This window comes from Amphiura filiformis, chromosome 3 (assembly GCF_039555335.1).
Source record: "Amphiura filiformis chromosome 3, Afil_fr2py, whole genome shotgun sequence".
Lineage (NCBI taxonomy): Eukaryota > Metazoa > Echinodermata > Ophiuroidea > Amphilepidida > Amphiuridae > Amphiura > Amphiura filiformis.
Genome location: NC_092630.1, coordinates 31,968,691 through 32,086,085, shown reverse-complemented (window position 1 = coordinate 32,086,085; position 117,395 = coordinate 31,968,691). Strand labels below are relative to the sequence as shown.

At 36.1% G+C, this 117,395-nt stretch overlaps 7 protein-coding genes across 7 annotated transcripts; 3 read left to right on the top strand and 4 right to left on the bottom strand.

Moving 5' to 3' along the window:
- Positions 1-8,927: 8,927 nt before the first annotated feature.
- Positions 8,928-26,096, bottom strand: LOC140148383 (protein-serine O-palmitoleoyltransferase porcupine-like). Its single transcript, XM_072170311.1, has 13 exons — positions 26,018-26,096; positions 20,838-21,131; positions 19,460-19,658; positions 18,554-18,597; positions 15,954-16,135; positions 15,016-15,128; positions 14,450-14,584; positions 13,664-13,764; positions 12,666-12,742; positions 11,963-12,026; positions 11,315-11,400; positions 10,930-11,040; positions 8,928-9,357 (listed from the first exon to the last, which is right to left on the bottom strand). Exons 2-13 carry the CDS (start codon positions 21,061-21,063, stop codon positions 9,256-9,258), a joined length of 1,440 nt encoding a protein of 479 aa, XP_072026412.1. The 5' UTR covers positions 21,064-21,131; positions 26,018-26,096; the 3' UTR covers positions 8,928-9,255.
- A 1,520-nt stretch (positions 26,097-27,616) lies between these two features.
- Positions 27,617-33,096, top strand: LOC140148381 (putative protein-lysine deacylase ABHD14B). Its single transcript, XM_072170310.1, has 3 exons — positions 27,617-28,227; positions 28,585-28,817; positions 32,530-33,096. Exons 1-3 carry the CDS (start codon positions 27,789-27,791, stop codon positions 32,782-32,784), a joined length of 927 nt encoding a protein of 308 aa, XP_072026411.1. The 5' UTR covers positions 27,617-27,788; the 3' UTR covers positions 32,785-33,096.
- A 518-nt stretch (positions 33,097-33,614) lies between these two features.
- On the top strand, positions 33,615-55,319 carry LOC140148380 (wnt inhibitory factor 1-like). Its single transcript, XM_072170309.1, has 8 exons — positions 33,615-34,121; positions 39,320-39,474; positions 45,834-45,936; positions 48,573-48,710; positions 51,740-51,844; positions 53,097-53,192; positions 53,928-54,023; positions 54,897-55,319. The coding sequence occupies exons 1-8, from the start codon at positions 34,010-34,012 to the stop codon at positions 54,944-54,946; spliced, it is 855 nt and encodes a 284-aa protein (XP_072026410.1). The 5' UTR covers positions 33,615-34,009; the 3' UTR covers positions 54,947-55,319.
- Positions 55,320-58,236: 2,917 nt separating this feature from the next.
- LOC140148378 (uncharacterized) lies at positions 58,237-66,520 on the bottom strand. Its single transcript, XM_072170307.1, has 7 exons — positions 65,996-66,520; positions 65,453-65,652; positions 64,025-64,785; positions 63,457-63,513; positions 62,923-63,050; positions 59,317-59,976; positions 58,237-59,106 (listed from the first exon to the last, which is right to left on the bottom strand). Exons 1-7 carry the CDS (start codon positions 66,272-66,274, stop codon positions 58,846-58,848), a joined length of 2,346 nt encoding a protein of 781 aa, XP_072026408.1. The 5' UTR covers positions 66,275-66,520; the 3' UTR covers positions 58,237-58,845.
- Positions 66,521-69,451: 2,931 nt separating this feature from the next.
- LOC140148379 (uncharacterized) lies at positions 69,452-78,097 on the bottom strand. The gene is made up of 7 exons (XM_072170308.1): positions 77,559-78,097; positions 76,798-76,997; positions 73,579-74,345; positions 73,073-73,129; positions 72,460-72,584; positions 69,925-70,485; positions 69,452-69,723 (listed from the first exon to the last, which is right to left on the bottom strand). Exons 1-7 carry the CDS (start codon positions 77,835-77,837, stop codon positions 69,463-69,465), a joined length of 2,250 nt encoding a protein of 749 aa, XP_072026409.1. The 5' UTR covers positions 77,838-78,097; the 3' UTR covers positions 69,452-69,462.
- Positions 78,098-78,982: 885 nt separating this feature from the next.
- LOC140148377 (uncharacterized) lies at positions 78,983-109,340 on the bottom strand. The gene is made up of 9 exons (XM_072170305.1): positions 108,854-109,340; positions 98,072-98,234; positions 97,359-97,510; positions 85,371-85,473; positions 83,845-83,994; positions 83,500-83,601; positions 83,221-83,316; positions 82,087-82,182; positions 78,983-81,044 (listed from the first exon to the last, which is right to left on the bottom strand). The coding sequence occupies exons 1-9, from the start codon at positions 108,962-108,964 to the stop codon at positions 80,932-80,934; spliced, it is 1,086 nt and encodes a 361-aa protein (XP_072026406.1). The 5' UTR covers positions 108,965-109,340; the 3' UTR covers positions 78,983-80,931.
- A 3,808-nt stretch (positions 109,341-113,148) lies between these two features.
- Positions 113,149-115,964, top strand: LOC140147673 (ubiquitin-conjugating enzyme E2-17 kDa-like). Its single transcript, XM_072169443.1, has 6 exons — positions 113,149-113,282; positions 113,629-113,692; positions 113,919-113,950; positions 114,897-114,974; positions 115,210-115,315; positions 115,766-115,964. The coding sequence occupies exons 1-6, from the start codon at positions 113,256-113,258 to the stop codon at positions 115,909-115,911; spliced, it is 453 nt and encodes a 150-aa protein (XP_072025544.1). The 5' UTR covers positions 113,149-113,255; the 3' UTR covers positions 115,912-115,964.
- Positions 115,965-117,395: the final 1,431 nt, after the last annotated feature.

The window sequence follows — 117,395 nt, the reverse complement described above, 5'->3', positions numbered from 1 at the left end:
TTGGACAATAACTCGTTGGCTTTGACATGCTCCAAGATCCTCTCTCTGACAATAGATTTTGCATGGTACTGATGTAAGGCTCACAGGTCTGTAATTCCCTGGTGACTTCTTTGCCCCCTTCTTGTAAATCAGCACTACCCTTGCAGTCTTCCAGTCTTTAGGCAAACATTCTTCATCCACTGACTTTCTGAAGATGATAAACAGTGGCTCCGCCAATTCCTCAGCACAACTTGCCAGCACTTGTGGGTGTATGTTGTCTAGCCCTGGTGACTTATCTGGTTTTAGTCCCTTGAGTTTCTTGATGACGTCTTCTATTGTAAAGTGACAGTCCATCAAACCATCTACAAAAGTTCGTGTGTCTAGGTGTGGTATCTCCCCTTCTGGTTCACTGAGATTTGTTCTCTTGGCAGACCTTTATCCTTAAACTTGAATGCCGGTCCATCAACTTTTTCTACTGCCTCGACATGGCAAAATTTCTCCAGTTGTTTAATTTTCTTGGCAGCTGCATTACCACCACCACCATCCTCACTGTCCTCCTTTCTTTTTCTCTTTTTGGCCTTACCACCACCAGACAATGCAGCCATCTTTGCCTCTTTAGCAGCTTTATTCACTTGCTTCCACAATTCTTTATCATGATCTTCAACCTCCTTTACACTTACGGTATGATGGGAATAATTTAGGCATCAGCCTTCTTGCTCCTCATTCTCCGTCAGGTTACCATCATCATCTTCTAGTCTGGAAATGCCAGACTTTACCTTCTGTTTCGCTCTTACATAATTGAAGAGCTGTTTTGGCTTGTCTTTGAATTCTCTCATTATCTTCTTCTCATACTCAGCTTGTGCCTTGATAACATCTTTCTTGGTTTTGTTCCTTTGCTTCACATACTCGATATAATCTTTATATCTCTGTGTTCTCCTGTATTTCATATACAACTGATGCTTCTTCTTCACCGACTTCTTAACTCTGGCTTTCATCCAGAGTGGCTTATTCTTAGCCCTCATTCTCCTCTTGGGTACATACTCATCTACAGCTTGGTTGTATTCACACTTGAACACTTGCCAAGCATCTTCACATTTCATGTCACCCATCTTTGATTCCCTATCTACATTGGCAAATCTCTGCTTCATTGCATTGAAGTCCTCTTTGGCATAATTCAGTCTGTCCTTTGTTGAATGAATTGTGTCAGCTCTACAGATGTACGTCCATATAAGGCAGTCATGGTCACTTTTGCCAACTCCTGGTGCATGCTCAATATCTTCAATTGAATTTTCATCGCTTGTCAACACCAGATCTAACAGGGATGGTTTCTGCCCTTCTCTATGTCTGGTCATCTTTGTAACATGCTGCACTAGCAGAAGATCTTGAGTAACATCCATAAAAGCCTGGGGTTCCGAGTTGATCCCTGCATTCACTGTGTTGAGTTTCCAGTTGATTTCACGGAAGTTAAAGTCTCCAAACACAAGTGTATGGTTGATATGGCTGAGAGTAGCAGTTTCCAGAAGTAGTCTTCTTAGAGCTTCGTTGTTCTGACTGGAGCTATTTGGGCTTCTGTATACAAGCCCCACTAACATTGTGTCCTCCTTATTCAGGTTAATTTCACACCATACTGATGATTCCATCTCAAATTCATCAAACGTGTAGCTCTGTACAGCATCCAAGGTTTGGTGTATGTAAAGCACTACTCCTCCTCCTACTCCGTTTTTCCTTTGTAATAAACACTGTGCTTTCTGTTCTGTGCTGGCATTTTGTCCTCGAATGGTTAGTTTTGTTCTTCTTTGTTACAACACCAATACTTGCCCTAAATCTGTGTATATTTGAATTACTGTATTAAATAGGCAGGGCCTCAGACTTGTTGAAGCTTAGGAGAAAGAATCAAAGTTGATTCTCCTCACCCAATTCTGCAAAAATCAAATGATTCTCCTAAAATCAGATGTGTGCACAAAGCATGATGTTCTTTATAGGGCTGTGGTCTGGGGTTCTAGATGCTCTCTGGTGCAATCTGAGCCTTATTTGGAGCATATTTTTTATAAAATTTATGACCAATTTCAGAAATATCAGGCCTTAATTTTTGTTACATCATTTCATCAAAATTGCTATTTTTATTGCCGAATCACAGCGCAAATCGATTTGGTGATTCACATCCAAATCATGCCCCTGATAGGGATGTGCTCTGGTCAATATAATTATAAGATTGATAAAATTATTATAATAAAGTATAATAAAATACCTCAATAAAAGACATTTTTTTATTTTAATTTTTTATTATCATTTTCATATTTATTATAAAGCAAAACATACAATACTACTTGTAAGAGACAAAGCAATTCTATTATTTATAGAATGTGATAAATAATAACTTATTACCAAAATACAAAGAGAACAAAAAAATGATGTGGTTAATACTGGACACTTACTTAGCACCCCCTTCCTAATAAGCACACACTATGGACATTTCTAACACCTATGTGCACCTTTCAGTGCGATATGTGTGGGATATGGTCAAAATGTGTGTTACATTACAGGAAAAGCATTTGGGTATTAAGGGGGTACTACACCCCTGTAGTAAATTTGTGACTATTTTTGCATTTTTCTCAAAAAATAATAACACACTGGTAATAAAAATTATGTATATTATTGGGGCAAGGAATCCAATTACTACACTGAAATTTCAGTGACTCAAGACAAGCAGTTCAGTATATATGATAGGAAACGAGGTACATGCTAGCGATACCTTATTTCTTATCATAAATAACAAACCACTTGTCTTGGGTCACTGAAATTCCAGTGTAGTAATTGGATTCCTTGCCCCTATAATATACATAACTTTTGTTACCACTGTGTTATTAGTTTTGAGAAAAATGCAAAAATAGACACAAATTTATCGAGGGGTGTAGTACCCCTTAAGTCTATTACTATTTAGTATTTGTCTATTACCCCGAATTACAGCATTGTTTGCATTGAAATGTCCAGTATAACTTTCATAACATAGTCAGTCCTTCAAATTATTTAAACACCCCTGGGCACCAATTAATATGTGACCTGCTCCCACAAAATGAGCATTAAGTCACAAATTGGTAGTTTTGAGACATCCTGACTGACTGAGTTGGTGTTTTTTGTTTGCTGCACACCTGTACAAGCCTGTAGTATGTTCTTTGTGAATGGCTTATTGTGCACTCATTCACAAAGGATATACTATTGGCTTAAACAGGTGCCTATGAAACAAAGGACGCCAACACCGCAGCCAGGACATCTTGAAACTACCAACTTGCGATTTTATGCTCATTTCATGGTAGCAGGTCACATATAGTCACTGCTCAGTGCCAGAAGTGGGTAAGTGCAATAGCTGCCATGTGTAGATGAGTACAATAATACTGTGTGTAAATTGCCAAATGTTCACAGGGCAGCTATTGCACTTACCAAATTCTGGCACTGAGCAGTTGATAGGTCAATTGTGATGGCCAAGATTTGTTTGTTCCAAGCATTATACTCTATTTAATTTTTATGAAATTCATTTGGTGGAATATATTGTTGCTAACAAATGAAATGTGAAGTACTGTAATAAATCATATTTATGGAATAAACAAAATGATTTCTTGCGTATTTGTGTTGAATACATCTTGTGACATACATCTTTTTGTTGTTACCACCGCACCTTGCCAAATAGCACCCTACTATAAACCTTATTGTATTATATTGTCTAGAGAGCAACATTTTGGGTATTGTGAAAAATCTAAACATTTTGCCTGGGGGTCACTCCATATCATATCAAGGAGGCCCCCCACCTGACCCCCTCAGATTTGCTTTATATTTTACTCATATGTTGTACCTGTAAAAATATTAAAACCCTGCAAGTTTGAGGTCTGTAGTTCTTACGGATTTTCTGTGGCAGCCATTTAAAGTTGGAGTAGAGGAGGCTAAATTTGGACCCAAAAGTTGCCCTTTAAATAAATTTCATCTAAACTTGCCAGTTTACAAAACATTACATTTTTTCTTGCATATTTAATGACGCCGTGACACAGCGCGCAATTACAGGAATTTTTTTTTTTTACTTTTTGACAAATTGAGCATGCAGTTAGTGTGTATTCGCCTATTGCACGGTTCCGCCATATGCGAGGAGAGCCTCGAACTGGCAATAGACATGAAAGCAAGTATTACGGAACTTTACGCAATGTTATATGACTGGTTCAATTCCCATTCATGCATGCTGCCAGATCGAGGCTCTCCTCGCATATGGCGGACCCGTGCAATGGGTGAATACAAGGTTTCAGATCTTTCTCTCATTTTATAAAGAAGGCACAGACTCCCATAGTCTTGCATAACAACTTCTAATAATCCCAATCAAAGATAATTATTTTACATAATTATAATTCAGAGCAACTTCCAGGTAGGTGAAAGACTTCTTTGTTCCCTCTTCTGACCATTAAAATGTTAAATACTTCATACTTTGTTTCAATATAATTTATTAAGGCACTGTAAAACTAAGCTCTAGGTAGATAACATAATTGTATACAAATTCTGCTTCTGTACAATAAAAAATAATACATTCAAGGCAAGCAAGCACCATAGTAAAAAAACTTGTGTTGAAAATGGAGATAAATATAATTTAAATGGAATACACAACAAGGGTAGTATATACTTTGTAACATTACCCACTACCCAGTTCACATGTTAAAATTATTAAACCATTCAGAAAACTGATTCATTTCAACATGAGTTTCGAATACAGAAAATACTTTTTTAATTGGATTTATTCACTACCGCTGTCCACGGCCGTTCCGACCATTAGGCCAGGTAAGGCGGTCGCCTAGGGCAGCAAACGCAGAGGGGCGCAAAAAAGGGGCAAAAAAAGAAAAAACGGGAATGGAGAAAAAAATGAGGGCGGATAAAAAGAAAAAAAATGGGAGGAAAAATAAAAAGGGGCAAAAGAGAAACAGAAAAGAGGACGGAAAAGGGAAACCTGGAAAAAGAAAATAAACGGGCAGAGAAAAGGAAAGAAGAAACACGGTGGAGAAAAAAAGAAACAGGGCGGAGAAAAAGAAAGAAACGGGCGGAGAAAAGATGAAAATGGGCGGTGAAAAAACAGAAGGAAAAAAGAAAAACAAGAAAAAATAGAAGAGAGGAGAAAAGAAACAGAAAACACTAAAGAAGAACAAAAAAAGTGTGATAAAATCAGTACAGAAAAGAAAGAAAACCATAGGCGTAGATCACGGGGGGAGGGGAGGGGGGATAAATTCACCCAATATTTTACCAGGGGGATGGTCCATACAATCATCCCCCCTCCAAATGTTGAGGCCCTGAATGCTTTTATCGATTGGCCCCAAATGTAATCATGGCGCAGTGCAGTCCATTCAATCAAATGTTGTCATCAACCTATTTGATCGCAGTGCATTTGTTATGTGCGTGAGACGAACTGTCCGTTACTGTAGTGGTAGATTGCAATCATGCTTTTGTTGAATGCATTTGAGTAGTCCGCCATATTTACGGTATGATACGTCATATGCACAACCTCTATACATTCAGGATTCAAATTAATAGCAATTCATATATTTACTCTTACAAATATTGACAGGTTCAGTATTGTCCGAGTTTGACTCTTATCTATTTCTTATTCTTATTTATGAACTATAAGATAACCTTTGTTTGAAAGTAATGTTACAAATATACAGAATTTCAGATGCAGTTTTACACTGAAAATTGTAACCCTTCATTTTCTATTAATTTAGTTTCAGTTTATTTATTTACCATATCAACAATGGAATGAAAAGATAAATAATACATAATGAAAGGATGACCAAAAAAACCGAGCAAAGCTCAAGAACACTTTGGCCACCCTGAAGAGTAATAACAAAATACAAAACAATGCAGAGACAAAGACACCATTTATGTGTATAGACAAAGACATGACCTACAAGTGGGACAATTCCTCTTTATACTTCAAAACAAATGGAAAATGGAGAAATGCTTTTTGGTACTCTAAAAATATTACATTACTTTGCACCCAAGGAAAAATGAGGAGATATAAACTTAATAGGACAGAAAAAATAAACTACATCTAAACATTGCCCCTATCCCAACTAATTTCCACACACAAACTATTGTATAGTTTTATGGAATAACCATCTACAAATTATTGTGTCAAGTTGTGGAGCAAGCAACTTACACTTAACAGTCTCCCAAACAAACCACTACCACGTTTTTTTGTTTTGTTTTTAAACTCTTCTGGGTAGTCTCAACAGAGAACAGAAATGTCACTGTTCTGCAGTATAAATATAACATCTAAAACTATTAAGAGCACTTCGTAACATTTAACAGCTTGCAAATCTGAAGATAAAAAAACATGAATTGAACTATGGCTTTATACAAGGAACATTTGAATCCAGGTTGGCGATTTATATGCCAACTGTCTGCGATTTACAAGAGACACTATCACACCTACCCTATAATACAGCATTAAGGTTCAATATGTGTTTCAATCTCTCAAATACAATTAGCCTTTTTTGAAATATGGCATACACAAAAGGAGGGCAGTCTTCAATCTGTGTAAAACCCAGCAAATTGTTAAGACTTTACCCAGGGTTGCCAAACCCGCGATTTCGGCGCCCAATTGGCCGATTTTCAACTTCCGTCCCGCGACAAAAAAAGTGCTCCCGCGATTTCGCGACATTTGGGCTACTTTGAAAATCTCACCCATGAAATGTATTAAATGTTGGGCGATTTGTGACAAAGCCGACTTCAAAACTTTTTGATCATGATTGCCAATTCTTTCCGATGGTCATTCAACAAAAGCACCAAACAACTAATTCAATAAACAAAAGTTACAAAACACTCTGTGGTCAGTGTGTGCTTCCCATGACAATGGGACGACAGGAGGGGGGGGCTGGTTAATCGCATCACATGTTGTTGCTAAAGACCACTTGAGCTGGAGGATTATCCTTAGAATATTCCCATCTAAATACTCACAAGTGGTTTAAGACGACTTTCGACTTAAGTAGGTTTTTAGTGTCAGCGGGGTGCCAAGTTCAGTCTACTTCAACATAGGTTTTTGGTGTTTTTTTCGTTGGCGGCAGTTCTTTTGAAATAAAAATGTTTAAACACCTACCGCACATTTTCTTTTAAAACGGCATGATGATACAAAAAACATGGCCGTTTTGAATTTGATTAAAAATAGTACATGCACATGTTGTTATCACTCAGCTGAAGGCAAATATTTGTAGGCCTATCCCCATTGCAATGAATGGCATGTCTATTAAATAATTTGTTTGTTTTCCTGGCATTTTTTAAAATAATTTTTGTTCGTTTGTTTGTTATTTGTTTCAGCATTTCCCAAAAATTAAAAAGATAGTGCAGTTAATTTTTTTCTTACATTTTTGAAAATGTTTATTAGTTTTTCATTATTTCAATTTGCAGTTTAAACATTTTTTTCTTTCAATATTGTTAGTATATATATTTCCACAAAAATTCACAAATAAATTTTCCTTACAGTAGGCCTAGGCCTATAACAAAAAAAAAAAATCAGTTTTGTTAGTTTTTTCAGCATTAAAAAAATAGAAAGAAAGGTGTAGAACCCCCTGAGCCGCTTTTTAATTTTTCTCTTTTTTATATAACTTTTTCATTTTTTGTTAGTTTTTTATAATTTATTTCAGCTTTTCCCAAAAATTCCCAAATAAAGGGGGTATTTCCAGAACCCCTCAAATCGACTTTTAAATGTTTCTTCAACTTTTTTTATTTAATTTTTCCCCAGTTTTTTCAGTTTTTGTTGTTTTTTAGAATTTATTTCAGCATTTTCCAAAAAATTCAAAATAAAACGGGGGTGTAGAACCCCCCTAAATAGACTTTAAAATTTTGGGCGATTTTTTTGGCTATTTGGGCGACATTTCATGGCTAATACCCGCGACTTGGGCTAAAAAGTTTTGGCAACCCTGACTTTACCCACTTCATGCAGCGCCATCCTATTGTGTCCACCATCCTATTGTGTCCGCCATATCTCGAAAAGGCTAATGGTCATTAGCAATATTCAGTTAGAACACCAATTCAGTTTCCCCTAATGCTTCCTTTTTTCAATAAATATATATGAGCCAAGAAACTGTTTCAGAACCATCAATTTTGAGATTGTACTGAACAATCAATCAGGAATAGTGCTATCTAGACTAAGATAGATTTTAACAGCTTAAGAGTTGCTTACCTTGTGGGATTTCAACAATTTGCAACAAATTAACAAAATAAATAACAGAAAACTCTCATTCTTCTCTTGTATTTCACACACTGTGCTAACATGGGCAAAGCTATGAGTGGATCTGAATCAGACATCTTTGTTAAGCCTTCTGCGTACTGTGATGGGAAAGCTATGTTCTTGGATTGTCACTCATGGGGCATGAGGATCTAAAATGTGTTCCCTCTGGCTGGCATGCATTTTTCCACAATCAAATGACAATTGGCTTTTTAAAGCTTGAGTTGCATATTATCAGCACAAAACTTGAATTACATGCGGACTACAAACATGCACTTAAATCAAGTGCGAGGACAGAGCAACAATCCATAGATACACTACTTGCCCTTGAATGATCCCAAACAGTCCCTCCCATCTGCTGGTTTAATCTTCCCACTCTTCCCACCTGAATAGGGATTTGCTTCTTAAACACGTTGACAGAAGGGGTTTGCCTCATTTTCCCCAGGTTTCATGATTATTTTGATTTTCTTGCCACACTCATTAGTTCTTTGGTTTTACTTAAATTTTTAATGTGTATTTTTTAATATGTATATCATGTATATTTCTTAATAATTATGTACTTTTTAAGTTATAGTTTGATGTATATTCTTGTATCTGCATTTTAATGTTTTTATTGTTAAGCGCTTTGACAATTTTACTATAGCGCTCTATAAGTGTCGTTTAATAATAATAATAATCCAATGGTTACTATACTAAAAAATACCATTAGGCTTTTCCAGATGAAATCCGTACACCCCTATGGAAGACATGATCTTCAATCACACAGGGACTGTGAATTTCAAATGGTGTAACCTGAATGGGTGACTCCATTTGAAATCCACACCCTCTGTTTAAGGTTTTCATAGCAGTGGTATTGATTTTCAATGGAATCAGTATGTACTGCAATGCTGATTCAACCAAACACAAAGAAACACAGGTGTGCGTTGTAGTACATTATATGTCATAATCTGAGTGATCCAGACTGTTCTAGATTCAAATTTACCTTGTAGAATGACCTTTGTGACCTGATAATAAGATACAATCCATTGTTACTTGATGAGCCAGTAAAAAACAAATGTTATTAAGGCTACCCAGTGACTTGCATAGTTGAGGTGTGACCATTTGGATAATGTGTGTGTCCAATCATAACCCTGCAAAATAACAACAAGAAAATAATATTATCAGTCAACTGTTTGTTATTAGCAATTGATTGCTACAACTTATTTTCACAAAATTATGCCAAAAGTAAATTAGAAAGAAAGATAACATATAGGCCTAAACAAACATTTATCATTTTAGCCTACAATTTTTCAGGACAGCGGTACCTATTTTGCATTCACTTCAATATTTTGGTGGCAACATGCCAGTGTTACTATCCTAAATTATAGCTTAGTGGTTAATGGTCTGAAAGTTAATTTGAGCCTTCTTTGTAGAATTTCGCATCAAGGCACCCATTAAACAAAACTTGAATGATAATGTAACCACCTAAGATATCTAGGCACATTGAAATGCAGGCAGTGCGACAGGTGTAAACCACAGCATCTGATCCAACCTGAGGCAACAGGCAAGTTGATCACAAGTTAAGCTTGAGTCCTGACGAGTGTGTCTGGGTAGGTGTAAACACTACCAATCAGAAATATGCATGTAGGGGTGCATGCACACGGTTCCTGACAGTGTTATTAGACCAAAAACAGTATAAAAACACATTATAAACAACGACTATAGTTAAAGGAATATGGTCAGTCTATTGGTGAAAAGTGTCTCTGCAGTTAGAGAGTAAAAACTCATTGTATCATTGTTCATGTTTGCCGGTAGTTACACATATACACCAGGCACAAAAAGAAACTCGTCAGTTATATTCATCCTTGCTGTTCAATAACTTGATAATTTTGGATTATTCTGAAATATACATTTTGTTAATTCGACTTTTCTTTCTCATTTGACACCCTGTTCGTGAACATTGAGCAAGAATTGACCAAGATATGCGCCTCCAAACTCTCAAACACCAAAATGAAAACTTGCAATTTTAACGATTCAATTGTGCCTGTTACACTGTGTGCTTTATTGATTGGCCCGTGGTGCTTGTGTGCAATACAATTTGATGCGTTCCAATTGAAAATCGTTGAAAATGCAACTTTTGATTTTGGGGTTGGAGGCGTTGGAGGCGCATAGCTTGGCCAATTCTTGCTGAATGTTTACGAACAGGGAGAAAAATGAAAAAAAAAGTCCAATTAACAAAATGTATATTTCAGAATAATCTAAAATTATCAAGTTATTGAACAGCAAGGATGAATATAACTGACGAGTTTCTTTTTGTGCCTGGTGTACATGTACATTTGGGGTGCATCAGCATTTATAATTACCTGCAAACAAGGACCTACATATGGATTCACACATCACACACCTCCAACCATGAACGTCTTTGGTTGCATGGATATAACCAGGACATCACAAATAATGTAAAAATGCATTTAAAACGGGTCCATGTTTTGGGGGTACAGAATGGGCCTCAGATGGATAATAAGTGGTCTGGTGTGTGTTGGGTAGGTCCATGGTGTGTCGATTAAAAACGGATGTGTGCATCCTCGGTTAGATAGGATTAAATCATATACAGAATGAGGTCCTCGGTTGCAGGTAATTACAAGTAGGGGTGTGTGTACCCCAGGGTGTGTACACACTTTGTTTTCTAGTTACATACTAGTCCCTATACTACTATCACATACCTGTTCTTCTAATTCACTATCATCAGTATCAAACATGAGACCCAGATACGCTAGATGAAACATGGCAAGTAAACCAAACACAACGTTGGTCAAAATTACAAGCACATTTTTCTGAAATAAAATGATAATCAGTCAAACATAATCAATGTTAGAATAAACTTTTTATTTATGATGATGGGTACGTGTATTATATATTACAATTTCCCCAACAAATTTGCCTGGCCTAATTGAGTGTATTTAGCTCTCATTTTACGGACGGATCTTCAGACGGAAGCGTTCTTATAATCTTTACTCTATTCCCTGGCGTACGACAATAAGCACTACTCAATATAAAATACTAATATAAAAGTATAAAAGAGAGGCCCTGGTTCCAGGTCACCCTTACCTTTTTGTTTCTATGTGAGCATGCCGGTTTACAGGCCTTTGCCCCGACACACGCACTGAAAGCATCTGACAATTTCTGTCGTAATACTGAAAAGTGAATTAGTTATAGTTAAAAGTTGGTCATTCATTACTGGGGAAGACTGGAGTAGTAATTTGACATGCACTCAGCTGTATTTTATTTTCCCATGTATTTTATGTGTATTATGTACCAACGAGGGCACCTACAGCTTATTTACTTAGGTCGGTCCGTAAGGGACACAAGCTTGGGTTCCATGGAAAATTCATGGTCCAGATCTATTTAAAATGCACAAGCTAGGCTAGCTGAGCATATAAAAAGCATGCCTTTTATTTTTTTATTTCATCTTTTAGATCAAGCATATCTAGGCATTAACAGCTGAAATCTAAGAGAAAACGTTGACAAAACTTCGGCTAGGCACAAGTGACCTGATGAAAGGGGTCGCCATAGATAGCTGGTCACGGCATCTTTACAGGACAGGCAAGTGTAGCCAGCAGTTGGGCTAAATACCCGATTGTAACTCACTGTAACAAGGTCTTTTATCATGGGTCATCTGTCTGTCTTTACCAGATGTTATGTTGTTGAGAACAAATGCAAAACAGGTATCACATAATTTCAAAAGAGTGAGCTTACCATATTCAGTGTATGAATATAATCCTAATGATAATAGTACTGCTGCCAACTGAAAATTTATTCCCTGCAAACAAAACAAGAATAGGTGTTATCACCATCTACACATTTGCTTTTTGACATTCAATAATTTACCTCTGCAACTACTTATATTATATGCATTGTATTGGTTATTTTACCCATATTCTCTCAATATAAATAAAGCATACAAACTGAAACACTATGAAAACTATGGCTGAAAAATACTGAAGTTGAAATACAATGTTACACCATGCAAATGAAAGGAGAAGATTGCAACATAATGTTTTAAAAATCAAGTTCTCAGCTGGGAGGCAACAGATCTTGAATGCATGTCTACAGTTGACCAATGATTGCTTTTGATCATAGTGGTACAAAAAGTCACACTAGGACAAGTAACAGTTAATTATAAGTATGGTCTGAGTTCCCAATGCACCAAGCCACCCTGGCGCTAATCTAAGTAAAGTCAAGACATTCAACAAGGATGGGGCCTTGGATGCATTAGTTAACGCTGATGTACAATTACCACCAATGTGTTGAAATTGGTAGAAATTAGGTCTGCATCAATACTTGTTAGTAAATATAATAAATGTTTGCATTCAGTTTAAGCAGTCAAAGAAATTAGGTAGATGTGTTCATATTTAATTTACTGAAAACACAAAACTCAATGCTTTTTGGTTGTACTTACATGAAGTAAAGAACTGGCCGCATATGTAAGTAAAATAGCAGCAAAATTACCAAGGTGACGACTTGTTTTGAATACATCTAGCACAACCAAAAATCAAACATTAAAAGAACCGCAATAAGAAATATATAACAGGATAACACAATGCAAAATGTATGGGAAATACAAAAGACAAGATGGCAAAATGTTTGTGATTTGCAACAAAATATGAGGATGGGTAAATTTGTTTTTCTTTAATTTCTTCTCTGAAACCCAAAGCTTTAAACACCTAATTGTTTTCTAAAACTACAGTCATGGACAAAAGTGCTGGAATGTGATTCCATAAGATCGAGTAAACAAAGAACGTTGTGATCATGCCCTAGTAGCATCCAAAATTGATTGGTGAGAAAGTGTATGGAGTTTAGGAAAGAGTTCCAGCCAGAGAGTTCCAGCATGTTATGTCATCAGCTTGAATTATGCTGATTTTTCATCGCCAGAATTTGCTACGATAGCAATGTCCCCCATTGGTTTTGGGTGTAAAATATGGTTAACTTTCATATTTTTTATAGATATCTTTGGGTGTGTCATCCAATTTTACACCGAATTGAATAGACATTTTTATTCTTTTTGTATTTTAGCGGTTTAAAAAATGCTTAACTCCAATAAGCACCCTCTTGTCAGATTGTAGTGATTTTATTTTCTTGTACGAATCATAAACATTCTCTTTTATCTAACTTGTCAAAGAACACATGCATTTCAAGGAAATATAAAAAAAAAACAAGCATAAGAATATTAATGCAAAACAAAAACAATAAATTAAGGATTTAAGCAGAAAATTCATGTCACTTGTATCAGTAGCAGAACTCCACTTATTTAAAGTAATGAAGTAATATCATTTGTTTTGCAGTCTTGATTTACATTCCTGTTATACCGTTATACTGGAACATAGCAAAAGTTATATTTAAGTTAAAACAGAACTGGGAAGTTAGAAAAGACAGCAATGCTAAAAACTATATACTTACAATTTTTGAGCCAAGAGTGCATGGGTAAATTCCAGTTTGTAACAACCTCTACTAATGATCTTGGTAATTCCACATTAAGAGGTTTGGCTACTGCAAAACTCCTACATGACATGAAATCAAAAGTTGATAATTATTATAAAATTATGTGGATCTACAAAATCTGAAAACAAAATCATCTAATGAGTTGAAACAGCTGTCAAGTTACAGATTTTGATACTTTAAGCATGATATAGAAAATTCTTACGATATTCTATTCATCAGGTGTCCAACTAATTGATTCAAGGATTTATTTTTTAATTCAAATGGGGCAACATTTCCAACTACTGTACTTTTGTAATTAATACATAGAGAACCATCCAACATTGACTATGAAACTGTAAACGGAAGGCAAATGACATTCTAGCTGGTGTTGAAAAATTACATTTCTGTACTGAACTTCTCGTAACTAGCCCCAACATCAAAGTGATTCAAAACAGCTAACCAAGAAACCTACTGCTCAAAACCAAAGGTAGGTATACCTTGTTTCACCTTGATGTTGGAAGTGACCTAGGTGCACCACTTGTGTTGCAGTTAAACCGTACACACTAACCTAATTATACACACACATACAGGGGTGGGTTTTTTTTCAGCACACTTGTAGTGCAACCGTGGATAAGGCACTGATGTCACAACCAAACTTGAGACGAAAAGACATAGAGAACCCAAGTGATGTAAGCAATATTATATGTTGTACAATAACAAGAGCCCAGGCAAAGTCCTGACAATAGTAATCACCTAGCTACTCACCATTTCACTTTGTCGCCTTCTTCCACATTACCTGTAGCTCCTAAACCAGCTAAAATACCAGTTGTCTCTGATAAGTAACTGATGAAATAATGACTGAATCGGAATGACATAGCATCTCTATATGCATGCAGCCACCTGCAAAAGTCAAAGGTTACCAATCAATAGAAGTTGTGTGTGAAATTATTGATTGGTTTCAAATAAAGGATTTGAACCAGTGTCATGGCGCAGTGCAGTCCATTCAATCAAATGTTGTCATCAACCTATTTGATTGTTGTGCATTTGTCATGTGCGTCAGACGTACTGACGCTGTAGATTGCAATCATGCTTTTGTTGAATGCATTTGAGTAGTCCGCCATATTTATGGTATGTTACGTCATATGTACAACCTCTATTGCTGTGCTATTTCATAATAAAACAATGTTGATAAAGAAAATACTCATTTTAAAAATTGGGTATTTCAAATTTCATTTCAAAATGACACTCCCTTAGTCCCATTATGTATGAATGCATTGCATTACAGGCTACGTTGAAAAAAATACCATACCAGTTTTGGAGTTCTGACTTACTTATAATGCCATGACTCTGAGGTAAACATTATGGGTGCTATACATGTGGATATGACCAGACATGCCAAGGCCTGTAATAACTTCACTACAACAGTAGCAGTGTATCTCAAATCCTGCAGAAATAAATAAATTAGCAAATTAATACATCAAAGTAAAAAATTCAATGCTGAAGATGAGAATACGTCTGCTTCAATGTATTGTGTTTCAATACATCAGCCAGGCTACTTCAGTGGGCACTGATTGCCTTAGCTGCTAATTGCTTGTTCAATTTCATGAAAGTTCATCTGTGTTGGTAATGGTATAAATCATGATTTTGATTTAAGCTTTTGATACAAATACAAGAAATTAATTCCTACCTCAGAATTTTCAGATGGTATTCCATCTTTCATCAGCGAGCGAGTGACAGTAAAAAAGATTGCGACCTGATACAGTCACTCACTCGCTGATGAAAGATGGAATTATTAGAGTACCATCTGAAAATTTAGAGGTAGGAATTGATTCCTTGTTTTTGGATCAAAAGTTTAAATCAAAATCATGATTGTTGAATTGTTTGCCAATACTGCTGCTTTCGATGATTATTAAGGTATCTCCTATATAATAGCGGACATTGTAAAATTTCATTGTTATGGGTTAGATATCTGATATTTCCCTATCTTCTTAATTGTCTACAGCTTTTATGGCAACTGATACTTGGAAAGGGGCCTATTTAATGCACACATACATCAACACCTGATTTGTATCTTCTAAAGCCAAAAGGCTGTAAAAAGTTGAAAGTTGAAAAACAGGAGACGCAGGATTTGGATTCTAACATATGATAGTGGATCTAGTAGTTATCTACCATTTTCCTCTTTCTAAGGTGAACCAATTACCATTTTTCATGTATATAAGAACTGAAACGGAAGTATTTCCTTCAGAAAAATTGGAATACAAAGACTTACTAAATCTACACCTTGAGCAGCTAGTGCATAAGTACTATAGCTGATCCATGGCCCAAAGATAATACTGCCAGCAAACACACAGTAACCTGTGAACTCTATCACATCAGGGATCTCTTTTAATGTGCCTTGATCTACATCAAAGCCTACTGAAATGATCTTCATAGCAACAATCATCTGACAACCTGGACAGGAAGAAAGCGGTCATTGTGGTTAACCAGAAGTTTCACAAGCTCAATTAGAGAAGGTGTACAATATCCAAACTAGAGCGATACCACACCATAGCTGAACCATGTGGCTTCGGCAGTATATTGTGGTAGGCCTATACCACTGTCACCCGGAGTCTGTAATGGACATAATCTCGAAATGCTACGAAGGTATGACCGCCCGAGTGGTGTTAATGAAAGAGGAAAAGTAAAGAATAACCAAACATAATTGGATCGCACGCATCACATTTATTAATGAGATTATGAATGCCCCTTAATGACCTTAAATGAATTTTAAAATATTTTCAACATGTTTAGAATATCATAAGGATCATTGCGTTTAAATATCCAAAAAAGATATGATAGGTATGATGCATGGATGCAAATTTTTATTATGCAGAACATACTATATTGAAAAATAACAGAATTAACAGCATATATAATTATGTTCTCTTACAAAAAGAATATATGTGACTCCTCGCCACAACTGAGCCCGGATGTCGCCAGTGCCACTATTGAGATATGCTCCATCGAACTTAACAATAAACAATAGGAAAGAAAGGATTTATTGACTGTTTTATTGATTTTCACTACTTAAATGTCAAGTACTATAGACATGATATACATCATTTTAAAGCTAATTTCAAGCAGAATATTTTGGTTGAATATCTCAAAAATGATGATTGGCGACATCCGGGCTCAGTTGTGGCGAGGAGTCACATATGAAGAAAATGGGGTTTTTTTTATCACACACATATTCTATCACAATATCAATAAGTCGGTCTTACGTTTTGGGTGTCAAATTAAATGAATGAGTATCCCTTTAAACTCAAAGGAATGCCCCTATAATTATGTTAACTGACAGTTTAGAGTAAGACCTACAGGGTGTTATGACTGAGTGTCCCTTTAAACTCAAAGGAATGCCCCTATAATTATGTTAACTGACAGTTTAGAGTAAGACCTACAGGGTGTTATGATTGAGTGTCCCTTTAAACTCAAAGGAATTCCACTATAATTATGTTAACTGACAGTTTAGAGTAAGACCTACAGGGTGTTATGACTGAGTATCCCTTTAAACTCAAAGGGATTCCACTATAATTATGTTAACTGATAGTTTAGAGTAAGACCTACAGGGTGTTATGATTGAGTGTCCCTTTAAACTGAAAGGAATTCCCCTATAATTATGTTAACTGATAGTTTAGAGTAAGACCTACAGGGTGTTATGATTGAGTGTCCCTTTAAACTCAAAGGAATGCCCCTATAATTAAGTTAACTGACAGTTTAGAGTAAGACCTACAGGGTGTTATGATTGAGTGTCCCTTTAAACTCAAAGGAATTCCACTATAATTATGTTAACTGACAGTTTAGAGTAAGACCTACAGGGTGTTATGACTGAGTATCCCTTTAAACTCAAAGGGATTCCACTATAATTATGTTAACTGATAGTTTAGAGTAAGACCTACAGGGTGTTATGATTGAGTGTCCCTTTAAACTGAAAGGAATTCCCCTATAATTATGTTAACTGACAGTTTAGAGTAAGACCTACAGGGTGTTATGATTGAGTGTCCCTTTAAACGCAAAGGAATTCCCCTATAATTATGTTAACTGACAGTTTAGAGTAAGACCTACAGGGTGTTATGATTGAGTATCCCTTTAAACTCAAAGGGATTCCACTATAATTATGTTAACTGAAAAGTTTAGAGTAAGACCTACAGGGTGTTAAGATTGAGTGTCCCTTTAAACTCAAAGGAATTCCACTATAATTATGTTAACTGACAGTTTAGAGTAAGACCTACAGGGTGTTATGATTGAGTGTCCCTTTAAACTCAAAGGAATTCCCCTATAATTGTGTTAACTGATAGTTTAGAGTAAGACCTACAGGGTGTTATGATTGAGTATCCCTTTAAACTCAAAGGGATTCCACTATAATTATGTTAACTGAAAAGTTTAGAGTAAGACCTACAGGGTGTTAAGATTGAGTGTCCCTTTAAACTCAAAGGGATTCCACTATAATTATGTTAACTGACAGTTTAGAGTAAGACCTACAGGGTGTTATGATTGAGTGTCCCTTTAAACTCAAAGGAATTCCCCTATAATTATGTTAACTGATAGTTTAGAGTAAGACCTACAGGGTGTTATGATTGAGTGTCCCTTTAAACTCAAAGGGATTCCACTATAATTATGTTAACTGACAGTTTAGAGTAAGAACTACAGGGTGTTATGACTGAGTGTCCCTTTAAACTCAAAGGAATTCCCCTAAAATTATGGTGACTGATAATTAGTGCAAGACCTATAGGGTGTTAGAATATGTTGCTGAACTATTTGATTCAGTCGTCAAGAATATATTAATTTTGTAAATACAGATATATTAAACATAGAAAGGAAAGGCAAACATACCTCTTACTCTATGCCACTGTGAAGGGTCTGCTAAAAATAATTCCCTGTGGGAGTGAAAAAGATAACATTTGATTAAGTCATCTGTACTAGTAACTACAGTGAAGTCTTGAATGTGAATGCCATTATCAAGTGTACTGCAAGCTACTCCAGGAAAACATGTGGCTCCTTGCTCACCCATAACAAACAATATGGCATCAAGATGATGAACTAATGATCACTGATTGGTTTGCACAGCATTTTTTTTAACTGACCTGTTATGTCCCTGCATGCCAATTTCTATACTTTGCTCTGCTTATAATTGGCTACAAAATATTTGGGTTTTTGTTTTTTTCCTGCACATATCAATAAAATTCCGAATAGAGCAATAAACCATCTGAAACTGAAATGCACTATATAAATGAGAATTGTGTAATTAAGCAGTATCCTACACAGCTGCTTCACAATATGTTGACAATTGGCAAACATGCAAAGATCCAGCCATTTAGGCAAGCTTTGGTGTTATGAGAGGCACTGCAGATAAAAATGATGGAAATATGGACCACAAATTGTCCTGCAAGACTAATTCTGTCAAATGTGTGTATTATTTCATAAAGGCCATTATTTAGTTCAGTAAAACCCAGTTTTGTTTGCTTGCAAGTATGTAAATTTAATTCAAAAAGAGTCAGTACCCCCCACACACACACACATGCCACTTGCGCACACCCCCATGGTTGCAAACTGTACCATCATGTGTGACTTGCAGTGTCTGATTGCCTGTGCACCACATTAGGAAAGTTGTATTGCAATGGCAATTTTGTCATAAAAACTGCATTTTCTAAAACCTGATTTGCATAGTGCAGAGATCTGACCTAAAGCTATGACTGTATCATGTGTATGCCATGCTGGCAAGTACATTCCTATACTTACATGATAACTAAATAAGTGACCACTACAACTGCACACACAGCTCCCCTGTACTTGCCCAGGGTTTGATTGGCAACTTGTAAGGCAAAGTATCCCAGGACTGTAAGACTGATGATGTAGAACAAATACTTCTCAAAAAAGAATGCCATGGCCACCAAACCACTACCAATAGACAGAAAATGAAATACACTGGACGGAAGACCTGGCAAAATACAAACATAATAATAACATATTCATTCACAATCTTGAGCATGTTGAGTAAAAAGATTGGGGATAATGAACAACATTGTCATGCCAAAAACTGAACTAAAAGGCATGGCATGGCACTTAGTCAAATCTTGGAAATCAACCATTAGTCGACTGCAGATCTGTCGGATAACATTTTTTCAATGGGAAATGAACTTTGCTGCTTGGATGATGTCACGATGAGGTTAGCATTTATTCCATATTGAAAAGCGTGTTCCGACGGATCTGTACTCGACCGGCCTCGAGATATTCAATATTCTGCTTTTAACTTCAAACTTTTTTTTGTGTCAAACAAATGAATCACCCTACAGATGAAATTCTAACTGTTTAAGGGGGTACTACACCCCTCGATAAATTAGTGTCTATTTTTGCATTTTTCTCAAAAACTAATAACACAGTGGTAACAAAAGTTATGTATATTATAGGGGCAAGGAATCCAATTACTACACTGGAATTTCAGTGACCCAAGACAGGCGGTTTGTTATTTATGATAAGAAATAAGGTACCACTAGGATGTACCTCGTTTACTATCATATACTGAACTGCTTTTCTTGAGACACTGACATTTCAGTGTAGTAATTGATTCCTTGCCCCAATAATATACATAACTTTTGTTACCAGTGTGTTATTATTTTTTGAGAAAATGCAAAAATAGTCACAATTTACCACAGGTGTAGTACCCCTTCAAATTTGTGTTTAGTTTTGTGCTGACAACTAGTGTACTGCCAATACCACTACGGATAACCAATCTAGCTAAGCACTAAACAAACTGCATGCACCTGTTACCAAATGATAATTCAAACCCATTATAATTGTATTGGCTAGGAAACACAACACTTTAATAAATTGAACTCTTTTGGTTGCAATTTTTTGCAAATTGTACCTTTTTTTTTTTTTTTCAAAAAAACAAAATCCAATTAAAACCAAAAATATGAGGTTATCATGTCATATCCAGGGGATTTGTTGGTATTATTGTGCTAAACCTTTTACAATTGTACAAAAAATGGGTGTTATTTCTGTCTTTGTCCTCCTGGCCCCATCATTGCAAATTGGTCACGGTACTTCAATTTCAGTTCTCAAACACATCAAGAATGATCTAGTTTCTAAATATGACAACATGAAATAGTTGACTTACTAAACAAAGTAGTAACTTTCATTGCCATACAAAGCAGCAACAGTGGTAGCGTAATCTGGACTCCTTGAGATATGGATGGCACCACACAATTCTCAAAATGACCCCAGTAGGTGAAGTCTTGATCCTGCTGCATACCATCACCATAGTCATAGTATTCATCCCCATACTGCTGCATCATATTATCTTGGTCATATTCATCATAGTCTTCATACTCGTCATACTCCATGGCTTACTAGGCAGATGTTATACTACGGCAATCTGGAGGCTTAGGCACGTTTTTACACTAAGGTAATCCTGTGTACAAAGATAGAAGGAATGAACAGAATCATTATAACATGCCAAATTTGGGATACCGGGATACATTTGAAGCAGTATTTATTTCTGCACATTATGACACCTCATTTGTTGCAATGGTCCCAATATTCATGTCACAACACACATTTAAATGAAGGTAATCCAAAATTTGAAAGTTGCAGCAAAATCCTATTGCATTGTATTCAGTATCAGTATCCATTGAAGGAAATCTGTTTCGGCTCTATAGTCTAATTAACGTCACGGCTGTGTCACTTTTGTTACAGGATCTCTTTCTTTCTTCTGTCAACCTTTAATTTTGCTCTAGCATTCATATAATATGCTTTCACCGATTTTGACATAACTTGGTCACATTCATCACTGACCATGACCATACATGTCACATGAAACTTGTGGGGTTTCCAACCCATGTTCATGATATTTCTCAAGAAGTTTTGCTACTTGGCACCCTAGTGGTTGCCACACCTTGCTAACTGCTCCTACTGTTTGTGATGATTTTACCTGTTTGTAGACCTTGTATCTGTCTATAATTTTAACTGTGAGCTGATTTTACAGTGCTGCTAACACTGGATGTACTGTGATTTATGTATTTGTCTTCATTTTGGACAATTTTGAGGTAACATTTCTTGGATTCTAAAACTGTATACGGTGGGTATGCTATCAAGTCAAGACAGAGTAGTTCAATTAAAACTTAGTCATGTTTTTAAAATTGTCCATAACTGTTGTCCTGAATATATGAAAATGCATTTTACTAGAGTATCATCTCTTCATAATTACAGTACCAGGGGTAGTCCATTCAACTTTAAGGTTCCTCACTCCAAGGGCCAAAATAGCCTCACTTTCTTTAATAGTGCTATTCATCATTGGAACTCACTGCCAAATGAAATCAAGAACATCAATGATTTTAAATTGTACAAACAATCTGTCAAACAGTTTTTAGCTGATCAAGGGTCCATTTGATTTTTGAGCTGGTCTCACATATCTGCTTTTTGCGTCCTTTGTGCACGTTGTCTCTGTTCTTGTTTTTGTATGGCAGTTTGTTCCTATATCTTGCTTGTAAAGGACCCCAATGGAAATAAGCTTTTCCCAAGGCTTTTTGGGCTATCCTTGGTACTTCTGTTGATTTGTAATTTCGTTATACTTCATGTTCATGCAGCAATTTTGATGTGCAATTTATTTTATTTTGTTATAATAATACTGTATATGTAGTGTAATTTGTATGTTATTCTTATAGTACCAAATAAAATCAAATCAAATCAAATCGGGTTAAAGGTCATGCAGCTGGGGTCATAGGGATCAAAAATGTGATTTCAACAAAAAATGCATCTTTTCCCACAAATTACGTAGGACAGCGAGGCCACTTGCACACATGCACTGTTATTACCCAGTGTATAGAAAGTACAGAGATTAGGGGTCAAAAGTCATTAACCCTAATGCCCCAGGAGCTTTTGGGTGACAGGAAAGGAAAGAAGGAAGGAATAGAGAGAGAAAACAAAGAAAGAAGTTGTTTGCTCTGGGTGGGATTCGAACAGGAGATCCTGTGCATGCCAAGCACTGGATCGGCCACACTTTGCCATGGGTCTTGCGCTGGCCTGGCCAGCGAAAGCGTGCCTATATACCACTTAGGGTGATTGTGTCATCACATTCACATCATGTGGGATGCACGCACGCACATGAACAGTGCATCAAGTAGTATTTTATAGTACCTGGTAGTGTTAGGGTTAAAGTAAGCCTATATTGACTTTAGATAGTGGTCAACTAACCCTTATGCCCCAGGGGCTTTTAGGCGACGGGAAGGGAAAGAAGGAAGCAAAGAAAGAAGTTGTTTGCTCTGGGTGGGATTCGAACCCGAGACACTTTGCATGCCAAGCACTGGATCGGCCACACTTTGCAACAGGTCTTGCGCTGACCTGGCCAGTGAAAGTGTGCCTATCACTTAGGGCAATTGCGTCATCACATCACGTGGGATGCACGCACGAACAGTGCATCAAGCCATCAAGTAGTATTTTATAGTACATGTACCTGGTAGTGTTAGGGTTAAGTAAGCCTATATTGACTTTTGATAGTGGTCAACTAACCCTTATGCCCCATGGGCTTTTTGGCGACGGAAGGGAAAGAAGGAAGCAAAGAAAGAAGTTGTTTGCTCTGGGTGGGATTCGAACCCGAGACACTTTGCATGCCAAGCACTGGATCGGCCACACTTTGCAACAGGTCTTCCGCTGACCTGGCCAGCGAAAGTGTGCCTATAAAGGGCAATTGCGTCATCACATCACGTGGGATGAACGCACGGACAGTGCATATATCAAGTAGTATTTTGTACATGTATGTAGTACCGGGGAACCTGGTAGTGTTAGGGTTAAGGATTAAGGAGTCATTTCCAGTGTTAAACTAAATACATTCAAAATTTATTCTCTGCCAAGAAAAACATAGCACAGTAACAATATGTTCACACTGTTACCCAGTGTATGTGGTATTTTCTTTGTTTGGGGCCAAAGGTCATTATAAGGAGTCACTTCCGATCTAAAATGAAATACCTTTAAAACACTTTTTCTGCAACAAATTACGTAGGACAAAGAGGAGACTTGCACACATGCATTGTTATAACTAAGTTATGGGTAGTTCCAGTAACTGTAACTCGTCGTACCTAGAGTTACAGTTCACTCTATTATTATCTTTTCCACAAATAAGAAACATCACAATATGTGGGCTCATTTTGGGCTCTAAGGATGCAGCTGAGGAACTCTCTCAAGGACAGTTTGGGCATGCACTGGCGATTTTAATCCCATTGTACCAGGGTTTGGGCGTGCTTGGATGATTTTAATCCCACTGTACTAGTCTATACTCCCAAATTGATCAACATTGATCTCATCTTTTGGGTGGGTTCAAAATTCCCAGGGTTGGCAAAACCTGCAATCTTCATGGGAGTAATTTACTTAGTGCAAAAGTGGTCAAAATATTGCTCTGCAAAATGTCTTGATTTTCATGATTTGGATTTATCATATTGAGCAGCATTCTACTTGTGATGTTTCTACACTGTGTAGAGAGGGTCTACAGCATCTCTGAGGTAAAACTGACAAATACAAGGTATATTTCTTGATGCTTGAAGTTTGGATTTCTTAAACGTACAGTGCATCCCTATGTACCGCTGCAAGACTTCAGGTCAGTAGATGTCATTATGTTTTTGATAAAGACTGAAGTCTTGCTGGCAGGACTAAGTTATGGGATAGTCAATAGGGGCTCAAAGATCGATGGTCAATGATTTAATCTCCAAGTCTTAATCTGTCTTGGATAACAAGAGGATGAACGCTAACTTCACTGCCTTGTCTTTTATCTATTGGTTGTTATTTGACTTATTGACTATCATTTGATGACTGAGTTCTCATGATACATCCTCCATGGGTGCAGTGTCAGACAATAGCTTGGGATTATTGGGGCAGAGGTTATCTTTGATTATGCCTTTTGATTTATGACGACTCGCAAGCATTGCATAGTCATGCACGAATTGAAAGACTTGTCACTCATGACAAAAGAATATCAAAGCTTTGTCAAAGGTCATAAAACACTGGATTAGCAGGCCTAGAAATATGTTCATTTCCCGTCAAACCTTAAATGGTTTATATATGATGCAAGCGCAGCAAACAAGAAAATTTGCACATTATAGAGCATTTCCGTACTGTTTTCCTAAGCCTTTTTAGAGCATTTATTTAAAAGGCGCCTCATGAATGTGTGCCAAAATTGCTTGCCCCCCCCTCAGCTTGCCGAAAATTGCTTGCCCTAGCCCCTCACCTTTCGCTCGCTAAAATTTCTTGCCCCCCCCACTCATAATTATTGCACAGCCCTCAATTTCCCTCTAATAGGTGACCCCGGCCATCCGGGTACTTATTTAACATGACGCTACAGTGCCTACACTTACGCTTTTCAACCCACAATAGACTGTGGAGCTGTGCGACTAGTTGAAGAGGCTGATTCAGAATGTTTACATTTTGTTTTGACTCGAATCGAGCTAATTTCTGGGCCGATTTCGGTAAAATAAAGGTTAAATACTTGGCGAAAATTGCATTTTGTGAAGCTGAACAAATGAACATGTAGAGGAGAGTCTTTATTTTTTTTGTTGGCTGGAGGTCCCATGTCGAGAAGTTATACATGTAGAAATGGTAGTATTTTGGCCGATTTGAAAAGGGACAAACCACAGAAAACTACAAATTTGACTTCTGAATCGGATTTGTTGTCAACGGAAGTCAACGGCTTGTGACGTCACTCCGGGTCACCTATAAACTTAGCAGGATTTCCCCCTGTTTCTTAGTATTTCTTCTTCTTTTTTGGTATATTCTCCTCCCCCATAATATTGATTATATTGGTGTTATGAACAGCGGCTGTAGTGCAAGCTACAACAAACTCTTGTCATGTAGGACATGACCATGACAGAGAGTTTTTACTTGCACTTTTTCGCACCACACATGCGTCCACTCACAATCACATGCTCAGAATATACCTCCATGCTCAGACTCAGTCCAGTCCACCGCAACGAACCCCTCATCCAGATGCTGAACAGGCTTTGATGAGTAGCAGCATAGAAATAGAAGTAGCAAACATACCTGACAAACTCATTACCTGACATACTCATGCCATGGCATGCATGATGATGTTTAAAATATAAAATCATTTCAATTGCTTCCGAATTCAACAACCTTCCCATCATTTTATGCGTGTTTTATTGAAGCCATTCTGATCATTTCAATAGCTGTTCCTTACAAAATATAATCTCTAAATACACCATTGATTAAAAACACCCACACAGTGTGTTCCAAAACCCTCCACATAACTCTTTAATATTATATTTCAACTTATTTTTATTCTACAACACTCACCTCAAATCAGCGGCCGACACGAAGCGAAGTGTGAAATTTAGGTTTGGGCGGTATCGTTTCTTGGTGCCTAATTGGTGCCACCGCCCGATTGGTGCTGATGCCCAACTTGAAGCAACGAGAGCTTTGTACAGGCAGAGAAGATACAGGGTGTCCTAGAATGATCTATACCGGGAAAGTTGTAATATTGTTTTAAATTCTAAGATCTACATAATATTTAGCTTTCTAAGGAATTTTAGATTTTAGAAATTGGATGTTTCTAATAGAAGTTACATTGTGAATTTAGGGTTTTCACAAAACAACCTAATTTGAAAATCTGTAAAATAACTAACTGCAGCCCAAAGTTATTTGAAAAATAATGTTATGCAGGTACTTTTGTTCTTACTTTCCTAAATAATCGATATCTATCTATGCAGTAATCCTTGTATGGAATAAAGGATTTGTTACGCTTGATTGACCTTATACTATTGTTGTTGGGTTTTTTTTTTGGGGGGGGGGTTGAAGATAATTATTGCGGTGTCTGAGTTCCATCATTTTAAGTGCCGGCAAAGATGTAGGCCTATTTGTCTATTAAAATATCTGAAGTCATATTGAAATGTTTCAAATTCCAATCAAGAATTGGTCATCGTTGAACGCTCTACATCTGTGCCAAATTTGATGTACCGTAAAACCTCGTCTATAAGCATATAGGGCCTATATTGTTTTTAATGAAAGCTAAATTAATACGATACATGCGTAAATATGCCAAAACAATAGATTGGCCTTACAATAATACTTGTTTGTATATGCTTGGATCTGTAATTATGATTTGCTCAAATTCCATAATGGCGCCTGGATTAATTTAGCTGTCATCAGAAGCATTCTATTATGCTTGTAGACGAGGTTTTACGGTATTTCCTATAAACGAAGGTAGGATTGCTCTAATATATTGCACAGCACGGCTTGATGATGGTGATAAAGCATCCATGTGTTATGATACTGTAAATTACACAAATGCAGTTTTCGTCCATTTTCAGTAATATCAATGTCACACCAAAACGAATTAAGCTATTTCCATGAAAGTCACACAATAAGTAGGTGACATACCGGGTATGTGCCATTATGTTGCATTTATCAAAATTAGATAGGGCCTACGATCTATGGTTGAAAGTTATTTACATCAAGTTCATGAGGTAAGACAAAGAAGATCATTATTATGTTTAGATGAATCCAAGTGTGTGAAAATAATTGGATCCAAAACATAATAATGATAAAATTGCATGCTTTACGCCCACTATTTATTTATTGGTCTCGCTATGAGTTTTAAAATATTGGACTCGACTACGTCTCGTCCAATATTTTAAAACTCATAGCTCGACCAATAAAATGGGCTCAATCAATCCAATTTTATATATCATACTTGACGTACATGTATATGCCGCCTGGAACCGATGGTCAGCTGATGGTGACATGTATAAATTTTTACACTATACAAAATTACAGAAGTTAACAGTAAATCATCCGTAGGTATATGTGGCAACGTATGTTTTTTATCGATTTTATTACTGTAACACATGGTGTTTTTATATAAAACTGTTTTTCACAATTGAAAATTATTGAATCATCCCACAATTGAAAATGAGAAAAGCCTAATATATGACTTTTACATTTTATTCGTGGATGTGTATGGACCTCCTGTATTTAACATGTGGGATCTTGGTATACTTAGAACATTACTGTGAATACTCAGTTTTAGTGTGTCGTATTATGTATTGAGGAGCTGAAGTAGTTCACTATGAACCATTCGTCCATTCGCAGCACTTTGAACTCCAACAAACTCATTCTAGCAGGAGCGCTAATCTTCATACTTCTCTGTATCATGTATTTTTATGAAGCATCTCCTAGAAGACACAGTGTATTGATTCATGACCTCGGTCAAACAAGAACCTGGTTGGAATCACAAAGTTGGTCCCACAAGCAACTTAAAGCTCTGCCATCGTATCTCCAGGATGCGGTACACAATCATGCTCTACTCCAGGACGATGGTTATGTCGAAATATTCGGTAAATATTCGGTTTATTACAGGGAAGTCAAACCAGGAAAGTCAAGACCAATTGTGGGAGGAGTGGTATTTTTACATGGTGAACATTATACATCTCAAAGATGGATGGAAATGGGAACATTACATCTAGTGGCCAATATGGGATTAAGAGCTATCGCAGTGGATTTACCAGGTAAAGCTCTGAGCCATTTTGTTTTGACAATATTCGACCAACTCCTGCGTGTCTTGGCGAATGAGAGACCACTTGGTTGAGGTTTGCGCTCTATGATAGAGTCGATAAACCATAGATTTTTTTAAAATCTATGGACAAACATAACTTATTTTCCTTCAAATAACCCCATGCAGTATCTGCAGGCATGAGCACTTTGCAATTATCATAATTAAGAATGTTGACATGAGTAATTGAGTACGTGATTATACCCGAGATCACGGAGAATTTTCCGAAACAAGCGGTGCTGTTAAAGTAGACCTCATCTCTTCGCACCATTACTTATTACTTATACTGATAGGTTTCTCTCTATTTTTACAGGTAATGGCCACACACTACCACTTTCTTTGGCGAGGACAACTGATGTTGCTAGATTTATGGGTACCCTTTTTACTGTTTTAAAACTTGACAGACCTGTATTAGTTAGCCCATCCACCAGTAATAACTACTCTCTTCCCGTTGTTTTCGAAGAAGTGCAAATTTTGGCTGGATTTGTTTGCATATCTCCTAATGACAAAGGTCTCCATGACGCAGGTCAGCTGCATGACAAACAGGTAATTGTTGGTTGTATTGTCGTGCGTATTCTGATTGCCACTATTTTGCGAGCATACCCGGTACGTGGAAAGTCGACTTTAGTAACAACACCATAATTTTAGGCCTACATGTATACATACCAAGAAGTTGGCCCTGTAAATTTAGCAAGATTATGACGATATGAGTATATGATTTGTAGTATATTTGTGGGGACTGAGTGGGTTGGATTGGGGTGTGTGAGAGGTAGGCCTATATAAATTATAATGTACGTATTGTGTATGCCCTACCGTGTGAGTGGGGGGTACGTAGCGCATTTCTATTATTTTGCGAAGATACACGGCGTATGGAAAATCGACTTTAGGAGCACATGACAACGTGCAACCTGTATAAGCCCTATATAGCATGACGATGTGTCTACATGTCATTATGGAAAGGTTTACAAAAACGATTCTCTTTAATATATACCATCACGCGTACAGTTTCCACCTCGATACACCTGAGCACACATTTTCGTCCAAAAGCTCTAGCAGAGGATGATTTAAGGAAGCCCCATCATGCACTGCAAAAGTGTTATCACTAGAGTTTCAACTGCCACTTTACTTTTCAAATCCCATTGAACTCTGTGCAAAAGATGTTGTTTTAGAATTGTGCGTGTGTCATATTATTACTTAGTCGATTTCAGAACAAAGGTGATGTGTGTTTAAAGGATAATTCACACCTTCTGTAGATAACATAAAATGTGAAATCGACCAGCATCTTCACAGCGTTTTTTATGTAAATATAACTGTACAAATTCAAATTGAACCATGCACGTGCAGTACGTCTATATGCAGTGGGCGAGTAGTGGTGTCGTGTTAACCGCAAGTAACATAGTGGAATGTTGGGAAGTGCTTAAATCATCCTCTGGAGCTCTAGCAAGCAGTGAATTATCTCCGCACAGTCTTTGATTACACTACACGGTTGAGTGCATAGCAATATAACGTAAGAGCTGTGGAGCTTCTAGCTGAAAAATAGGCCTCTTTGATTGTTTTTGTTGAAACCTCAAGTGGTTTTTTTTATGGTTTTTGTATAGAAACGTTAAACCTTTCCATATGATTATGTGGGTGGGTGACTACTAAATACTCTTTTGCGAGGATACCCGGCGCATGGAAAGTTGACTTTACAAATTAAGTTGAGGCTGTAAGATTATGACGATCAATGATATAGGTGGGGTGTGTGGGGGGAGGGGGGGTGGGGGTGGATGTATACATAATGTGAGTGTGGTGCGTATTCTTACTACTACCATATATTTTGCGAGGATACTCGATGATTACGTAAATATGCTTGCTGTAAATATATAGCAAGATTATGACAATGAATAGGATTTGATTGTAGCCGGGGCTTGTAGGCATTTGCTGATTGCGTGTACAGGGGTGTGTGGGCCGGTATAAAGAGGGTGGGTGTGTATATGAAATGTAATGTAATGTAATGTAATGTAATGTAATGTAATGTAATGTAATGTAATGTAATGTAATGTAATGTAAGTAATGTAACGTAATGTAACGTAATGTAACGTAACGTTACGTAATGTAACGTAATGTAAGTGTAGTGGCGGTGTTCGTGCGTATTCGTATTAATACGTTCGTACTATTTTTTTGTGAGGATACCCGGTGCATGGAAAGTCGTCTTTAGAAGCAATACCGTAATTTTATTACTTCGATCCCGTAAATATACCAAGATTATAATAACGATATTAAAGTATGATTTAGTAGTGGAGGTTGATGGCTTGGGTTTGCATACATGTCATACTGCAGTTACTGTCCGTTTTCCTATACACAATACACAGTGCTCTTACCATTGACGCGTAACCGCTACAAATAGCGTATGTTAGAAGTATGGTTAATTGCCTAGTTAACGTCGCTGTGTGAAAAATAACCGGCCAATATTAAAAGTACTCTTCTGAAATTCTAGAAAATATAGTTTTGTAACATGTCCTAAATTTTTAGCTAATTTAGATGTTTGGAAATATTCGCACTTTGGTGTTTTAGTGTATGTTATAGGTAATAGTACATTGCCTAGTTAACGTCGCTGTGTGAAAAATAACCGGCCAATATTAAAAGTACTCTTCTGAAATTCTAGAAAATATAGTTTTGTAACATGTCCTAAATTTTTAGCTAATTTAGGTGTTTGGAAACATTCGCACTTTGGTGTTTTAGGAAGGATATGTAAACGACAGATAACACCAAAAAATATGAAGAAATTATTTCCAAACCGTGTTACGGCCCACAGCCATTATGTTTCTCATTTTCAAGAATGTGGTTAACAATATGCACAGTATTGTCTCATTTCGTGAACAAAGGCCACACAGTAATTGTTACCTTGCGTTTGCTTTATAATCGTTCACCCAACTGAAACTATAATACCAGCTCATTGCTCATAACAGACACATGTGTGTGTGGATTTAACCAGAGAAGATCTGATGTAACATAGTTGAGCTGTTTTCAATGAGTGTGATCTTGGTTTAATAGCTTTTAATGGGGTTTAAGTCCTGCAAAGGCCGTGGTGAATTATACTGTAGACATGACTGCATCATGTCTAATGTAATGTAATGTAATGTAATGTAATGTAACGTAACGTAACGTAACGTAACGTAACGTAACGTAACGTAACGTAACGTAACGTAACATAATGTAATGTAATGTAATGTAATGTAATGTAATGTAACGTAACGTAACGTAATGTAATGTAATTTAATGTAATGAAATGTAATGTAATGTAATGTAATGTAATGTTATGTTAAAGCAATGCAATGTGATGCGATGTAAAAGTAATGTAATGTAATGTAATGTAATGTAATGTAATGTAATGTAATGTAATGTAATGTTATGTTATGTTATGTTAATTATGTAATGTAATGTAATGTAATGTTGTAATGTTATGTTATGTTAATTATGTAATGTAATGTAATGTAATGTAATGTAATGTAATGTAATGTTATGTTATGTTATGTTAATTATGTAATGTAATGTAATGTAATGCAATGCAATGCAATGCAATGCAATGCAATGTAATGTAATGTAATGTTATGTTATGTTAATTTTGTAATGTAATGTAATGTTATGTTAAGTTATGTTATGTTAATCATGTAATGTAATGGAATGTAATATAATGTTATGTTATGTTAATTATGTAATGTAATGTAATGTAATGCAATGCAATGCAATGCAATGCAATGCAATGCAATGTAATGTAATGTAATGTAATGTTATGTTATGTTAATTATGTAATGTTATGTAATGTTAATTATGTAATGTAATGTAATGTAATGTAATGCTATGTTATGTTAATGATGTAATGTAATGTTATGTTATGTTATGTTATGTTATGTTATGTTATGTTATGTTATGTTATGTTATGTTATGTTATGTTAATAATGTAATGTAATGTAATGTAATGTAATGTAATGTAATGTAATGTAATGTAATGTAATGTAATGTAATGTAATGTTAATATATGGGGATGGGGTCATTCAATTATACTTTTTCTATTTAGCGAGGATACCCAGTGCATGGAAAGTCGACTTTAGTAGTACCACCGCGGTGCACCGTAATTGTATCTTATAGGCATAGGCCTACACCATAAAGGCCAATACCGTATAAATGCAACGAATATCAAAATTACACCGAAAGAGTCGTATAATTTAATAATTTTAAGCTATTTTACATAAATTTATTCCACCTATACTTATTTCAGATACCAACATTATTGATATATGACGGGAACAAGCTAGAAACCAATCACTCAGTATCTTCTCTGAGACATCTGCCCAATAGCCGTGCATTTTACTTAGGCCATAGAGACGATTCGAATGTAGGCCTACCAACCAATCACAGACGCTCATCATTTCACGACGGAATATTTGTACATAAGCAGGAGTTTCATTATCTGTTGTATAATTTTCTGCAACTTGTGGTTAAGAATATAACGGACCATCGGGGGCTATCTTAGGCGGGAAAAGTCACTGCACGTTGGCAAGACAGCGTATAATAATACAGGGTGGTCCATAAAGAGCTTTACCCAATTTCAATAGTTAGTTTCTCGAAGTTGTCAAATCTGTTGCAATATTCTAGAAAAAGAACATTCTAAAAACATTTGGTGAAACAATTAATGATTGAAAAAGAATTTCAATTAGGAATGTGGCTCCAGTTTGAAGTCAAAGAATCGTTGCGAGAATTGTATAGGCCTATATATATAACCATAGGCCTATGTGTTATATGATTAAAATTACCAACGGTATTCATTGCGTTATTGGAGAATTAGAAGCAAACTTGTGAGTACTGTGTTGGTTCTTTTGTGAATCGAATCGTTTTTCACCCGAAATGTTCACTTGAAAGCTAAAGGGCAGAAGTCGCTGTAAAGACATATCTTGGGTCACAATTATTCATCATTACGGAATCCTTTTTATGTTTTGCGGTTTTTAGCTGGTTTTTGGGTTTTTTTCCTCCAAAATCCTTTCATATCCAAATTCTGAACAGTCCTTACATCTTCTCTGTTCTGAGGTAGCAATTATGAGCCCGGACATGAGCGCGGCGGACATCGAAACGAAGTGCTGGCCGGGAGTGCTGGTAAGCCTGCAGCGCGCCCGCTTGACCTCCGATGAAAGTTTGACATGTTTGAGCACTTTTTGTGTTGTATCCATTATTCCAGGTTGTTCGATAGATCCAATACAATCGTATATAAAATAGAAACGTACATAAAAGTACCCTGAAATCAGCCAAACTTCTCAGCAGAGGGCAGGCACTTTGCACACCAAGACTGTAGGGCATGCATCAAATTTATTCAACCATGCTTTATTCCCATTAAACTCCTTACATGAATAGAAAGGACCTCTTGACTGCCGACAGAGGTCTGCCAGTCACGGATTTTGTTGTACCCTGAATGCCCTGATTCTATGTAGGAATTTATTGTGACTACAACATAATATTGTATCAAGAAGTGTATGTAGTTTTCATCAAAGTTTCATGTTAAATCGTCAAGATGTGATGTGAACTGTTTGGGTATAAGAGCATGATGAGAGTATTCGTTATATGCGGAGCTGCATGAACCGGAAAGTTAACGTGAAAATGCACAGAGAGCTGAAAGAGTGAATATCACGTATTATACTATTACTAGAATTACTATTAGAACCAAATTTGTCTATGGTCAAAGTTATTCAAAAACGCATCTAATCATCATGTTGACGAACTTACTGACTTTGGTTGTTGCTGCATTGTCAGCAACATTTGCAGCAGCTATGCCAAACGTTTTCATTTGGTTAGATCCAGCTGAATCACAACTATTACTTGGTGAGTACATTGTTTTTGTTCTGGCGAAGTTTAGTGCATGTGGAGTTTGTTGCAAAGGCCCGGTGCAAAGCTCAAAGGTCTATCATGTCTATACCATGATACTGTTTCATACAAGCGTCCAACAGTAAACATGGTAAAATGCTAGTCCGAATAATCAGACCCAGAACAAAATATTAATTTCTGACATGATCGTGTACTGGTAAAATGCAACATATTATTGTGTACTACATGTTGTAAGCACAGGTTTATATGTCAATTATTGGAAAGAAAAAAAGCATTAGCAAGCGAAAATGTTGCACTTGGGGACCGTTCACAAACACTTGTTAGGGGGGGCTGATGCAAAAAGGGAGCCCTGAAAATGTTTGACCCTCCTAAGGGGGGGCTCTGAAAAAAATGACCACAAACTTTCCTGGAAAAATTAAGTTTATATGCTTTTCTATGGGGTTGACCCATATTTTTCATGTCAAAAAGGGGGCCTGAAATTTTTGAGGTCTGTGAAGGGGGGGGGGGCGAAAAATGTTCGCGATGATTTCCCTTGGTTTAACTGAAGTATGGTGCTGCCTCAACTTTTCTGATTATTTTATGCTATAACTCAAGATCATTTGATTAGAAGTTACGTAACGTAATTGTAGAATGATTAACCTGAATTTACTTAGAATACAAAATTTGTAGCAAACTTTTATGAGAGAGATTATGTAAATAAAAGGTAATGCTGGGGAGCGAGTTGGCGCAGCGGTAGTTCCCTCGCCTTGCACCACTGAGGTCCCGGGTTCAAGCCCCGGCGCGGCCCAAGGACTCATGTGCACTTGGTTTATCCCGATTCCATGCTCCCTCTCGCAGGTTTTCTCCGGGATCTCCGGTTTCCGCCTGTATCGCAAAAATCGGTGATTAGTTGTTGGTTATCAAAAACTTCCTTCACCCAATGGAATTTGGGGAGCTGCACAGATAATTGGTGGATGTTACAATCTAAATGCGGATAGGTGTGAGCCGTTCGGCAGCAACTGGCCTAGTTGATGCGATCTGATTGTGATGATTCACCATTGCAGCGAAATTACAGCGCTTTGAGTCCTCTAAGATCTGGAGAAAGGCGCTTTATAAATCCAAAATTTATTATTTATTTATGAAGCTGAATTCTGTCGGAGAAGTAGTTAACAAATTCGAAAAATGTTATTAAGTTGGATTAATTCGTTTAGTTTGAGTTGCAACACAGAGGTGAGCTACAACACTTCTCTTTCCATACAGGCCAGCATGCTTTAGGCTTTTTAGCCTGACTTGAGCATTTTGTTTGAACCTGGTCCCATCAGGACCCAAGCGTGTCTCCACATGGAGCAACCGTTTAAACAAACAAACAAATGTAGACGCTGTGTTTAATCATGGTTTAATGCATCAGTTGCCCTGCACTGTTTTAACAACTTTAACAACTTTCAAAAATTCTCTAAAGTCATGAAAGTTGGCAAAATCAGAAAAATCAAGCAAACAGATCACCTTAAATGATTAAGTTCTCCACTTTTGATTTTGTTATTGAACATATTCAGTATATCATTGTTATATGTATTCCAATGCATGGATATCAGTAGCGTAGCCAGCGGGGGGCAGGGGGCAGAGTGCCCCCCTGACAAAAAAAAATGAAAGAAAAAAAGTGCCCTCTGACAAAAAAATGAAAGAGAAAATCAGGAGGGCAAAGGAAAAGAAAAGGGCAAGGAGCCCTTTTCTAGCAAAATTCAGGGCCAAAATAGTGTAAAATACAAATTTTTTTCGCGCTACGCGAGCACATTGTAACAATAAAGCCCTCTTTTAGCCGGATAATGGGCGAAAATAGTGTAAAATACCATTTTTTTCGCGCTACGCGCGCACATCATCCCAATAAGGCCCTTTTCGGGAAGCTCGAAACCATACAGTCTCTATGTATTGTATGATGCAATGCAATTTTTTTCGTCTGTGCCCCCAAAATTTTATTTTGCCCCCCCCCCTGACCAAGAAAGCTGGCTACGCCCCTGATGGATATACGTATATAGTCCACAATAAAGCACTGTTTGGTAGAATTTTATGATTAATAGGAAACGTCGTCGCCGTCGTTATAATTATGGATTAATCGGCTATTAAAATGACCAATCCCCCCAATTATATTGTCTGCATTAAATGAGGCAAAAACGATAGACATTAAATAGTTCTTTGTAACCTAAAATCGAATTTCATTAAGGGGGTACTACACCCCTGCCCAATTTTGTGCCTATTTTTGCATTTTTCTCAAAAATTATAGAGCATTGGTGACAAGTAAGATATGTATATTATAGGGGCAATGACTACAACTACTGCACTGGAAAATTTATTTCAGCACAGATAACAGTTGTGAAGTTACAGTCAAAAATGAGGAAAACCAATATTTGATCAATAAATCAATAACTACTTGCCTTGAGTTGCTGAATTTTCAGTGCAGTAGTTGTAGTCCTTACCCTATAATATACATATCTTAATTGTCACCAATGCGCTATAATTTTTGAGAAAATGCAAAAATAGGCAAAATATTGGCCAGGGGTGTAGTACCCCCTTAAAGCACTCAGACCCTGCAGGAGAACTTTAAGCCGGGGTGAAAGTTGACTAAGTAGTTTGAAAAACTTAATAATAGCTTCCTTTCTTCCTATAGTATAGATTAAAGAGTATTGTTTGCCACTAACAAAAAGGTGTAGATTTCTAAGCTCAATGTTTAATAACAATAACTGCAATAAAATCAGTCACACAAATAAGTTCTATTTTATATTATTCAGTTAAGGGGTGGGGTATGAACGTTTGGACAGTATTTATTGTGGGACATTAGAGCACATCAGACATATCGAATTGCATTCTGAATACGAAGAATGTCATTCTGATATCAAATAATTTTGATTTTTGAAATTCGCAATTTAATACACATTTTATGGCAAATCATTAAAAATTGATATTTTGATATTTAACAGTACTTGAAGTAAACTTTATAAATCTGATGATTTATACTTAAAGTGTATGTAGGTGGGATGAAAAGCCGACGATCAATTGAAAATTTTGACCTTTCGTATTGAAGATATGGATTTTTTTCCAAAAACACCCAAAAAAAATAGGTCTTTTTGGGAAAAAAATCCATATCTTCAATATGAAAGGTCAAAATTTTCAATTGACCGTCGGCTTTTCCTCCTGCTACATACACTTTAAGAATATATCATTAGATTTATATAATTTACTTCGAGGACTGTTATATATCAAAAATTTGAAAAATATCAAATTTTTATAATTTGTCATAAAATTTGTATTATTTTGTAATTTTCAAAAAATGAAATGCTTCGTATTCAGAATGCAATTCGATAGGTCTGAGGTGCTCTCATGTCCCACAAAAAATACTGTCGAAACACAATAAACGCTCATTTTAGATCCCTTAAGTGGCGAAGTAAAGCATAAATAGAGGGTTCCTTAGGGACATGATTTAAACATTTAATACAGGTGTTTAGCGGTTCGGGATCGCACACTTTAGCGCAGATTAGTGGTCAGGTAGCCCGACCACCTTTCACTATGGACCACAATGGCCTCATCCCAATGGCATGGTTCAATAACCTCAATTATACAGTAATAATGCTAAATTTGACCTCAAGTTGAAGAGTATGAGTTTTTGTACCCAATTTTTCAAAGGTCATTCAAAGAGTGTTCAAATGTATTGGGGTTAAAGAACTGTGCCCTGATAGATGGGCATGTTGTAGATCATAGTGTTTGTCATACATACCAAAGATACTCAATACAGCTACAGATGATTTCCTGGATGTGAAATAAAACTCACACACTTCAGTAGATAATAATTATCATCTCAAATGTTTTTGGGTCTTGAATTGCAACAAATGAATGTCAGTTTGTAAATGAGCTTAAAATGCAAACCAATACAAGACAACTATATGGATCTAGTCCTCTATGAAATTGCAAGAACTCTATAAAATGGTTCTTTCTGACCTTTACCAATGTTTACAGAATCCTAAAATGGTCCTTTCGGGCCTTTGCAGAACCTTTTCAGTTCTTTGTAGAACTATTTAAGGCTCAGGACGACTAAGAATATTTTTGTACGACTAAAAGAGTGCACTTGAACCCCTGCATGTAAACCATACTATACATATAGATATGAATCTATTTAAAGAAAGACATGAGCATGCAATGGCGTATATAGTGTTGACCTATTTCACGGCCAAAATAAGATTTAACTATCGGACCAAGAAGTAAAAGGATGCCGAAAATCACAACGATCCAAAACTTGAAAATGCGCTATCTATCATCAGATCATTAGCTGAATACGCATGAAGAGTAAACTGGAGTTCAATTTTCCGGAAAGAGTGATTAGTATCCAATCCATGTAGCTCCATGTAATGGATAATTAATTCTTCTTTCATGTGGTTAGTAGATATAGGACGGTCATTCGGGCGGTCATTATAATTGACTATTAAAAATTTAACTTAACTCTGAACCATCGGTAAAATTCCGAAACGTTTAGCACTCCGTAAAGCTTTAGTGTCGGTAACGTTGTAAGTAAGGAACCGTCGAGAAAATACCAGGGAAAAAAAGTTGATATATATCCCAAATAGTTTATTTCTTACATATTTTGTTGTAGAAAATGCTTTTTTTAGTATATATCAAACATGGGCACGCAGGGTACATAACTATAAATATACATGTACGTTGCACGTTTGCTCAACAAATTTCACTGCAATTGAGTTACCGTATTAAGTTATAGTATTTCTGCGAGTACACCGTCGGTTATCACAGTACCAGTGCAGCCGGTCTCTGTGTGAGTGGCCGAGCTTTCGTTAGATGTGTCTCTGACTTCATAGGATTACTGATGGAGTCAGAGATACGTCTGACAAAAGTCCCACCGCTCACACAGAGACCGGCTGCACCGGTACTGTGATAACCGACGGCGTACTCGCAGAAAAACTATAGCTTAATACGGTAAATCAATTCCAGTGAAATTTGTTGAGCAAACGTACTTATGAACTTATGAATTCCCGTCGGGAAAGACCATCCACATTCAGAATAAATCATATAAATGTACTACATCATTAGAGAAAAATATTTTACATGTACAATATCAAATCGAATAGAAAGCAAATAAAATCCATCATATTAAATTTAAGGATTTTAATCATTTATGTTTTTAGAAAGCTTATTCGATTTTCTTTCCTTTTTCACAGGTCCGTCGACGTCGCCTTTGTACATCATTCGTGAAGGTGTAGTAGATACGTTCTTTCAGACATTAATAACATCAGACTCTTTGGAAGCAATGCCGAGGCATGTCGTCCCTGCTTCAATAAGATCAGTACATATCTACTGGAGAGCACCTAAAGGGGTAAGTGCCTTTCTATAGGCTTTCCCACAATCTAAAATATTATATTTTTCTATAATTGAAGGAGATTTATGTTTAGTTTAGTATAGTATAGTATAGTATAGTATAGTATATTATAGTATAGTATAGTATAGTATAGTATAGTATAGTATAATAACGTTGAGTACATTTGATTTAAAGCAAACAGACATTTGGGTGCAATATGATACTGTAAAACGAAGTCGGAATGATCTAGAAAAGTAATGAACAATTGAGTAAAAACGGCGCGATTCGAAAAGCTGCATCATCATTACCATGTTTACTATTTGCACAATGGTCTTGATCGATTACACACTGACCGCCGCTCATTTTAAGTGAGTGGAACTTCATGTTAGGTTGTGCAATTACACGCCGTATAACTTATTTGACTTAGCAACGTTTCTAATTGTACCGAATTACGTTTATTTATTAATTTCTCGATCATTCCGATTCGTCTTTACACGTGCATTTACAAGTATGATATCACTGCAGCTAGTACTTTAGTAGGCCTACATGTAGACCTAAATATCTCCATACGTTCATATCAAGCAATCAGTGCTCAAAGTAATTTTGTGATGTGTTTATGAGGCGGTGAACTGCAACATCGAGTGCAAGAAAGCAGTTGCATTAACTATGTATTTGTTAACATGAATTGACTTTGAATGAAATCTGACTGTTAAGTGTTAAAACACTTAACAGTCAGATTTCATTCAGTTTGTTTACTTATAAATAGATATCGCATGTATGTCATGTATGTATGTATTCAATCATAATTATCTTATGCGGGAATTCCATGCAGTCTACACCAAATCGACTGCAGCTGACACAAAATGATACTATTAATGGCAATTTACATCCAGTATTCCAAAACAAAAGCTAAACATAATCATGATAATGCGAAGTTTTGATCGAACATTCTGTCGGTCAATATTATCTAAAAAAAAATGTTGCACACACAAATAACATATTTTGATAATTGCTTCAATGAAACATATTTAGCTATACGTTTTAGTATTTGGTTCAACTGATGTTTGACAATAAATTGTTGTATTGTAATGCGGATATTTCTAACTATCCATAGGCAGACAAGGGGTATTGTATTGTCTTCTTTAAGGGGGTACTACACCTATGTGGTAAATTTGTGACTATTTTTGCATTTTTCTCAAAAAATAATAACACACTGGTAACAAAAGTTATGTATTTTATCGGGGCAAGATATCCAATTCCAGTGTAGTAATTGGATTCCTTGCCCTATAATATACATAACTTTTGTTACCAGTGTGTTATTAGTTTTGAGAAAAATGCAAAAATAGACACACATTATCGAGGGTGTAATACCCCTTAAATGAGAAAGTTTAGTTGGTATAAGTTTCATTTTGTGTGTGCATATACGCATTCAGATATAAATTAGTTTATAGTATGCGCTGATATGATTGACATCACTATTATCTCTTGCCTTTTGTATTCTTCCAACCATTGTGATTTAGTTTTGACCCGGTGCATTTCAGGATTTTAGTTCCAAATAAGTGACCCGGCGCCATCGAACTCCAAAAGACTTCTTTTAAGTTCCACCTGTATTGTATATAGCTATACCATACATGCCATAAAGAAATACTTTCTTAACAACTCTATACTAGTATCACAAAGACCATGTACATAAAATGTATGATTGAAATAACTATTCACTAATAGGCCTAACTAAAAAGGAACTATTCGGTCATAAACTTGAATATCTTCAATTGCCATAGTGTTAAAATAGAATTGCAGAATTGGCTCTTATTATGCTCTCCAAATCCGAAACGACATCATGGGTAGGCCTATATCTGATAATTATACGAATAAGTTAAATTAGTCCAAATATCGTTTTGTTTTTGTTTTTTTATTGGAAATTTGTACATTTTCATTTCCGGCGCGGACGTTTATTTTAAACAAATTTTAATCGAATTAATGGTGCGTTAAAAATGAAAAGCGGGTTCTTGTTTAATACATGTATTGTAGATTATTCGGTACGATATGCAACTTATCGAGAACTTGTCCTATTTATTGACTTGTTGTATATTAAAGATCTTATCAAATTGAACGTAAAATTACTGTATATGAGAGCCATTATCGGTAATTATAAATTTGTAGGAATACAGTTATATTTTTGTAATATGAGCTCTGTATACGTGACTGAATCTTTTTACAAAATACATTATTGCATGTTCTTTACCTATATATAATCATGATAATCACTATTATGAGAATAGTTCGCAGTTACTTGCATCCATAACGTCTAGTAACGCTGAAAGTATGTTTGATAAAACAACCAAGTCTCTTATGCCTTAATTGGTTACCCCATCGTGACCAAAGGTAATTGAACATAATTGAAGAAATTTTCATCGTCTATTATTATGTGATAGTCTTTGATATGATTCCATTCCCTCATGTCACATTTTCCTAAATTTCAATAATATTTGTGCTCAAAACAATTGTTTGAATTTTGGCCTCGATTTGAAAAGCCAGACAAAATGTGCTTATAATAACATGTTTTGATCGCATACAAAAGACGTCTGTGTACTAAAAAGCTTGAGTATGTTGAAATCGGGTTATTCATTTTTGCACGCATATGAATGTACATATCAAGATGTTATCAAAAAACTTGTTTTCCCCATGAATGCAACAAAATAAATTGTAATCTACACCAATTTTCCACGACAAATTGGTTTTATACGAACATAAGTGTTTGCAGGTGTGAATTACGACTTTTTGTCAGCCATCGCCTATGATAAATAAAATGTTAACAATGCCTGCATGAATTCTAGCTAATTCTCTCAAATGATTTAACCCCGATATATGTATTCTTTTATCATAGGCATGTTAATTGAATTTTCCCATTAACTCAAAATAGTATAATTTAATTCCATGTGATTAGCTGACAATTACTAATTGTAAATCGGTCATGCAAAATCGACAAAATAATGTGGCGTTAAACCTTCAAATTTCTGTTGTACAAATAACAAGAATTAAATTGTACATTTGTACGACTCGAGATCACCACTGATTATGAAACTGGATGACGTTGATGAATATTTGGGTATAGGCCTACACTCTTAGAAAAAACGTGCAACTTAGAACCTTTTTTTGTCCTGTAGGCCTATGTGTAGAACCCGAAGCAGTGATAAGGTTCTATAAATTAAAGAAGCTTAAAAAGTTCTCTAAAGAACCGTAAAGATTTAAATAGGCATAGGGGCGTTCTAATTAATTAATTAATTCAGGAACTCATCACAAAGTTAAGAAAAGTAAGAAGTATAGTGTTAACCCTTTTTGGTACTAAAATCATTTTCGTGGATAAAGAACCTTTTTTTTCTGTTTTACTTAGAACCCTTTGAAGGTTCTCTATTAATGGTTCCTTAAAGGTTCTTCAAGAACCTTTTCTTGGCCACAGAACTTGTTTAGGTTCTACAAAGAACCCCATTGGTTTTATCATCATTGTAATAATTTATGTTATTTTTTTTGATAATTGTTTTTGAAAACGATTAGAAATTGTGTTTTCCAAAAATTAGATTGCATTACTTTAAATTAGTACAAGTTTAAAAAAACTCAGCACACTTTACAGGTTATCGCTGACCACTACGGCCCACATCATACCACAAACCATTAAACAACAAATCAGGGTCTTTGCTGCTTCAAGAGCGCACACCCTAGACATTCCACAAATAACCATCGTAACCAGGATCAGCTCCCCGAGTTTCGTACGGGTTACAACGAGACAAATTAGCAGTGAGTTCCTTGTCCAGGGGAATTTCAAGCTAACTCAATTTTCTTTCCACGTGAGCGTACTAGGCACCGCCAGGGTTCGAACCCACAACCTCTCGCACCACAGTCGAACGCCTTATCGATTGAGCTAACTTGACTGCTATGTGTGGCATATTTGAAAGAATATTGTGAACTAAAATACTAGTTCGGTGGCAAAGTATAAAGCTGCAATCATCAGCAGCTGTAACCTTTTACATTTAAAGCCTATTACGAGAATAACGTTGATATCTGATATCAGCAACAGTTTCTACAGATAATGTGCACCTGATGATGTAGTCTACCGAACACGTTTCAGTTACCGCCAAGTTGTTACGGTAGCTATTGTTTAGATGAAATTTAATTAATTTAAATGCCGCAAGATACAACTTGAACTGATCAGTTTTGATAGCATTCGGGTATTGTCCGCATTGACGAAGAGCGCCTGTATTGGGCAGCTGCATAGGCGTAGATCCGCGGGAGGGGAGGGGGGGTAAATTTTCCCCAATATTTTGATAGAGGGATGGTCCATACAATCATCTCTATTATGTTGACACCTACATGTGGATTTCTGACGGACCAAATTAACCTCATATTTGGCCGTTTTAGCTTCAATATAGGGCTATAGGCCTACCAACATATTATTAGAGTTGCAAACCTTTGTATTGTTGGTGTAAAACAATGTTCTTCTCATTAATGAACTAAAGCCATAATGTGCGTTACATAAAGAATAGAATAGATTCCTACATACTGCAGTTACTGTCCGTTTTCCTATACACAATACACAGTGCTCTTTCCCATTGACGCGTGACCTCTACAAATAGCCCTATATACGTTAAAAGTATGGGGATATGACTAGTTAACGTCGCTGTGTGAAAAATAACCGGCCAATATTAAAAGTACTCTTCTAAAGTTCTAGACAATATAGTTTTGTAACATGTCCTAAATTTTTAGCTAATTTAGGTGTTTGGAGAGGGTCGCACTTTTGTGTTTTAGGAAGGATATGTAAACGACAGATAACACCAAAAATATGAAGAAATTATTTCCAAACCGTGTTAAGTCAACAATCATTATGTTGCTCATTTTCAAGAATGCTGGTTTACAAAAAGCACGCCATTGTCTCATTTCGTGAACAAAGGTACACATACCATTGTTTCCTTTCGTTTCCTTTATAATCGGTTACCCAACTGAAGCTATAATACCAGCTTTATTGCGATATCGCACATGAAAACAGACACTTGTGCACAACCAGAGAAGATCCGATTTAATCAGTTGAGCTGTTTCAATGAGTGTTATCTTGGTTTAATAGCTTTTAATGGGGTTTAAGTCCTGCAAAGGTCGAGATGAATTCTACTGTAGACATGACTGCATCATGATTTAAATGTTAGATTTCACTGGTCATATTTTGGCTTTTGGTTTAGGTAAAAACGTTTTAATAACATTAAAATGTCGGGTTATATAAAGGTCATGATAACGTTTTAAAACGTTTTGTATGAAAACACACTACAACTTTTTTTTTTTAATGTTTTCAAAAAATGTTATTGTAAACTATTTTTGCAAACATTTTTGTCAAATATTGTGTCAATACTTAAATAACATTATGTTAAAATATTTGAACCCAGGAAACACATAAATATTCTTAAAATGTTCTTTTCAAAACCTTTTAATAACATTTAAATGTCGGGTTATATAAAGGTCATGAAAACGTTTTTAAAACGTTATTGAAAATATTTTGGGCAAACATTTTTCGTAAAATATTTTTTCAACTCCAAAATGTTGCATCAAGTTTTCAAGAATGTTTTTGGAATGTTATTAAAACGTTTTTATACCCTTTATATAACCCGACATTATAACGTTTTCTTTAAATCATTTTTGTTTGCTGAGCAGTAGATTATCAAAAAATGTTTTTTAAGGTTATGAAAACGTTTTATACTCTTAATATACCCTTTATATAACCCGACATTTAAACGTTTTCTGACAACCTTTTATAACTTTTTGCGAATGATGTCGAAAACGTTTTGTGTTTGCTGGGATTGTGCCCTTTTAATTTTGAGCCAAACGAAAACGAAAAAAATTGCTATTTCATTCTGTATCAGCTCGCCGATTGTATTTTAATCATGAATATTGGCGTATAGCTTCACACCAATATCTGTGTTCACACAGCTTGGACGAATAAACCAGACGTAAGTCGAATAGCGATATGCATACAATTTATACGTCACTGATTCAATGATTCGATTATACACACGCACGCGATTTAGCCACCACTCGATCGGTGAACTCTAAATAAAACCGGAGATCTCCGGTTTTATTGTAAAAACTTAAATTTACTGTAATTAAAGCACTTCAGGCTTAGTCTTTCACGTGGTATTTTAATACACAATTGGGCATTACAATCATGCAAAAAGTGAAAATTCAACCAAATTGAGGGCGTCGCTGTGGAGCAAATCATGCTATATAAACTAGTTCTGATGACTTTGCTACTTTTGACAACATAGGATGTGTATTACATTCTTGTATTTCTTGTTTATGCATCTATTGTCATATTTGCTATTGATTTGATCTTTCAGTACCACTATTCTTTCCAAGAGCTTTCCTCAAGTTTACCAGAAGTTATGGGTCCGCCTTTATTAAGTGTCACATTACACGACAGATTGCCAACATTAGATACAGGTATGATAATGCAACATTAAGTATATATTCTATAAATCGAATATCTCAATATGAATATTAATTTTCAATCAAACAGTTCATCAAGACAAGTCCAGTTAAAACGCTTATATACTTTCTTGGGACGTTTCAAGAAGCTTCAAGAGCCAGTACTATTCCTCCGCCAGATGATGTACTTATGTTACCATAATATCTCAATATGAAAGTTTGTGACAGTCGAATATCTCAATATGAAAGTTTGTGACAGTCGAATATCTCAATATGAAAGTTTGTGACAGTTGAATATCTCAATATGAAAGTTTGTGACAGTCGAATATCTCAATATGAAAGTTTGTGACAGTCGAATATTTCAATATGAAAGTTTGTGACAGTCGAATATCTCAATATGAAAGTTTGTGACAGTCGAATATTTCAATATGAAAGTTTGTGACAGTCGAATATCTCAATATGAAAGTTTGTGACAGTCGAATATTTCAATATGAAAGTTTGTGACGGTCGAATATCACAATATGAAAGTTTGTGACAGTCGAATATCCCAATATGAAAGTTTGTGACAGTCGAATATCTCAATATGAATCTATCAATTTTCAATCAAACAGTTCATCAAGACAAGTCTAATTAAAAACACATATATACTTTCTTGGGACGTTTCACTATTCCTCCGCCAGATGATGTACTTACGTTACATACTACCATATACTGCATGCTCATCTCTATGCATGAACACGACAGTACACAATCTGGTTGAGGATTAGAGCAGGCGTACTACTAGCTCTTGAAACGTCTCAAAAAAGGGTTTCAACTGGACTTGTCTGGAAGAACTATTTGATGTTGTAGTTCTGATGAACTGAATGATTTTTTTTCTATTGAGTGTTTTTAAAAGTTTTTAAGTCTACGAAGGTAACTATATAATTATTTCCACCGAAGAGATTTCGGCAAATGTGCATTGTTCATTTGGCAGGCTGCAATATGCTGAAGTTGGACCTAATTAATAAAGTGTTATTTTTATGGCCCCTGGTCTGGGCCAGGATGGGACAAATCAATCTAGGCAATAATTATTTCTATGTAGCAGAAAAATACGATGCAATAAGACGTTTACACTTATTTTGATCATGTGACTTATTTTGATCACATGACTAACAATATAATATCAATTGAAATTAAAGCAAAAAGTGTTCCATTTGTTTGCATGTTATTTATATGAAAGTTTGTGTCAGTCGAATACTATTATCTCTATGCAAAGTATTCTAGCCATAAATATTGTATGTTTTATTCTTGCTGAACAGTTTGATTTAATATGTGTAAGATGTAAAGTGCAATCTAAATATATCTGTTATTCTTGTACCAATATGTCTTAGGCTCATCAAGGACCACAGTGGAAATAAGTGTGCTTTTATGTATTCTTTTCTTTTCTGGCTAGAATACTTTGCTCTATGCATGTACTGTTGTGTCCATGTCCATGCATCGAGCATACAGTATATGGCAGTATGTAACATAAGTACATCATCTGGCGGAGGAAAAGTTCTGACTCTTGAAGTTTCTTGAAACGTCCCAAGAAAGTATATAGCGTTTTAACTGGACCTATCTTGATGAACTGTTTGATTGAAAATTGATAGATTCATATTGTGATATTCGACTGTCACAAATTTTCATATTGAGATATTCGACTGTCACAAACTTTCATATTGAGATATTCGACTGTCACAAGCTTTCATATTGGGATATTCGACTGTCACAAACTTTCATATTGGGATATTCGACTGTCACAAACTTTCATATTGAGATATTCGACTGTCACAAACTTTCATATTGAGATATTCGACTGTCACAAACTTTCATATTGTGATATTCGACTGTCACAATTTTTCATATTGAGATATTCGACTGTCACAAACTTTCATATTGTGATATTCGACTGTCACAAACTTTCATATTGAGATATTCGACTGTCACAAACTTTCATATTGTGATATTCGACTGTCACAAATTTTCATATTGAGATATTCGACTGTCACAAACTTTCATATTGAGATATTCGACTGTCACAAACTTTCATATTGAGATATTCGACTGTCACAAACTTTCATATTGAGATATTCGACTGTCACAAACTTTCATATTGAGATATTCGACTGTAACAAACTTTCATATTGAGATATTCGATTGTCACAAACTTTCAAAATGTTTTTTGCTACATTAAATTTGAAAGTGATGTTTTTTTGCGACATTAAATTTTACAGTGTGTTTGTATTTTATTTTTGTTCCAAAATTTGTAGGTAATGGTAACAGTATTTGTAATATTGTATGTTTTATGCTTACTGAACAGTTTAATTTAATATGTGTAATATATGTAAAGTGCAATCTAAATATATCTGTTATTCTTGTACCAATATGTCTTAGGCTCATCAAGGACCACAGTGGAAATAAGTGTGCTTTTATGTATAGGGCCTACTTTTCTGTGTTTTTATCCTTGGTTTGATTCCTTCCGAAATGAAATGAAATGAAATGAAATGAAATGAAATGAAATGAGAAGTTTTAAAAAAAGAAGAAAGTTTGCGACAGTGAATCACGAACTGTTTGAACCAGACTGCAGCATTTCTACATTCTTACCACTGACTCTTTGGATTTGCATGTTTCAGCTTTTCGTATGGACTTCCCATGTAAAGGAGATGGTATGACAACAGTAAGCATATCACTACGTATTAGAAATTCCTATGATAAGAAGGATATACCAGGATCGCCATTAAATCTGGAATTCGACAAGGAATGTGATAGAGGTAAGCGGCCGTATAATCTATACTGCGCCAATAAAGTATCCTTACACTTGGAAAAATAATCACAATTTCCAAAATTAACAATATAATTTTGTTTTTGTTCTTTTAATAGATGCACTATCTAATCCTGCACATTATGACACCACATTGAATCCAATGTGACTTCAAGTAGCAAAGTTACAATCATTTGATTAGACGACGGTCCGGTTTTAAAAGTGACAAACTGGCCTATTCAAAACTCTACGGACTAGACATCTGGTCTGAGAGTGGTGAATGGCTAATTTATGCGTTTGGCTTTAATTCAAAACAAAAGGAACAAAAGAAAACTGAAACAAAAGAACTGACAAATAAAATGAAAGTTATGAAAAGTATATATACAGAGAAGTACTGAAACTGAAATAAAAACTGCTTTAAATAACGCTTCATTGAAGAAACTGCGTTGTCTCTTTGTTTAGCTTATTGGAATCTTTTTGCGCCTTGTATAGGCCAGTTTGTCACTTTTAAAACTGGACCTTCGTCTATTCAATTGCTTGTAACTTTACTTCTTGAGGTCACATTGGATTCAATGTGGTGTCATAATGTGCAGGAATAGATAGTGCATCTATTAAAAAAAACAAATTTACCCCAATATTGTTCAGTTTTGAAATTGTAATTACTTTTCCAAGTGTAAGGATACTTTATTGTCGCAGTATAGATCATCAACACATGTGGACGTAACCAAACGCAGAGCTTTAAGAGTGTCAGGAAATAATTATCCTTTCATACTACTTCGGGACGGATAAAAAATTGCATTATTGGTTTTAAAAATCCACTGTTTTGACCAACTAATCTATATGATCGGGACAATAATCATACAAACTATGGGAATACGCACCAAATCTATTAAATGTTACATTTTTTTTATTAAAACACTAGAAATATGATTTCATCTTTGTTAACCTTGTTGCAATGAGCATAAATTAATTAACATTCTTTGTCCAATCTATAGGGAAAATACACTGCAATCCACTACATTCTCTCATCTCGATTGAGCATGTGGATGCTAGATATGTCCAATTCCACAAGTTCATAAATCACAAAACAGAATGATTTGGCTTTTGTAGGATTATCAGTTTTGACGGTGAACCTGATTTGACAGCGCATCATTGAATTGTCATTTAATATCATAAGCCTTTACGACACGAGTTCCGATTATTGACCTTATTTTGTAGGTGCATGTTTGTTGCACGCATGATGTCTAAATTGGTGTTAATTACCGCTATTTTAATTAGATAATTAGTTTGGCTTATTTGTACAGTTTAACATTTCACATGCTTAATTTACTGGAAACAAAAGGTGTCTTTCTATGCGAGGGTCAGTTTACTACAGAATATGCTTAGCCTTTATTGGACCAAATTAGGATGCAAAGCAAAGTCAACATACGACCAGCTTTGTAAAATAAGCGGAAATGGATCGTCCGTCTGGCAAACTGTATGAAGAATAACTTTCTATTCAACTCTACCCTCTATTCAACTTATCTCTGCCATAGCTCTGTACATATCTTTAAAACCATTCTATTAAGTTACACATAAACTTGCAATGACAAAATGGTATCTCTCCAAATTACTACATGCAATTTTGTTTCAAAGTCTTTTAAAGATACTAGTTCTATTTTTAAGTCCTTAAGATTACAAAACTTGAGGACTTAAAAAAGGGATTTGGACTAAAGTCATTTAGATACAAAATTATATATAACCTTTAAAAAGTTTTAAGTTGAATTTGTATTTCAAAAGGATTTATTTTTAAGAGTCTGCGAAAGACTTAAAATGCTTAAAACTTTGGAATTTAGAGAATGGCTCAAATCATTCTGATACTGTATCATAGTATTATCATATCAATTAGAACATTGGGCTATTCCATTTAAAATCCACACTACCCCTGTGGAAGATTTTGGAAATATCTTGCATAGGGGGAGTATACATTTCAAGTAGAATGAGCACATTAGGCTGCTCCATTTGAAACTCATGCTCCCTCTGTGGAAGATTCAGGTTGAATCTTTCTCAGAGGGTGTATGAAATTCAAATGGAGCTGCCTAACGTGCTAATTCCATTTAAAATTCATGCATGTTTCCAAAATCTTCCACAGGGGTAGTGTGGATTTCAAATGGAATAGCCCATTTTGCTAACTTTTCGGAAATACGAAAAGACTGTTAGCTATACACGCGAATTGCTGACTTTTCAGAACTCCATGTATGCGATACCAACACCATGTACCGTGGGAGGTTTACTGGTTTTGTCGCTCTGATGAAGCGAATCGTTATTTGCATTATTCTCTCTCAACTTGGTGACCTAAACTATCTTTGAAGCGTCAAGATCATACTATTTCTATTGATTATGAATTCTAGAGAGATTATTACCAGCTGTACCTTCTGTCGTATCGTCTGTTACACTAGGTTTATTTATTTGGACAAACGGCCTTTATGATATTTTACAAAAGCTTGTCCCTAGAATTAATTAATGAATTAATTAACAAGTTCAGAAATTATGCTTAGCCCATATCGAGCCCACGGATTCTCTAAAGATCTATCATACTTCAACATGTTCAAGCAAATTGATTTCTATGTCAATGTTATTTTTAATTCCGTTTTAAGTTCAATAAACGTAGTAAGGCGACGAAAAAAGTCCTGTTCTACGGGCGGAAGGACCTAGGATCGGTCGGGTTTTTGCTGTTTTTTCTTTGTTTGTTTCTTCATTTTTTTTGGAGGCTAAAATTATCCTAAAATTTCACCAGAATATGAAAAATATGAAAAAAATATGAAGATTTTTAGCAAACTAAAACTTTGCAGCCAAAATTAATACATTTTGGCCCAAAAATGGCTGATTTTACATGATTTTAGCCAAATTTTTAAAAAAATCTCCGCAAATTTTGGGTCGGTCGGGTCGGTAGAACAGAGGGGTTTTTTTTCGTCGCCTAAGGAGTATTATTTACTGGTGTTTTGATAAAAGTCTATATGAAAATATAACAATATGACATTTATTTACTGGTTGCTATAGGTTACGCATCTATATGTGATCCTCCTTGTGCCAATGACGGTGAATGTAACTCCCACGGTGTATGTGATTGTCCGCAGGGTTTCTTCGGACCATCTTGTAGACAAGGTAAGAATTTCATTTCATTAACATTGGGCATATTCAAGTTATCAGTTTTGGTTTATCGATATAAGTCAAGAGATAATTAGAGACCCATCGTATTCATGGTATCCCAAATGTTCTGAGTTAAGCTATGCATTACGTAATAGTTGGACGGCAGACGTGCTCTCATTTAAATGTGAAAAGCCTATGTATAGCAATTCATCAGCAGCCTATGTTTCACTGCTCTACATTAATCACAGAGAAAGTGATCCCTACTTGTTTTCCTTTTTTTTGTTTGAGCATGTAAACCACACTTTAAAATGTAACTAAACCTGGCTGCTCTTAGCAGTGACAACGAGGAGCCACGTGACAAAAACCAAAACTAAAACTTGAAAAGGCCCAATGTCACAAAATGTTGCCAATGTGATATTATCAATGGTAATATGATATGATGTTTAGAATACGTCTCGACTAGAATACTCAAACATATTTAGCCTTTTTTTTTCAAATAAATAAAGCGTGCTATTTTATTTGTAGATTGTACACGTTTTACATGTTTTTAAAATTAGATGAATATCTAAGAAGGTTATAGTTGATACAATTTAATGATCCGTGCTTCTGTGTCTTTGAAAACAAAGATATGTCTAGGTTTCGGAATTTTAGAATTATAGGCCACATCAAATAGAGATTCACATTACAACTAATTATTTTCAACTGTATCCTGCTGTGAATCTCTTCTTTGGATAGTTATAACAGCTTATATAGCAAGCCAACATTATGTTCTTAGGTTATAGAAACTAAAGAGGCCTGGAATACAAAGCCAGTCTTTCACTTACTACTCTAAAGTACTCTTATTCTATTACCCATGAGAAAATATGCCACTTGCCCCCTTTTATCAATTCAAACTTTTCTTGCAAATAACTGGGTTAAGCATATTTAAACACAGACCCTATAAGGTCTCGGCCTCGAGTCTATGATTGAAATCTCGCCATATCGCTTACCTTAATCGGACTTCAATGTGTTCTTGATTTAAATTCCTTCTTTCAGGAAACCAGGTATAAGCAACTTGAGTTTACCCAAAATAAATCTATAGGGCAAGAAGAATCACGCATCGTACACTAGCACAAAATAAATCGTTGGTCTATATTCAAAGTTTGTTTTACACAATTGTAAAAATCTAACGTTTTGAGAACTGTGATTTTATTGTAAAACATTATAAATGGCTTTATATAAGAGCAAGCTAGTTAGATTTATAATGCGTCTTGGTTTTATTTCACAGTACTGTGTGACCCTCACTGCTACAATGGAGGTACATGTGTTGCACCTAATATATGTTCGTGTCCCGATGGGTTCAGAGGAAATTTCTGTCAGAAAGGTAGGTTTATAAACTTTACCCCATTAAACGATTCTCTTGGTTACTTTACCCCATTAAACGATTCTTTGTAACTTGCCTTTGAATGGGGTGTTTAAAAATTGAACGAATCTTTTAAATGTTTGATGCCAACAGATGAGTCTGATTTAACACTATACCGTAAAATTCCGTCTACAAGCATATATATGCCTCTAAACGAGGTTTTTTTGACACAAGAGACAAGAGGTAGACACTCTCAACAAAAACGTTATTTGGAGTTTGAACAACTATATTACTGATAAAGGCGGCTGTACAAACATGTATATTTGTAAGACCAATCTATTGCAATGTTTTTGAGAAGGGTATTGGCCTTTCATATCTTTCGTTAAAAAAACCTCGTTTAGAGGCATATATGCTTCTAGACGGAATTCTACGGTATATCGTTATGAAACAGCAGAGTGCCGAATAACAGTTTACTATTATAAACCACCCCTATATATAAAGCGCTTCATGCGATTCGTAGTCTTTGTCAAAGACTACTCAAAGACTACTATCCGATACAAGTTGGCACTAAAACGGAACCCTGCGGCACCCCGTGTTAGATCACTTTGAAATTACAACGCTGACAGAACACATATGATTCACAATCGGTTGTCGACAATTACTAGAAACATACGAATGCTGTAATAGCAAATTCCAATACAAATTATGTACTTGACACGATTAAATATATTGCAACCTCCTTTTGTTTAACTTCAGCTCGCTGCAGAAAGGATTGTAACAACAATGGTTACTGTTTCAAAAAGGGCCAGTGCAAATGTTACAAAGGGTGGACGGGAAAACATTGCGACAGACGTAAGTATTCCACTTGAATAGTATAATAATAGCAATGATAATACCATAAGCCAAATAATTAAGGTACCAGTTGTGTTCACCCCTGTATATCCCAAATAAAGACAAATACATCAAAATTAAAACAAGCAGTCAATACCTGTACTCTTTAGCTCGGATTTAAGACCTTATTTGTTGAAATGGTTGAGAATTAAAGAAACGGTGATCTAAAACCTAATGAAGAAACAAAATCAAAAGTTGCACTTTTGTGTTCTAATCAATGAAAGCACAACGCTAGTTTTAACGTGCTAATCAATGGAAGCGCAGCGCAAGTTCTCTTGTTCACAAACGCTTTGTGTACAAATCAATAGGGCATGCAATGAAGGAAACTACAACTTTTACATTGATATCTTCCTTGGGTTTTAAGATCGCTGTGTTTTTATTTCTTGAACAATTTCAACGAATGAGGTCTTAAATTCGAGCTAAAAGATGTATCTATTGGCTGCAGGTTCCAATTATGACATTTCGGTCTTTGTTTAGGATATACAGGAGGTGAACATAACTGGTACCTTAATTTTTTGGCTTACTGTATAATAATAGCAAAGATAATAGATAGAATAAGGGTGATTTTAGACGGCAAATCGCGTGTAAACAGCAAATCGCTTGCTTGTTGCCTGTACGGTCTTCTGTATAGGTTGAAATAAAATCACAAAATAATACAGGCACAAGTGACGCTGTACACTCTTTTATTTTTTATTGTCATAATTCCTTTGTCATTTGATCATTCTAAGTAGCTCTAGACCAATCATACTGAACGTTTTGTAGTTTTATCGAGAGCTTTGTATCTTATAATTGAATCAAATAATTAATGATGATATTTTATTCTTTTGATTACAGCTTCAACAAGTAAACGATACAAATATGGGAAAGCACTTCTTAACTCCTAATGCTGAAGATGTGCCAGGAAACAATATATTACAATGAACTCCTATATAATGCTGACGATGTACCAGACTTTTATTTTCTTCAACGATGTCCAGCTTGTGACCATTAATTTGGCCATGCCATGGGAACACCAGTTTTAAAAGGATTTATATAAAAATGTTTTGATGCAGTCATTTTCGGTTCAGAAATGCATCTATTACAGGCTGATCAAAAAGATTAATTGGTATTCGTCCGCTGTTTTTGAAATACTCACCTCTTCCAAACGCACAAATGGATCCACTTATATTGATCAGACTTTTAAATACAAAATAGTTTATCTTGTAGCGTCTGGTCATTTCAAGTGCAGTGATGCTTTTGGAAGAGGCATTTTTTTTCTTCAAAAACATCAAAAACAGATGGAGAACAAGCATTTTGATACGGCATGTATTTACAGGCCCATTCAGTGATTTGCTCATCCGGACGATCGTAAAAATCATACAGATTTTGGTACCTTTGTCATTGTCATAGATGTGCTAACATAGCCTGCTAGTGGTTAAGCCAAAAGCCGTGTATTTAAGACAAAATGAAGCATTTTACATGAATCTGTAATTTATATACTGACATTATATAAAATTAGCTACATGTATTTGAATGGGCCTTCAACTTCGTCAATACTGGTGTTTACTTCGTTTTTTGCCAAATTTGTCATTTCAAAAATACCAAATGACAATTTGAATGACTTATCCTTTATTTTTTATCAATTTATAAACAATTTTAATTTTTCACACTTGTGCTGGGATCACTGAATGTATCTTTAATTTCGTTGTCTCGATAAAATATCATGTATTACTTTTTCCTTCAAATTCTCAGTGCTGAGAATAGGAATATGCATAAAATTTGTTGTAACTTTGGACAGATATATAAAATGTAACCAGAAGGTTGTGGGACTGACTGTATCTTAACTTATTGTCACAGTTCACTTGAGGACATACATGTATCATGTAAGATCTTTTAACTTATATTTGACAAATATCTTAACCTCATGTTTCAATATTGAATGGGTACACTGTTAGAACACTGGGTAATAAACCGGTGGGTGAACATTTTACCCGGTAAATTTTGAGAAACACCGGGTTGACAACTAATGTTGGGTAACATTGACCCTATGTTGGGTAAAATTTTACAGACTGTTTTTTTACCCAATGTTCTAACAGTGTAAGTTAACTTGCGAATGAGACGCACTCCTGAGTAAATAAGATACAAACCGATGTAAAACATAGTCATGTACTTCTGGAATATTTACAGGATCGTTGACATTGGTCGATTCCATTATACTAAAACAGCTAGAATAGAGTGAAAAGAATGTCAAACCCAATATGCAAATAACTTGACAACCCTGCCGTGTCATTTGCGTCACTTTATGCAGGTGGTTTCATCAATCAAATGTTAAATATTATGAATCAACATCTTTTTATGTGAATATTACATGGTAACTTGGATGTTATTGGGGGATTTTATTTTACTAAAGAGACCAAAAGAATCACAATAACATGTATTTTAATGTATAAAATAATAATGTATATTATGAAGTGAAATATGGATTATGATTGTATCCGTACATGAGAATTGTGATTTTGACCAACAGTGTTTTCCTATCGTGTTATTTTTTTTTATAAATGTATATATAATAGTGGTAAAACCAGCATACTATTTATGTATTTATCCGACTCCCACCGTTTGAAACTGTATTACATGCGTGTTTTACGTTGTTTTATTGTGTTTTATATAATATAGTTGTAAAGATTTGAAACTGTATTTTACGAGTAATATTATCGCTGGTGTTCGCTTCAAGTCTAAAAAGGAAATGAACGCAATATAAACATAAAATAAACTTTACATATCTAATGTGACCATTCTTTTTCTCCCTTTTCTCATCTTTCTCGTTCTCTTTCTCTCCTTCCTCTCCCTCCTCCCTGGGCCCTCTGTCTCCTCACCCGCTCTGATTGTGAATGTTCCAGTGTTAATAACGTGAAAAGCAAAAACAGTTTTGTAAATATTTCATTGAACGTGGTTTTGTATTAAAAGACGTGTTCTGAGGAAGAATAAATGATAATACTATAATTATAATAACCGATATGGAGACGTGTAAGTTAATTTGGTTTACTATTATTGTGCTGTGAAAATGCTACAATTTCAACACCACCCCTACCCACTTGTGTGTCCAACTGGGAACACACACACAGTTCTTTTTTAACAACTGGGGACTTGTGTGTCGACTGGGGCCAAACTCCTACCAATTGGGGACCTGTGTGTTTTTGTGTGTAGTACAACCGGGGACCTCACCCTACCCATAGATAGTGGATTTCCTTCACTATCTATGCCCTACCCCAATAAAGCACCCAGTAGTAGAGTACCCAGTTTTCACATTGTCACCCATAGGGAGGAGCCCTAGGCATAGAAACAACGATTGGGGACGTCCCCACTTGTAGGGACGTGCAGTTAGTAGGAAAAAGACACAGAAGTCCTCATTCGTAGGGGTTTACGAACTCGGCCCCTCCCACGTGTACATTTAGCCCCCCCACACACACACACACAACGGGTTGAAGACTGGCCTCCCCTGAGCGATCTCCATACCCCATAGCGGTATCAAAAGGGAAAAGACCTACGCCACTCTAATCCATCGACCCACACACACGTTCTTCCATATACTCAGGGTATCATGTGACTGAATACTGAATTTCCAGTTTAAATGTGTACAAAGCAACTACAATCGGTCATTTCAAATATTGAGTTTTAGTTTTGGTTTTGTTCACGTGGTTTCCTATCCTGCCTAAGCTCTTGACTGACATCATTATCGATATCTTTGTTTCTACCCTTTGTTAGAAACTTGAAATTTAAAGAAAGCATTTTCATTTTTCATTTCAGTTTGTTACATAACCACAGAATATCAGGTTTGAAGATACCTTGATCAAAGTATACAAAAGAAGTTTATAAATTTCGCAGTGCAATATTCACGAGCAGAGAAGTCGAACAAGTCAATCTACATTTGAAAGCGCGGGTTCGATTTCCAAATTAGCACTAGCTTATTTCCCTGTGAACAAATATAGATCATCGAAATATTTCAACCAGATTATAAAAGAATAGACACTTGATGCCTACTCGAGTGTCTACTCATATGCATATCGCATACACGGGGATTGAAGATTGAAGCTATATTTACTTCCAGTATAGACTAGGTAGACCTTTATTCAGCTGAGTTATTTATTGCTCGAAGAAATGAGAAGAGAGACAGGGAAAAGATTTTGTAGGGGGGGGTAAGGGAGGGAGCAATATAAATGATCGTCGGATTTTCCTCCCAGCTACATATCATTAGATTAAGTTTACTTCGAGGACTGTTAAATATCACAAAATTTTAAACAATGTATCAAATTTTGATAATTTGCCATAAAATATGTATTATATCGCGAATTTCAAAAAATCTAAATTATTTGATATCATCAGGATATTCCTCGTATTCAGAATGCAATTCGATATGTCTGATGTGGGTGCCTTTTATAGTGCCTAGGTGCCTATTGTTCACTCTAGCATTTTATATATAAAATATAGCGTCTACCTGAGATATCAAATCAAGAAAGCAAATCCGGATAAATATATTGCTATTCCAGTGATTGATTACACCCACTGAAGAACATTTTGTCTAATATTAATTTTGTGGAAATTCTCTCATATTGTGAATTTTGACCAATCCTAGAACATATCATAATGCAGTGATATGAGCAATGTCATCTTAAGTTTTCGAAGTAAACAACGTAAATATGTTTAAAACATTTGTGATTGCCATGCTATGTCTTCTACTGGGACGTGTTGATTATATGGAATAGCATATTGATTCAATTCATAATGAGTCTTGGTCGTATTGATATTACAACAATGGTCTCCATCCGTTAATGAATTTGACTATTTTCAGAGCATGAAACTTTGAAAGCCCAAAGTCTTGTCGCAGATCACCCTCTTCCAAAGAACATAATAGTTCTCCATCTATTCCATCCTCTTGAAAACGTGCTTGGACGTCATTATCAAACTTGAGTGTCTCAAGAACCTTCACGACTTGTTTAACCGACAACTTTCTGAGTTCTTCCTGATTCGTAGGAAGTTGTGGTTTTGTACCTGTTTCCATCTGTCCCTGGAAAAACAAAGAAAACAATAAATGAAGTTCAGAAACAAACAAAATGGAGGCGATGCATATTCGGAGCGAGAGAGGTTGATTATCTGAAGTTTGATTAATGTTTCTCATGCAAATTCACGCCTGAGACTGATTTTGGCTGATTTTGCCAAAACAACAGGCGGTAACAACATGGGTAACATCAGGTGTGGAATTGTTTAAGGATCTTACCTCATTTGTTATAAGGTCTGGGAGTTGTTGGGGACTGGAACGATTGTTTTTCCGAACTTCTTCCGAAGTTTCCAATTCTGTACGTCCTTCATCCGACATCGGCGGTAGGTGTACTTCGTAACCACGGTGACTGATCGAGGTTGCTGGTGTTGCGGTCTGTGGTTGCCAGCATTCTTTAGTAGTTTCTCGCCGTTGTTGTCGTCTTGATTGCGCTTGAACGGAACAAGTTTCCGCGGAAAAGAAACTATGCCTGCCTGGTGGTTTTGGTGGCACATCAGGGATTGGTGATGATGGTAGTCTATCGACACCACGAACTGATTTCCTAAAAACTTCACTGATCTGGGTGTTTGGGGCTTTTCCATACTTTGGATCAATAGTGGGAGACGCTGATATTGTTGCTGAAGAGGGAAGATAGAGCCGAGGTGGTAGCTCCGGAGGAATATCATCAGATACGGCATCATATATTTCTGTACTATCCGCCACAGTGCGAGGGTATGGATAATTCGTCTCTTGATGAGTTATGGCTTGCGGAAACTGTGGAGCCTCGGCTCGTTTGATTTGTCTATCTATCGGATGAGCACGAGCGGTATTTTCGTATTCAGGTTTAGTTTCGCCATTAGACTTTTCATCTTCCATCTGGTGTTTGTCTTCAATTGAAACCTGTAACAACGTCGAAATGTATCAAAGCATAATGAAATTGAGATGCTTTAAGATGTTTAGATACTTTCTAAATATTGCATACTATAACAAAACAAGTTTCTACTGTAAATTATTAAATGTTTTAAATCACACCTAGTATCTCGCATTATATCCATAGAGGTTATCCATGTTCTATAAGCTGCATATCCTATCAACGACTGCTATACCTTGTTTAGGACTTTCAAAAGAAGTACCTGCATGTGCAACCATGACTGTTTCAAAATAGCCCGCCAAAGTCATGCAGGTAACTCCGAGGTCGTGCATTGAATTGGTTTGAATGAGGAATACTACGGGAATCAGCGCCTTTTGTTAGAAGTCACACATGAGTGAAGTGGATAACTTCTATTGATTTAATAAAAAAATATCCATTAACTTAAATAAATTTGAATTCTGAATAGAAATTAGTGAGTAAGTGATTGTACAAAGAAGGGTGTTGTAAATCCTTCAGTCTTCTTCTTTCATGATGGCACACTGTGCACCGGAAATCTAAGAAGATCCAAATATTTTAAAACAGGTTCTTTAGCTGACTTGCCAATAAGGTACATGAGTCCGATTTAGAATAGTGGATGTCCTTAGTCATCCAATCGTTGAAATATTGTTGAATTAAAATACTGTGCAACTTGCTACGTTACGTTGCGTTACGTTACGTTACGTTGTGTTACGTTACGTTACGTTGCGTTGCATTGCTACGTTGCTACGTTGCGTCTGATACCATCAGACTTCTACAAGCAACAGACCCACGTGCTGGTGATACTTGAAGAAGTTGAAACAGTAACATCATCACATAATAGCGCCCTTTTCGCATGTATTCGATCTGAATTTGCATTCACCATGTTCACATTTGTAATAGAGTGTTTGAAAAGTGATACTACCTAATAAATCTGAATACGGATCAAATGGTGGTACTTGTCAGAATTTGTTTGAAATATCATCTACTTTTATAAATACCACCTACGTCTAAAGCAACGTGGATGTGCAATAGGGTCACCAATTTCCCCAAAAGTTGTATATGTAGAGCTTTGAACAGAAAGCCGTCCGTTCATACCCTGGTGTAAAATCTAAACTTTGGCTGCGTTTTGTCGATGACACCTTGACAATTGTTTAACACGTCAATAAGAATGATAAGTTAGCATCTGTTTGAAATATCATATACTAACTTCTAATACCATCTATACGTCTACAACCATATGGATGCGCAATGGGGCCACCGGTTTCCGTCCGTTCATACCTTGGTGTAATATCTAAATTTGGCCACGTTTTGTCAATTGAGCGTACTGAATTATATTGTTTAACACAACACATTAATAATCATGATAATTTAGAACTCAACATGTAATTTACTCAGAGTTTTACAGACAACACGCCGCTTTACTAAATTGTCTGATTAGTGTTAAGAACGATGGCTCGCTAACATCCAAAGTGTACAGAAAGGCCACGCACACTGATCATTGTGGACCTTATCATGCATTGTGATACAATTGAGGAGTTTATAACAATTCTCGCGCAAGCAACGATACCTGTGTGGTATACCGCCGCATAGTAAGTCTCACCTAGCAAGACAAACAAACAAACGACTGGGTTCTTGCACAGATTGAACCAAAAGAAAGACTATTTCAACTGTGAGGAAGCTCAAACGGCAGTACTTTGTTCACGGTGCAAGAGCACCAGAGGCAGCTAGACGACGTCCATGGAAATCGCAGAATCAAAAATCAGATACACGGGAAAGATCATATATAAGCCGCAACCTAAACCGAACAAGACAGAAGCAAATGGGGATACATCACAATCAGAGGATGATTTAAGCACTTCCCACCACGCCACTGTGTTGACTTGCGGTTAGCTTTGACAGCTGTGTGAGTGAACATGACACCACTGCTCGCACATTGCATTGACGGGCATGGTTAAATTTGAATTTGGACTGATATATTTACAATAAAAACGCATTCAAAATGCTAGTCGATTTCACATTTTATGTTACCTACAGAAGGTGTGAATTATCCTTTATGTATACATCACTTTTGTTCTGAAATCGACCAAGTAATAATGACACACGCACAATTCTTAAACAACATCTTTTGCACAGAATTCAATGGGATTTGAAAAGTAAAGTGGCAGTTGAAACTCTAGTGATAACACGTTTGCAGTGCATGATGGGGCTTCCTTAAATCATCCTCTGCATCACAATACTGGCTGCACCCAGATGTGGACGTTTCTCAAAGCCACAAAGTACAAAGACCAAAAGGAGCCCAACACAACTGTTACAGAGCTTACGTTAGAATCCCATTTTTTATTGGACAATCGAAACACGGCAAGTTCGTCAAAGATAGACAACCAAAAGGGAAACACTCAAACTTGGGGTACGGATTTATAGTATGTCATCATGGTCATGAAAGCCAGAATTAACTAACACTGTAGGCAGAGAAGTATGGCGTTTTCCTCCAACCTGAGTTGGTTCCAACATACACAACGAAGATGTATTACTCTTGATATATACGAGCTGTAGCACAAGACTGATGAAAAGCATAAAGGAAGCCATCTGCCGTGATCTCATTTCATTCATTTAATTCATTCATTCATTTCTGATCTCGGACAGAGTGGAACAACCTGCACGATAACAAGAGGGGAGTGCGACATAATTTTTGTCATGATGGGACCAGTCCAGCGGGTCAGTAAGTCTGATGGTATCAAATGCGACGTAGCAAGTTGCAGACGGTTCCAGTATTATATTTAATTCAACAAATTTGTAATTACCCATAACCGCCAATGCGATAAGGTGATGATTAGGACGGACCGTTACCGACAGAATCCGGGGTATATAGAACAAGACGCCAACATGATCAATGTGTATTATTTTTAAAACCATGTTGACACCGATTCTCCAGTTTTCTGTTTTAAATAATAGCTTACATTGGTCAACAACGTGTCTTCCATATCATGGGGAATACTTTCATAAGAGTTGCCAGAATCAGAATCATTTTCATCGTCGTATGCCATTTGCTCATAATCGTCGTCGTCTTCGTCATCACTGTGGTCACCTGGAAATGCACACAACACAAGTCATTAAAATATATACAAGGGATATTAACATGGAAATATAACGCCCAGGACCCCCCCCCCCCATCCACAAATTATGTCCACTCTTTGCTATTTTTGTTCAATAAAAGGTCTAAAAGTGGGAGAACATTGACAAAAGGTCACATTTTGGTGATTAGGTATCCAGTATTCAAAACATCCAAAAAGGGCAAGTTCTAAGGTTAGGTACATTTTTATACAAACAAATCTGCGCAACAAGGGCACTTTTCATTCTAAAATTCCACGGTTTAGAAGTCCTGCCCCCCCCAATGATAATGAGGTTGGGCTAAGTGAGACAGAAGAAAAAAAGCAAAACTAAGCTTGTACTGAATATAAATAACATAAGAAAGAAAACATTATAATTCTTACTTCCTGTTTCAGGGACATCATAGAGTGGTTCACTTTCACACTCACGCCTTCCGCTGCCTGAAAAACATAAATAGTCCTAATTATTTCCATTGGTGTCCATGTTTACTGAGGTACAAAACAATTAAAGAATCTGTTTTCCATGTCTTTTCTATTTTTACACATTTCAAATATAATTTTCAGTTTCAACATACAAGGAAGTGTAAAAAGTAAATGTATGCCATAAGCATTACAAATATAACATAATGGATGGTGTGACTTGATGTATACAACCCAAAACATTGAACTCGAAAACCTTTATACGTGTATTATTTGCTATATCAGATATGAATCGAAATAATTTCACATTACCAAGATTACCAGCCATATTGGCACAGGTGAAAGAAATATGTTATTCACGCAATCTTAAAATGAACAAAGTGATTGTCAGTATTATTAGCAGTTTCATGAATTGTTACATTTCAATTGCAAGCAAAACATAAAACATGAAAGAACATATTGCAATTCTACAAAATGCAGTGGTTTTTTTTGGGTGGTTGTTTTTTTATATTGTTGTTCAAACTATACTCACTGTTATCAGCAAAGACATCGCGGGTTTCTTCTGGTGTGAGCAGCTTTACATTGTGTTTATCTCCTTGACCAGTTGGTGGCTTTGGAGGGATTGGAGGGGGACAATCGGGCATATCATTACGCATCGGAAGGCCAACACCAACTTTACCGAACTGCTGATCTCTAGAAATGGTTGGACGAATTTCTACATTTGTGTAACAACCTTGTTCTTCTGAAAGAGACAGCAAATGTTGAGGCGACTCACCATGCTCACTAACATGGGAAGTTGCTGTTCTTGGGTGAAGAAAAAGCTTCTTAAACACCTCTCCAGCAGCTCCACATATCACAGGTGTGTCTTTAGCCAGACATATAAGTTGATCAATGAAAATCTGCTCATTATCAACATCACCATCGGTTTTCTTTTTAGTCATTCTCAGTTGTTCTTTTTCCACGTAAGACGGGCTAATTGAATCCGGAACATAGAAGTACAGCTCAGCGTCAATATGTAGAATGGCGCGAATCTGTTTTTGCAGGTCTTCACCGACGACGTATTCATCTTGCACATTGTCTTTGAGCATAAGAGTTGTAGCTTCTGATACGCCTGATGGAAACAGGGTTAAAAGAACTTCACTGTGGCTTTCAATGTTCACTAGGGAGACTTTCTGAGGAAGTGGAAATCGTTCCAGAATGTCGTGTAGGGTGTATAATGTACTGTCCTCCACTACCTGGAACATTCCTTCACAGTCCGGATTCAAGATAAACTCACGGTATTTTTTTCGTAGTCTGCCAACATTTAATAAACGAGAGCAAAATTATATGACAAATAAAGTATTAATATAAAGACAATTATAATTTGACATTTTGTTCTCAATTCGATTACAGATTGTCACAAATAGAATATTAATAATAATAATAATAAGTGGGATTTATAAAAACCGCGCCTTACATTGAAAACACAACCCCAAGGCGCTTACATATGAAAAAATAAGAAACAGAAGAACATAGCTCAAATATTAAACTACATAAAATAGCATATAAGAACACACTCATAAGTTACATATTAAAATCATTACATATTATAATTCAGTTTTAAGAAAATAAATGATAAAAACATCATGTCCAGCAAATATAATAACAAAAATTAATGACACTCCATAATAAAACATTAGAATATGAATAAACGGTCAATAATAAATACTGTACTGAAAATGTCAACTAAAATGTTGGAACTCAATATTTTGATAAACACTTCTTCTAAAGATTGCATTTTGTTAGGAGTTCATACATATTACTCTCGAACATTAAAAAGTGTTTTAGTTTATAATACCTAAAACTGACAAAAATGGTTCGTGGCACCCCAGTACGTATCACCATAAGAGAATTGTTTGTTGTAAACAATCGACTCGTAATGTCTAATGTTACATTGTGTGATATTGTTTAGTTCACTTACTTGAGGTAATCTTTTAGACCTGTTTTAGTCGCCCTCTTTCTTGTTCCTATGACTTCGAGTTCATCACCGGCGTTGAGGTCGATATGAACCCCAGTCGTTATATTAGAGACTGTTTTCACTACTTTGATATATCTCGGTCTATATTTGACTACATCTTCCAGGCTGACATCCCTGTACATGCTTGATTCAACTGGTGTTATCTACACAAAGGTGAAACAATAGGAAGACCGAACTGAATGCTCATGTGAAAACATTTACACACGATATTGATTATTATGTTATGAAAACATAATTGTTTATAGTTTATATTATAGGTTATACTTTATAACTACGGACCGAACCGGTCTTATTATGTATATCAATTTTGAATATAGCCTATGCCCTTTAAATAAATCTACATTCAAAAATAATATCGGGCCCCAATTATTGATTTCTGAGTACTTTGCTAAACCCGACTTTAATTAATGTTGTCAAGCAAACCACGGTGAAACCCGCGGTGAAATTGAATGACCTTTGTAATATAGCCTTTTGATTTTCCTTTACCTGAAATGGTCCACGGTAATCTTTTGGTATCCTTATCTCCAAAGGCAATACGTCAGATTCCGACGACGACATTAAGTGAGCTCTGATAGTCTGTACACGAAGCAGTCGTTTTATCCTGTATATTTCATGAGCAACAATACCAGAAGTTCCATGGCTTTTACTTGAGTTGACCGCTTTTACCAGAATAGGTAGCGAGAATTTGGCGACAAGTTCGTTAATTGAATGTCCTCTTACCGACCATTTAGTATGTTTTATGTCCGAGTCTGTTGCGTCTGCCATGCTTTAAGGTCGGTTTAATGAGAATTATACATGTACATAAGCTTACATACCGCGGATTTCTCTGTTTTTATTCAACATGCTTGAGTTCAGTTGAATGGAACCACCGACTAGAACTATTTCAATATAATTGTGTCACATCAACAATTAGTTACATGTATGGTATTCTCTGTTCACGACGGTGAAGTAAAAATTGGATAATCTTTTTCGTCATCTCTTTCCGGGGCTCTTGCCTTCCTTGACATACTTGCGTTCAAAGAGTACTATTACTTAAAATTGAGAACTATATGTATCGAAACCGGAACAAAATTACTATATCAATATCACATACATTGTACGCCAGATATTCGACTATTCCAGCTTATTCCAGTGTTTGTTTTTATGTGACCTTTGTCCAACTTCATGTACGCTCTAAATGTATGTACTTGAACTTCACACTTTAATCACAATAGTGAAAATGATTGTGATTAAGTCATATGACATTGTGTATAGAATTACGAAATTCTTCCTCTCATGTCTATTGCCAGATCAAGGCTCTCCTTGCATATGTCGGAATCGTAGGCAGTTTCTTTCAATACAAGATAATATGAAAAAAAGAAAGAAAAAAAGAAAAAAATCCCCAATAAACTTTGAGCACAATTTATTAAAGCAATACAGCCAGTACCCGTTCTTTTAATTTTCTTTTCGTTTCTTTTTTAATATGGACATAGGTATGAGTTCTCCGACCTATTCGATACCATAAATCAGCGTATTCGATCGAATGACGGGCTTGATCGGGGTCACCAGGACAGACCTCAACTGTCGTTCAAGTCATATTTTTCTGAGATAACAACTCGTGTTCTCATTGATGGTATTAACACTCATCTGATCTCCAACAAACATGAACTAATGGACTTCCTCAGGGATCTATTGTGGGCCCTATATGGCGCCCTAGCGTTTACGGCCTTTCTTACCATAAGTTTACAGACGACATATATACAGATTAACAGGTTTATTCCATCCGATTCATCATCAATTGAACATGTTTGTGTGTCAAAGAAATACACCCATGAATGACATGTAGTACCTTAAACATTCGCCTTATTGCGCACATGGTTTCCTTTGCCTTATGGTAAATTTCGGTTTATACAAAACTCCCTCTTATAGAGAACTCCCTCTTCTGAAAATTCCACACATGAGGTAAGGGCCGAGTCATTATTTGCTGGTGGGATTTGACGTGAGTTTATGCGTAAAATGTCAGTTATTAAGATTACGGGAGCACATAATATGCGCCGTAATGGGCAAATCTTAACGGTATGTACGGTTTCATACTCCCCAAGTGTCAGGGATCATTTTCCGCAACTTACAGCTCGGTCGGAGCAACTTTAAATTTGTCATTACCTTTGACCTCCGATGACCTTTACGGTTTCATACTCCCCAAGTGACAGGGATCATTTCCCCAGTTATAGTCCAATCAGAGCAACTTTGAATTTTACCTGACCTTTGACCTCAGATGATCTTTGCGGTTTCATTCTCCCCAAGTGCCGGGAATTGTTTTCCCTGAGTTACAGCCCGACGGGGCAACATTACATTTGAATGACCTTTGATCTCTAATGACCTTTACGGTTTCATACTCCCCAAGTTTCAGGGACCATGTTCTTTAAGTTCCAACCAGGTCGGATCAAATTTGTTTTGAGCTTTGACCTCGGATGACCTTTACGGTTTCATACTCCCCAAGTGTCAGGGATCATTTTCTGTAAGTTACGGCCTGATCTGAACAACTTTAAATTTGACCTGACCGTTAACCTCGAATGACCTTTGCGGTTTCATACTCCCCAAGTGTCAGGGACCATTTCCCCCCGAGTTACAGCCCAATCAGAGTGAACTTTAAATATTTGACCTGACGTTTGACCTCAGCTGACCCGAGTAAGAGACCAATCGGAGCAACTTTAAACTTGACCTGATCTTTGAACTCGAATGACCTTTGTGGTTTCATACTCCCCAAGTGTCAGTGATCATTTTCCCCTCGAGCTACAACCCCACCGGAGTTTGACTTTGAAGCTACGCATAGTGGAATGTTGCACTCCTGGCATTTCTCCTTTAGTTGGTTGATGGTGTGGATGTGGTCCATGGTTGAAAAGCCTTTCCTGAATCCTTCCTGTTCCCTTGGTTGATTGCTATCTAGTATGTTTTCTAATCGGTTTGTTAGTATCCTTGTGTACAGCTTGGATGTGTTTGAGAGGATGGGTCTATAATTCTTTAGGTCTCGCGTGTCCCCCTTCTTGTGCAAAATAATCATAGTGGCTTCTTTCCACTGATGTTGCACTCTCCCTTTTTGCATACATATTGTATACAGCTTTGCTAAATTCTTTGGTTATGATGTCCCTTCCTTGTTAATTGTGTCGAAGAGCACATTGTCGGGTCCAGGAGACTTCCCTCTCTTCATTTGGTTTACAGCATGCTGTACCTCCCAATTTGTGACATTGGGTATCTCTTCTTGTGGTTCTCCGGGTTCATCTAAATCTAGCATATAACCACCTATATAAATAGTCTCCACCTACATAAATATTCTAACATTTCTGCAAAATATTTTATCAACGCTTATGTTAGAATGTTTCGCAACTGGTTTTCATAAAATATTCTTGAAGATTGTTAAACCGCTTTGTTCTATACATACCCTTTTAATGTCATCATTTACATAACCAGCTGGGTTAAGGACCACTGTGTGAAATCATGACGTTATTTTCAAAATGATACTTTGTTCGTGGGGAAAATTGTCACAATGTATAAACCGAGTGGTGTCGTTAAAAATTTATTCCTAAGATCCGTGTTAAGTCCTCGGAACTGTCCTCGTTTCATTGGAGTGTCGTTTTGTCGAGGTCCTCGACAGAATAGCAAGGACACGCGCTCAAGCTCCTACTTAAGATATCGAAATTAAGAAAGCAAATCCGAATAAATATGTTCAGATTAATAAAATTGCACATTTTGTCCAATGTTCGTGGATATTCTCATGGATTTTGACAAATCCTTGAACATATCAATATGAGCAGCAATGTTATCTAAGTTTTTTTTACCTCACTAAGTAAACCAGAACAACATAAATATGTTTAAAACGTTTGTGAATACCGTGTCTACTACTGGGACGTGGTGATTATATATTCAATTATATTATATTGATTCAATAATCATAATGAGTCTTGATCATGTTGATATTACAATAATGGTCTCCATCCGTTAATGAATTTGACTATTTTCAGAGCATGAAACTTTGAAAGTCCAAAGTCTTGTCGCAGATCACTCTCATCCAAACAAGAGAATAATTCTCCATCTATTCCATCTTCTTGGAAACGTGCTTGGACGTCATTATCAAACTTGAGTGCCTCAAGAACCTTCACGACTTGTTTAACCGAAAACTTTCTGAGTTCTTCCTGATTTGTAGGAAATTGTGGTTTCGTAACTGTTTCAACCTGTCCCTGGAAAAAAACATAGAAAGCAATAAGTAAAGAGACAAACAAAATGGGGGCAACGCATATTCGGAGTGAGAGAGAGAGATTGGTTTTGTGGAGTTTGGTTAATGTTTCTGACGCAAATTTACGCCTGAGTCTGACTTTGCCAAAACAACAGGCGGTAACAACTTGGGTAACATCGGATGTGCAATTGTTTAAAGATCTTACCTCATTTGTTATAACATCTGGTAGTTGTTGGGGACTGGAACGATTGTTTTTCCGAATTTCTTCCGAAGTTTCCAATTCTGTACGTCCTTCATCCGACATCGACGGTAGGTGTACTTCGTAATCATGGTAACTGATCGAGGTTGCTGGTGTGGCGGTTTGTGGTTGCCAGCATTCTTCAGTAGTTTCTCGCCGTTGTAGTTGTCTTGATTGCACATGAACGGAATCAGTTTCCGCGGAAAAGAAACTATGCCTGCCTGGTGGTTCTGGTGGCACATCAGGAACTGGTGATGATGGCAGCCTATCGACACCACGAACTGATTTCCTAAAAACATCACTGATCTGGGTGTTTGGGGCTTTTCCATATTTTGGATGAATAGTTGGAGAAGCTGATATTGTTGCTGAAGAGGAAAGATAGATCCGAGGTGGGAGCTCTGGAGGAATATCATGAACCTCGGCTCGTTTGAATTGTCTGCCTACCGGATAAGCGCGAGCGGTATTATCGTATTTAAGTTCGCCATTAGACTTTTCAACTTCCATCTGGTGTTTGTCTTGAATTGAAACCTGTAACAACGTAAAAATGTACCAAAACATAATGAATTTGAAAAGATTCAGCTTTAAGATACTGGAACTTACTTGATTGTGCATTGTGCAACTTGCTACGTTGCATCTAATACTATCAGACGTCTTCAAGCAACATACCTTTTTAGCATGTATTCGATCTGACTTTGCATTCAAATTACAAATATTCACATTTGTAATAGTGTTTGAAAAGTGATATTACCTGACAAGTCTGAATGTGGATTAAATGATGGTACTTGTCAGATTTTGTTTGAAATATCACCTACTTCTATAAATGAAGAGCTTACTGTTTCCAAACCGTGTTAAGTCCACTATCCCATGTTTCTGATTTCCCTGTGCGATATTGCAATGTGTTGTGATGCTAGGTATTATAATTTCAGTTGGATGCACCATTACAAAGCAAACAGTGGATGGACGCACAGTAACAATACTCTGTGAGGTCTGGTCTTTGTTTCCCAAATGACAACAATAGTCTGCATATTGTTATGCAGCATTGTTATGGTAAATAATATCTTGTTGATGATACAACTCATTGTTGCTAATGTCAAACTTGTCAAAGTAATTGTGATTGTATCTCACAAGTAAATGAGACACATGTGGTTGTGGACACGGTTTGCAAATAAGCTCTTCAAATACCATCTACTTCTACAACAACATGGATGTGCAATGGGGTCACCGACTTCCCCAAAAGTTGTATATGTAGAGCTTTGCGCAGAAAGCCGTCCGTTCATACCCTGGTGTAAAATCTAAACTTTGGCTGCGTTTAAAACGGGTGATGGAATGTAGTGTAAAATTCCCGCCAAGGCCGAATCATTTCACATTTTTGGTGTATTGTAACCGACGGGGACCCAGTTATGGCTGCCAGTGAGATATAGGAATGCGTGAAATGAGATTCGTCTATATAGAACAAGACACCAACATGACCAATGTGTTATTATTTTAGACCCATTTTGACACCGATTCTCCAGTTCTCTAGGTGTATTGTAACCGACGGGGACCCAGTTATGGCTGCCAGTGAGGTATAGGAATGCGTGAAATGAGATTCGTCTATATAGAACAAGACACCAACATGACCAATGTGTATTATTTTAGGCCAATGTTTGACACCGATTCTCCAGTTCTTTGCTTTACATACTGCAGTTACTGTCCGTTTTCCTATACACAATACACAGTGCTCTCACCATTGACGCGTGACCTCTACAAACAGTGTATGTTATAGGTATATGGGCATTGCCTAGTTAACATCACTGTGTGAAAAATAACCAGCCAATATTTAAACTATTCTCCAAACTTCTAGCAAATATATTTCTCTAACATGACCTAAAATTACAGCTAGGTTAGATGTTCAGAAGGGGTCGCACTTTCGTAGAATATGAGTGAGGGCAAAGCATAGCTAGCTCATAGCTAGCCAACTCCCCGTGTTAATTGAATGGAGATTTGACCGAAAATATTGAGCTATATTGGTAACGGAAATTCTAGAAAATATAGTTTTGTAACATGTCCTAAATTTTTAGCTAATTTAGGTGTTTGGAGAGGGTCGCACTTTTGTGTTTTAGGAGGATATGTAAACGATAGATAACACCAAATATATGAAGAAAGAAGAAATTATTTCCAAACCGTGTTAAGTCAACAATCATTATGTTGCTCATTTTCAAGAATGCTGGTTTACAAAAAAGCAGGCCATTGTCTCATTTCGTGAACAAAGGTACACATACCATTGTTTCCTTTCGTTTCCTTTATAATCGGTTACCCAACTGAAGCTATAATACCAGCTTTATTGCGATATCGCACATGAAAACAGACACATGTGCACAACCAGAGAAGATCCGATTTAATCAGTTGAGCTGTTTCAATGAGTGTTATCTTGGTTTAATAGCTTTTAATGGGGTTTAAGTCCTGCAAAGGTCGAGATGAATTCTACTGTAGACATGACTGCATCATGAAATAATAGCTTACATTGGTCAACAACGTGTCTTTCATATCATGGGGAATACTTTCATAAGAGTTGTCAGAATCAGAATCATCTTCATCGCATGCCATTTGCTCATAATCGTCGTCAACTTCGTCATCACTGTGGGCACCTGGAAATTCACACAACACAGGTAATCAAAATATATACAAGGGATATTTTTGAAACATACCGAGCAAGCCCGTAAGCATAGTGTGCGGGTACAGCAGTACACCCCTCACAAAATCCACAAATGTCCACTCTTTGCTAGTTTTGTTCAATAAAAAGGTCTAAAAGTGAGAGAACATTGACAAAAGGTCACTTTTTGGTGATTAGGTATTCAGTATTCAAAACATCCAAAAAGGCAAGTTCTAGGGGTAGGTAGGCTTTTTACAAACAAATCAATCTGCACAACAAGGGCACTTTTCATTCCAAAAGTTCCACGTTTTAGAAGCCCCCCCTCCATCATGAGTACTGACCTGATAAAGAGATTGATGAGACATAAGTGATGTGATAAAGTGAGACATAAGAAAAAAAAGTAAGCCAAAGCTTGTGCTGAATATAAATAACATAAGAAAGGAAAATTTTAGAAACCTGAAAATATTATAATCCTTACTATACCTGTATCAGGGACATCATAGAGTGGCTCACTTTCATACTCAATACGCCCTCCGTTGCCTTAAAAACATAAAATATAGTCTTAATTATCATTTCGTGTCCAAGTTTACTGAGATACGAAACTAGGAAAGAATCTGTTTTACATGTCTTCTCTATTTTTACATATTTCAACCTCAGACAAATAGAATTATCAGTTTCAACATACAAGGAAGTGAAAAAGTAAATGTATGAAATAAGAATAGATAATGGAGGTTGTGGTGATGTACAAAAATGTCACCACAACTTTAAAAACATAAGCGCGAACACATTAGCATTATTTGCTATATCTGACGAGAATCGAAATAATTTCACATTACCAGTATACTATCAGTATCGTTAGCAGTTTCATGAATACTACATTTTAATTGCAAGCAAAACATAAAACATGAAAGATTAAGAATGTATGGGCAAATCTTTTTTTCGGGTGGGGGTGTTTCGCTTTGTATATTGTTGTTCGTAACTATACTCACTATAGCTGTTATCAGCAAAGACATCACGGGTTTCTTCTGGTGTGAGCAGCTTTACATTGCGTTTATCTCCTTGTCCAGTTGGAGGCTTTGGAGGAATTGGAGGGGGCCAATCGGGCATATCATTACGCATCGGAAGGCCAGCACCAACTTTGCCGAACCGGTCATCTTTAGAAATGGTTGGACGCAATTCCACATTTGCGTAGCAACCTTCTTCTTCTGAAAGAAACCGATGCTGAGGCGATTCACCATGCTCACTACCATGGGAAGTTGCTGTTCGTGGATGAAGAAAAAGCTTCTTAAACACCTCTCCCGCAGCTCCATATATGACAGGTTTGTCTTTAGCCAGACATATAAGTTGATCAATGAAAATCTGTTCATCATCAACATCATCACTGTCAGTTTTCTTTTGAGTCATTCTCAGTTGTTCTTTTTCCACGTAAGACGGGCTAATTGAATCCGGAACGTAGAAGTAAAGTTCAGCGTCAATATGTAGAATGGCGCGAATCTGTTTTTGCAGGTCTTCACCGACAACGTATTCATCTTGCACATTGTCTTTGAGCATCAGAGTTGTTGCTTCTGATACGCTTGATGGAAACAGGGTTAAAAGAACTTCACTGTGGCTTTCAATGTTCACTAGGGAGACTTTCTGAGGAAGTGGAAATCGTTCCAGAATGTCATGTAGGGTGTATAATGTACTGTCCTCCACTACCTGGAACATTCCTTCACAGTCAGGGTTCAAGATGAACTCGCGGTATTTTTTTCGTAGTCTGACAATATAATAATCGAGTGCAAAATGAATATAGTATTGACAAATAAAGTATTAATATAAAGACACTAATTGTAATTTGACATTTTGTTCTCAATTCGACCTATTATAGATTGTCACAAACAGAATGTAAATATACGGTAAATAAGATAAATCTTTCATCTCTTAAAATGTATAAATACTGTAAAAATGTCAACTAAAATACTGAAACTCGATGTATTGGTCGAAGCGGCCAAAAAATCAATTTTCATTATCAAAATCAATATATTATTGAAAAATAACACTTTGATGTTTTGCAAAAGTTTATTCTACAAATAATATACTTTGAAAACTTGTTCATTTATTGTTGTTAATGAGTTATGTACATTTTACAAAAGTGTTGTTGTTTCAGCCCTCTTTACAACATAACTCAAGAACCACAGGGCCTACAAAAGTATATGATATTTGAATTCTTCTACACACTTAATATGCATGGAATGATCAATGCAATTTTGCCAAAGCTCACTACCATTCGCAAGATGCTGTGAACTACCAAATTGCAACAGTTTAAAATAGTTGCTAACCTTAAAGGTACATCTGCTAAAGATTGCATTTTATTAGGAGTTCATCCATATCGAGGGTTGAGAACAACTTAAGTTTTAATATTTTTGCGAACTACTAAACATATTTACAATCCCTCATATCAAATATTGAGTTTTAGTTTTGGTTTTGGTCACGTGGTTTCCTATTATCCTGCCTAAGCTGACTGACATGATTATCGATATCTTTGTTTCTATCTTTTGAAACTTAAAATTAAATTTGTAGCAAGGAGATTCGGATTTCATTTCAGTTTGTTATATAATCGTGTGAAGAAGATAATCACTTGGTTTGAAGTTACCTGATCTAAGTATACGAAAGAAATGTTTAAATTTCGCAGTGCAATATTCACGAGCAGATAAGTCGAACAAGTCAATCTACATTTGAAAGCGTGGGTTCGATTTCCAAATTAGCCATAGCTTATTTCTCTGTGAAAAACTATAGACCATCGAAATATTTCAACCTATATTATAAAAGAATAGACACTTTAAAGTGTCTATTCATATGCATATCGCATACACGGGGATCGATTGTAGATTGAAGCTATATTACTTCCACTATAGACTTGATAGACTTTTATTTAACTGAATTATTTATTGCTGGAAGAAATGAGAAGAGAGGGAAGAGAAGAGAGAGTGGGAAGGGGGTATGTGTGGGGGAGGTAAGGGGAGGGAGAAACAGATGGGAGAGAGCATTAAAAGTGGAAAGGAAAGGGGGGGAGGAGAGCTCGAGAGTATAGTAGAATAGTGTTTAGGGTAGAGGAGATATCGAACTGTAGGGGAGGCAAGGAGGGGGAAGAAGACTTGGGTTAGGGAAGAGGATGCTATATAGGTGGGGGAGAGGGGGGGCTAGGTAAGAGGTATGTGTTGTGCTTACCGGGGAAAATAAACATATCATCTCCATCATCATGCATCGTTTATGTTTCATACCTAACAAACAAAGCCCCCTTGGAATTTACTTCGTCGCTTGTGCTACGGCACGGGCCTTTTATGTGTGTGTACCGTCCAGCACGCGTTCCGCACATCGTGTACGTACTGTGTTGTAAACATCGTGTACGCGTTCGACTAATATTTCCATCGTAATGATAAAACGTTTTATTCATAACAAAACTACAGCACCTACAGTCTTCATTTTTGCAGGGCATGTTAGTTCAATAAAGTATATTACAATTCTCGCTATTCGCAATAAGGGCGCCGCCAGCGGTTTGCGATGTAATCGTGATGTATCATGGGAAAATCGTGATGTATCATGGGAAAAGGTCGACATCAAGGTCGACATCCATGCTATTACATAGGAACACGTGACAATATTTTTAGTTTGTCAATATAACGGTATTACACGCAAATCGATAGAGAAAAATTAATTGTGCACATTTCAAATCACATTATTAAGTATTATTGAGTATCGATTCGCGTGTAACACCTTTATTTTGACAAACTAAAAAATATTGTCACGTGTTCCTATGTAATAGCATGGTAATATTCGTATTGCGCGGACTTGATGTCGACCTTTTCCCATGATACATCACGATTACATCGCAAACCGCTGGCGGCGCCTTATTGCGAATAGCGAGAATTGTGCAAAACACAGAATTTTGAAAAATATTGAGGGTGTTTTCCTCAGCAAATGTTACAATATGGCTTAAACTCGAGAACCGCAATATATACCGTACATATGGAAATTTTAAATACTGTTTCATTATTGGATTCCTTTACTCATTTCCTGTAAAGATCAATGTTTTCAATATCTTAGTTTAATACCTAAAACTGACAAAAATGGCTCCTGGCACCCCACGTATCACCATAAGAGAATTATGTTTGTTGTAAACAATCGACCCGTAAAACAAAACATTGCGAGATATTTTATAGTTCACTTACTTGAGGTACTCTTTTACACCTGTTTTAGTCGCTCTCCTTCTTGTTCCTATGACTTCGAGTTCATCACCGGCATTGAGGTCGATATGAACCCCAGTCGTTATATTTGAGACTGTTTTCAATACTTTGATATATCTTGGTCTATATTTGACTACATCTTCCAGGCTGACATCTTTGTACATGCTTGATTCAACTGGTGTTATCTACACAAAGGTGAAACAATAGGAAGACCGATGCTCATGTGAAAACATTTACACGCGATTTGGATTAGGATTTGAATATATGCCCCTTAATGTGGTAATACACCCTTGATAAATTTGTGGCTATTTTTGCATTTTTCTCAAAAAATAATAACACACTGGTAACAAAAGCTATGTATATTATAGTGGCAAAGAATTCAGTTACTACACTGGAATTTCAGTGACTCAAGACAAGCGGTACGTTATTTACGATAAGAAAATAGGTACCTCATTTCTTAATGAACCACTTGTCTTGAATCACTGAAATTTCAGTAGTTGGATTCCTTGCCCCTATAATTAATATACATAACATTTGTTACCAGTGTGTAGTTATTTTTTGAGAAAAATGCAAAATTAGTCACAAAATTTATCAAGGGGTGTAGTACCACCTTAAATAAATCCCCATATAAAAATAATATCGGGCACCAATTACTGGTTTTTGAGTACTTTGCTAAACCCGACTTTAATTAATGTTGTCAAGCAAACCACGGTGAAATTGAATGACCTTTGTAATATAGCCTTTACCTGAAATGGCCCACGGTAATCTTTTGGTATCCTTATCTCCAAAGGCAATACGTCAGATTCCGATGACGACATTAAGTGAGCTCTGATAGTCTGTACACGAAGCAGTCGTTTTATCCTGTATATTTGATGAGCAACAATACCAGAAGTTCCATGGCCTTTACTAGAGTTTACCGATTTGACCAGAATAGGTAACGAGAATTTGGCGACAAGTTCGTTAATTGAATATCCTCTTACCGACCATTTAGTATGTTTCATGTCCGAGTCTGTTGCGTCTGCCATGTTTAAGCATTCTCTACTGTCTATGGTTTAAGGTTGATTTAATGAGAACTATATAATACATGTACATCGCGCGTCCTGTGTTTTTATTCAACATGCTTGAGTTCAGATGAATGGAACCACTGACTAGAACTCTTCCAAAATAAACATTGTGTCACATCAACAATTAGTTACATGTATGGTATTCTCTGTCGACGTTGAAGTACAAGTTGGATAATTATCTATTTCGTCATCTCTTTCCGAGGCTCTTGCCTTCCTTGACATACTCGCGTTCAAAAAATTACTTTAAATTGAAAACTATCTATCGAAACCGGAGCAAAATATATTAATATCACCTACGTCAGATATTCGACTATTCTAGTGTTTGTTTTTATGTGAACTTTGTACAACTTCATGTACGCTCTAAATGTATGTATACTTAAAACTTTACACTTTAATCACAATAGTGAAAATAATAGAAAGTGATAAAGTCATATGACATTGTGTAAAGTTACGTAATGTCAGCCTCTTATTTCCCTCAACAAAAACGACTCATTTTCAGCCACTGACTGTAGACCATTGATTTTATGCTAATACTATTACGTAACGTAATCAAGTGTGTGATATAATTGTTACACCTTTTTAGACAAAAGTACAGGCTTTATGTGATCAAAAAGAAATTCCGTCCAAATATTTAATATATGGGGTCAAAGGTCAACTCTCATTACATACTGACCGCCGCCCTCGTAGGTATGAGTTCTCCGACCTATTCGATACCGTAAATCGCCGTATTCTTTTCGATCGAACGACGGGCTTGATCGGGGTCACCAAGACAGCTCTCAACTGTCGTTCAAGTCATATTTTTTGAGATAACAATTCGTGTGATCATTGATGGTGAACACACATCTGTAAATTAAATGAACTAATGGACTTCCTCAAGGGTCTATTGTGGGCCCAATATGGCGCCCTTGCGTTTACGGCCTTTCTTACCACATGTATGCAGACGACATACAGATTAACAGCCTGCAGCTTTATTCCATCCGATTCATCTCAAAACGTGTTAGAGTAGGAACGTCAAAATATTCCAGATTTCTGTCTTCCTATATGCTCGCATCATTTAGTTTATTTCGGTCATGACAGTAAATACACACCAAAAAATGAACATCTCAAACAAAATTCTTACAAATAAATAGTAAATAATTTATTATATAAGTAATGAGTTTGACAAAGTTAATTCTATTATATTGCTTATACCTAAAACCTGTATCAGATCTCCAGAGGAGCATATTTTGATACATTTAGCTATGTGTAGCAAACAAAACCCGAGATTGGCTAAATCAAATTGCTGGAAATTTTGTCCACACAACTCTTTCACACAGGGTTTTAAGGCACGTGTCATGTGTTAGTCTTTGTTCTCGAACCATTAATTCATATCAAAATATTAAAACATAGAAAATACAAATTTTGATTTCAGATGTATAATTTCCCTACGGTATGCTGTAAAACGGTTTGAACAATTATTATATTTATGGATGGTTAGTAGATTTGATTACGTCATTGAGAATTTTTCTGACAGTCTGGAATCAGCTTAAGACTCCAACATTATCTAAATACAATCTGAAGACGTTTCAATTCCAGGAATTCATACATGCAATCAAAGAAATTGACACCACCTTCTATTAATTTTTCTCACCGGCAATGAAATGGGCCGATGACTGCGCCTTTTGACTGCATCGATACCTAAACTCGACACCAAAAGACAAATTAATACAAATCTTGTTTGATTCACAAATTTGTTTCAAAAGTGTTGAACTTATAATGAAGCTGAGATGTTTAAAACGGTTTACATAAAAATGATGCTTTGTTTAACCAAATAATGTTGTGAACCCATTTTAATAGCATGAAAGTTCATCTGTGTTGGTAAACTTCATAATAATTTGGTAATTTAAACTTATGATCTCAACACAAAAGACGTACCTCAAATTTTCGGTCACAACTTTGACCTTCATCTGGAGACTGGCAACCCAAGTTTGGGATCAGTGACCTTTTGGACACTTGACCCCAAAACCCGTTCGTATTGAAAGGGGTGTGAAGGAGTCAATTTACATCAGAGTCAACCAACCATCACTCAACCGCGACGGGGCTGATACAAATTACCAAGAGTGTACGACCAGGTTTTAGGGTCAAGTGTCCAAAAGGTCACTGATCCAAAACTTGGTTTTCCAGTCTCCAGATGAAGGTCAAAGTTGTGACCGAAAATTTGAGGTACGTCTTAATTTTGTGTTAAGATCATAAGTTTAAATTACCAATAACCAATGTTAATGTTTGTGGACATAATTTCACGATGACACCATGACGCATCCTTACGATGGGCTGGTCCTGTCATTATTTTTATTGCAGAACAGAAGAACGATCCTTGGGAATATAAACTATGTTGTACGTTGTCAAATCTTATCCAATCTCCTCAGCCAGTCAGTGTTTGCAAATATAGGATCTTCTCAAAATCACTTTGTAATTGTGACGTACAGATCCTATAGTAAGGATTCCAATGGATTCGACAAATATTACACTCTCAGCTAAGCTCGTGGTCTTCTTGATTGAAATCCCAGGTTTGAATTAAACTCTCAGCTAAGCTCTTGGTCTTCTTAATTGAAATCCCAGGATTGAATTAGACTCTCAGCTAAGCTGATAGGTCATCTTGATTGAAATCCCAGGACTGAATTAGACAAATCAGGGGCTCCGGAATATGGGGGGATAGTACCTGGCTCAAATTATTGGGGGGGGGGGGGCAATGATACTTCCATAGCCACCAAATTTATTGGGAGCGGAGTGTAATATTTGAAATATTGTAAACACTCTCAGCTAAGCTCAAGGTCTTCTTGATTGAAATTACTGGATTAACAATGATTAAAATGATGACACCAAAACTGTCATAAAACAACAACTTGTTTTTGTTTTTCTGACCTATGTAGAACACCAACAAACACTGAAAACCGTTTGATATTTCCTTGACATGCAGGTGACCAATGAAGCTCAGCCAAAAGAGTGTCATTAAATGCAACACAAAATGTTGTCTCGCTCACTGTACTGTATCCATGCTTCAAATACCACGCACTCATCACCGTTTTGGTTGATTTTTTGTATTATTAGAAGTTCTTGATCTATCCATGTTCAGGTCGTAGTATTTTTTCGTCTGTTTTACGAAGCGTGAATACAGTGGACTTGTTACAGCTGTAAAGAAATAGAAATACGCAAATAATTAACACACAGTGTATATTCTCTCATTTTTTTTATAAATTATTTTAACAATGTGATATCTTTACCGGTCCTGCCATGACAATCAATTTTTGTTTGTTTGTTTGTTTACCCAGGTTGGTCCGTGAGGAACACATGCTAATCCATGGGAAAACCATGGACCGTTCCAAGCTCATACAAATACACAAGCCTGGATAGCCAGTGTAGGCTAATATATGCATGCTGGCCTAGATAGCTTGATAAACAAAGCACGAAATGGAAGAAAATAGCTAGGAAAAAGAGAAAAGAAGAGAAGGCCACTCCCAAACACAATTGTACAATTTTACTCTTAGCCCTTACTTCGTGAGAAAGGAAACTGGAATTCCAATCTTAGCATTGTTCACATCATTCCAAAACACAATGTGGATGGCTGCTATATATATTTCATAGCGCCCTCGCGTTTTACCAATGAACTGAACATGCAGAGTTAATTGGTTGGTGTCAATCCTGGAATTACCACTATCAATGGAAACTTTTGTTCCGACCTTTGAGACGCATAATGAGCCGAGGGACATCCGACTAAGGTTTATACTGGCAATAGCCTGGTAATCGACCTCTCTGTGTGTGAGTGAGCATGTATACGCCATGATGAGGTCAATGGTCATCTGTTTTTAGACTGCTTCCACGAGTGGTTGGAGCTAGCCTATACGCTGCGCTATAGTTCGGCACATATAAAATCAGAATTTTTGTAAGTTTTTGAGTTCAAGACGCAAGCTTCTTTCTCAAGACGCAAGCTAACGACTATCATATCCGTTCAACACATATATTCAAGTGCAAGGAACAAAATCTGGCGTCTTTAGACTAAATAAATTACGGGAGATATTCATCATTTTCTACCCCGGCATCATAAGATTTATCGTCTGAATATCAAATCGTGCATAGCACATTCACGTGTATCGATCCCGAGTATTCATTTCAATGTCTCTGCTGTGTAATGTAATTATTAACCGGGTGATGTCGGTGTGTGGGGCATACTCACGTTTATCGCAATATTTTCCTTGCCAGTGCTTATAACATTCGCATCTCTCAGGTCCTACACAATGCCCATGTTGATTACAATTGTTTTGGCAAAATGCTGTAAAAAATAATTTGTATTATTATATAGTTTTCTCTACACATTCTGAGAAGCGATATCAGTTGCTCGTGTCTTTTACTCTTTTTTACGGTGGTCAATGGTGATGGTGGTAAGGTATTCTTTTTTGTATTAATTTAAGGTGGTACTACACCCCCTGTCATAAATTTTGTGACTAATATTGCATTTTTCTCAAAAAATAACTAACACTGGTAACAAAAGTTATCATATTATAGGGGCTAAGAATCCAATTAAGCTCAATTACTTCACTGAAATTTCAGTGATTCAAGACAAGTGGTTCATTAGGGCCTATACGTTAAGAAATGAGGTACACTAGTACTAGTTCTAGCGGTACCTCTTTTCTTATCATAAAAAAACGTACCGCTTGTCTTGAGTCACTGAAATTCCAGTGTAGTAACTGGATTCCTTGGCCCTATATAATATACATAACTTTTGTTACCACTGTGGTATTATTTTTTGAGAAAAATGCAAAAATATTCACAAATTTATCAAGGGGTGTAGTGCCACCTTAAGTTAACTAAAAGACTGCACAAAAAGTAACGCAACCGTTGTAAATATGCTTATAGCTTCAGAACTATTAAGTGTATCAAGTGAGATATAAAGAACGATGGTGCTCCTCAATCCTCCACCACCAGTATTTATAACCGCTGCGTTACTTTTTGTGTTGTCTATATTTACAATACATGGATTAGCCTACATCATGGCACAAATTGCTTCAATAAATTCGTGTTCAGCTCACAAAACATTGGACCGTATGTTTTATGGTCACGTGGCCACATATTACATGTATAAAGCCCTCGTATTCATGAGCTTTAGCTTTTTATCTCAAAAGTTAGAAAGGGGAGGGTTGGTGGGTGCCGAATGGGTGGTGGAAGACTGAGGAGGAGGAGGAGGAGGAGGAGGAGGAGGAGGAGAGGAGGAGGAAGAGGAGGAGGAAGAGGAAGAGGAGGGGGATACTGATGCGTGATGATGATGATGATGATGATATTTTATGTCATAATTTCAGACTACAATACTAACCTGTTTGACAAGCATCGCCTATGAACCCCAAAGGACACATACACAGTCCGGGAGCAACACATGACCCGCCATTGTAACAGTGAGGATCACATAGAGCTGAAAAGTTCAAAATAAGCATGTACACAAAAACCATTAAATATTTTAAAGGTGTATGTATATTACATATGCTAACTTTTCAAGATATTTAAAATATTAAAAACATTTGTTAGTTTTATCTAGCACGTAGGAATCAAAGAATGTATTCCTCAACGATACATCCCATGCCCTTTATTTAATTACCTTGTTTACAGGCAGGCCCGTAATATCCATCCGGACATTCACATTGATGAAAAACATTACACACACCTCCGTTATGACATTCTGGTACGCATTTAGGTAAATCTGAAGTAAAATAAATGTCATGTTCAAACGTGAGATTAATGAATTTGTTATGACGCCTCAGCTAATGTATCAAAATGTTCTTAAAAATAATGTTAAGCTTTATACTAGTAGGGTGCTTTTACCGCAGGAAGTTGACTTGCTAAGTTATCTTGGCGAATTGTTTCTAATCATACAGTGGCAGCTTTATGAAATACACGATATTGGTGGAAAACGGTTACGGAACACACTATAGAAATAATTTACCTTCTTGGCATTCTTTCTCGAATTGCAATCTTAACGGACTAGAAGGTGTTTCTAAATTCTGCCCATCCACACTGCTTTTGATGCGAAGAACAAATCCAACAGAGGAGGTTCCCGTTTTCCGACCAGTGCAGTGAAAATAAACGGAAAATGCTAATATAGGGGTGAATAAAAATTAAAAGGACATTATAAATCCCGTATTTATATTCGTAACTATTGTGATGTGCCCTGAGTAATTTTATTTGATTATTTATTTTTGTATACAACTTAAAGCTATGTCAGGAGAAACACGAAAAAGGGTTAAACCAGGAGTTTGTGTGTTATGATATGTTTTATGGGAAACTCCTTTGGTTACAGTAAACAAACTCAATCAGAGTTATTAATAATCTTGGAAAATTCCCACTATTCCAGAATATTCAGCGTTACCTAATGTTATAAACTGGGAAAACCCATTTGCTAAAATAAGCTGAATGTGACGGAATGGTCTATTAATAGATTGTGGGTTTTGTGGAGTATAAAAAGGTGAAAGCATTGGAGTTTGCTCTTTGCAGAATATGAAGAGAGTTTGTGGGCGTCGCGCTTCACAAAGAAGTACATTTGAACCAGTTTGTATAGCCAATAATGTGCTATTTTATTACAGCAACGAAAGAGTTCTTGAGACTCGCTGGAGTCTGGTTTATAAAACAACACATCTGTCAATTAAGTGGATTAGAAAGAAACTAGCTGTTTCCTGGAGAAAGAGAGTGATTTGTGAAAGAAGCATCATTTTTGGATATGGTCATCTGTGCAAGGAGTTAAGTATTTGGAAAAAGCAGCACCATTTCTGTGCGAGGATTTTACACGCAAAGGATATATAAATGCAATACAGTGGACTTCGCTGAACAGTGATTTTTCGCAGGACAAGAGAACAAGGATATACATTAGCTGTCCATAACATAATTTAACAGGACTCTATAATCATCAAGAAGAAAACTGCCGGTTAAGTAGTGATAATTTGATAAACAAGTGTGATTATATTGTATGCGCATTTGTTGTTCATGTATCAATAATATTCTATTTTTAATTAAAGACCAGATATTGTTAACTTAATCAAACAGTGTATTATTTTTGTGCATTCGTGTGAATTTGGGTAAAAGGTGATTTTGGCCTTGAGTTATTACAACTCGTAACAGTAACACTATTTTCAGTTAAAATAAGTAATGTAAATAAAAGACACTTAAAAATGTTTGGCATCCCCTTCTCTCTTTAGCACTTTAGTAATTTTAATTTTCTAATCGCAATTTTATAGAATTAAAACATGATAGAGATGACGGATTATCGCATCATTTCAAGAGACAGTGCAAACTAATTTTCCGGAGTACATGTAATTTAAATATTTTATTTCTAAGCTAGTTTAGCCAATGGTAACCTCGATCGCATTATGTTGTGTAGACTAAATGTCTGTATTATGGTATAATGATGCAAGCTAAATTATTATAATTGTTACTTTGATAATTAATTGTCATTTTCGCGATTTGAGTTATCGATACCTTTATCAGATGCAGGGATGAACCCACTGGGTGCTATGCTGAATGCAGGTTTACTGGCAATCTCTGGTTGAGTGGAAAACGTGTCTTCTATATTGTAGTGATACTGTAAATCAAAAAGACAGAACACATTTAAATTGTATGGAAATAACTTGTTCAATAATTAAAAGCGGTATAATATAAATCTGGTGATGATACCACATGTAGGTATGTGATATATATTTGGAGATAACGTATATGTCATTATCATCATTAATAACATGTTTGCAATTTCTATACGGTATTCTGCCAAAGGGCTGCCAAAGGGCTGCCAAAGCCCCATGGTTCAGCTATGGTGCGGTACCCGCTCTAGTTTAAGCATATAAAATTGGATCAATTTGTGTCTTTAATCAGTTCCATTTTAATATACAGAGAGGCTACATCAAATGTCGTCAAAGCAATACATTTATCTTATCTTCTGTCAGAAGTCAGAAAATCTCTGTCATCGCTGACATAACTTCTAAATTGTCAGTATTGGTATTCCATGCACCATTAATAACAACATTACTGACGCGATGAAACCTAGTATACACAACATAGCATTCTCAACCTGATGGGCTGCAACCCATGAACGCCGTATCTTGTTATCCGATTTATGTCATTATACATTTTACCATCTCGAGTAAAACATGTATGATCATAACCATTTCAGAATGTGTTATTTTCTAAATACCGAAGGTAATCTGTGAGTGGGTGAGGAAATTATTTTTTAGTAGAAAGCCCGGGTAGAAAGACTTTTAAGGAAACTCGAAAATAATTTTCTCTGGATACAGTTTCTGTGTAAAAGAAATGTCACTGAATAGTGTATGGAGAAAAATCAGAAACATGAACTTTCAACATCTCAGACTTGAATGAGACTTGCAACCTTTCCACCTCTTTTCCCGTACAACATAAGCAGACCAGTCTTGCGAATCTAAATTGGATTTAAGATGCATATCCGACTCGGATGATAAATTTTATAGAGCAAAGATAAAAAAAAAAAGAAATATTACTTTTCAACCCTGGTTTCACTGCTATTTTTGCAACAGGTCTACAAGTCACGTAACGAAAGGGACGTGGTTGTTTCAACTCTTCGCTATATGTCCTATGCTGGACCGTCAAGATAACTATTATATAGATAATTACTTTGTCATTATTAGGGACACTGCATTATGGGCTTACGATGTGGTCATGTGGAAATCCAAGTGCAAAATTGTGTGTGCCATCCTTTGACACGAATTTTCGTACATTTTGTTAATGATTTATATATTATTAATTTCAGAGAATAAAATGAGCATTAAAAACTGCACAACTACATAGTCTGATTTTATTTGACGCAGTGGCGTAGCCAGCGGCCTCCCCCTGACAAAAAGTGAAAGAAGAAGTGTCACTCAGACAAAAAAAGAATGAAAGTAAAAATCTGGAGGGCAAAGGAAAAGAAAAGGGGCAACATTGTGTGCAACATTGTACTTCAAACCGTTCCCGGGCGTATGTGAAAGTTAAGGGGTGGGGTATGAACGTTTGGACAGTATTTATTGTGGGACATTAGAGCACATCAGATATATCGAATTGCATTCTGAATACGAAGAATGTCCTTCTGATATCAAATAATTTTGATTGTTTGAAATTCGCAATGTAATACACATTTTATGGCAAATGATTAAAAATTTATATTTTTGATATTTATCAGTACTCGAAGTAAACTTTATAAATCTAATGATTTATACTTAATGTGTATGTAGGTGGGATGAAAAGCCGACGATCAATTGAATTTTTCCCAAAACACCAAAAAATCCATATCTTCATTATGAAAGGTCAAAATTTTCAATTGATCGTCGGCTTTTCCTCCCAGCTACATACACTTTAAGAATATGTCATTAGATTTATAAAATTTACTTCGAGGACTGTTATATATCAAAAATGTGAAAAATATCAAATTTTAATAATTTGTCATAAAATTTGTATTAGGCCTAGGCCTATATCGTGAATTTCAAAAAATGAAAATTATTTGATATCAGAAAGATATTCTTCGTATTCAGAATGCAATTCGATATGTCTGATGTGCTCTCATGTCCCACAAAAAATACTGTCGAAACGCTCAAAACGCTCATTTCCAGATCCCTTAAGGGCTGGGGTATGAACGTTTGGACAGTATTTATTTTGGGACATCAGAGCACATCAGACATATCGAATTGCATTCTGAATACGAAGAATGTCATTCTGATATCAAATAATTTTGATTTTTGAAATTCCCAATTTAATACACATTTTATGGCAAATCATTAAAAATTGATATTTTTGATATTTAACAGTACTTGAAGTAAACTTTATAAATCTGATGATTTATACTTAAAGTGTATGTAGGTGGGATGAAAAGCCGATGATCAATTGAAAATTTTAACCTATCGTATTGAAGATATGGATTTTTTTCCCCAAAAGACCAAAAAAAATTTAGGTCTTTTTGGGAAAAAAATCCATATCTTCAATATGAAAGGTCAAAATTTTCAATTGACCGTCGGCTTTTCCCTCCCTGCTACATACACTTTAAGAATATATCATTAGATTTATATAATTTACTTCGAGGACTGTTATATATCAAAAATTTGAAAAATATCAAATTTTTATAATTTGTCATACAATTTGTATTATATTGTGATTTTCAAAAATGAAAATTATTTGATATCAGAAAGACATTCTTCGTATTCAGAATGCAATTCGATAGGTCCGAGGTGCTCTCATGTCCCACAAAAAATACTGTCGAAACGCAATAAACGCTCATTTTAGATCCCTTAAACAATATAATATTCTCCAATATTGAGTAGACGATACTTTGTATAGCCTGTATTTAACCTATACAGATAGGGTTAGTAGGGCTGACTTTTATGTTTTCGAAGCTGATCTCTTGACAACTATAAACGCCAACTTGAAATCCAGAGAGACGAGAGTGTAATTTAGTCGTGATTGAATTGATCATGGAAATGTTTCACCTGGGAGTTTTCTCTATGTAAACCATATACGAGTCACTCAACTAGGACACACACGCGTTCTTCAGAGGTACCTGATGTATTATCTCCAAGCCAGACGATATTTGAACATTGGCAACCTCTCTCAAATAGAGAAATTTTGTTTACGGGAAACCATGGCAACCAGACTCTATCCATATAGGCCTACATATATACGAGAAAGGCCTTCTGGTGACTCACATGCGTGACTACATAGCCCATTGCACATCGGATCGATCAAACTTGGAAGAAAATTAAAATTGCGGGATAGCAGCAAATTTTGAAAATTGGCATTCAGCCTAATTATATTATTTAAAGGTTCTGTTAAACTCATTCTTGTATGTATAGTTATTTTCAGGGCACGATTGGCGGCGAGTTCTATGGAACATCAACGAGTATCATTTCGTTTTCTCAACACGTAATGACATTCTCCTAAAAACTAAAAAATCTCATTTTATTTCTGCTAAACATGCTAAAGGTTGAAGGTTTATCTGGTATTTAGGGCATGGAAATGTCCCGTGTGGTATGAATAAAGTATATAAAATGCGTTGAAATAGTTTAGTATAAACATGATAAAGAGACCTAATAAGTTTTGACTCCAATCTTATGATTATGTCAAACATCATTTCCAGGTTGAAAAGCCGAATGGACATAATAGTCCAGTTTAATAAAGGTCGGTAGTCTGAAGGGTCATTAGTCCGAAAACCCTATAACTTTGTTAATAAAAATTCCTTTAAAAAAGGAATGGGGCGCCCAATGTGAGCTTGGTCGTGATGTGGTGAATTTCATGGTGTTTAGATTTGGTATTATTATCTCTTGCAAACCCGGTGACACCTCATTATAGATTTTAGACCTGTTGATAGGTTGTAAGAGGGGATAACCTTTTCCAGGCACGAATTGGGCCATATATAAAGAAAGTTTTGCTACTTTGCAACCCTAGATAACCCTTACTTAACTATAAAATGGGCCCTGGTCCTAATAACTGTAGGCCTAATCATAACACTCCTATCCATATAAAACTAACCCTAATAATGCTAACCTTAATCATAACCATAAACTTATACCCTAACTCTAAACCATAACAAAACCTTAATTTAACCCTGTTCAGACTGATGTCAAGTTAGGACTATGTAGCGGCCCGGGGGCTCACTCACATGTTAAGGTGGTACGGGTATATGTGCGGCGGTCAAGGGTCCTTTTTTCAGGCTCTCCGGCAGTTCCTTAAGACCCACATTTGCATCATGTTCCAGTTCATTGAGCCTCAAACTCTGAAAATTTTAGCTCTTGAGCTCAAATTTGGAAACAAAATGGATTTTTTAGCTAAAAAGCCTATAATTTGGCCCAATTTGAGCTCCAAAGCCTATAATATGGCCCGATTTTAGTTCACAGACCCCCACAAAATCTTGAAATTTCAGTTCATCCAGCCCCTATTTTGCCCAAAAATCAGTTCTTTGTTCCCAAAATTCGGCGCTCCGCGCCGCACACCCCTACCAAAATTTAAGTTGAGTGCCCCCCCCCCGGGTGTAGCGGTTCCCGTTTACTAGTCCTTAGTCCACATCATGATATATCAAGTACATGTATAAAGCCGGGTATAAAGATCCCGGGATAAAGATCTACATTGAAACATGCAAGAAAGAGATAATTGTAGCTCGTTTCTTACCAAAGCAAGCTGAAGCCAGATCACATGTTTCTATTTCAGGATACTGAATATATACGTGTAATTTAACACGAACACGTAAACTATAATTTAACATGATATCCAGAAGTCATAGTTCATCATAATCTGTATCTAAACATGTTCATCATATTTTAGCGTAGGCCTTCATAAATTACGAGAGCTTATTAATGTAGAGCCCAGCATCGGAAAATATCTGGGTCTAAAACAACATTTGCAATGTATTTCTCACCCGACACCCACTTTACTAATGGTGACATGGCAAAACTGATAAACGTCAAGAAAAATGTCATACCCACTATCATACATCTGAAAATATAATATGCAACACATTATTTCCCTTCCAATGTCGGACAAGAACAAAATAGGCTGGTAAACTTATATCTAAGAACCGTTTTTTATTTTTTGGAATTTTGACCAACTTTCAGAAATTTGCACCAAAAAAACCGTCAAAGACTAGAAGTAGAACTTGCAGGTGTATTCTTAATTAACCCACTACCGGTACTTATTCTCCTAATTAACAGATATCAGGTGTAAGAGAGTTACAAACATTCAATTTCAAGTTCAATCTATTTCGCATCTGGTAATAACCTTGGTTAAACTAAATGTTTTCAATTACCCAGCGGCAAACTTGAATCACGAAGAACATTTTCTGTCTTTGAAGTATCGAAAGTCCATGGTCATTACGACATTAAACTTCTACCGACTTGGGTTAATTGCCGGTGTCTCGGATTGCGTGGGTTATTTGGTTCTATAGGTCGATAACAGTATCAGGTTTTCTTTTAAATTTAAAAGGGCATTTCGTGATCCACAGCATTATCCCCCCACTTTTCTCAAAAAAAAGTTGAGATCACTGGAAACCTCTGGCTACATAAATGTTTATAATACTTTATATACAAATAATTTCTTGCAGATTATTTCGTTTAGCAAAGATATTGTGAAATTTGAATTTCGTTCTGGGCCTACCAGAACGAAATTACAACACATTGTCTATGGAGCAGTGTAATACACATAAATGCATAACTCGCAAACGCAAAATCGGAATCAACTGAAATTTTGGGAATAAGCTTTTTCGTGGATATCTACTGAAACATGTCATAAAAAGAGGATGCTAGGATCACGAAATACTCCTTTAAAGGCAAAGTGTCTGTTAATTGCGACAGATCTATTACAATGTAACAATTGGAATATATTTTTGTCTCATATCCTGGTATTATCATACAAAATGGATGCCGGTAGCTCAGACAAGTTAGAAAGGGCGAAAACGTATGTACCCTAACACATGCGCTTTCGCATATTTTTTTTGTAAAAGGGCTCTAAGGAGGACATAAACATAAACATAAATATAAATGAATGACAAATTTTTGGATTATTTGTCATTTTTCTACCTTCTTATTTTTCTACCTTCTTATTGGGGAAAAGAGCTAAAAGTGCACTGCAAAAACAGTGTTTAGCATTTAAACACTTTTCTAAACACATTCTTGCCTTCACTTTATAGACATGTTTTTAAATACTAAACATGTTTAGAGTATTGATAGATAATGTTTAGCCATTGAACATTTGATGTTTAGGAATTTGATACGTGATGTTTAGTTTTTAAATCTGTTTACAAAGTGAAGGCAATATACGGTATGACGGTATGTGTTCTTAAATTTTATTATTTCTTAATACAAGTGCACTGCAATAGATTTTGATTTTTTTTTTTTATGTGTGTTTTTTTTTTTGTTTTTTTTTTTGTGTTCTATTTCTATAGTGTCCATGTCAGGCCTTTACAGGTCATTAGTTTACAGCGACCTTTAATTAGTGAACTAGTCTCTTAACACATGTTAAACAGGGAAAGTTGTTAAAACATTAATATTTTCATCGTTTCCGGAAATCTCAAATGCCACCGAGTTCATGGACTTTGATAATTTTTCTATACTTAAGTTTAAAAATCTGGTGTTAAAGGTGTAAATTGTGGCAATTGATATTGGGATTAAGAATTTCCTTTCTTCATACCCAACGGGCGGGAGTGGATTTGTTCGCTTATATAATTGGCTTGCTGACCACGGCCTTCTTTTCTTGCTATCTATCCTCTCTTTCAGTTCATACACGTAATCATGCTTGTGTGCTCCTAATCCTATCAGAACCCAAACGTATTTCCACACGGAATGGGATGTCATTCCACAGACCCTGGAAATGACAGTATATGGTTATTCCCAGGCAATGATCAAGCAAGAAATGACTATAGCCCTTGAATCATATTTAATTATTTTATACATAAAAGTGCTGTTTCATTAATTAATTGCAGTGTTGCTGTTTTTTTAATTAGCAAAAAGTTACGACTCTAACGGTATCATGGTGATAAATCAGTTCGTATTCAAATGCTTTTATAAAAAAGTTCAATTATGTATCTTCATAAGTGTCCTTTTGATAATGTTTAAAACATGACAGTAGATCATATCATATAAGTTCCTCCTGGGACAAAATATACAATTCCCTTTGACACTTAATGTCATACGGCAAAGTATGAGGATATAGGGTAAGCAAGATGATTACCTGTAAACCAGGGAGTCATATCCTCTACCCTTTTATTATGACATTATTAAAGTAAAAACTGTTTTATTTTGAGTGTACATGAAAATAATATATAACACTCACTTGAAATTTTGCATGTCAGTCGTAGATTTGTTTTAAATATTGCATCTATTTTACACCTGAACTACTGATAAGAATCGTCATCAATGAAAATATAATCAAAACTAAATTGGGTATAAAGAACACTAATAAATTAATTAAATTGACTGCGTTGCTCACCTGGTCATTGGGTTATAACGAGATTTCATAGGTCTAGACAGTACTCACTGAGGACGTTTCGAAGTCTTACACACCCCCTTTTCAACACTGTTGATGTTGTGACGATCTTCAGTTTACCGCAAAGGACGCTGGTTGCTTAGCAACGCGGATACCAGATGTATTTTTCGCCAGCCCATTCGGGGCTGGTACCTGTTTCAGGTTTGGGGTCAGTTTACTCAAGAGATTATATTTTAGTGGTATTGGAATGAGATTTTTTTTTACTTTTTGTGGTTAAATTTTTTTTTAAATATTTTAATTCGATTTGTTAGGAAAAGTAAGTATGTTTTGCCGTTTCAACGAACGAAAACGAGTGAGTATTACCAAAGTTATGTTTGAACTAATTAATTATGACTTTAAAAGTTTAAAGGCCTAAATGTAACAATAATAGTTAATATATATAGCATCATATGGTCAGCAGAAGAAAATCTGACATCACCTATGATGTCATATCAGTGTCCTTGACCGGGGTCCTTACTCCTTGACCACTGAACAGCGTGATATCATGTTGATAACAGATCTATAGAATCAAAATCTTCATCATATCCCGGATCATATCACAGATTCTCAACAATCTGTGAGTATATGGACCATATTGATGTGAAAGTAGTTATCTATCATATCTTGTGTCGTTTTATGGATAAAAATGACTCAAAATGTTATTGATGAAATGGTTGCTATCATAAACATCAGTTTTGTCTTTTCAACGGGAAAAATCCGATGCAAAATAAAGTTTTTAGGGCCTAGCTATAATATGGGCATAATTTATGCATATAGTATTGAACAATGTACCCCATTTGACATGCACTTATAGATAAATAAATTGTCTTACTTTATTAATTTAATAACTTCTTTATTATAAATAAAATGACACATAACTATTTGATTCATAAAATTACATTCAACAAAATGATTGAAGAGAAAACACACAAGGCACTAGGCAGACTGTTATAGAATGGAGTATGTAAGATGCCATGTCCATAGCTTCGCAGGAGTTTCCGACTAGCAATCAACATGATCAGCACATTCAGAAAAACACAGTTTAAGAGTGAAGATTGTAGTGAGTAACCAGTCCTTTATAAATGTGCTGGCCACTATCTATTATAATATAGTAGGCTTAAACTATACATTGCGAATTAATTAAGTTATTTTAAAATAAAATGTACATGTAAGTTAACTCAAACCGGCAGTGTATATATCGAAAGCAGTGAAATCGGACATTCCTAAGCGAAGATATTGAGTTCGTAAGTTCTGGTATTACAAAATTGGAAATTGAGATATCGTGGGTAAAAAGCTGAAAAGACAAAAAACCCAACGACAACAACAACAACAACAACAACAAAACAAACAGACCAGAACAATTTGGAGTACATGTAATGAATTAAAAGAGTTGACATGAGATTAGGAATTAATGTTTTCTGCTGTTTCAGTGTGCATGTTCTCATCGTTGATGGTTTGGTGGACTGTCATGTAGATGTAAGCGTGATCCTAAAAATGCCTTTCACATTGACCAAAACTAATTACAAGACCTCTTCTACATTGAGGCTGGCTTTCCCTTTTAAAGGGAATTTTATCTTGAAAAGATCGTCAAACTTTAAAGGTACGGTATTAGGCAAAGAGACAGACAGGTACAAGTAGGGCCTACACACGTTGGATCAAAGCATAGAACCTATGATCAAAGAGGCAGTAGAAATCAGAAAGCAAGGGACCACTATGAACAGAGACGAGGGGCAATACAATCTCAGTCACATGTTTGACGATCATCTCAAGAAAAATACACAGGCCTGAAAACCGCTAATTTGCTTACCGTACATCTGGCGACCGCTTTGCTTAGCAACCAGCGTCCTTTGCGGTAAACAGAAGATCGTCACAACATGACATGACAGTGTTGAAAAAGGAGTCTGTATAACACAGTGAGTACTGTTTCATTGGACTATAGAACCCGGGGGGGCACTCAACACAAATGACCATACGGGTATGCTCTCCCGGAAAGACCCCCCCCCCTTTTGGATTTCGCAGCTCCGAAAGATCCCCTATATTTGACCAAAATAAAGCTCCGAAAGACCCTTGATTTTGATAATTTCAGCTCTAAAAGACCCAAAATTGCTCATTCCTCATATTTCTTGTTTTTTCAGGCGATTTTCAACCAAAAAGCCAAGAAGAGCCCTTGATTTTGACTTTTCGCAGCTCCAAAAGACCCCATCATGTTCACAGCCCGGTTTGCAGCTCCGAAAGACGCCCTTTTACCGGTACGCCGTCAGCTCCCAAAGACCCACCACCTCAAAATTCCGGGGGAGCATACCCACCAAAAATTGTTGATGTGCCCCCCGGTATAGAACTGTGAAATCTCGTTGTAATTTTCAATAACAGTACTGATGAACATTTTCAGTAGGGTTATTGGGTGTAAAGTTTAACTGGGTGAGGTTAGGGCTTTGGCTATTAAATTATCTCAACAATACACCGGTTGAACTTGAGAATATGGACATTTGCTTCACATGATACATTATTGGCTCATCATATATTTGATGTACGCTTGCCTCGACAAATCAACACGATCAGAGAAATACCATGCATTTTGAATTGCTTTTTTGGTTTGAAAATGCATATCAGCTGGTGGGTGGAAAATCGGAAACCGATGGGTTCTGCCAATGACAACCATTTTCCCGTGACGAAATATTTTCTTTTCATCTGGGAATAAAACTTTACGATGCACTGTCCCTGATGACTGGGGGTAATTTGTTTGAAAATAAAGGTTATCTCTTGCTTATCCGGTGCAACACAAAATGAGTAAAAAGTTGCTGAATATTGAGTGAATGGTTAACAAAGTTTAGTGCAATTTATTTTACAATTTAAAATGAAACAACAATAAAAGGGCCAACACATGATCTAAAATTAATTTCACATGTTCAGATGTTAAAATGAGATAGAAGTCCGGAACAAGCAGAAGCAATAAGCTTTTCAGTACTCAGCCCAGAGATACAGATTCTCCGACTGAACTTTTGAAAAATCTGATACGGTATCAATAATTTATTGCCCATACATGCTTACATCATGCATACCAAAGTTTATACCATGACAGAAACAGATAATGTTCTATTGCACGAGTTCGTTACTTCGTTTTAAACACGCAATCAAGATATTTGTCTCAATATCAATTTCATGATATTCTAGATTACGATGCGAAACAGTATCAAATGGTTCAGTTATTGTTTATATCATGAGTCTATAAAACATTGACATATAGAGTTTATGTAGGACATTGGGCTATTCCAGAAAATAAATGTACACCCCCTATAATACTATTAATAGAGGAGTAACTTTTTCATGAAAGAAATGTCTGGATTTCCAAGTCTGCTTTCTGAAAACGACTGGAATTCCAGTTGCCAATGTCGCTTGAAAAAGCTTGGAAATCCAATTAAATGAAGGAAAAATCACGAAAATGTCTCAAATGAGCTCTCAAATTCAGGATTTCTGACTTTGGACTATTTTTCTGCTGGATTTGTTCGCCTTTGGACACTTAAAAATCACGACTGGACAAAAAGTCGGGAAATCCGAACTCCTCTATAGGGGGTGTGCATCTATTTTCTGGAATAGCCCATTGATTCATTACCATACAGAACAAAACATTTCGCTTGAATTTCAACGATATCATTTGTCAGTTTATGTGAATTAAATGTTCTAGATATATATATTCATGCAAGTTTGGGTTGATGACGCAAACGTGGATCGCACCATAACAGAACGAGATTGTCTTATGAGTTACGACACAAAACACCTTATCGCTGCCTTATCGTGACACATACAAAAAGCAGGCTAGGCAATGGGATTTCCAAGCATGCGAAGATTACGTTTTTAAACAATTAAATCATTGCCGCTAATTTTCTGACTTAGCGTTGTACTTGCATACGGCTGAGGGCGGGAGGGAGTTGAATATCGCTTTAATCCCATCTTATCGCTTAGTCAGACACTGTCTTAAAACCACTTAAATATTTCACTTCTCCTGCCTATTAAAGGCATCGAGAAGCGCTGAATCTCTTAACATGTCTGTTATTAAAGCACTTTCGCGGTATTTGCACATGTTATTCTTACTCCTTGACTTAAATGACCTTTACAATGTGGGTGCAATCCAGGCCATGTTCAAATCCAATGTCAGCAATTACCAGGATTATGCTTCCCAGAATCGGTGAAAACCCCGCGAGGCGGGTGAACTAGCTATGGGCAGACCAATCAATATGATCAAATTTGTATTCAAAGATAGGTATACAACGATACATATTGCAATGGATTATACAGAATATTGGTTTGGAGAGACAAAAAAGGGGGAAAATTTAAACAAAAAAGATGATTCCATTGTATTCAAATGCTGGCGATCATGGTACACGCCTTGGGTGTTTATATTATTGTGGATAAGAATTAAGGGTGGGTAAAAAAAAATAATGCGGCGCGGAGTTTATACAAACATACCCGTGTTGGTGCTCTCCAAGAAATATTCATGACGTCATCATTAGGCGATAACAATAGTCTTGCGATTCCTAGGGATGAGTCTGCAGCTAAAGATCTTGTAAGAAATGTAGAGGATTTACCATTGTGCACTAAAAATATCGGCGAGTCAAGCCCTGTAATAAGAGTGTTCAAACACAGAAATAACGTTATAACATATTGAAATGTGTGGCAAAGAAAATAAAGCAGATGAAATTGGATCAAAATATGTATCTATGTTTCCAAAAATAATGATAAATAAAACACTTAAATAAAGGAATCATGTGCATAGCGCTGTATAAAATTGACGCATAGTGTCCAATACATAGCAAGTTGACTCTTTTGGAAATCCTTGGAAAGGGATCGAACCACGAACTCTCCAAGTTCAGTCGGTTCAGTTATGAGTTCTCTTTTGACATTGTTAGGATCACAATAGAGGTTATCCGTGTTCTATAAGCTGCATATCCTATCAGCGACTGCTATACCTTGTTTAGGACTTTCAAAAGAAGTACCCACATGTGCAACCATCACTGTTTCAAAATAGCCCGCCAAAGTCATGCAGGTAATTCCGAGGTCGTGCATTGAATTGGTTTGAACGAGGAATACTACGGGAACCAGCGCCTTTTGTTGGAAGTCATGCATGAGTAAAGTGGATAACCTCTAAAGATCAAAGTAATTTATGGACAACTGGTTATTACCTGTGAATTCTTTGGTTTGTTTTAGGTCAAGCCACACATTAAGGCCTCTTGATACGTGATTCTGTCCCGTAAGATCAATTGTAAGCTGTGAATTGAAAACTGTTACCCAAATCAGGACGACAGAACAAACCACTCCGAACCTGACCAACGCAGCTCCACGAAACTATCAAATAAAACAAAGAGGTGAAAAAGACGTTGTAAAAACTTGTATAACAAATGTGGGCTATTGCATTGCATGCAAAATATCCATGTGTCAGGTAGTAACTCCTTGTCAAACCGTAAATACCGTAAAAACTCGATGGTTAGCATATATGCTTACTATCGAGCGCTTTTGAAAACATGAAATTGTACCAAAGTCCGGCGCTTTACCAACTGAGTTAAAGGGGTTGAGACACACATTTGCAGTATCATATGTGTATCGATGATTTGGTCAAAACTCTTCACACTTTTGTGGATGGAGCTCTTCATGTTTACATGTTTTAAAAAGCGCTCGATAGAAAGCACATAACTGGCGGTCTCATTGCACAAGACCCAACTGCGAATGAGAGGCATACACCAAAGATACTCAATACAGTAGAGTGGAGGTCTGCGCCTGCCTCCACCAAAAATATTTGCATCCGATGGTTTACCAGCTTTAAAAGTCAGGTGTATCCCATCATGCTCTGCAGTACCACAGTAGAACTGCACATGCCATAGAAAGTGTACACAAAATCCCTCACTTCAACTTTCAATTACTCACTTATATCAGGGGAGTTAAGACTTTTGTTTGAAAAAATATGATCTCCAAAGTATTGTGAAACTATCCATAGCTCTCAATATCTAAGCCGCTTTTACTTATGTTTTGTATGTATTTGCTATGGAGCAAGCAGATGTATGATGGGATACTCCCTTCAGCTGCTGTGGTTCTGAATATTGGGAATATAAAAAATATGAAGTTTTATGAAGATTTATGAAGTATACTATTACTATATTATACTTGGATCATTATCATGATAGTGACGTGAGCATTTTATTAGGTTGCGAATGCTGGCAATAACCATGCAAACTTGGTGAGGAGTTTTGATGCCAAGATTTGAACAAGATGGTTAAATCTTCACGAAGTTTTCTTCATATGGACCATTCCTCCTTGGTGTTCATCTGTTCTTTATGAACTTGCACTGAACCATGTTTGAACCTAGCAGCAGTTGTCAAGTAGTCACTCATAAGTGCGCTTGTGCGTCAAATCATCTGGGTATTTCTATCGGATGTGCGTTTTTTGCTTATATCAACTCCCCTTAAGCAAACTCTAAAAGGATACAGTAACTTGATTGTTTGCCGAACATCATGTATCATTCCCAAATGGATGGATGGTCTTAGCAAATTTTTCCCACTTGTGGTTTCGTAGCATGTTAGAAAGCCGAAACAATACTCTTCTATTTTAGAGATCTAATATTTTATATTTTACCGAGTTACCCCATTTTTTTTTATAGAATTCAAGTGTTTTGTATAAATATAGTCCGCGGAGGCGCATCTGTTTAGTCTTTTTTATCAGTCGTTTAGTTTTAAAACTTGCTAGACATAGCTGCCGCGTGACTCTAATCTCTTAGTCTTACATAATTGCAAGGATCAAGCCTAATTTAAGTGTGATGTTGATTCACGAACTTTAACTTAATTTCCCTCATAAATTAAATGTAAGTTGCTTTTAGATTGAACGCCTCCCCCTCTCCCCCTCTATATCTCTCTCCCTGTGTATACTCTCAGAAAGGATTATAGTAAAAACCGGCCTTAAAGCACTTTTTTGTCCTCTAAATGAAACCCTCAAAAGAAAAAAAAAGTTCTTTAAACTGAAAGAACCATTTCAGGTTTTTTAAACTGATGTTCCGGACCCTTTTATAGCACCATTTTTGGCATTTATCTGTTTATAGAACCTTTTTGGTTCATTACAGAACCATTGAGAGTTCCATTAGGATGGACAGATTATTTAGAACCCTTCTTGCTGAGAGTGTATATTAAATGGCTTAATTACTCAAATTAGAGACCCACAAAAATCCTAGCAGTGTTAAAACCCCTAGATCATGTGTTTCTAATCTAATCACGTGAACACTGTATCCGTCAGATATCATGCCAATGGGTTTTAATTTTGTACAATCGACTGTTTTTTGTAATTAAAGTAATTTCTCAACCTCAAAGCTTCAGTAGATGTGATAGTAACCACACGTAGTGCTTGAAGCTTAAATACCCGTTTTGTATTATAGTATCTTACATTGGTCACCGCAGAATTTGCCACACAACATGCATGCAATCTACACCCTTTCAGCGTTTTGATAACCTGGTCTAAGAAATGCACACAGACTGTCACGTCTAATAAGTCTAGTTTTGGATCAACCTGATTTTGATATAATTTGGACTACTAAAGTATTTAAATTGAATTGCACTAAGCAAACGAAGCAACTTGACGCTCACATCCTTAGGATCTTTGCTTATACAAAGTGTCCCAAAAGTGATTGTACTCATATACCTTTGGCCCGGACGCGTAATTTCTTTCTGCAACCATAATGGGCCGCAATGCGATAACACATAGTACATACATGTAAATAGGCCTATGAGGCTAGATATAACACGAGTTTATTACCATTATTATTTCCTCTTACTTAATAAAATAAAAAGAAATCGATAGAATTCAAATTCTACAACGGTTTATCTGGGGTTCGAACCCACAATCTATGTATCCATAGTCTAATGCCTACCGGGCTACAGTGCTATGATTCGTTGTGCCAGAAAGGTGTTTGTTTACTAGTAGTAGTATGATACTTATTGATTACGGAATTAAGTGCATACACACAATATGCTATTACTAGTATATTAGTACTAATAAATACGAATATAATCCTAACCCTAACCCTAATCCCTAACCCTAACACCTTACCCTAACACTAACCCTAACCCTAAACCCTAACCATAACCATAACCCTAACCCCTAACCCAGAGGATGATTTAAGGAAGCCCCATCATGCACTGTAAAAGTGTTATCACTAGAGTTTCAACTGCCACTTTACTTTTCAAATCCCATTGAACTCTGTGCAAAAGATGTTGTTTTAGAATTGCCCGTGTGTCATTATTTCTTGGTCGATTTCAGATCTAAAGTGATGTATGCATGAAGGATAATTCACACCTCCTGTATATAACATAAAATGTGAAATCGACCAACCTCTAGAAGGTGTTTTTACTGTAAATATATCTGTCCAAATTCAAATTTAACCATGCACGTGTGTATGCAGTGGGCGGGCAGTGGTGTCGTGTTCACTCACACAGCTGTGCTAACCGCAAGACTTGCTGGGAAGTGCTTAAATCATCCTCTGCCCCTAACCCTAACCATAAGACCCTAACCCTAAGACCCTAACCCTGACAATAATGAACCTTGCCTCGGACTATACGGTTAGTGATATATTGCGGCCCATGCATTATGGTTGCAGAAAGAAATTAAGCGGCCCGGACCTTTGGTTATATAACTTCAGTTTAAGGTTGGTTGGCAACCCCGGGTATAGAATGAATGTTTACGGAAGGTTGAACCTGGAATTAAATGTACTAAAGCTCTATAACGTGAACATGTTCGAACATTTTCAATATGAACACTTTTAGCAGCATCGGCGAAAATGTTCAAAAAATTGGTATAATTTCGGGCCTGTTTTTAGTCAAATTTGGTTTGAAGTTGGGTAGTTTTTCGGAGTCCCATCCGCACATCTCCACCTAAAATAGCTTAAAATATCCTATGTTGGAGGACACCCAGATTACTATTGTTAAAAGAGTCTCACCCTGCGACATAGAAATTGTAATGATTGCTGGCCCTGGCAAATAATTGTTTTGAATTCAAACTTGTTGAATTTGCACCCATTCTTCAGAATACATTGCTAGTAACAGAAGAGAGTCATGCAGTTAGTACTTTTTGCTGCCTTTTTGGCAACTTTATTTTTCTCTGATTTTTATAACAACTCGACTTATTTTGGTTAACGTTGTTCAATGTTTTGAAACCTTGTATCAAAAATACAAATATGCAAAGACAATAAAGCATGATACTCCAGAAATATCAATTTTATGTATCATCAAAGAAGATAATTGACAGAAATAATGCAAAAGATGCTGTTACCATGGTTACATCAATCACATCATTAAAGATTGCTCAAATATGAATATTTGTCAAGTTTTACTTCTCATATTTCATTAAGTATTTTTGATAATTTTTTGCTTTGATATACAATTTGAGCTGATTCTCCATGCACGTGAGCGTTATAATTCCTTTATTGTTTTATAGTTTTATTTGAGATATCTAAACATCTATCTCCTGACACACAACAGGACAGGTGAATTTGTAAATAAATAAATAAATAAATAAATAAATAAATAAATAAATAAATAAATAAATAAATAAATAAATAAATAAATAAATAAATAAATAAATAGATAAATAAATAAATAAATAAATAAATAAATAAATAAATAAATAAATAAATAAATAAATAAATAAATAAATAAATAAATAAATAAATAAATACTAGCCCGAAATTCAGCGTTTAAAGAAGAGGATCTTTCACTTTCAGTAAATTGTGTTTCCAATCCAATTTCATAAAAAAATGTGATATTTGGTCATTGGCTAAGGAAGCTTTTTTTTAACATGGGGGGCTGAAAATTGAAAAAATCTTGGTGGGTCATCGTGGGGGTGCCTGAGGGGTTCTCCCTGGGAGTCAGAAAAATTTGCAAAATATAGATCACAAACACCCATTTGTCCTCTATTTTATCACAATTTTTGACTGCACCTAGGATTATGGGGGGGCTGAAAGGTATTCTAGCCGTGCAAAATTATTTTGAAAGGTATTCTAGCCCCCCCCCCCCAGCCGGCCAGCCCCGGTTCCAAAGCCTATGTTGGTAAAAAATATAATATATGCACCAGGGTCTTGTCACGAACTGAAGGCTTCGGTAAAACTGCTATCTTTACAGCTATCTGCTATTCTTTAGATGGTATGGCCTTTTTCGGTAAAATTTAACAGCTCTCAGTCTGTTCTGGTGTGATGTTTAAGGCAAAGACCTGTTTAGCTTTTGAGGCTATACATTGTACCTTGACACTCGTACATATACAGTATTCACATGTGACTCACTTGATTCGAACACCGGGTTTGAACATTTATACTGCTGAGTTTTACATGAACCATATTATTCTAGGTTTATACTATTTCATTGTATCTGTCATTTCTCATGAATAATCATTAAATTCCCATACAAGCAAACCGACTGACTTTAATCCTCGAATGACTTGCAAAGGCATGTTGTAGAATATTGTATAATATGGGCCTGAAATGACAACATAATTCGCAATTCAAAAGAATCAACATAAATCAAAGGCCATTATACATTACAACTGATAGAATAGATCGTACTTATTCATTTAGGTGTTTCCGTGTTTGCTTATATCATTTCGTATTCTCTATTTTCTCCCTGCCCAAACAAAGTTCTGACATTATTTTGGTAGCTTTCGGTAAGTCATACTCTTTTATCACTTTAGCAAGCCTTGTGTGTAAATAAAAAACAGTCTAGTTCCTCTGGCAGTGGCTTGGACACAAAGTCACAAACTATATGAATGAATTCAAATGGAAACAATTGCGCTAAGTACAAGTTTAAGAATTCGGACCATTTTAATTACCTAGCTGGGGGGTTTACACCCCCCAGCTAGGTATTGTAATCGTTCGGGTTCTTCCGCTGGCAACAAACCACTGTAATCTTCCGTTTTCTTCCGCTGGCAACAAAGTGAAAATGCACATGTTTTTTTTTTGTTACCCTTTGAGTATGAAACCCTGACTTGATGCTATGTAAGAATTATTTGACTAGTGAAGATATGGTTTGGTCTTTTTGAATCATTGTTTTTCTAAAGGAATGAATGTGTTTGTTAGTTTGTTACTGTAATTTGTTATTTAACCTAAGGCACTTAATTAGTTGAAAAGGTAATTAATGACCTGTTGTTTCTGCAAGCCCAGGGAATGTATGTGTGGGAGGATTGATGGCTAATATGATTTTGGATGTAGTTAGTTGGAATTGAAAGGTTGTTGCAGAAAACTTGGATAATAGTGACAGTAGTTTGTGTAGGAAGCAATAGTTGAAATAATGGCATATGGGCACATGAACAAAGTGAATAACTTTAGGTGATTGCAAAGCCAAAGGTTTTCTTTAAGGTTGAATGTCAATGCAGTGGAAATAAGCAGTAATGGCATATTTATATAGGTTTTTTAATAGAAATTTGATTTTGATATGAACCATGCAGGTGTGTTAAAGGCACTCCTTAACAGTAATTGTAGTATAAATTTATGGGTTTAATATTATGTTTACTATTAAAAGTACTAGTATTAGGCTCTGGCTTATCTTTTGATTTTGATTTTGCACCCGTATTTTACAGACTTTGGTGGTATGTTTGGAAACAGGGGATTAATGAGCCAGGCTTTAAAATGTTTAGCATTTATTTCTGTATGGTTATATGTCCGACCTCTTTCTTTGTATTAATGAAAGTGTTCTCTGGCCTCTTTCTTTGTAATGAATGTGTTTTTGGCTTGATTAGTAATTCCAATGTTAGTACCGGTATATGAAACTATCAGATGTGTTTCCTTTGCAGTAGGAACTTAAATTCTTTCAGTGCCATTATCATGGCAGTTAATATCAAACTCTAGCTAGCATTTGTTTACAGGCTCTATGTTTTGCTTAAGTAAATGATTGTTGGGGATTTTCTTGTCTTCTGATGTTAGGGTTTTTTGTTTTATACTTATATCTTAGAGTATGTATCTTATTTTGTTTGATTAAAAACATCTTGCATTAATATATATTTGAATCCCAGTTCCTAGAAATTAAACATGGTTTAAGATTATGCGCAACACAAAAATAGCTTGCAAATGGAATAGACCTACATGAATGCGGGATATGAATTCATTTGTTTTCCCTACCTTTTTTGTTTGTTTATGAAGTTGGGGAAAATAGTATAAAAGCCTTTAAAAGTCTAGTAATTGGTAACTGTAAAAGAAGTGCAGGTACCCTTCATGATACCACTGGGTATTATACTGTGCGTGCGCGGCAGCACTATTGTGGTGCCACATTACATTTGATGTAGTATATATGTCATGGACTGTAACATTTGAGCTGTTTTTAGGTTTCCCATTGGTCATGGTATACAAGTAATATTGTAAAGAATTTTTATTGCACCACCTTATGCCCTACAACAAGTTAAAACTGCATTTCTAAAAGGTTTCAGTCTTAGATGAATTGGTTAGTGCATCGTGGTATGATAAAATGCCTTCTATAATCTGTGGATAAATGTTTATAATCTGTGAGTTAATGGTACCAGTACATTTTATTGTTATCATGGTTATCACCCATTTGCTGTTTTCTGTAATCATGGTGATCTTGAATGAGAAATACTAGCTAGTACTAACAAGGTAAGACTGATCATAGTTTAATTAATTTAATTCTATAGTGATAGTTACAGGACTATTCATGGGTATTGGAATAATTCTGGTAGACCCTGCGCACAAGTATAACCCTAACCCTAAGCAACCCCAATTATAACCCTAACCCTAATCCTCACCGTTTATAAACCTAACCCTAATCCTAACCCTAATTTAAATTTAAATTATAAGGGGCTGTCATTTTCTTTGGAAGGGGGTCATGAATATACTGGGGAGTGGGGGTCATAGAATTTTAGACCAATTATAGGGGTTATAATTTTCAACACCCAAAATAGGGGGTATAGAATTATTAAGGGCTGGTGACTCAAACTTTTCGCGCGCTGTGCATGTATTCTTGCACACAATCTTTCATTATATAATGCAGATATTTTGCGCATATAGCGCGCCTTCCTTACACACACAATTAAATTTTAACGCACTCCACACACTTTCTTTGCTCTAAAGTTTTGATGCGCTCCTCGCCTTTGTTCCGGCAATGAATAATTTGTCTTGAGTCTGTGTAGGTGGAAGTGGGTGGGGGGGGGGGTCATAAAATTTTCGACCCAACATAGGGGGGGTCTAAAAAGATTGTGCCCGCAATAGGAGGGTCATAAAAATTTTTACTCCGGTCACCGACCCCCCCCCCCCACCCGACGAAGAAAATGACATCCCCCTAACCAAACCCTAAAACACAGGGTGCACAGGGTAAACCAGAATCATACCTGGGTAATAATAATAATTCCTATTCATGTTTTAGTCCAAGACACAATCCCACCAAACACAAAATGTTTTCGACATCATTCGCAAAAGGTTATAAAAGGTTGTCAGAAAACGTTTAAATGTCGGGTTATATAAAGGGTATATTAAGGTTATAAAACGTTTTCATAACCTTAAAAACATTTTATGATATTCTACTGTTCAGCAAACAAAATGTTTTACAAAAACATTTAAATGTCGGGTTATATAAAGGGTATAAAAACATTTTAATAACATTCCAAAAACATTCTTGAAAACTTGATACAAACATTCTAAACAGAATGTTATTTTGGGGTTGAAAAAATATTTTGCGAAAAATGTTTGCCCAAAATATTTTCAAAAACGTTTTAAAAACATTTTCATGACCTTTATATAACCCGACATTTAAATGTTATTGAAAGGTTTTGAAAAAAACATTTGAAGAACATTTTTGTGTTTCCTGGGTTCAAATATTTTAACATAATGTTATTTTAGTATTGACACAATATTTGGCAAAAATGTTTGCAAAAATTGTTTACAATAACATTTTTTGAAAACATTTAAAAATATTGTTGTAGTGTGTTTTCATACAAAACGTTTTAAAACGTTATCATGACCTTTATATAACCCGACATTTTAATGCTATTAAAACGTTTTTACCTAAACCAAAAGCCAAAATATAACTTATTTAAAACGTTTACGTTTTTGTGTTTGCTGGGATGTTTATCATCACCGTTCAACATCTTGAACCGTTTACTAACTGCTCCTGTTTACTCTACTAGCTCCCGCTAGTTTTGAATAAAATAAACACACTATCTGTGGTCATCTTGTGACTCCCTACATTTTGGTCATCAAAAGTATTATGCCCCCCCCGTATTTTTCTTTCCGAAAATGTATGACCCCTGTATATTTGGGATCCTCCTTCCAAAGAAAATAATAGCCCCCTAAGGGGTATTTATGGGGCTCAAACTCAGTGACAACAAACCTCACAACCAGGGGACATTTTGCAGGGGTCATGTCAAATCTTAGAATTGCTGCATTTTCTGGCAATATGTAGGGGTACGGAGCTCAAACTCAGTGACAATAAACTTGATGAGAAGAGTAACATTTTGGAATATTTTGCATGGATCAGGTCAAAGGTCAGCTGGGGTCAAATCTTCGAATTTCAATATCTGGACATCTGTAAGGGTACGGGGCTCAATCTCGGCGACAACCTCATGACCAGGGGAACATGTTGGAACATTTGCAGGGGGCAGGTCAAAGGTCAGCTGGGGTCAAACCTTCGAATTTCAATATCTGGACATCTGTGAGGGGTACAGGGGCTCAATCTCGGTGACAACCTCATGACCTGGGGAACATATTGGAACATTTTGCACGGTCAGCTCAAAAGACATCATTCTGGGGCCAAATCTTAGAATTGCGTTATCTGGACATCTGTAAGAGGTACAGGGCTCAAACTCAGTGACAACTCATGACCAGGGGTAAATTATGGAACATCTTGCAGGTGTCTGGTCAAAGGTCATCTGGGTCAAATCTTAGAATTGCATTTTCTGGACATCTGTGAGGAGTACAGGACTCAAAACTCGGTGACAACAAACCTCATCACAGGGGAACATTTTTGGAACATTTTGCAGGGGTCAGATACCTCCACAACACCAACATGCCCCAGCTAGGTTTGTGGTCTATGACCACCATTTGCCTCTAGTCCTATTTTAATTCGGTTGACTTGCTTCTTCTTATTGAAAGAAAGTGAACGAGTTTTCTATGAGAAAAACAAAAATAGCTACAATTCACATGTAAACTAATTTAGGCCTACATTGGAAAGGGTGCATTTTTTTTTTTTTTTTTTTTAGGAAAACTCGCTCAATTTCTTACAATTAGACGAAGGCAACGAGCAAATCAACGAGCAAATAGAATTAAACTTAAATGATTACCTTAGCATTGTCCATGCACCTCTCATGTATAGCAAGCCATTTAATACTAAAATGAGGAATTTGACATTGACCTTCACAGTTGAGGTGTTCTTGAATAACAGAGGCGGGTTATTTTCTCACAGAGATGATAATAGAGAGTAACACCAGCATAAAGAGCTGAACGACAAAACTAATTTGGTGTAAAACTTGGCGACCATCTGTTCAGCAATGTAAGCCAGGTGGAAGACAATGATGCTGCGCAGTATTAAATTCGAAAATTTGTGTTTTTTGCATACTGGTGCACAATATTTTATGTGACTCCACTGTGAGTCAAGTTGAGGAAGGTCCCTATGTATTTTTTCAACTATATAGATAATGCACATTTATCTCCATCGCTTGCAAGCCAAATCTTTATAATTTGTCAAAATATTCGCGCCAATTGATTCTTCACACCACTTCCTATAAATTGCAGACGACATTCGCATCAAAAACGTTAAGTTCTTTAATGTTTACACTTTACCCTGTTTTCATTAAAAGGGAAACAGTTGACCTAAGTTTAAGGTCACGGGGATTTCAATTTTGACAGATAAAATAATGATAGTACTATGTTTTTATATCGCCTGACAAATACCACAACACCATTTTTGTTTCTTCTATCTATTTATCATCTTGATACTCACCCATCGAGGCATTATCCCACGATTCCCGTGTAATCCTGTCGTACCAAGTCCGCCAAGTTGGAACCGTCTACAACGACGATATAACCAAACCAAACAGTTTCTTATGTACATCAATGTATCATTTATAGTTAACACACTTTTATCACACTTTCATCTCATTTGCAATGATCCCACTTGCATATGCGCATATCAAATTAATAAGTCCATTTTGATTTGTCAGATTTTCAATATTTCAACGAAGTATTTGTCCAAACTGTGATTGTTGCCGATTTTATTTTCCATGTACAGTCCATTTTTCGTAAATAAGTGTTGTGCATTTTCTAATTCTGGAGCAACAACATGTAAACCATCGGCGATCGTTTACGCTGAGTGTCAAAACTGACTGTATTTCAAGAGATGCAGCATTAATGCAAGCATTTCAAGTTCAACCAACATGCGCTCTAGGTACCAAGAGATCTGTCACTGATACGGTCACCAGGCTCAATGTGCAATACAGCTGAAAAGGACAGTGCCAAACGTTGTCAAAGAGCCAAATGATAAGAGCGACCTCTGGTTTCCCCTTTGCTGTAACTTGCGCATGTGCCTTAGAAAAAAGATGTCATGAGGTAGAACTATATAACGTTGATACCTCTCGGTTAAAGTTATGGAATTATAACAAAGTTACAAATATCGATTCAATAATATTTATACTTCTTTATGAAAATACTATTAATATTATGACATTCATTGAAATCAAATCAGAATCCATAAGGGCCGGCCATAAAGGACAACAAGAAATACTCTATATAAATGTTGCTACCATTTGGTCACTATCAATCAGTGCATACCCATGAACAATGAAAAGAAATACTATTTTCACAAAAATATGATGGGTTACTTAATTTTTAATATTTTAATGAACTATATTTTTTGAGATGACTATAGCCTCGACCTTAATAATTATTCTAGTAAAAAACAATGACTTTCTCCTAAATGACACCAATTACAAACAGTACATTTCATGTCTTAATTAAGGGATTTTTGTATATATTCTTTACCTATTTCAACTGAATTGTATAGCTATATAATTATAATAATAATAATAATAATAAAATACATTTATAAAGCGCTATAAACACAGTTTCAAAGCGCTGTACATTAAAATAACAAATAAGTTTTTCAAATATCAAAATACATGAATACATATTAAAAACAATTTATAAAACACTATGACCAGCACAGAAATCTTATTTAAAAATACCCTTTAAAAACAACAATTTATGCACACAAATATATAGGTTGTTTTGTTTTTCTTTGGCCCTAACATTTGCCTGGTAGCACTCAATCATAATGAATAAAAGACCGACAGAAGCTCCTGGTCATTTAAGTATTAGTACTATTACATTCAAAAGAATCCGTTAATACAAGGTGACACGCAGACTTTATTTAAAGCTGGGACCTTCACCCTAAGGAAACTCGTGCATAACATGTCTTGTCAAATACCGGACTCATCTGCTCATGAGATGGAGAAAATAAAATAATTTAATTATAAATCTTAGTGTTAATACTTAAACTTAAGTTAACGTGAATTGTTTTTAATATCACTATCATTTTATAAGCACAGAGCTAGAGAACGATTATGGGATGAATGCCAAACTATAGTCCGGATTTTTCAACCTCTTGCATACGCTTGAAGCTGTAAAGTCCAATTATATTGGTAATAGTTGCGCTGTATGAAGAGAAATTACCCAATTTACTTAATTTACTTCAAAATGTGTTTGTTTGCCGAAGGGTTTGTGCTTTTATAGCAGTAAAAAGAATGGGATATTCAACTTGCAGCTTTACTCAGCGCTTCGAGTTAATATTTTTGACCGCATATGGGCACCAGATTGACCAATGAGCACGCTTTTGTGGTCTTTGGTCACGTTTCGGAATGTTATTGTGCACAGACTCTTGTGTAAAAAGTTATAGTTATATTAAGTGGGCTTGTGGCTAATGTCCATCAGTCGTCCATCTCACGCTGCAAAACAGGAGAGAGCAACACTTAATAAACACTTCAACGCTTTGGCTAAGGTTTGTACAGTGAAAGTATAATACATGTATGTGTTAATTTAAAGCGCGTGAAAATATGAAGATGTTTATGTTATTGTTAACAGCACAATTTTAACACTATATGTATCTTGTGTTAAAAATATAAACATCTTCATATTTATAAATTAACACCCCTAAATACCTTCACTGTACAAACCGTAGTCATTAAAGTGTTCAAGTGTCTATGTTGCTCCGACTGCTTTTGCAGTGCACACAAACAGAGGGAGTACGCTGACTGAAAAGATCAGATGTGAAAATCTATCAATTGCACACAAATCAATACAAATCAGCGTTTTATGCTTTTAAATGTAATAGCAAGACTATGCAAAATGGGCAAGTGGACTACGGAGAAGTCTAGTCAGAAACGGGAAAATTAACAACAACAAAATCGACAAACAATTTCGTCCCCTCTCGCGTCCACTCGGATCCACAATTGTTTCCCCAATTTTTTCCCCTCTTATGGTTCAAATAAATTTATACAAAAATCAGATTTGCCCTTCAAAACCAAAAGTTTTCGGATTGGTTCCTCGTTCACTAACTTTTGATTTTGAATGGTCCAAATTATTTCACTTGAGCCAATTACTGCAGTGTACTACTAGCTATAGACAATGCTGAATTGAAAACATCAGTCACGAAGTTCATGGATGGTTGTAAGCATACATTTTATACCATGTATACAGGTGTGTTTAGACGGTAGCCTACATTTGAATGTTACTTACAAGCGAGCCAGCAATTAAATTATGCTACAAGCGAGTGTGTGTCCACACGGGACTTACTTGTAAGCCAACTCACTTGTAAGAGTGACCTTCACTGGTAAATTATGCCATGATTATGCACAATCAGAATAGGATTGGGTCATCAAGGTCATGCTTACAAGCTAGCTAACATGTAAGTCTTGTTCACACTGGCCTTACATTTGAATGTTACTCGCTACATGTAAGATATCTTACATGTAAAATCGTCACTTGTAACTTGCATGTAGCTACATGCGAGTGCGTTTAGACGGGCACTACATACAAGTTTACATTTGAATGTAGTTACAAGCGACTTTACAAGCGACCGTCTGAACAAGCCTTACATGAGTTCACTTCCATTGTTGAACTTTGTATAAAAACGCCTCAGATTGGCAATAAATCACAGAAAATAACAAGCATGTTGACATGGAGGTTACAAAGCTTACAACTTGACATTAATCATAATACAATATATTTATTGTATTGTCATGATTCAAATCGTCTTGGAGTCAGTTTAAGGGCACATCTGTGTTTGACTCTCTATCGTGTTTGATCATGCCAAATTGCGACGTATAGGCCCCCTATAGCATATTCAAAGCAAATGAGCAGCTTTTAATCAAAGTTTACTTCTGTGATTTTTTCTTCATTATTTTGAAACGCGACTAATTGAATCATCATTTTATTCGATTGATTTGAAATTCAAAGACGATAAAGAACATATGCCTACATCTGATATCAGAATATGGACAAAATCAAACAATATATGAATAAAAAAAACTTAGATTACCGATAGCATCCAAATATCAAATGGAGGCTTCTCTCCAAATGAATGTTTAAGAAAAGAGAAGTTGTGTTTCAATTTCTCTCAGCCAAGCGGCAACAGCATGCTAATGCTTGTGACAGCTCCCGTGACAGCTACTGTAAATTTTGATTTAAAACCTCAGTTTCAATATCTGGTAATGCGCCACCTTAATTCAATCCTTAAAAAAGGCTTATTCAGTGATCACTGCGATAGTGTAAAATAAATTAAGATTTAAATTGCCTAAAAGTGAAGGATAGGCCTAAGTCATTTAATTGTCATCAGGTTTTTTTTAAATGGGGGGGGGTGCTGATTTTGAAAAAGTGAACTTTTTTCCAAGTGGGGTGCGATTTTGTGAAAAGTGGACTTTCTTCCCAAAATTTCTGACCTTTTTTGACCAAAAAAGGGTAAAAACCTGATTTTTTTTGCTCGCTCTTCTCTCAAATTCTGAAACTTTGGGACTTTTTGTATACTTTTGCAACCCCCTGCACCCCCCCTTGCGTACGGGCCCGAGTATATCACAATTCAAATTGATTCATGATATGAAAATTGTTGTATCAGTCTGCAAAACTCCAAAGTCAAAGTAAAGGAACAGAACAGCCTGGTAGTGGCGACAGCGCAGTGAGTGCGCCCGCCCTCTGTATTATCTCCACCGTATTGCATGAAAGGTGATTCCCCCTGAACGAAAAGCACACGGAATTGCGACATTTTTGTTATTGGGGAAATTTGTTTGGTGCATCACTTTATAAAAGCAAAATATATCAGAACATTTAAAATTGCTGTGAAGAACGTATACAGTATGGCAGCTTTGAAAAGAATAAAAAAGGTAAGAAGCATGATCATAACGTAATGTGTTACGTGCATTCTTGTCTGAACCTTGATGTTCAATTTCACGAGATTGAACATCAAGCTCGGAAATATTAACCATGCTTTAAGTAATTGTTTGTTGAGAGTGGCCATTTGGCCAGATAAGGTCTAATTATAGAGCCATCATACGAGATATCGTAGGGCCTATCTACGCTTACTTTCCCTACGCCACTAACACAAACACTGCTAATTTAGTCAACGAACTTCTTACAATACAGTCATGATTATCATGATCTTGTCCGACATCCGACATGAATCAAATCATCTCCACATTTATATCATGTTTTATTCACTTATTTTTTAAGGAGCTAAAAGATTTGGGCCGCGATCCACCTGCACAATGTTCAGCGGGACCGTCAGGAGATGATCGTGAGTACTGATAGATAAATAAATAAATAAATAAATAAATAAATAATTAATTAAATAAATATAAATAAAGGGAAGGAAGGAAGGATGGAAGAAAGAAAGGTATACCGTATCGTATAAGGGAAGGAAAGATTTACGAACAAGAATAAAAGAAGGACATGATCGGAATGAATGAATATGTAGGCTATACTAGTTGCTACAATAAGATTACCTTTTATTTTATTTTCAGTATACAAATGGCAAGCTACAATTACAGGGCCAGTAAGTAATTAACTCGATGAATTAACTATAATATTATGATTTATATAAATAGTATTAACCGCAAGAACAATTTGGCAAACGAATACAGCATGAACATTATGATTATGAGTGGAAAAGAGAGAGAGAAGAGAAAAAAAAGATGGGCCTATACTATACCTCACGGTCAGTACATGTATTTATTTTTGCGCGGGGTCCCCGGGTCTGGAAAACGCACGTTGGTGTGTGTATTGCAGTTATAGGGCCAAGGGAAATCGGTTCTCTGGATAATAGGCCTATTTTCTTTTGTTTACGTGTGCATGAGTGCGGGATTAATTACTTGTTGCTCGTTTTATTAATACTTGAATGCTCGCCTTATATGTGTTACTTGATTGATTGGTTGATTGATTGGCTGATTGATTGATTGGTTGATTGATTGATTGATTGATTGATTGATTGATTGATTGATTGATTGATTGATTGATTGATTGATTGATTGATTGTAGCCTTTTTGTTGATTGCAATGTGGTCTACTGCAGACAAATTGTAACAGAAAGTTGGCAAATGAATGACACATGCAAAATAATTATATCGGCCCAAACAATAATATAACAATCTATATATAACATGTAAATGTCCGGTCCGCGATCCGGCTCTTCATGTACCACACGGTTATTTTTGACGGAGCCCCTGAGCCTGGAAAGCGCTTGTTAGTGAATGATTGTATCGGCCTTCTTGTAAAATAACACATTCTTTTTTCGAGTACAGGGTACGTGTATGATTTGTTTGCTTATTTGATTGATTGCTTGCTTGCTTGCTTGCTTACGTGATTGCTTGCTTGCTTGCTTGCTTGCTTGCTTGATTGTTTCTTGAATGAATGATTGATTGATTGGTCGAGCGAGCGATTGAATGAATTGTCTGCTTTATTTGACATGTTTGTAATGACATATTTCCATGTATTCGTCAACAGCCCGACACTCCATATCAAGGAGGGATATTTTTTCTCAATATCGTGTTTCCTAAAGACTACCCATTCAAGCCACCAACAGTAAGTTACCCAACGTCATTTATTCATTATCGGTAAGATGGTTTATTATAGTCAAAGTATATTACGTTTACTCGGTGTCATTTGAATCGATTTTGTGTGCATTCTCTCTTTTCATGGTATAAAAATACCGTCCATGTCACAGGCATAAATTGGCATAAAATGTCAAATGTCAAATTGTTGACAACTTGCTTATAACTATATGATTGACTTGATTTTTTGTTTTTAATTTGCATAGGTTTCGTTCTCAACAAAAGTCTATCATCCAAACATCAGTGAAAGTGGGAGCGTATGCCTGGACATACTCAAATCAGCATGGTCACCAGCGCTTACCATTTCAAAAGGTAGGGAGATCATCATGATCATGGATGTCACATAAACACTGATGCAATAACAAATCGGAGGTCGCTTTAAAAAAAGCTTCTTGATTAGGCCTAATTACCGCGGCGCGCTTTTCAAATGAAGGAGTATAGTGCATGCTTGTAAATGTAAACGGATCAGAAACAAAAACTATTCATTATGTTCATATCACAAGGTTCTATGCAACTAAGGAATGATGAGAAGCTAATAAAAGTTATTAGTCTATGTGAGAGTAAAAATAAGATTGTGATGAGGGGCAACTTAGATTAAAAATTCTTAATCAAAATACTTTTAGACATTACAATTTTGAATTAGATTACAAATTTTAATCTCAAATTTGGAGCTCTGTGAATGTTGTAGATGTTGTAGATTTTCTGAAACACATTGAATCTCGTTCAATTGACCGTCATCCATTATTTCATGTTTTCTTGCAGTATTGCTTTCAATCTGTGCTCTTCTGTGTGATCCGAACCCAGAAAGTCCCATGCGAGGCGATTTAGCACAACAATACAAGAGGAACCCAACTCAATACAATAAGGATGCCGCACAACATACCAGATTGCATGCCAGTGCTTTGTGATGACTCCAGTTAAGGGATGGGGTATGAACGTTTGGACAGTATTTATTGTGGGACATTAGAGCACATCAGACATATCGAACTGCATTCTTAATACGAAGAATGTCCTTCTGATATCAAATAATTTTCATTTTTTGAAATTCGCAATGTAGGCCTAATTTTATGACAAATGATTAAAAATTGATAAGTTGATATTTAACAGTACTCGAAGTAAACTTTATAAATCTGATGATTTATACTTAAAAGTGTATGTAGGTGGGATGAAAAGCCGACGATCAATTGAAAATTTTGACCTTTCGTATTGAAGATATGATTTTTTTCCCAAAACACCCAAAAAAATTAGGTCTTTTGGGGAAAAAAATCCATATCTTCAATATGAAATGTCAAAATTTTCAATTGATCGTCGGCTTTTCCTCCCAGCTACATACACTTTTAAGAATATATCATTAGATTTATAAAATTTACTTTGAGGATATCAAAAATGTGAAAAATATCAAATTTTAATAATTTGTCATAAAATTTGTATTATATCGTGAATTTCAAAAATGAAAATTATTTGATATCAGAAAGACATTCTTCGTATTCAGAATGCAATTCGATATGTCTGGTGTGCTCTCATGTCCCACAAAAAATACTGTCGAAACGCTCATTCTAGATCCCTTAAATCATTCTTGCATTGATGGAAAGTGAAACTTTATTCTATTGCGTACTGTTAATTGGAATATTTGCTACATTGACTCCAAAAACACAGAAAATGCTTAATAAATAATATAGTCACTGTTATCTTATACAAGCCCAGTGGCGTAGCCAGTGGGGGGGGCAGTGGGGCCGGTGCCCCCGCTCGTCATGGCCGTCGGTTCATGTAAGGCCGTCGGTAGACGGAAGGCGTTGTTGAAAAAAAAATTGGGTTAACAATAGACTATTTTTCACCCAGTGTGACAGGTAAAAGGGGAGAATTGTAAAGAAAATTATGAAAAATTGTGAATTACACATTAAAATTATGTGTCAGTACCGTCTAACAACCATGTTGGGTCAACAAATCACAACTTCCGTCGGTAAAAAATATTTCCGTCGGTACATTTACAAGTTATGCCCCCTCGGTTCCAAAATCCTGGCTACGCCACTGTACAAGCCTACTATAGTTTGATCAGCTCGTATTCGGCGGGCCTTATAACATCGCGAATTGATATCAATATATTTTATCTTGTGACATCTCGCCAGAAGTATTACAAATTATTAATCGAAGTCCTATACTTCGTCTACTTTATTTAACACACAGTCCAGTCAGATCTTCATACACCTGAATCTCGAGATTTCGTCAACCAACTGGGCAGCTGCTGGCATAATAAACTAGGGTCGATCCTTCATGTAATTAGTTCGTGTAAGCTAATCCTAACCCTAACCCTAATCCTAACCTTAATCCTAATCCTAAACCTAATCCTAACCATAATCCTAACCATAATCCTAATCCTAAACTAACCATAACC

Bases quoted from the DNA above. Each gene is read 5' to 3' on its own strand.
- LOC140148383 (XM_072170311.1), bottom strand. From the start codon at position 21,063: ATGGAGTATGACGAGTATGAAGACTATGATGAATATGACCAAGATAAT. The intron at 16,136-18,553 runs GTATGTTTGCCT...CTTCCTGTCCAG, and splicing joins ACAGTGGCATAGAGTAAGAG to GTTGTCAGATGATTGTTGCT. The intron at 11,401-11,962 runs GTAAGCTCACTC...TTCACTTTTCAG, and splicing joins ATATTCATACACTGAATATG to TATTACGACAGAAATTGTCA.
- LOC140148381 (XM_072170310.1), top strand. From the start codon at position 27,789: ATGAACCATTCGTCCATTCGCAGCACTTTGAACTCCAACAAACTCATT. The intron at 28,228-28,584 runs GTAAAGCTCTGA...CTATTTTTACAG, and splicing joins TATCGCAGTGGATTTACCAG to GTAATGGCCACACACTACCA. The intron at 28,818-32,529 runs GTAATTGTTGGT...TACTTATTTCAG, and splicing joins GTCAGCTGCATGACAAACAG to ATACCAACATTATTGATATA.
- LOC140148380 (XM_072170309.1), top strand. From the start codon at position 34,010: ATGTTGACGAACTTACTGACTTTGGTTGTTGCTGCATTGTCAGCAACA. The intron at 39,475-45,833 runs GTAAGTGCCTTT...TTGATCTTTCAG, and splicing joins ACTGGAGAGCACCTAAAGGG to TACCACTATTCTTTCCAAGA. The intron at 54,024-54,896 runs GTAAGTATTCCA...TTTTGATTACAG, and splicing joins GGGAAAACATTGCGACAGAC to CTTCAACAAGTAAACGATAC.
- LOC140148378 (XM_072170307.1), bottom strand. From the start codon at position 66,274: ATGGCAGACGCAACAGACTCGGACATAAAACATACTAAATGGTCGGTA. The intron at 65,653-65,995 runs GTAAAGGAAAAT...ACCTTTGTGTAG, and splicing joins ATTACCGTGGACCATTTCAG to ATAACACCAGTTGAATCAAG. The intron at 63,514-64,024 runs GTGAGTATAGTT...TATGTTTTTCAG, and splicing joins CGATGTCTTTGCTGATAACA to GCAGCGGAAGGCGTGAGTGT.
- LOC140148379 (XM_072170308.1), bottom strand. From the start codon at position 77,837: ATGGCAGACGCAACAGACTCGGACATGAAACATACTAAATGGTCGGTA. The intron at 73,130-73,578 runs GTGAGTATAGTT...TATGTTTTTAAG, and splicing joins CTTTGCTGATAACAGCTATA to GCAACGGAGGGCGTATTGAG. The intron at 72,585-73,072 runs GTATAGTAAGGA...GTGAATTTCCAG, and splicing joins CTATGATGTCCCTGATACAG to GTGCCCACAGTGATGACGAA.
- LOC140148377 (XM_072170305.1), bottom strand. From the start codon at position 108,964: ATGTACATAAGAAACTGTTTGGTTTGGTTATATCGTCGTTGTAGACGG. The intron at 83,602-83,844 runs GTAAATTATTTC...ATTTTACTTCAG, and splicing joins CGAGAAAGAATGCCAAGAAG to ATTTACCTAAATGCGTACCA. The intron at 81,045-82,086 runs GTGAGTATGCCC...ATTTCTTTACAG, and splicing joins AGGAAAATATTGCGATAAAC to CTGTAACAAGTCCACTGTAT.
- LOC140147673 (XM_072169443.1), top strand. From the start codon at position 113,256: ATGGCAGCTTTGAAAAGAATAAAAAAG. The intron at 113,693-113,918 runs GTGAGTACTGAT...TTTTATTTTCAG, and splicing joins GGGACCGTCAGGAGATGATC to TATACAAATGGCAAGCTACA. The intron at 115,316-115,765 runs GTAGGGAGATCA...GTTTTCTTGCAG, and splicing joins AGCGCTTACCATTTCAAAAG to TATTGCTTTCAATCTGTGCT.